Source organism: Oncorhynchus mykiss, chromosome 13 (assembly GCF_013265735.2).
Source record: "Oncorhynchus mykiss isolate Arlee chromosome 13, USDA_OmykA_1.1, whole genome shotgun sequence".
Lineage (NCBI taxonomy): Eukaryota > Metazoa > Chordata > Actinopteri > Salmoniformes > Salmonidae > Oncorhynchus > Oncorhynchus mykiss.
In genome coordinates, this window is record NC_048577.1 from 31,715,922 (window position 1) to 31,860,100 (window position 144,179).

General features: G+C 42.2%; 2 protein-coding genes and 1 pseudogene across 3 annotated transcripts; all 3 read right to left on the bottom strand.

Moving 5' to 3' along the window:
- Positions 1 to 8,384: 8,384 nt before the first annotated feature.
- Positions 8,385 to 26,178, bottom strand: LOC110486132 (synaptogyrin-1). Of its 2 annotated transcripts, none has more exons than XM_021557503.2 (4): positions 25,641 to 26,178; positions 12,109 to 12,346; positions 10,900 to 11,045; positions 8,385 to 8,839 (listed from the first exon to the last, which is right to left on the bottom strand). In XM_021557503.2, exons 1-4 carry the CDS (start codon positions 25,752 to 25,754, stop codon positions 8,630 to 8,632), a joined length of 708 nt encoding a protein of 235 aa, XP_021413178.1. In that variant the 5' UTR covers positions 25,755 to 26,178; the 3' UTR covers positions 8,385 to 8,629. The 2 variants fall into 2 exon arrangements, with proteins under 2 accessions (XP_021413178.1, XP_021413179.1); XM_021557504.2 differs by having other exon boundaries at positions 8,385 to 10,291.
- Positions 26,179 to 26,773: 595 nt separating this feature from the next.
- Positions 26,774 to 105,647, bottom strand: LOC110486133 (protein FAM171A2). Its single transcript, XM_021557505.2, has 8 exons — positions 105,371 to 105,647; positions 87,454 to 87,681; positions 72,651 to 72,743; positions 45,509 to 45,667; positions 44,791 to 44,970; positions 38,805 to 38,918; positions 31,761 to 31,887; positions 26,774 to 31,399 (listed from the first exon to the last, which is right to left on the bottom strand). Exons 1-8 carry the CDS (start codon positions 105,534 to 105,536, stop codon positions 29,740 to 29,742), a joined length of 2,727 nt encoding a protein of 908 aa, XP_021413180.2. The 5' UTR covers positions 105,537 to 105,647; the 3' UTR covers positions 26,774 to 29,739.
- Positions 105,648 to 106,683: 1,036 nt separating this feature from the next.
- Positions 106,684 to 111,902, bottom strand: LOC110485143 (annotated as a pseudogene).
- Positions 111,903 to 144,179: the final 32,277 nt, after the last annotated feature.

Here is a 144,179-nt window from a genome sequence, read left to right on the forward strand (position 1 = left end):
GTGCAGGTGCATTTATACGGAGACTTGATTACACACAGGTGGATTGTATTTATCATCATTAGTCATTTAGGTCAACATTGGATCATTCAGAGATCCTCACTGAACTTCTGGAGAGAGTTTGCTGCACTGAAAGTAAAGGGGCTGAATAATTTTGCACGCCCAATTTTTCAGTTTTTGATTTGTTAAAAAAGTTTGAAATATCCAATAAATGTCGTTCCACTTCATGATTTTGCCCCACTTGTTGTTGATTCTTCACAAAAAAATACAGTTTTATATCTTTATGTTTGAAGCCTGAAATATGGCAAAAGGTCGCAAAGTTCAAGGGGGCCGAATACTTTCGCAAGGCACTGTAGGTCTGTCCATAATGAGTCCATACAAAGCTAAGATGATTAGTATGTCAGATTGGCTGTATTGGGGAAAAAATCTGACTTTAGCAACATGGTATTTGTACGATGCACAACCTTAGAGCTGTCACATTTCTTTAAGATAAGTCAATGTATAGATTATTGATGGTATCAACATGACATAAGGACGCAATTTTCTTTGAGATTGAAATGTTGTGCATCTCCAGATTGCATGATGCCGGACATGATGTCAGAGACTTCGTCTTCTCTTGAAACTGAGGCCACCAATAGCGATGTCACTGGCTGTGAGAAGAACTCCGACACCCTTTGGATGACAGGGTAACTGGATGAGTGCAGAGTTGAATCAGTGGACTCAGTCGAGACAGAGCACAGCACCTCATCCTTATGGCAGTCATTTCCCAGCCAGGCTTCCTTCAAGGCAGATGCCTCATCAGATGCTTCCTCACTGGTCTCATTGGAGACGGTGGTAAAACTCAGCTCTGCTAACAATGCTGCATTAACAGCTGACCGTCAGCACATTGCTGTGACTCAGCGCAGGTCACAAAGGCTGGCGCTGTGTCCCCTGCTGCCAGTCTGCTGAGGGGACTCCCATTGAGAGAGCAAAACTATTATCACTATATTTAACAGACAATTAAACATTCAAATACATTGAAATTAAGTATCTTTATTTCAATTAATTGATTAGAGAAATACATTATCGCAAACAAGTGGATGTCTGCAGTTAACAGCAGCGTAAGGTGCCTTCAACTCTATCAAAGACAGCGAGCTTTCAGAACAAAAGCCAGAAGAAATCTTCCAATCCTCATAAAGGAAATAACTTCAATAATTCAGTGGCACCCCTGCCTGGTCATTTTTCCTAACATCACAAATGCTCACGTCACAGGTTACCTTTGAATTTTGTGTGGAAATCAGTTAAATCCATTGTGGTGAAATGTGTTAAGCTGTGTATCATTTAAATACAGGTGACAGCAGCTATTACAGGCCTGTCAGAGTACTGATCTCTTGTTGATCTGTACTGTAGTTTCAGCTGCTACAGAGAAACACAAGAAGCACTCCTTTGGCCTTCTCCAGGTTCTTTTTTGGATGCTGTGGTAGATCAGACAGTAGAGAATAATATCAGCCACAAAGGTTAACACCAGACATATTTCAACACTGGGTTTAAATAGTAAAACCCACGTGAAAAAAATAAACAAACATAATTGCACTCAAGTTCAACCATACCACAGCTTTTCCTTTATTGACCATCTCCCGACAAAGTCCGCCACATCTACATCAGATCTTTCACAAACAAGCAACAAACAGGTAATAATTATGTATCCTTAATTACCTAACTGATTAATTTAATCAGAAATCATCACATCAAAAGCATTACAACTATTTTTTTTTCAACTCTGTAGTAGCACACAAAGACCAAATAATTATTACACAATGTCTATATAATTGGTAGTTTTGTCCCATTATCCCAGTTTTTCTTTATAGAACACTTTATTTGTATAGTCCCATATAGATGAACTACAGATGGTGATAGTATCAACTAAGTAGCTGTTGATAAGCAAATGTCTGCTAAGGTTATGTTTATGATTAGGTTTAGAATAAGGGTTAGAGCTAGGTTAAGGTTTAAGTTTAGTGTTAGGATAAGGGTTAAGGTTAGTGGATAGTTATTGAAATGTTTTTGTTAGTTTTTGAACATCGAATGACCATCTACAACCCATCTACTTGGGACTGTCCAAATAAAGTGTTACCTAAATGTTTCGCCCCAGAAAGGTTTGCAACAGTAAAACATGACAAAGTAAATGTTTCCTGATCAGAAAACAATGCTGTACCGCACATAATGAAAGCCGAAGATGTCAGTTCTTTTGAAACACACACACTTTAAATGCATTAATACATACAGACATATGCTATTTTAATAATAGGTACAATACATTATCTTTGTTTATAACATAGTAATATCTGGTTAATAATAATGTGTTAAAAATGTTATTTCATACATATATAATTACACGTTGTTCATAATTACACATTTGTTATGTATGCCACAAAATAAAACATCCTGTTTAAAAAAAATAATATCTGTAGTATATACAGCACCAGTCAAAAGTTTGGACACACCTACTCATTCAAGGGTTTTTCTTTCTTTTTATTATTGTTTACATTGTAGAATAGTAGTGAATACATCAAAACTACAAAATAACACAGTCCTGTAGTAACCAAAAAAAGTGTTAAACAAATTAGATTTTTCAAAGTAGCCAACCTTTGTCTTGATGACAGCTTTGCACACACTTGGCATTCTCTCAACCAGCTTCATGAGGTAGTCAGCTGGAATGCATTTCAATTAACAGGTTTCACTTGTTAAAAGTTAATTTGGGGAATTTCTTTGAGCCAATCAGTTGTGTTGTGACAAGGTAGGGGTGATATACAGAAGATAGTCCATAGTATGGCAAGTACAGCTCAAATAAGCAAAGAGAAACGACAGTCCATCATTACTTTAAGACATAAAGGTCAGTCAATTCAGGAACATTTCAAGAACTTTGAAAGTTTCTTCAAGTGCAGTCGCAAAAACCGTCAAGCGATATGATGAACTGGCTCTCATGAAAGCCGCCACAGGAAAGGAAGACCCATGGTTACCAGCCTCAGAACTTGCAGCCCAAGTAAATGCTTCAAAGGGTTCAAGTAACAGACACATCTTAACATCAACTGTTCAGAGGAGACTGCTTGAATCAGGCGTTCATGGTCGATTTGCTGCAAAGAAACCACATCTAAAGGACACCAATAAAAAGAAGAGACTTGCTTGGGCCAAGAAACACGAGCAATAAACATTAGACCGGTGGAAATCGACTGACCATAAGTCCTGATAAGTTCAAATTTGAGATTTCTGGTTCCAACCGCCGTGTATTTGTGAGACGCATAGTAGGTGAACGGATGATCTCTGCATGTGTGGTTCCCACCGTGAAGCATTGAGGAGGAGGTGTGCTGGTGAGGGGTTGCTTTGCTGGTGACACTGTTGATGAGTTATTTAGAATTCAAGGCACACTTAACCAGCATGACTACCACAGCTTTCTGCAGCAATACCCCATCCCGCTTAGTGTGACGATCATTTGTTTTTCAAGAGAGAAATGACCAAACAAACCTCCAGCCTGTGTAAGGGCTATTTGACCAAGAAGGATGATGGAGTGCTGCATCAGATGACCTGGCCTCCACAGTCACCCGACCTCAACCCAAGTCAGATGGTCTGGGACGAGTTGGACCGCAGAGTGAAGGAAAAGCAGCCACAAGTGCTCAGCATATGTGGGAACTCCTTCAAGACTGTTGGAAAAGCATTCCAGGTGACTACCTCATGAAGCTGGTTGAGCGAATACCATGAGTGTGCAAAGCTGTCATCAAGGCAAAGGGTGGCTACTTTGAAGAATCTCAATGTAAAATATATTTGGATTTGTTAAAACTTTTTTGGTTACTACGTGATTCCATGTCTTATTTCATAGTTTTGATGTCTTCGCTATTATTCTACAATGTAGAAAATAGTGAAATTAAAGAACAACTCTTGAATGAGTAGCTGTGTCCAAACATTGGACTGGTACTGTATATATACAAAAAATAGTAGAATATATATATACAATTCTTTAGCACGTTTTGCCTTGGAAAAAACCCCACTCAGTTACAGATACAGACATTTGGAAACAGAAATCACTAAAGTCTTCAGCTGTTGGCATGAAGAAGAGATAACAAGCACCGGTCAGTCTGAAATCAACTGCTGGTATTCTAGTGTTAAGTCAAATGAGAGGCTTCTGAGCACACTTTGGGAGAATCTCAATGGCATCCTCCTCGCATCCTCTCTTCTCACCCCCTTCTCTTTAAACCGTTGGATGAAAAAAACAGAGATCCCACCCCTCTGACTTTCTCCTCCAATTCTTTTGATATGTACGTGAGGAGAGAGGACAGGAGTATGCAATTGACACTCTCACTTTGATTTTAAGGACATACACAATGTCAGTTACTAGTGTCAAGCCAGTGTTGGTCACATTTTGGTTGGCAGTCAACGTTGGTGCATGGGGGTTGGTTATTGGCGGAAAAGGACTTGGCTTTTAAGTTGGTTATGTACATTGGTCTTCTTAATTAGTGCTTACACGTCATCATTATAAAATTTGGTGCCTGCTGATGGAATGCTTAAGAATTTGATTAAATGTTTACTGATTTATCTAGTTCGAGAATTTTCTGCTGTGAACAGTTGAGGACAATATCTGAGTTTGCGCTGGTGATGACGCAGCACATCTGCAACAGCTCAATTTGTGTTAATGTGGCGCGTCTATAGTTGTGCTTTACTGTTAGTTGTTCGGTTCCTGTATGTCATACCCTGTCCTTTGTCCTGTATGATGGGATAACCTTTCAGATTTAGCACCGTTAACAGTGGGTTTGGCTTGGGTGTTAATTTGGCATAGATATGGCCAAGAGTAGACACCAAACAGTGCCATTTTACATTTGCCAAACAAAAGAACGCTAAACTGGCTGAAAAGGGATGGCAAGCAGGTCCTAGGTCATTGTGCAATGACCAGGCTATAGTGTTGAGGCCCACAAAACACAGTGGTGTTTCGTAGGACTTGCGTTGTTCAGGTCCCATCACCTATATCATCAGGTGACTATCTCATCCCTTTATGTTTGCCAGAAAGTAGGTTTGCACACTAAGTGCATTCCTAACGTTCCTTCTTTAATTTGTGTTGAAATATGTGCTAGTATAGGTGTGTACGAGTTCCAAGACTGCATCCCGACTACCCACCTTTCTCCCGAAGTGTGCACTTGCACACTCTCCATCAAGGGTTGGTGGAAACTCCTTCCAGCCAATGCTTACACCAATCCCATTTTATCCATGATGGGGAGTATGCAAGTGCACACTTTGGGATAAGGGTGGACAACTGGGACACATAGGTGAATTAAGGCTGCAGAAAATAACCCTCTTCTGGATAGAACTCTGTCTGATCCCATGGAGGTGGCCAACCAACTAAAGGCAAACCGCTTCCGGACACCGACACACACACCGACCATGGTCTCTGAGAAGACTCTCGCTCTCCCCCATACCCTGCCTCCACCTTCCCAGCAATGTTGTAGCACTCTGACTCACACACACAGTGATTGCCAACCCTTGGTCCAGTCCCACCCTGTTAGCCACCCAAAGTCCCTGTCAAGTCTCAGATCTGTTAGTGCTATCTTGCCAACTCCTACAGTGCCTTCAGAAAGTATTCATAGCCCTCAAATTATTCCACATATTGCTGTGTTAGGCCTGAATTCAAAATGGATTAAATGTATTTTATCTACACACAATACAGTGCCTTGCGAAAGTATTCAGCCCCTTGAACTTTGCGACCTTTTGCCACATGTCAGGCTTCAAACAAAGATATAAAACTGTATTTTTTTGTGAAGAATCAACAACAAGTGGGACACAATCATGAAGTGGAACGACATTTATTGGATATTTCAAACTTTTTTAACAAATCAAAAACTGAAAAATTGGGCGTGCAAAATTATTCAGCCCCCTTAAGTTAATACTTTGTAGCGCCACCTTTTGCTGCGATTACAGCTGTAAGTCACTTGGGGTATGTCTCTATCAGTTTTGCACATCGAGAGACTGACATTTTTTCCCATTCCTCCTTGCAAAACAGCTCGAGCTCAGTGAGGTTGGATGGAGAGCATTTGTGAACAGCAGTTTTCAGTTCTTTCCACAGATTATCGATTGGATTCAGGTCTGGACTTTGACTTGGCCATTCTAACACCTGGATATGTTTATTTTTGAACCATTCCATTGTAGATTTTGCTTTATGTTTTGGATCATTATCTTGTTGGAAGACAAATCTCCGTCCCAGTCTCAGGTCTTTTGCAGACTCCATCAGGTTTTCTTCCAGAATGGTCCTGTATTTGGCTCCATCCATCTTCCCATCAATTTTAACCATCTTCCCTATCCCTGCTGAAGAAAAGCAGGCCCAAACCCTGATGCTGCCACCACCATGTTTGACAGTGGGGATGGTGTGTTCAGCTGTGTTGCTTTTACGCCAAACATAACGTTTTGCATTGTTGCCAAAAAGTTCAATTTTGGTTTCATCTGACCAGAGCACCTTCTTCCACATGTTTGGTGTGTCTCCCAGGTGGCTTGTGGCAAACTTTAAACTACACTTTTTATGGATATCTTTAAGAAATGGCTTTCTTCTTCCCACTCTTCCATAAAGGCCAGATTTGTGCAATCTACGACTGATTGTTGTCCTATGGACAGAGTCTCCCACCTCAGCTGTAGATCTCTGCAGTTCATCCAGAGTGATCATGGGCCTCTTGGCTGCATCTCTGATCAGTCTTCTCCTTGTATGAGCTGAAAGTTTAGAGGGACGGCCAGGTCTTGGTAGATTTGCAGTGGTCTGATACTCCTTCCATTTCAATATTATCGCTTGCACAGTGCTCCTTGGGATGTTTAAAGCTTGGGAAATCTTTTTGTATCCAAATCCAGCTTTAAACTTCGTCACATCAGTATCTCGGACCTGCCTGGTGTGTTCCTTGTTCTTCATGATGCTCTCTGCGCTTTTAACGGACTTCTGAGACTATCACAGTGCAGGTGCATTTATACGGAGACTTGATTACACACAGGTGGATTGTATTTATCATCATTAGTCATTTAGGTCAACATTGGATCATTCAGAGATCCTCACTGAACTTCTGGAGAGAGTTTGCTGCACTGAAAGTAAAGGGGCTGAATAATTTTGCACGCCCAATTTTTCAGTTTTTGATTTGTTAAAAAAGTTTGAAATATCCAATAAATGTCGTTCCACTTCATGATTGTGTCCCACTTGTTGTTGATTCTTCACAAAAAAACAGTTTTATATCTTTATGTTTGAAGCCTGAAATGTGGCAAAAGGTCACAAAGTTCAAGGGGGCCGAATACTTTCGCAAGGCACTGTATCTATTAAGGACAAAGTGAAAACCTGTTTAATTTTTTTTTTGCAAATGTATTGAACATAAAATCCAGAAATATTTAATTACATAAGTATTCACACCCCTGAGTCAATAAATGTTAGAATCTCCTTTGGCAGCGATTACAGCTATGAGTCTTTCTGGGGAAGTCTTTAAGAGCTTTGCATGCCTGAATTGGACAATATTTGCACATGATTCTTTTTTAAATTCTTCAAGCTCTGTCCAGTTGGTTGTTGATCATTGCTAGACAGCCTTTTCAAGTCTTGCCATAGATTTTCAAGATTATTTAAGTAAAAATTGTAACTAGGCCATTCAGGAACATTCAATGGTGTCTTGGTAAGCAACTCCAGTGTATATTTGCCCTTGTGATTTATGTTATTGTCCTGCTGAAAGGTGAATTTGTCTCCCAGTGTCTGAACCAGGTTCTTCTCTAATATTTTGCATGTGTTTAGCTCTATTCCATTTCTTTTTATCCTAAAAAAGTCCCTAGTCTTGCCGAAGACAAGCATACCCATAACATGATGCAGACACCACCATGCTTGGAAATATGAAAAATGTGGTGGTCAGTGAGGTTTTGTGTTGGATTTGCCCCAAACATAACACTTTGTATACAGGACATAAAGTTAATTTCTTTGCCACATTTTTTGCAGTTTTACTTTAATGCCTTATTGCAAACAGGAATTATTTTATTCACTCTATCATTTAGGTTAGTATTGTGGAGTGCCTATAATGTTGTTCATCCATTCTCAGTTTTAAACTCTCACAGCCATTAAAATCTGTAAACGTTTTAGTCACCTTTGGCCTCGTGGTGAAATCTCTGAGCGGTTTCCTTGAGTTAGTTAGAATGCCTGTATCTTTGTAGTGACAGGGCTTTGCAGGTTGTATCAATACACCCAATTAACTTCACCATGCTCAAACTAAGCACATTTTTACTCCTGAACTTAGTTAGGCTTGCCATAAAAAAGAAAAATAGGGTTGAATACTAATTTCAGCTTTTCATTTTTTATAAATATGTAAACATTTCTAAAAACATAATTCCACTTTGACATTCTGGGCTATTGTGTGTAGGCCAGTGACACATCTAAATTTAATCCATTTGAAATTCAGGCTGTAACACAAAATGTGGAACAAGTCAAAGGGTTTGAATACTTTCTGAAGGCCCTGTATTTCATCATCACAGCTAACACAAACAGATCTGGGACTTGGCTACCTTTAAGACAACCCATGTCCCCATAAACCACAAAAATGTCCCCTTAAACCACCCCTGATGCTGAGTAAGCCCATTCCTGGTCCTTCTCTTCCTCCATTGGCCCTCTGGCTCAGTACTCCTGGCCCTGGTAGCCAGCGGAGCCATCAAAGGCTGGCTCTGTGCTGGCCGCGGTGTCAATGTCGGCGGCATAGCTCGTGTAGTCAGTGCCCATGGGGGACGCAGCGTTGGGGTCGGCGGTGGGGTCAACGTACTCCTGGGAGAAGAGGGCCGAGTCAGCCCCCAGCTTGTACTTCTGAAAGCCCAGGAAGGCCTGCACCGCCTTCGGAGTAGAGAGGGTGTTATGCGGCAGGCGAACAATTGAAAAGGGAATGGGCAATAATATAGAGGCGATAGCAAAACAATGTATGCGTGGAGAAGGGAAGAGGGAGCCCCAGACCATAGGGGGCAGCGAGCGATTGGAAAGGGGATGGGCAACAACATGAAAGCAATAGCAAAAAAATAGGTTGTGGGCGAGGGGGACAAACAAGAAAAGTGGAGACATGGGGTTGTGTGGGTGGGATTTGAATATGACAGATGGGCAGAATGAGATGACACGGATAGACGCAACCAATGATAGTGGGGGAGGAGGGTATATCAGGTAACATGCCAGTGATTAAAAAAAGGTATGAAGTAAGGTTAGGAGGATGAATGGTAGTTAAACAAGGGTGGGACAACGAGAGAAAAAGCGAGAGGGAGAAAGGAGGAAGAGGGGAGGAGGATTAAGCCGGTTAGTCAGTTTTAAGCGGGGAGTGTCAAAACCGATACAGTCAGTGGTCCTGGAATGACGTGAGGAATCTTTCACCTGATCAGGACCCGTCTTTGACTTATTTCTTTTTAAATACAACAGTAACAATTTATCATGAATAATAAACATTCACAAATCATCCCAGTGTCATATACAAAGCAAAAATATCCAAACGAAAAGAAAACTCATAATACAAAATAACAGATTCACATAGTGGTTGCAGCCAGCTGGACCTGGTAACACTAAATGCATGTCATTAAGCTGTAGTAGTTAGCTACAGCTGTGGCACGTGTGTATGGGGAAGCATAAGGCTAGAGCTCATAGCTTTTCCTTCACAGATTTGTAGTTTTAGCATTGAAATAAAATGTGAACAATTACTACATATCAAATATACAATCTAACAAGGTTTGGGATCAAATTGGTATGAACTCTGTACATTTTTATCACTTTCTAATAATTTCCTGATTGAACATTTTCTGTAGAGCCACTTTGCATGGTTGTGATCAATCTAATTTGAATGGTACCATGGAATCAAATTATTTTTTCAAATTAATACTTTACATAAAAATTAATTGAGATAATCAGCACAGGTGAACATAGCTAAAATGGTGGATTACTATGCCAGGCAATGGAGAACCTGATATGTCAACAGTAGCGTACCACCGTTTTAACCCCACAAAGACACTCATTTTTTGGCAATGGTTTGATATCAAGGCACTTTGGAAGGGCAATCTGAATCTAGAAAGCAGATCCTAGCTGTAAACACTAGCCAATCATAGTAAACAAATACAAGGTACTCCTTCAATATGTTTGGCCATCTAAGGAGGACAGCCTGGACGGGAAATTGGTGTGAGCGAAATAATGTGAGGGTCAGGATATCTATCATTAGGCTAGTGGTGGTGTGGGCTACGGAATGAACAGTTTGTTGTACTCTTCTTCGAACGACACTCTCTTTATCCTCTCCAGGGACAGCAGTGTCAGAGCACCCTAGAGAGAGACAAACAGGTCAGGGACAGTTATGGGATAGAAAGGGTGGTGAGGGTGGTCACCAGATACAATCCTTCCATAAAGTTACGTATCAGTCTAGAAAAAGCTTAAAAAAGGTTGAGACGGAAGCAAAGATTAAATTGGCGAAGAGGTAGAAACTTAGATCTGAACTAACTAAAACAGAGATTAAGCATCATTGTATACAAAAATACAGCATAGACAAAGATTAAAATTGAGAAAATGTGGAATCTAAACAGACCCAGAGAAGATAGAATTAGGAGAGAAAGCTCAGATCCAGGTTACAAAACAGCAGAAAAACAGAAGACACTTCTAAATATGAAGAAAAAGCAGTGTTAAACAGAGCTAAGTTAAAGACTGACAAAGAGGAGCAGAATGTTATGACCCAGCTTCAGACGGAGCAGAATTAGAGCCTGATGAAGAAGGCAGAGGTGATATGTAAAGCAATTTAATTGAAGGGGCACTGATGGAAAAATGTGATATGAATACATTTTGCGTAAAATACATATTTTCTATTTTGTAGATGCACAAATGGCCATTACGCCAGACAGAAAGGTTGATGAAATGGAGGGCTGTTGTACTGTACGTACCCAGGTGAAGATGGAGAAAAAGGCGAAGGTAATGGCGGCTCGGGCTGCGTCCGCGCCCTCCCTTAGAGGGTTGTCCTCCTCCTTGGCAACCTGCCACTGGTTGGCCAGGAAACAGAACCCCACAAACCAGACAAACGACCAGAATGCTACAGGAAGGATGGGGAGAGAGAGAGAAAAAAAAGGGAGAGGGAGAATTCCAAACGGAAACCATTAATACTATGGGTGGTAAAACTAAAGAAAAAAATCTGTTCTTGAAATGTAATATCATACTCAGTAATACCACATTACAAATGTCATGCCAATAACAGACTGACATGAGTATGTTTGTGCATTATGAGCAACACCACAAAGGTCATGCAACAATATAAAAAAACATATCAACTACTGATACACAACATATTTTGCAACCATTTTTACAAGCCTCAATAGCCTCACAGTAATCAAAGCTGAGCCTCAAAGGTCATAACAAGTATGTTAGGGTTTATCAGCCACACCACAGCTAACCAGAGGGGGGCACCTGTGCACATACAAAATGGCTCCTATTGTACTCAAGTCCGCAATGTCCTAGAGCTGGGATTCAAATTCCAGGGCTCTGTTCCAATACTATTAATACGCATCCTTCTTTAATCCTTTCCTTGAAGTAATCACCCATCTGATATATAATTGGTGAGAGCAATGCAGTGAAAAGCTTGCTTCTATGCCAATCCAGTCACATTGGAGTGATTACGTCAAGGAAAGGAGGAAGGAGGGATTATACATTTTAAGAGTATACAGACAGGGCCCAGTACGCCTAATGGCTATTGAATAAACAAGACTTTTATCAATGTCCATGTATTGATCCGTGTTTCCTAAGAGTTTAGAAAGGCTAAAGACAAAGGCCACATCCACCTCCCCTGAACCGAACCTTCACAGAGCACCCAGATAAACTGTGTGCCTCCAAACACACTCCAAACTCGTATCATGACCATCTTCAACAAAAACAATCCCTTCCTTTGCTGTTAACGAACACACAATCACCTCCCGCATCCCCCAGTTAAACTCACACCAACAAGCCAAAACAACATCCTTCCTGTGTGGGGTGAAGTTGTCCGTAGACACTGATCAGTGGTCAGTTTTGAATTTCCCCCAGTAAATGGTTAAGGTTCGAATTGGGGGAGGAAAAGCTGTTCCTAGACTGGTGCCTAGGAGAAACTACACCCCAGAGCTTACCAGACACTCCAATGTCAGCAAGCACAGCCTTCTTGCGGTCCTTGACGCTGCTGATCTGGGGGAAGTAGACGTCCAGGACCAGGAAGGCAGCACAGCTTAGGAAAGCCAGGGTTCCCATCCCCACTGCGTAGTTACAGGCATTCTGGTTCCTGTTGAAGATGCAGAACTCCTCAATCTCGTCAGGCCGGTTCACATAGCCCTCGTTGGCTATACAGCCAAAGATCACGATGGAGAAGAGCTGGGGGAAGAAGAGAGGGAGGGTGTGAGAAAGAAGTTGATTGAGGAGAGAGGGTAGAGTAGGGAGAAAAGGAGAAATGCATAGGAAAATCAAAATCAGTAGCTCCAGGAGGACAGTTGGCAACTGCTGATCTACAGCACATGGTAGTAAAATCAATGTGGATGGTAAATCAGTTGCACAAGCTGATCCTTTTTGTATCCTATGTAAATCTGTTATACAGGCATATGGAAAGTATTGTCATTACGTGGCAATCATTAATTCAATGACTTATCTTAGCAATTAACTATGTTTAATTAATTACATGATTAAATTAATAATGTAACAACTTGGGGCACCACGGGAAACGTATTTAACAAGTTATTATCTCCCAAATTAAACTCTTATAAGATATATTCATATCTATAGATAAGTCACTTATACATGTATTTTTACCTCATCAGTCTCATTCTGAACGTCATAATATTCTATAAATCTGCACGAACCCTAGTCTACATGATGACTAAGTAAATAAATAATTAAGCCAATGTGTAAACTAACTAACTAAATATTTACGCAGAAATGCACACAGTATAGGTTGAATAATGCATTGAAAAGTCCCCAGTGCACTAACCCGATATGACGGCTGGTTACACAATGAAAGGGGTGGGGAAAGAAAGAACGGGAGAAGAAGAGACAAAGGAATTCAACTATCGTACATAGTTGAATAACACGCTCATCGTAAATATGGATATTTAGCACACTAACAAATGCTCATTCAGATCTAAAAATGCAACGCAAATATGAAATCGCCGATCCGTCTGTGACGAATAGTTCGACAGAAAGTCTCTGGTTGTGTAAGTCTCTGGTTGTCCACCAGAGATCACCATGTCCTTAGTAGTTGTAGTATCTTTCTTTGTTCTGGAAGTGTTTGTTACACTGGATACATCAGACATTCCAATGATCATTTGATAAGATCTTCCTTGTGTCTTTGGTCAAAGTTCTAGACTACCTTACATGCAGAGCGGCAGGTGGTGCCTACCGTCTTAGTCTTCTTCACTCGTCGAGTCTCAGGAGGGTCTTGTAGTTTTAGACCATTTGTCACATATTCAGCTCGCGCTGCACGTATACTGGTCTAGTAGTTTTAAACCATTTTACACGTCAGTAGCAACCAGGCAACGTAACTATGTAGCCACGGCTCCACGCTGTCTGGTCTAATGTAAATTTAATTAGGAGTCCTTTAGAAGTACTCTGGAAAAAGGGCCATTCCATCCTTTTGGCATAATGTCTGTGCCCATGTAGGCATGGTTACTGACTGGCAACAGTTTAGGTAGAAACACTTCTCATTTAGAAGGCTAAAATCACATTTCATCTTCCCACAAACAGTTTCATATTTAATCATAAGTTTAACAACATTTTACAACCTGACAACTGGGACGTATACATTTGTAGAGTAACTGTTATTTAGTTACACCGTTCTTAAATCAAATCACAAAACAACAACTGATTTGACATGATTATTGTTTGGAGCCCCAACAATCATTTCCCACATTATTTGCGTTAGAAATATTGTTTTAAATGTCCAACCTTTTGATGTTAAAGTTTTGGGGGCAGAGTCTCTTTCTACACACAAAGAATTTTTGACTTCTCCATTCTGCAGTGCACGAGACAGGAAGTTTACGACCAGTCGGCAAAGTCCTAGAACCAGCCCCACTTCATATCTGGTGGGAGAGAGAGAGGGGGAGCTCTCTTTGATCCTCACCCAGGAGGGAAAGTCATGACATTATTCAGACCCCTTGACTTTTTCCATGTTTTGTTACGTTACAGCCTTGTACTAAAATGTACAAAAAAAATCCTCATCTATCTACACACAATACCCCAATACCCTAACTCAAGAACATTCCGAAACTTGTCCCGACACCACTCATGCATTGTCTTGGCTGTGTGCTTCGGGTCGTTACCTTGTTGGAAGGTGAACCTTCGCCCAAGTCGGAGGTCCTGAGCGCTCTGGAGCAGGTTTTCATTAAGGATCTCTGTACTTTACTCCGTTCAGCTCTCCCTCGATCCTGACTAGTCTCCCAGTCCCTGCCGCTGAAAAACATCCCCACAGCAGGATGCTGCCACCACCATGCTTCACCGTAGGGATGATGCCAGGTTACCTCCAGATGTGACACTAGGCATTCAGACTAAATTAATTCAATATTGGTTTCAGACCAGAGAATCTTGTTTTTATGATCTGAGAGTCCTTTTAGATGCCTTTCGGCAAACTCCCAGCAGGCAGTCACGTGCCTTTTACTGAGGAGTGGCTTCCGTTGGCCACTCTACCATAAAGGCCTGATCGGTAGAGTGCTGCAGAGATGGTTGTCCTTCTGGATGGTTCTCCCATATCCTCAGAGGTCACCTCCCTGACCAAGGCCCTTCTCTCCCGATTACTCAGTTTGTCCAGGCGGTCAGCTCTAGGAAGAGTTGAGGTGGTTCCAAACTTCTTCCATTTAAGAATGGAGGCCACTGTGTTCTTGGGGACCGTCAATGCTGCAGACATTTTTTAGTACCCTTCCCCAGATCTGTGCCTCGACACAATCCGGACAATTCCTTTGACCTCATGTCTTGGTTTTTGCTCTGACATGCACTGTCAACTGTGGAACCTTATATAGAGAGGTGTGTGCCTTTCCAAATAATGTCCAATCAATTGAATTTACCACAGGTAGGCTCCAATCAAGTTGTAGAAACATCAAGGATGATCAATGGAAACAAGATGCTCAATTTCAAGTCTCATAGCAAAGGGTCTGAATACTTACCTAAATAAGGTATTTCTGTTTTCGCTTTGTCATTATAGGCAATTGTGTGTAGATTGACCAAAAAAAAAAGTGAATACACTGTAGTAATGTATGACATCATGCAGAGAAGTCACAACATGATCATGTCATCACACTTTGGGGTAAAATTAATCCAGAACCTACAAATCCACAGTCCCATTTTCACCCAGTTGCCTACATTCAGATACATGTATGGCAGTACCTGATCTGACACGAGTGTAGATGAAGGAAGATCTGAATGACACATCATGTGAAACAGTAAGCTAAGTCAAAACTGGCCCATCTTGCACCAATGCCAGTAACTACATCATGAAACCATCTAGCATTATAGCAGCATTAAAAACATCTACTCATTGAATTCACATACATTAGAAAAATGACTCATATACTGGAGTACATCCCAATTGTTTTGATCCAGGTTCAGGCCAGGGTTGATGTTTGTTTTGTTGATGATGAAATGGGATTATAGGGAGCTTGTGTATACTACTGCATCTATTGCGCTCAGGCACGTGCACAGTTAGGAGTCAACCTGTGCCCAGCACGTGCCCAGCATATGCCCCTTTGAACTCCCATTCGACAAGTGCCCGTTTGCGTGGTGCTATAACTATTATTTTATGTATAAGGTTTTGTCGTTATTGTTCTGAACCCATTGCCCGCAAGTCGTTGTGACGTTGTCAAGTTCGCCAAACCCGTCTGTTGGTTGCACCCAATGGTCTGCCCTGTACTGAGATTGCACACGCCCGGTATCCAAACATGACACCGGTCGAGTGTGTGTAGCAAGTCAACTAGTTTAAATATCAACAGTGCTGCCTCAGCAGCATAACATTTGATTAACACTTGATTAACATCATTATTCATATTTGGTCTGGTTGGCTGATACTTGATTACAAGAATTTCGCTACACTCGCATTAACATCTGCTAACCATGTGTATGTGACAAATAAAATTTGACTTTGATTTGAAGAATGGGAAATGTCAGAATAAGAGTAGAGAATGATTTATTTCAGCTTTAATTTATTTCATCACATTCCCAGTGGGTCAGAAGTTTACACACTCAATTAGCATTCAGTAGCATTGCCGTTAAATTGTTTAACTTGGGTCAAACTTCTAACCCACTGGAATTGTGAATCAGTGAATGATAAGTGAAATAATCTGTAAACAATTGTTGGAAAAATTACTTGTGAAATGCACAAAGTAGTTGTCCTAACCGACTTGCCAAAACTATAGTTTGTTAACAAGAAATTTGTGGAGTGTTTGAAAAACGAGTTTTAATGACTCCAACCTTAGTGTATGTAAAATTCCCACTTCAACTGTATATGAAGGTTGCATCCTTGCCTCCTTTCTTCCATGTTCTGAAAAAAAAAAAGTGTGTGCTGCTATCTGCTCCATAATTTCCTGCTTGCTTCCACCCCATTATTTGATCATCTTCCTTTGCTGTCATTTTTCATCCCAAACTTCTCTTAACCATGCTTTATAGCTCATATTGTAAGCATTTCATTGCACAGTTTACACTGTATCCTGTGCGGATGACAAACTTTGATTTGAAAATGCAAAGAGGATAGAGATTTGTTTGTGGACATGATCTGGTTGTAAATCTGTGAATTCCCTACTCTCTAGTTGTCTGCTGGTGTGGTCTCCCTCCTGGTCCATTCACCTACTCAGATATATAATTACCAGGCTAGCAGCACAGCTCTCAGTCCTGTCTGGATCACAAGGCCCCAGCACCTCATAGACGTATGAAAGCAGGCATTGTGGCTGGCACCACGTGGGGTCCTGATCTTGTGATCATCAGCAGCCTTTCATGCTCCATATTAAGCCTGAGGGAATTTAGTGTTTGTGTGTGTATGTTTATCATGTGATCAAAAAATAATAAACTTATGCACGACTTTCTCAAGATGAGCAGCACTGGGTTTCTGTTACAGTTTCACTGCTGCACCACTACCACAACCTAACAATTAAATGCATCCAAAAGATACATGTTGGATTACTGTCAGAGTCCCAGTGTGTGCCTATTAGTGTGCAGGATGTCTTTCAGGCAGGCATACCAGTCAATAAATCAATCAGGCTTTGCACACCATTACAGCTAGAGCCCCTCAGCTTTGCTGCAAGCTACAACCGAGGCCTACAGAGGCACTTTGCTCTTGTGGTCATAGCAATACTGTGAGCAGAGTGCACTGGATGCCCTCTCGCTCTCTGAATCTCCTTGTGCTAGTCTCCCTCAGTCAGTGTATTCTCCTCCATCATGGAGTACCACTGATACAGATGTTGATTGAGATGTACATAAAGGAGTCCTTGACGAAGAAACATGGACACACACACACACACACACACACACACAGACTGCTTGCTGGCCAAGCACCACATTTCTGGCCTCCCCCACAATAATTCCATTTTAATCTCTGTGACCTTGTGTTCACACACACAGAGAGACAGAGAGAGAGAGAGAGTGAAAGGTGGAACAACCAAGACTGACAGATTCTTTGAGTCACAAGACCAGAAGTCTTTCTCCATACTAATGCACACATAAGTACTACCAGGAAACCAGAAATGCCAACTCCCTATATACAGATGGCTAGCTGAATATAGGCCTAACACGAAGTTGCAGGTGTGCATGTTAATGCATAAGAAGCAGACAGCTCAACAAAAACACAGGAGGAAAAGGCACATCCATCCGAGACAAACCAACCATCAAACCCCATTTTTGCTGCTGTGGAAATATCAACGGAACAATGTTTTCAACTGGTTACAGTAATTTCAACGAAACAGTGCAAAAACAGAATGAAAAACGGTTACAAAATGAAAACCGATTGCAAGAGCAAGGTCGGCAATAGCAACTTCAAAACAAAACACTAAACAGTGTTTTTCAACACACCACTACCTACTACAACCCTGTTCCTGGAAAGCTAAGAGAGGTCCATATTCTCCACCGGTCTTCTCAGAGTAGATTGGCCTCAACTACTTACATCATAAGCCCTTACAAAATTCCCCCGCCCATCTCTACCTAAAGGCTGTGGTGAAAACTCTGTGCCCAGTAGAGCGTCTAGATCCAGATGCTGGTCTTGGCAGGAGGAACAACTCAATGACACCAATGTCATCCTGGTTTTGGGTAACTGTATTTGAGCTACGCTCCAATGAGCCGCATACACACAGAATCAGAGGTCCTCTCCACATCACAGCGAATCATCGTCACACAAATAACAAGAAGGAGAGAGGGAAGGAAAGGAGACGGCTAGTCGGGAATGTAGTGCTCATAACAGAGAAGAGAAAGATAGGATTGCTATTGGGGAGGTGAAGTGCAGCTTTAGAATGACATTTAGCTGCTGTACCGTAGTGTGTATATACATTCGTGGCACACACACATTCCATTTAAACTGTCAAAAGAAAAAGAGAACAAAGGTTATCAATTTGCTAGCTGAAAAATAACAGAGGGTCATCCAAAACATGAACACTAGTTCACATTTCACCAGGGCAAAGTCCCAGCAGAGTCTTCTGGCTCATTAGCTCAACAGATGCTGGGAATTGTTAGATATCCTACCAACATACGACTACTACTAATACTCGACAGACTTCCATTCGATCGACACATTTCGTGGTATCCCTCCTGGCCTCTAGTTAATATGTGAAAAAGAAACCGCTGCACACTGGGGCTCTTGGTAACTCCAACAAGGTTTAAGGGGTGTCAATCAACATTTCGGTCTAATGAGACCATGGTCAATCAGGGTCATGTTCAAATACAAAAATCCAATCAAATTTTACTTGTCACGTTTTGTTAAGAACAGGTGTACAGTCACAATGAAATGCTTACTTACGGGTCATTTTCCAACAATGCAGAGTTATAGATAAAATGTCATCAAAATTAAATAGTGACAGTAATGAATACACAGTGAATAACAATAAAGATACAAAAATAACATATAGTACCAGTACAGAGTCTATGTGCAGGGGTACGAGGTAATTGAGGTAGCTACAGTGGGGCAAAAAAGTATTTAGTCAGCCACCAATTGTGCAAGTTCTCCCACTTAAAAAGATGAGAGGCCTGTAATTTTCATCATAGGTACACTTCAACAATGACAGACAAAATGAGAAAAAAAATCCAGAAAATCACATTGTAGGATTTTTTTATGAATTTATTTGCAAATTATGGTGGAAAATAAGTATGTACATGTAGGTAGGGGTAAAGTTACTAGGCAACAGGATGGATGATAAACAGTAGCAGAAACCTATGTGGTGAAAGTTTGTGTGTAGTGTGTGTGTGTGTGTGTGTGTGTGTAAAATAGTTAGTGCAACAACAAAAAGGCCAACGCAGTCAACGCCATTTGATTAGCTATTTAGCAGTCTTGTTTAGCAGTCTTATGGCTTGGGGGTAGAAGCTGTTCAGGGTCCTGTTGGGTCCAGACTTGGTGCACTGGTACTGCTTGCTGTGCGGCATAAGAGAGAACAGTCTGTGGTTTGCAGCAGGACACACTGTAGCAAAACGTTTTGCAACAAAAAACAAAAACAAGTTCCAGGTGGTAACTCCACATTAAAAAAAAGCATCTCTCCTTACTGAACATGGTTTGGAAAGCAAGCAGAGGAGAGGAGGTCAAAAAGCTCAACATCCAAACCCTGTCACCTTTTACATACCAAACAGACATTACGCCTTGGCTGGAGAACATTTCAAATAATGTTCTCATGTCCCCAGCGTCACTGCCAAACACCGGTGCAAAGTTTGACCGTGGAAATGTACTAATAGTGCTCCGGTTATAGTGGCTCCAACATCTGAATGAACATGCCACGCATACACACACACACACACACACACACCTAATGCAGTACCATCAACTATGGTGGAGCGTCATCAGGCCTGTGCAGTAGAGTTTGGCTCGGCTCTGGTCATTCTTGTGAGTAGGGTATAAGTGTCTATTTATTTTTATTGTGTCTTTGTGCCTAATTGGTCAATTAAAATCAGTAACAACATTGACAAAGTAGCAGACATTGCAGCCCTCCAGAACCAGAGACCCACCAAAAGGAAATACTTCTCCATTTCCAGGTGTCCATCTACTGTATTAGCTCAATAAAGCTTGTATTGATCTGGTGACTGAGTAGTTTCTCAATGGGACACCATCATGTATCATCATCCAACATCACTCGACAGATCCCAGTGACATCATTAACAGGAGTACTAGAGAAAAATAACCGTGTTATTCAGAGAATGCTCCATGGAATGAAGAAAAACAACTCATTCCACATTCCCTCATGACTCGCAAGCACATGACTATTCTATTTGCTCAGACAAAGGCGTCACACTGAAAAGGCAGCAGATGATCGGACAAGGAAAAGAACGCTGAACTAAAAGGGGGCTGATAGGATGTACTAAACTGTCATGTCACATGACCTATAACACCCCTAGTTACAAGGTCGCCATGATACAAAGACCCAGCCATTCTAAAGGCCGTCCCTGTCCACTTCCTCTGGTGAATAACGTACTTGTGTCGTGAGCAAGCCTCCTCTCATGTGTCCCCATTCCTCCCTCCCTCCGTCCCTTTCTCATGAGTGGGCCTGCCGGTGACATCTTTCCGGTGGTCTCTGACAGTCGTCATGCCAACACAGCAGACCTCAATCAGCCAATCAGGATCTCGGATGGGGAAGGGGGGGGTCCACCGCCCTCTCATCCTGAAGAGAAAGCTGTGGTCCAGCAAGTTAATACTAACCTATCATCATCATCATCACACGGAGGGCTACAATGGCAGATTTTAAAATGGGAGGGGCTGAGCCTTCTCGATATTAAATGGCAGATTTCTCTCCACCACGACAAATGTGTTGGTGATGGTGTCCATCGTTGTTTTGTTTAGCCTTAGTACTCATGAAAGCAGGTTGTCTGATAACACATTTCTGGATCTTAGCTGAATGAGGAATAAAACCTCTCCATGATCATTGGAGTTCCCTCCCAAATCTGCTGCATTCCTTTTTAGTGTTGTACACCTTTTCTCTAATCACTATGCTAGACAGACGGACAGACGGACGGACGGACAGGACAGGACAGACAGACAGGACAGATGTGGGAAGTATTTGTTACATGTATTTTAAATATGTTTTAAATGACTTGAGTATTTTGTAATTTGTATTGCACTGGGCTAGACTACACTCCAATGTATTTTGTAACAAGATAGTTTCGAGAGTTAAAACATGTCAAAATACTTTCCTATACCATTTTTTAAATTTATTTCTTAAATAGTGGTTCAACATTTTGTGGCCCCCTTTCACCCTGCATTCGTATCAGAAGTCTGATAGAACTATGGTGTGATAAGAGTGTATGCTAAATTAACTAAATATAAAATGTACATGTAAAAATTAACAATTGCAAAGCATGTTGAGTATTATTCTAATGAGCCCCCCCCCCCAAAAGGCTATTAATAATAATAATAATAATAATAATAATAATAATACCCAGTGTGCTCTGCAGTTCATTTAGGTAGGTTCATTTTCACAACTACACTTAGGTAATTTTGCAGACATTCTTATCCAGAGTGACTTAGTCGCTGCACTCAACTAATCTAGATTAACAACATATCACAGTCATAGCAAGTAAATGTTTCTATAAACATTACTGGGAATGTAGTTGCTGTTGGGGCTGCCTACTTGCAAATGTATTTCTGTATTTAAAAATATACCAAATACATGCATTTTTATTAAATACATTCCAAACCACAAGCATTTTGTAGTTTATTTTGATACATTGATCTTTCTCAGATCTCTCAGGTCTCAGATCTAAATGAAACACCAGGATAAGAGCAAATCAATTATTTTTGTCTTTCTGTTTATTTTAGATACAAAACAATAGCCTTCATGTCCAATTACATCTGTTCGCAACAATAATGGCCTGAGAACCTGCACACGTGTAGCCTACAGCAGACAGGAATCTTTGGCTCCAGTAATTGAACCTTGCGGTCCGCAGGCACTGACGAGGCGCCAGGCTCGTGCCGCCACTGTATCCGAGGTTGTAATATACAGCCTCCAAAGCCTTGTCCTTACTAACACCTCAAATCCTAAGCTTGCTGATCATTGTCTGTGTAAATACTAGCCTACAAAGGCCTTGTCACTACTAATTGTGCACAAAGAGTTCAATAATAACAATAACGTTAATACGGTATCCGGGATACTTAATAATAAGTATCCGGGATACTTCCGGATTTTGGCAATGAGGCCCTTTATCTAGTCAGATGAACTTGTGGATACCATTTTTATGTCTCTGTGTCCAGTATGAAAGAAGTTAGAGGTAGTTTTGCGAGCCAATGCTAACTCGAGTTACCCATAGACTTCCAGTCATTGCGCTATCTACTAGCATGCTCATTGCTAAAATCCCCAAATATCCCTTTAACAAGAGGAAATCAAGCTCTGGTTTTCACATTGATTTGTGGCGGACTGAAAATCATTCCATGCTTGACTATTGAGTTCTGAGATGGTTCCAAAATAGCCTGTCTGCATTTACACAGACAAAATCTTTTGCCAAGTAATGGTCTTTGACCAATCAGATCAGATTTTTATCAGAATTGACCTGCCTGTACAGGCTGGTCTCAGACTAGACGTAACATGGTAAACAAAAATATGTCCCGCTCAAATTAGTATATGTTATGTTACGTTTGGTATGGTTACCAGTACTCAGAATGCCTGGTGGTATTGATGGCCCGTCAATCCCCCCTTGTGTGACTGAACATATTAATAATAATTCCTTTCTCCTGGCTGCCAATAACCCCCCCCAATGACTACTGTAGAATTGTGTCTTTGGCTGCTGGACAACAGAAAGTTGAAAACATGAAAGAAATACTGGTATCAATGGGATATGAGGAAGTGTTTATAAAATAATCCCCTTAACGTTCCTATGGTTGGAAGTGGGGATGCGCGATATATCGGTGAAGATAATTGGCCGACGTTAACTAAAAATGCCAACATCTACATCGGCCCGATGTCTAGTTCAACGCGGATGAGCAAAACCGATGTCAAAGCTGACGTGCATACCTATATAACTTAGGTACATGACGTAATGACGCCACATAAAATGTTGCGCTACACAGCATTCCTAACCTAGACAACAATGTCAGCTATGTGGATCGAGGAGTCAACAAGTCGAGCAGTCATTTGAAAGAGTCAGAACATTTCAGCGAGACAACTCAAAAGGCGAAATCCATTAATGCCAAGATAATGGAATTCATTGCCATTGACAATCAACCGTTCTCTGTTGTAGTCGTATTTCATGCTAATGAATGTTGTGATTCTCATACCGCTGCTGCATTTGAGAACATGTTTGAAACTTGGAACCATGAACACACTAGCTAGCTCCATTCAAACAACTGACTCGAGAAATAAGCTCATCAACTGAGTCTGCAGCAGACGTGATACCCTCTGTCATGGCATTGAAACGCCTGCTTAACAGGCATTCTCTCTTTACTGTGTCGCCACCATGCTCGATGCTATGTACAAGGACCGCTACTTCGATGCAGACAAGAAACAGGGTTTAAGTGAAATGTTAATAACACAGCTGGACAAGATGGAAATGGACACAGTGACAGTGCATACTGAGGAAGAGAAGCCATGGACAGACAGAGCTGAAACTTCACTGCTTGACCTGTATGATGAAATCCTGGTTGAAAATGAAACGACTGAACAAATGAACAACGAAACAGCACAGCAAGTAAGTGAAAGAAATAGGCTTTGATTATGCGTTACTGGTAATGGGGACATACGCAAATGCAAACAAAATAAGTTTTTGGTCAGTGTGGTGTGAGTGTGTAACCTTTATTTAACTATTTAACTTTATTTAACATTTAAGAACAAATTCTTATTTACAATGACGGCCTACCCTGGCCAAACTCGGACGACGCAGGGCCAATTGTGCGCCGCCCTATGGGACTCCCAATCACAGCCGGATGTGATAGAGCCTGGATTCAAACCAGGGACTGTAGTGACGCCTCTTGTACAGAGATGCATTCCCTTATACCGCTGCGTCCATGTCTGTGTGTTAACTATTTAACTGTACTACAATGCTTAAAAGGCCTCAAAAAAACTTTCATATCGGGTATCAGTATCGTTTTTTTTTTGGTCAAGAAAAATATTGGATATCAGTATCGGCCAAAAATGTCATATCGGTGCATCACTAGTTGGAAGAGGGTAAGATATTCCACATAAAATAAAAACATCCAGGTTTTAAACAGTTACGTTTATGATGAAATAGTTTCAAAATGTTGACTGCCTCCATTCAGATTGCAAGGTGGGTGATGCGCAACAGGCACTGGCCTCCCTCTTCTATCTAAACTTACAGTGCATCTAGTATGACAAAAATAAAGCATTTACACGTAAATATAAATTATCCGACCTACATTATATTTGGTCTAGACTTTAGATGTTAGTATAAATTATCCGACCTACATTATATTTGGCCTAGACTTTAGACTTTAATATAAATTATCCGACAGACACTTTTTTTGCTACTTTGCAACTACTTAGCGTGTTAGGTTATAAGGTTAGGGGAAGGGTTAGCTAACTCCCATCCTTAACGTTAGCCACCTATCTACCAAGCTAATGTTATTGGAATTCGTAACATATCATACATATTGCAAATTCATAACACATTGTATTAATTGCAATTCGTAAAATATCATGAATTGTAATTCATAACATATCATACGAAATAGATGGACATCCACAAATGAATAAATACTATACCATTTTGGTTAAATATGTTACGTCTACCCCTGATTCCACGTTGGCCTGTGTAAACACAGCCTGTTAAAAGGGGCAATCTGCAGTTACTACATCCATTTCTGGACAAACTTTTGATTGATATGTACCTATTGTTCTTGAAGAATATAATTTATAAATGCCTCATGAGCGTAACTCAACTGTCAAAATATAAGCTTTTCTTACTCCAATGTTTGTAAACAAAATAAATGTAAACAAACACTATACAGCCTCAAAAAAATGGTTCAAACTATAATTGTGATATCTTGGATGGTCAGTCCTTGCATCCATAGCTCGGTCTATGAACATGATTGGTTACATTACTCCAGACACATTCCTCAGCTTTTTAGCGATACAGTGGCTGGGTGTGTGGCTTTGTTATTGTTTCAACTACTGATTGCTACTTTAACTGACATTTAGTAGTCTATAAAATAGGGGTCTTTATTTCAGTGGTAGCCATAACAATTTAATTGAACACATATGGTTTTCAAGCCAAGGTAGCTATAGTCAGTAGTGAAATATTATGATAGTCTGAAAACAATAATATTTATTCTGTGCGTCCCATTAACGTCCTTCCACTCAAATGTGTGCGTAAGCAGGGTATATAGCCTAGCCTATGGGGTTAACAGATTGCCTACTAATCAATCGGTTTGCTTTTAAATCCTACACATTGCTCGACTGTTTGTAGATATTTTGCTGTACACACACAAACCACCCGTGTCATCCACTCTTGAATTGTTAAAACGACGTGCTCAAATAAACGACACAAAACATGACCACTCACTCACCCAGCACACAAGCCGAAGAATCGTTTGAGGCTGTTGAAAGAACGTCAATGGGTCGAAGGCTCCTCCAGCCTTCCCCGCACCGTATGCTTGCATCCCTTGCATCACCCCCTCCATCTTCAACTGCGGCTGGTGGTGATTTCCCCGTCTCCGAATTCAGTACCCAGTCTAAGACGTTAAATTACGTGGGTTTGTGCGCTCGTTCAGTGTACTGACCTTGGTATTATTATAACGCTGCCCGTTGTAACGGGATTGACTCGGTTTTAATTGATCCTAGTCTCTGCTCTGCCCTTTTGCCAATCCAAAACCTTCCGAACGTGGCTGCTTTCTGTGGTTTTGAAGCTAATTTATTTCCCTCAACAGCCTCTCCCACTTCTAGGTTCCCTTTCTCATCTAAAGGGTTGAGAGAAAGAAGCCGAGCAGACACGCATTCTTGTGAGTAGCGAGTGCGCGCATACGGCACAGTCAAGTTTTTGACGCGCACTCACTCTCGACAATCACAGCAAGCTCCTTGCCATTTTATTTTTACTGAGTCGCGCTCCTAACATAAAACATTATCTTATTCAATAACGGGGAAATAAACCTATCACTATTTAAAAAATGAGCCTACACGCTAGGACATGAAGTGGGGAGAAACAAGCCCACTCACTTCAGGCTCAGATATTTATTATATGCATGGGTGATCAGCGATCTCTTCCTGATTTACAAATTGGATCAACTGCTTTGCTCAATCTGTTCGTCTCCCCAGTCTACCGTGTCGGAGAGGCCCATGCCACCTGGCGGATAACTATTGGCCGTGGCTCTCACGAGGAAAAACATTGTTCATGACTATGTAATGTGTTGTGTTTAAATCTAGAATGTATCGTTCAAGTAATTTACTGACTCGTGTTTTTTAGTCCAGGGCATAAAGAGCCACCCAGAGACATATCCCATGAAAATGAGTAAAGCCTGCAAATCCCGAGGTATAATTATAGTCCATGAGAAATTATGACATTACCACGAAAAGATAGACATATAAGCCTATTGCTTTTTCTTCTTCAGAGCCAACAATGACATTAGGACAATAAATAAATAGAACAACTATTGTAAGTGAGCTGCTGATGCCAACCACACAGTACAAATTCCAAGCATGCAGATTACTTGTTAAATTCTTTAATTATTGGATTGTATATTAACATCATTAATAACAAGCAATAAAAGTTAGCAAAGATTTGCCTCAGAAATATAGATCTGAGAGGGAAAGTAGGTGGCGCCAGTTTACCATAACAGCACATCATCCCTCTGTCTGTTGCCTTGGAGACAACAACTGCCCTTGTATTAGCACTCAAACAGTAGGCTTATAGGAATTATGATTAGCCAGGCATTCACATATATAAAAAGAAAGGTGTAAAAAAAGTAAACAAAAGAACCTTGCTCAAGTCATATTTATTCAGAACACAACACGCCCCGTTTACACCGTTTAACTTCCACTGACTTGTGTTTCCAGCACTGACACCATTGTGTGGTACGCTGTGATTTGTCAGAATTCACAGATGCCGCACTTGCTAATATGGGGAGTTACATCAGTGGCTTGCCCTGCACTGACAGAGGTGGAGAGACTTGACACACCTTCAAAGCTCTGACTGTCTTGTTTATAGACATCAAACACCAGTATTATCCTTGACCTCAGAACAATTTCTGATGACAAATGTAAAAAAAAAATGCTAATTGAATTGAACACACCACATAGACCACACAATTCAGTAGTGCCTCGTAGGGCCAATAGAACTATTAGTGTTCTTGTGCCAACCTCACCCCTTAAATGACAGGACGTTAACTTCATCCCCCCAAAAACAAACATAAAATCTCTGAAATAGTCTAAGGGGATTCCATATCAGAGCTGAGCTGGTTTATTCACAGAGACAGGTGGCTCAATTCTGCAAACTTAAGCATCAAACCATTTTGAAGGTGAGAGAAGCGAAACAAAACAAAACAGCACAAATGCTTATGAGAGGAGGAACATGCATGTTTGTTGTGATCCTGAGTCTCACACCACAGGGAAACCACTTCACATAATAGTATCAACTCGGTAAATCAAAACATGGCAAGTAATCAAGCCTTAAAAAGAGCCTTTCAAGGGTCATTCACATACATTTGAATGGAGAAAGGGGAGAGAGAGAGAGAGAGAGAGAGAGAGAGAGAGTAGTGACAGTGTTGTTATCAATTAAAACATATGTGAGTTTACAACATGGATTGTGACAATACAGGTTTGAAATCAAGAGGACCATTGCTGTGCATCTTAGGCAAGGTCCTGAACCTGATTTGCTTTATGCCGTGCTGTATATTAGTCCACAAGGCAACGTGATAGAACTTCAACTGGACTTGGTATGAACCTGATTAGCGAGTGCTTGGCTTGATTGCCTTCAAATGACCCCTGATCATGAAGGCTGAGTGCTGTTTGTTTAAATCATAGTCGATTTGCTAACGATAGCTTGACATTGTGTATGACTCAATATCATAACCTGAAAATAATGAGCAAAACATGTTACAGAGTATGTGTTAAACCCCCTGTTAAGCCAGTACAATGGTTGTTACTGCTGGGTTTACATACCGATGCCTTGAATCCATGCCATTATTTTTTATGCTAAATTAAGGCACTTAAAAGACTAATTGCTTGCTGTGATTTGTTGCACATTAACATTTTTAGGTCTGAGAAAACCTGGATGGATTCCTGTCTTATTGATCTGAAGGCTAATAATTAGATGTTTTGAGAAGATGCGCCAGTGGAGATTACCGGCAATCCAATATGGCACAGTTTCTGGGAACATTAGGTCATTGTGATTTCCACTCAGTCAACTCAGTGTCTTTTCCTTTCACAACATCTTTTAAGTTTGCAATAATACCCAATTATTCTGTTTTTTTAAAGCTTTTTACATGTCTGTATCATCCAATCCATGTCTGACTATAAATTGATATTGCAAAAAAAGGTACAGACTTGTAATGCTAAGCTAACAACAATGTTCTGGCAAACGTTTCTGTGATACTCTTGTTTCCAGCTACGCTGCATAATGAACATTTCAAATAATTTTGTCAGGTACATGCTTCCATTGGTGTTAATGTTACAAGTCAGCAGGTTAGCAAAGCAAGAAAAAAATATGACTGTAACATATTCTGTCAGTAAGGAAAATGACAACCAAAACGGTTAGCATTATTCTCCAGGCTTCAGTGATAGTAACGTGGAGGTGGTTTTCTGCCATTATCTCCAAGGAAGTTTTACAGTACAAAATGAAACAACAACATCATTGTAAACCCTGGGTTTTTAGGACTTACTTATTAGGATTTCACAATCAAAACAGCAACCTTTTCCCCAATGTTTAATACATCGATCTGTCTCCTCAATGACATTAAGTACCACTCAGTCATAAAAAGAAGGCCATCTGATCAAGAGTAAAGAGTGAAACAAAAATACTAATTAATTCCACTATGTCCATCAGTTCTGGCCAGACGGTCTTGATTTTCCACAGGAATCAAATGTTTCTGTTTGGCCAGCTGACGTCTCCCAAAAGGTCTGTAAAAATTACTTGAGGTTAATGCTAAGGTAACAGGAAAATCTGATAGGTAACGTTTCCAAGGAATTCTACTAACAGCACAGTGGAGAAAAACATTGTTGAGCATTTCTCAAGAATCTCAGATTACCAACCAGTCAGAGGAACTCTCCCACACGTTCCTGTGGGCAAACAAACACCATCCACATGCTTAGGGATCATGATTTTGGAAATAAATAAATCCAAAGCCATGTGAAACTTCTAGACATACGGATATAGCTACTGGTCTCAGTGACATTTTTAGAGATGCAGATATAGCTACTGAGCTCAGTGATGACTACAAGCAAAAGTGGAACTACAAAACACCTGGTCCTTTCACAATTCATGTGACAATTGTGTTTGTTTGATTTCCTTTCTCACTTCATAATCTTTTTCGCACATGTCTTTCTCTTTGTACTCCAAGACAGACCTCTCACATTATCTGCTCATCTTTCTTCTTCCTGACGTTCGTTGACACAGTGGTTCTTCTCCCCCTGTTCTCTTGTAGCTCAATGTTCCCTGAGAGCCCTAGGTCTACCTTACTTCCATACCATGAGGGGTCTCTCCTCGCGCTTCTGCCAGGGACTCTTCTTGTTCCCCTCCTCGTCTTTATCATCGGCATCCTCCCCATCCTCGGGGCTGGTTGCTGAGTCCCTGCGTGTCACCTCGCTGGTGGAGGTAGTGGTGGTACTGCTCCGGGCACTGTTATCCCGGCTGCGGCCCTTCCGGGGGAACGTGCCACCGCGGGGGGTCGTCTCTGGGGCTTCGTCCAGCAGAGGTGCCAGAGAATTGTCCTCTGGAGAGTACATGGCAGTGTGGCTCTCGCTGCTGCTGCTGGGGGGGTCTGTGGTGTCGATGCAAGGGAGTTTAGTATAGGTCTTCCCTGCGTGACCCTTCCTCTCAGCCGCCGCTGCAGCCTCTTTTGCTTCCTTGGCCTTCCTCTCCTCCTTTCCCTTCCGCTGCTTTATGTTGGCTTCACGAGCGACATCTACCCTGTTGTCATGATGACTCCCCGTGGCTCCTCCACCTCCCCCTCCTCCAGGGATGCTGAGAGATTCTCCCCCCAGCTCGATGTAGGAGTGACGAACCAGGGAATTGGAGCGACCATCCAGGGAGACGAACCAGGCCCGGGGATGCGGCTTCACCCCCAGCTCAAGAAGCTTCTTCTCCGTCAGCGCTTGCAGCTCTCCGTTCATCTGAGATATGGTGTTGTCATTGAACAGGACTGGGATGCGGACTGGAGCCGCGTTAGGGTCCGAGGCCCAGTTAGAGTGTCCCTCTGAGTCCTTCCTCTGCTGGCCTGGTTCTTCCCCATCCTCATCCTCCTGTTGATGATTCTGTTGTTGCTGGTTCTGTTGTTTCTGCTGCTGGTTCTGGTGGACCTGTCCCTGCTGCCTGGGAAGGGTCATGCTAACCTGTATTCCCTCCATGTCATGCTGCATCTGTTGCTGCCTCTCCAGGGCCTGCTCCACAGCCGACAGGTCCGACGACAGGCGCATGTAGTGGGCCGGGATGACCAGCGTGGGCACCACACTCCGGTACATGCTCTCCTTCATCTGATCCATGGAGTGGCAGAAGATGAGCTGGCCGGGCTGGGTGTTTAGAGAGTTGGGCCTGGCTAGGAGGTCCCCGGTCTGGGACGCTGAGTACTCTGGGGGCAGGCCAGAGTACTCCTGGTAGTGCCCAGCGAAGGGAGGCAGTAAAGGTGGTGGAGATGGTGGATCTGAGGAGTAACCCTGGTTGTCGTTGGCATTGTGATTTTGGTGGTTGTGGCGATGTCGAGGATCATGGGTATTATCCTCCGCTGAGCTGAAGCTGCGGGTGTCGTTGTGCAGTAGCTGCTGAGGATCCAAGTTGTTAGTGTTAGTAGAGCGTGTTGTCACCTTCATGGGAAAACTCTCACCACCGCCACGCCTGGTGATGTTGTCCGTGTTCACCTTGGAGTGTCGCCTGGCCTTTCCTGGGGGCGTGTGCCGGAAGAAATCCTCCCTGGAGCTGTGGAGATCCCGGGTGGAGGACAGGTCTGATTTGAGGGTGTCTGGGTCACCCCTGGTGGAGGAAGCTGTATCGATGTGGTCGGAGCTGATGAGGTTGAGGTGGGACATGGAGGTGCATTGATCTCTCTTGGAACCATCCAGGCCGGAGGAGACATGCATCTTGCCGTGACGGTACTGTTGCCGCGGTTTCAGACATCTCCGCCTTAAACAAAACATAACAGAGAAGGGTAAAGGGAGAATGCAACCAAACACACATTTTAACACCCTGTAAGACAGGAAATGAAACAACAAATAGACTCCAGTTTCCTTTTTTATTTTTACATTTTTTTACCCAGCCCAGTAATAACACCACAGGGTTGGGGTCAATTCCATTTAAATACCAGTCAATCCAGAAAGTAGTTCCAAAATGTCCTTGTTGAAAAGCATTGAAGAGAATTGGCATTGGAATGACGATTCGTTGAGTAGCTAGTTCAAAACTAACGCTGGGTTGGAAACAAAAATGTGCTACACTGGGATTGACTACTCTAGGACCTGAGTTGAGACACGCTGAGCCTGATACCAACCTGCAGTAGTAGAGCAGCAGACAGAGCAGCACCAGCACCAGCAGAGCCATGGAGCCCAGGATGGTCAGGAGGAAGACGGTGTGGTAGGTGGTGATGTCTCGCAGGCCCGTGGGGTTTAAAGCTGAGCCTGCAACATAGGGGTACACTGTAAAACATTTCCTGTCATTTTTATAGTAAATTACTGGTAGAACAGTAGCCTGTAGGTTACTGTAAATCTACAGTAAAATACAGGCCGCACACAAGCCAGTAAATTACTGTAGATTTCCAGGACCTTTACTGAAACACAAATTTACAAAATATTACTGTAACACCTGACTACAGCTACATGCTGTATTTCCCGAATTTACAGTGCATTACTGGAAGCATAGTAGTTAGTAAACTGTTGCACATTTACAGCGCAGGCTAGCGCCAACAAGTGAATGCATTATCTAAGTTTGATTAAAAAAACACATTTCACAGTCATAGCAAGTAAAACGTTTCTGTAACTGTTACTGAGAATGTTGTTGTAGTTAAGGATACATTGGTCTTCTATTTGTAACAAGATACCTTTTGATGTATCTTTGCCCACCTCTGGTTACTGCCAATATTACGTTACTGTAATATTCACAGTAATTTGCTACCAGATTCCTGTGAGTTACTGTAATATCAGTGCAACAGTACAATATTGTAAGAAAGTAAATGCTACTATAATCGTAAAATTTGTATTTTACTGTAATTACATGGGATTGGTGCAAGCAGGCTGGCTGCTAGGTGTGTGTATATTACAGCATATTTATGAATATTTTGTGTTTTATATCACTTGCACTTCTTGAGGCGTAAAGAAAGGCTTCCAAACGGGCTGTGATTAAAGTATTGATGGGGATACTAAGCTTCTTGAAGTATTGAGACTTTCCAGACAATTCTGTCAAAACAGGTTCATTGTTCAAGGCTTTGATCAACACAGCTTACTAGTGGCACCTGCTGGTCCAAATAATTCAGAACAGCCAAATTATATAGACGACGTCTTCTACCAAAACAGGTGGTTGTTCGACAAAATGAAGCTTCGGACGTCATTGATCACGTGCTTCTGATAAAGAGATACAGGCACACTGCTTAGAAGTGAACTGCTTAGTGATTTCGACGCACGTATTGGAGCGTCGGTATCAAGCATAACATCGCTAGATTACAGGGCAAAACAGACTTGGCAAAACACTCAACAGTAAAGGTTTAAGACTCACTGCCGCTCTGACCTGTCCCTATACACATTCAATTGTTAGGGCACTACTACCATGTTCAATTGGTACAGCAGTTTTACAAACAGGTGCAAAAATATAGCTACTTACAAGGCATGCCTCGAAATATGTTAATGAGCCAAATATTCTTCCCCTCCCACAGCATTTTTCCACAGTGCACCATCATTTACAGAATGTTGCAGTAAATACATATTAAAATAGCAATACAATACTTTCTTGTTAAATTGTATTGTAATAAAGTTACAGAAACAGTGAATATGTAATTATATATTACAGCATACCAATGAATATTTGGTGTTTCATATCACTTGCAAAGGCCTTAACAAAGACTTCTAAACTAGCAGTGACTACAGAGCAAAAACGATCAAAAGGACATAGCTAAACAATCAACCATTAAAGGTTTGAGACTTGCTGCCACTGATTTGTCCCTTACAAACATTAAATTGTTAGGTAACTAAATTATATATATTTATTATTATTTAACTAGTCAGTTAAGAACAACTTCTTATTTACAATGACGGCCTACCGGGGAACAGTAGGTTAACTGCCTTGTTCAGGGGCAGAACGACTGATTTTTACTTTGTCAGCTCGGGGATTTGATCCGGCAACTGTCCCAATGCGCTAACCACCCCATGCTACCACATATCAGTTAAATTGGCACAGCACTCTCACTGATATTTGGAACAAATAGCCTCTTACAATGCACACCTCAAAACATGTTTATGACCCAGAAACAACAATAACACTAGAGTTCAAAAGGTGATTGGCGCTACAAAAATACAGTATGGTACTGTAACTATTTTTTTTTTTGCAGTAAATTTACAGCAATTTGTTACAGTGATAAATAAGATACTAAGACGGGCCACATCTGCAACAGGACTTCCTACAAAAAGCTTTGTAAGATTGACCGAGCACAGCCCCTAGCTATACAGTTTCATCGCAAAAGTGCATAAACAAGTGTTCGTGACTCAATTTGTATCTCATATTGATATGGTCTTAAAACTTCTTAGGGCTGAAATCCCGTTAACGGGATTGATATGACAACAGCCAGTGAAAGTGCAGGGCGCCAAATTCAAAATAACAGAAATCTCATAATTAAAATTCCTCAAACATTTTTATTTATTTCACCTTTATTTAACCAGGTAGGCAAGTTGAGAACAAGTTCTCATTTACAATTGCGACCTGGCCAAGATAAAGCAAAGCAGTTCGACACATACAACAACACAGAGTTACACATGGAGTAAAACAAACATACAGTCAATAATACAGTAGAAAAATAAGTCTATATACAATGTGAGCAAATGAGGTGAGATAAGGGAGGTAAAGGCAAAAAAAGGCCATGGTGGCAAAGTAAATACAATATAGCAAGTAAAACACTGGAATGGTAGATTTGCAGTGGAAGAAAGTGCAAAGTAGAGATAGAAATAATGGGGTGCAAAGGAGCAAAATCAATAAATAAATACAGTAGGGGTAGAGGTAGTTGTTTGGGCTAAATTATAGATGGTCTATGTACAGGTGCAGTAATCTGTGAGTTGCTCTGACAGCTGGTGCTTAAAGCTAGTGAGGGAGATAAGTGTTTCCAGTTTCAGAGATTTTTGTAGTTCGTTCCAGTCATTGGCAGCAGAGAACTTGAAGGAGAGGCGGCCAAAGGAAGAATTGGTTTTGGGGGTGACCAGAGAGATATACCTGCTGGAGCGCGTGCTACAGGTGGATGCAAGTATCTTAAGCCATTTTAAAGGTAATCTTGTTGTTAATCCCACCACAGTGTCCGATTTCAAATAGGCTTTACAGCGAAAGCACCACAAACGATTATGTTAGGTCAGAGCCAAGCCACAGAAAAACAGAGCCATTTTTCCAGCCAAAGAGAGGAGTCACAAAAAGCAGGAAGAGATTAAATTAATCACTAACCTTTGATGATCTTCATCAGATGACACTCATAGGACTTCATGTTACATAATACATGTATGTTTTGTTTGATAAAGTTCATATTTATATCAAAAATCTCAGGAGACATTGGGCACGTTATGTTCAGTAGTTCCAAAAACATCCAGTGATTTTACAGAGAGCCACATCAATTTACAGAAATACTCATTATAAATGTTGATGAAAATACAAGTGTTATACATGGAACTTTAGATACACTTCTTCTTAATGCAACCGCTGTGTCAGATTTCAAAAAAGCTTTATGGAAAAAGCAAACAATGCAATAATCTGAGTACGGAGCTCAGAGAACAAATACATATATCCGCCATGTTGGAGTCAACAGAAGTCAGAAATAACATAATAAATATTCACTTACCTTTGATGATCTTCATCAAAATGCACTCCCAGGAATCACAGTTCCACAATAAATGTTAGTTCCGTGACAGTCCGTAGAAACTTGTCAAACAATGTATGGAATCAATCTTTAGGATGTTTTTAACATAAATCTTCAATAATATTCCAACCGGAGAATTCTAACGGGAGATACCTCTCATGTGAAATGCGCGTTACCAGCAAGTGACTGCTGGCAGACTCATTCCTCTCTCATTCAGCCCCCCTTCATAGTAGAAGCCTCAAACAAGTTTCTAAAGACGGTTGACATCAAGTGGAAGCCTTAGGAAGTACAACATGACCAATATCCCACTGTGTATTCGATAGGGGCTGAGATCAAAAACTACAAACCTCAGATTTCCCACTTCCTGGTTGGATTTGTTCTCAGGTTTTTGCCTGCCATATGAGTTCTGTTATACTCACAGACATCATTCAAACAGTTTTAGAAACTTCAGAGTGTTTTCCATCCAAATATACTAATAATATGCATATATTAAAAACTGGGACTGAGGAGCAGGCAGTTTACTCTGGGCACCACTGGGCACCTTATTCATCCAAGCTACTCAATACTGCCCCCCAGTCATAAAAGACAGGGATCGTCAACTAGGTTCAGCTGCGGGCTGTTTTTTATTTATTGAGCAGGATGGTCAGGGGGCTGTAACATGCAAATTGACCTCAAAAAGCTCAAACAGATATAATATTTGACTAAAGCATAATCATTTCAAACCTTGCTGACATTTGTATACAATCACATAATTGCTCTACTATCTGTGGGAATACTTTGGAACAGATTTTCAAAATGAAAAAGTATTTTTTTTGCTCAGAAAACATGGGAGTCCAAGTAAAATCACCTGCGGGCCGCTAGTTTGGGAACCCTGTCTTAACCCTTGTGTGGTGTTCATGTTATTGTTCTTCACCCAGTGTTCGCGGGTCTGTTGGACCCACACCATTATTGGGTTTTTAAAACAACATTTTTAAAACAATAAAGCCAATCTACATCAAAATATTTCATACTTACATGTTGACTTATATCAATTGCAAGCACTATAGACAGCATACATGGTTAATATTTGCCATTTACCTCTGCTAGATCACATTTATCAATAAAAGCTCTGCTCGTTTAAAAAAAACATATTATAATCAAGAAATGGGTGTAATACATCATGTTAATCTTGAACAAATGATAAAACAAGGTTTTCATCACTATTGATGTTTATTGCTTTGAAATGAACAAATTGAAAGCACACATTTTACGGAAATGATAAATGATCCCCATTAAACACAAATTAAGGCACACCACATGAGGGACAGAGTTTTACTGTGTGTGTGTGTGTGTTGCAAATGTATTTCTTGGACTTCATACATTTGTACTGTGTCTTCTTGACCTTCTTGGGTCCACACACATCGCAGCGCTTCTACTTGTGTTGCTACCGGCTGCAATCTAGAATGATGAAAACACTTAGTTCAGGAATTTTACTAACATCTCACTCACTCACATACATGTATATAGTTACAGCAGGCCAATGTAGGAGAGTCAGGCACACACACGTGCACTCACACTTACTTCTGGTATTGGAGTTGTTGGTTCTGTTGGTCGGGCGGATGGGGCACCAGCATCTTCCTCCTGAATCCTCCCCACGATGGCTGCAGAAGATGGGGTCCCTTGGATATGTTGGCTCCTCTGGACTTGAGGTCTTACCAATGCCTTGTCCAGCTCCCTGAGAAAGAGCCGTCTCCTCCGGAGCTTCCCTCTGTCCCAATCTGGGGTCAATGCCATCCAGGTATGCCGAGATGTCAAATATGTTGAAGAATATCACAAGTGGCCAGTGTAGGGTTCTTCTTTTGCAGCTGTAGCCAGTCACCAGCTTGTCTAAATTGTCCACCACTCCTTTTGTGGCATTGTAATCCATTATGATTTCTACTTTTAGATGTTCGTGGCCATAGATTCTCCCATCCCTATGCAGTGTACTCATGAGTACCACATTTTTGCCTTTCTTTGGCACGTAAGACACAAGGGACGTGTCAGCCCGTGAACACAAACTTAGAGGAACTGATAGGCCTGTTCCGTGTATTCAACAGCCGAGGTGGGAGCTCTGGATTGTTTTTTCGTTACTGTTCCTACCATCGTCAGCTTCCTCTTGAGGAGCTCCCTTCAAATCAGTGCAGTCCAGTATGATTTTCTGGATGGTGTCTGGGATGAACAGTTCAAAAGAAGACTCTATGTCTTGCACATGAGTAACCGCCATCCGCGTCGGCCCTGGTTGCATCCTTATCACATTGGCAGCCATGCTGGGTGGCTCATTCCTTGGGCAAGAAGACCATTCAATTTCACCATTTTTTGGCATCTGTATTTTCCCTATGCAAGCTGCTGATGAGCCGGTAGGTGAAGGGCTGGTCCTGGGGCTGGAGCGGGGTCAATCGCATTCTGACTAACTGTCAGAATCCGAATTGACAGAGACATGATCCTCATATTCTGAACATTCTTCATCTTCCAAAGTGGAAGACACTCCTTCCATTAGCTTCTCTCTCTGCAAAAATGATTTCTAAGGCCTTCTGAGCAGAGATTATTTTTGCCATACTGATTGATTGTGGTAAGGAGCCGCACATGCAAAACTATTTATTTGTTGTGTCCCTCCCCCAATTTGCACCTGGCTGTGGTAGAGTGTGGGAAAATACAGATTTCTTTACAATGTATCGAAATAATGTATTGTAATAACATTGTGCAGGTTCCCAGAATATTTCACACACTACAAAGAGTAAGGAGTGCAAGAAAAGTGGGACACGGGCAGACACGGTTCTTGGTGCTATGTTGAAACAGCAGGCCCAGGGAGGAGGAAGACAGAGTGAAGGCACACAGCAAAACTTATGTTGAATTTTTACTTGTTTTCGAACACTACACCAGGGGTTAAGGGAACCAAGATGACAGTGGGGCTATAGAACAAATGTCAGACTGATGCAGTCCCGAGTCTGGGATGGGCAAAAATGACAAAATACAATTACAAAACACCATAAAAATCAACGTATCAAAATCAATTATGAAATACTTGTATTTTGTCATCTATTTCATTAAAATATTATGCATATAATATTATGTATTTTAAATTAAGAAATGGAATTTGGGTATTATTATTGGCCTTGTTTCGGGACGGAGTTTATTAGAATAACGCTCAGCATGCTTCGCATGTCATTTTTACATATACATTTATATTTTGTTCATTTTTGCAGATGCTCTTATCACACTACAGTGCCATCAGACTTCCGATACCAATGTAGGGCGAAAGGGAGCCACAGAATTGTGAACAGCTATTACAAAATGGTATAGAAAAGTATTTTTGAAAATAGAAATTACAGCTCTCGAAAGTATCTTGTTACAAAACATATTGGGAGTGTAATTCATCCCAGTGTAATACAAATGTCAAAATACTCAGAAGTAATTTAAATACGTATTTCAAATACATGTAATGGAAATACTGCCCATCTCTGGACATAGTTACCGTACCTGTGGTTGAGGGAAAGGCAGCCAGCCAGTATCCTAGCTGGTTGGCCACAAAACTCCATGTCAGCTGTGCTCCTCCTTTCTTGATGTATCCAGTTCCTTTCCTAACCCAGAGTCCTGTTGAAGTACAAGTCAACATGAGTACAGAATTAGTTAGAGGAGAGTTATAATTACAGTAAACACTGTATGTCAACTTCCTTAACAATTTCAGAGATGTGTGTGTGTATATGTAAGATCTTTATCAATCCAAAATATATTTTAAAAAACTGTATAGTGATTTCCAACCAATTTTTTTGCCAATGCTTGCTCATAATCCCTGTACACAGTCATTTCATGGATAATCAGTATATTATTTTTAATCCCGGAGTGAGCAGATGGAAGAGCTCCATAGTTACTGTACTGAACGTGTGCTGTGAATCTATTGCTCTACGTGATAAGGCCAGGCGGTGTTATGCCTTCATATCCAGTGATGTCTAGCTTGTCGGGATAGAACACACACATGATGAGCGAATAACGTGATTCGGGGAAGGGAGACAGCTTTGAGTCCAGGCAGATGCTTTTCCGACCCGAACCACAATAATGAAAGAGGAGCAATAAAAAAGAAGGAAAAAAAGAAGAGAACGAAAAATGACAAAACAAATAAAAACTTGGCCACAAAAAAAAAGAGAAAAAAAAATCCCATGATGCCAGGTGCCCTGAGGAGAGGGTCAGGATTCGGTAGCGTAATGTGTTTTGACAGGGTGACCTTGGCCCACAGTACACCCTTCTACATCATCCTCCCTCTCCTAAAATAGTTTTAATTTCTGTCATTCTCGTTAGCATTTTCAGGTTGCAGAAAACATAAACACAGAGGCAGGTTCTGATTAGGCCTACATGTGTCCTGAATGATTTTAACACATTGTAGGGGAGAATGGAAACAGTGGCCTAAAATAAAAAATGTCAAGCTTACCGTACGATATAGCTTATGATTAATAACATATTTAAAAAAATAAACATAACAATGCCTTTCAATTCGAATAAGCAATATAACTGTTACTTTAAATAACTATTAGATCAATATCATCTGTTTCCCTTAGACTACAAACATTTGTTGGACTCCTCTTTTAGTGCTAATACCCCGGGGCAAGGGAAGTCTGTGAATATACTGGCTTTGTCATCATAGCAGCAATACAACCAGGGCCTGCATTAATCAAACGTGCTTATCTAGGATCAGGTCATCTTATTCTTTATGATCTAAAAGTCCAAACTGATCCTAGATCTCGGCACTTCCACTGACGCTTTGTGAATACAGGCCCAGGCATGAAAATCCATTAGGGCTCTATTTATTAGTCATGTCTGACATCTCTACTGCCCATTGGCTACAGCTATTATTAGACGATCTGGCATCCACAACCTCAAACATTGAACCACCTGAGAAGTCAACCTAGGACTTCTAGGCTACACTTTGAGCCAAGCTCTAATTAACACATCCTAAGTGGTGTGAATATAAACACACTTGGCTAAAATGGTATAGTCAAAAATCCTCTAAACTAGGGGTAGAAGGGAGGTGAGAGTGAATTGATGTGTGATGTGTGTCATGCCAGGTAACTGGAAGATTGCAAGTTCAAACCCCCGAGCTGACAAGGTACAAATATGTCGTTCTGCCCCTGAACAGGCAGTTAACCCACTGTTCCTAGGCCGTCATTGAAAATAAGAATTTGTTCTTAACTGACTTGCCTGGTTAAATAAAGGTTAAATAAAAAAATAAACTGATCTAGGAAGTGCCCGACCATGGATGTAGTGTTACATGTTGACCACTAGGGGTCAGCATGCACACAGACGAACAGTAGCAGGGGCTTTTGTTAATCTCCTCATCATAAGGCAGGGGGATTTCCAAACCACCCCCACACTATCCCCTGACAGAGTATGCGCATTATACAGCCTCTGCTTGTCTTTCTGCCGAGTCCATGTGTGTGTGTGTGTGTCATCCGTCTCCAAAACAAACACAGACTCATATCCTTTCCTCTGTCACAGCTGAGTCAGGAGAGATAATGGAGCCTCTGATCTAGAGTCTCCTGGGCTATACGGAACAAGAAACACTCCTCCTTTCTCTTTTAAAGACGCCTTGAAGGAGGAGGATGGGAGGAGATCACATAAGAGGGGTCATCAAGGACAGAGAGAGAGAGAAAGAGAGAGTGTTCCTCTTGACTGACGAAAGGGGTCATGTTCAACTTTGATTCAACTTTTTGGGCTCATCATCACACTGTTCTCTTGTACTCATTTGTCATGCAAATGGTTATGCACAGACTATACGCACACCCACATATGCACAAACTTGTGATTCAGTCCAAAACAAATCAATTTCTCTCTTCAGTGGCAATATCCACACACGCTCCATATTTCCTCTCAGTCGCAATCCTGACTGACAGTCAGCAGCCTTGTATTACATCCCACTTAGCTCTCCCTTGATAGTCCTGTCATAGTGCCACAGCGTTCCACAGCGTTCCACAGCACCCACCAATTAAAGGCTTCCGCTGCAGCACCTGATTCTATTTGCTAGAGTGTTCCAAGTGCTCCTGGCAGGTGTCCCCAACCTCCCCAAACATCTACAAAACTCATGGTGGATTTAAAGTCTTGCAAGTGTAACCTGGCACGCTGGAGGAGTGGAGTGTGTGTGTGTGTGTGTGAGAGAGAGAGAGAGAGAGAGAGAGAGAGAGAGAGAGAGAGAGAGAGAGAGAGAGAGAGAGAGAGAGAGAGAGAGAGAGAGAGAGAGAGAGAGAGAGAGAGAGAGAGAGAGAGAGAGAGAGAGAGAGAGAGAGAGAGAGAGAGAGAGAGAGAGAGAGAGAGAGAGAGAGAGAGAGAGAGAGAGAGAGAGAAGAATCTGGTGTCAAAGCTGACTCTGGAAGAGAGGCCCGTGCATCCAGACTTACAGTAACTCGTAAATCTAGAGGAGCCCCTGGGGATACTAGACTCGAGGCCCATTTTTCTACTCAACACTGATCTTAAGCTGCACAGGAGTATATTTCATTGCTCCGTGTGGGATTCTACAAGTCTAGTACTTGTTGACATTGGGTGAACCTGCGATGTTACTTGATTTGTTTTGAGTAGAAACTTCCAGGTTTACTGCTTCTGCATAGGTCGGGGAAAAGAAGAAGGTTACTTTGTTGGACGTAAGTTAAACCACGATGCATACAAAAAATGATTTATGCCTAAATGCTGTCACCCAGAAGTTAACCAGCTTTTATGTATACAATATGTACTGAAAAAAGTACAATATACATGTACACTGTACTTGCTGCAGTACTACATGAGGGTTAGTGTGGGGCATTCTTAAGAAAATAAAAGCCCACACCCCCAGAGCTCTCTCACTGTGTGTGTGTGTGTGTGTGTGTGTGTGTGTGTGTGTGTGTGTGTGTGTGTGTGTGTGTGTGCATGCGGGTGTGTGTGTGTGTGTGCGTGCTGGGATTTAGAGGCGAAACATTTAGAGATGACACAGTTAACAACACATCCACCCTGGTGTCCACATTATAATCAGTAAGCTTCTCACCACCTGGCTGACTGTTCATTCTTTACCGCAGATAATGAGATGTGAGCTCTGCGCTGGCTGAGCCTCCCACTTAGTGGATGGTTGAATAAAAACCCACAGAGTTAAATAATGCATGAACCTAACGCTGCAACGCTCTGTTTGATAAATCCGTTTGCTTAAATCCTGTGCTGTATTGTAAAGATTTGATTTTACTCTCAGCTACTGTACAGAGTAAAACATTTTCATACATTGAATTTTTAGCAAACTGCTAAATTCAACACCCACGAAAACCCACAATATAAGCCATGTAGTGGAGCGAGAGAGTGAGAAATGTTTTTTTTTTTCCGTGGGGGTGCCTAGTCAATTGGCAGTAACCTATTTTGGCTCAATACTGAATGTTAGGGTCAGCACTTAGTACAGAGAGTCACAACCATTAATCCTCACATCATCTAAGCCATCCTAACATGAGGTGAGCAATAGTGTACAGCTAACTCCAACAGACAAGCTCATCACACTATTCAAAATCTAGCCGTCCACGACAGCTTTGTTGTCCCCCTTCTCCTGTAACTCAAAAACACTGACCCTCCAAATCCTCTCCTCCTCGCCTCCTCCCATCCATCCATCTGTGTCTCTGTTTGCATCTCATAACATGTTACCGTGGCAACATGAGGCCAGAGAGGCGGGGAACATTGCCTCCTCTGTCCCAGGGTTCCTAGAGCTACATAACAGGACTAATCACATCATCAGGCTTCAGGACAACAACACTCTACAGCTGCAGTTTTACACAAGGTGTTAAAAAAGGGTGTTGACACAAAGTCTGTTTTTCATGTTTTCTGCACATTGAACCCACAACTACGGTATCCGAATGGACACACCCATCTTTTGTGCATTGGGATCCACCGATCAATGCATGTCCATGAGTTCTAAATGCGTTTCCGAGTTGCGCACGCATATTGCTCTCCGTATTTGAGATACCACCACGGAAGGATGCTGGGAATCCAAATAGACCATTGGGAAGACATATCCAGACTGGTTGGCTATTACTTTTTATCCTTGAAATCCCACTTCAAGAAGTTGAGGTTATCGTGGAGATCTGTAGAAATAGGCTTGGGGCTGCGTTAACACTGCCTATGAATACCCCCTTCATAATGCATTATAAACACATTTAGAACGCCTGAGCTATGAATCATGCATACTGATGAACGACACGGGCACTAATAACTGCTCATAAACTTCTATGACTAAATACATAATGCGTTATGAAGAGGGTATTCATAGGAAGCGTTTTACCAGGGCTTCTTCAGCATAGTTATGGTAATGTGAATCTCGGTAGGGAAATGCCAGGCATGTCAATGAGATCTGTAGTGATCTGCATGTCCCAGTTCAGACACACTGGGATGATAGCTACCATGGGAGGTCCGGAACGTTTGTCAAGAAAAGAAACAACCCTGGCATGGTGTTTTTAGGCATCGGTTCCATAAAGCAAGGGGGGAAAGTGAATGTATGAGAGAGAGCGAGAGAAGGAAAGAGATAGAGGCAGAGAGAGAGAGAAAGAAAGAGAGAGAGAGAGGGAGGCAGAGCAAGAGAGGCAAAGAGAGTGTGTATGTGAGAGAAAGAAAGAGCGAGAGAGAGAGAGTGAGAGAGGGAGACAGAATGACAGAGAACAAGAGAGAAAGAGGGAGAGAGTGTGTTTGTGTGTGTGTGTGAGAGAGAGAGAGAGAGAGAGAGAGAGAGAGAGACAGAAAGAAATGTTTGAGAGAGAGAGAGAGAAAGAAAGAGAGAGAGAGAGAGAGAGAAAGAGAGAGATGGAGAGAGTTGTGTGGCTCCCTCCCTGTGAAAGCATGCACAGCAGTTGTATAACAGTTCTGTCAGCCAAGTGAGCTGCAATATTCCAGACACCGAGGAGCAGCGAGGAGGAAGATTAACCCCATGTGAGTCCGGATCAGCTAGCCTGGGTATACCACACTGAACCGAGGAAAACACTGCTGAGCTGGTTGAACCAGGCTATCTGTGACCAGCTGGGAGTCCAGGCAGCCATAGTTAGAGTAGATGGACTGGAGGTTCCTCTTATTCGCCCCTTCCAAGCAGTGGAAGCTCAGACTACTGCCATTTGAGTGGATTTAGCTGGGATAAACGATTTGTGGTTCGACGGGGCAGTGCCTTGCTATCAACGGCAGTTTTTAATTGACAGGCATTTTTACGTATGTATTTCAGTATAGCAGAAAGCCCACTGTTGATGAACAAATGAAAGCCCACTGTTGATGAACAAATGAAAGCCCACTGTTGATGAACAAATGAAACTGGCTAAAGTATATACGAGGATGTTTCTGGATGTGGCTGTTATACAAGGATATTTCTTTTAAGGAAACCATTTTCAACTGACAGCACTCAAGAGTCGGCACTCCATCAAACAGATTGATGACACTTGTACATGGAGGGCTCTCAGTATTTGGTCAGCTATGATGGTGGGCGTTTCCCCCTTACCTGTCTTGTCGTCGAACCTCCACACGGGGACACTGGTGGCTGTCTGCAGGGGTGTGTCTAAGGGCAGGGGGATGCAGATATGGACGGGGTCCCACACCTGAACACCGGTCCCGTTACGACTGAAGAGCTGGGCATTGACTGCCGCCACCGGCGTCAGCTCCACCCAGCTACTGTTAGCCCCTGGGGAGAGACGGCACAAAGGTCTTTAGACCACCGACCAGTGTGGTGTACAACCCAACAGTAGAAAATCCCCAAACAAGGCTTGCTACCATGCTAATGCTACCATCATCGTGCAAACATCAGAATATTCATTATCATCGTCATGGTTGACCTGGTTCCCACTAGGTCAGAGGAGTCTTTCCAACAGACACTATCCATTGGCTTCTCATCATTCATGACACATTCAGACATAAGACTATGTAATCAAACTTTCCCCCTGGTTTCCTGCCATCACTTCTCATCATTTGGGACTTTTTGACAGAAATCTATTTCGGTCAAAATCTCTGGATTTTCCACTTGAGCAATTCTACTTTTTTTCAGCCAGTCTTTTACCCATGTACTTTCCCTTCATCCTTTCTTCTCTTCCTATCTTATCTCCTGTTTCCCTCCTACCCTCTCCTTTTCAACCCTCGCTGTTCGCCTCCCTCCTTCTCTCTCCCCCCCTCCCTCTGTCCGCCCTATCTTCTCCCTCCTCTCCCTCCCTCCCTCCATGTCTCACCTGTGGCATTGCTCTCCAGGCCCAGTGGGTAGGGGAAACCTCCTATCTCATACTGACTCTGTGCAGAGGTCAGCACAGCAGAGAGCTCTGGGTTGGTAGAGTTGAGGGCCAGAGCCACTGCTTTCCTCTGGAGCTGTATCCATGGCTGGTTTTTGACACCTGGAGGGGGAAGGGGTGAGAGAGGGGAAAAGTGGGGGAAGGAGGGGAAAGAAAGAGGGAGTCTGTGAGATTGGGGGTGCAACTGAAGATGAAGCATAAAGGTTACAGCATTGCCGTGGCAATCATATGGCCTATGAAAGTTGATCACCCAAAGTGAAGAGTTGAAGACAGTACTGTTCATAATCCTAGTAATAATAGAATACAAATATTTCCTCCCCACAAATCAGTTTTAGACAGACACCAAATCATTTATCTATAATTTATTCAGATTATACAGAAACAATCACGGGATCAACCCAACCCTCAAATTGAAATGACAACCAATCTCACATACAGTACAGTAGGAGCATCCAGGAATAGTGGCAACTAGCAGGATTTGCTGGTCTATAGTAAGACAATAGAGACTAACCCTGCAGGTTGGACAACAGTCCCCTAGTCTCCCTGCCTGTCAAACTATAATCCCATTCTCCCTGTTTGATTTGGCTTGCCACAAAGGAAAAAAGGAGCCTAAAAATACACTGGCACCTCGTAACGGTGCCACATGTCTGACATGATTAGTATTTGGTGAGCAATGGGGCCTGATCTGTGCAGACAGTCAGGCAAGCGTGTCCATGCAGCGGGTCTATATACTATACTGAACACCCCAGGCTGGCTGTATTGTAGCATCCATCTCTATCTCATCTCTCTTTCTCTACTGAACTGTGTGTATCCATTCCATTCCTGTGCTCATCGTTCCATTCCACCTCATCGCTCCATTCCACCTCATCGCTAGAGTAGCTTGTTGCCACTTCTTTTCTCGGGTTCTCTTTGTCAATCTCAGTGACACATGTGCTCCCTCTCCGGTCTCTAGGTCACCAGGCTGCTCGTTATGGTGCACCCCTGCCACCATAGTTACGCGCACCTGCACATCATCAGACTCACCTGGACTCCATCACTTCCCTGATTAACTTCCCGATATACAGTTGAAGTCGGAAGTTTACATACACCTTAGCCAAATACATTTAAACTCAGTTTTTCACAATTCCTGACATTTAATCCTAGTAAAAGTTCCCTGTATTAGGTCAGGTAGGATCACCACTTTATTTGAAGAATGTGAAATGTCAGAATAATTGTAGAGAGAATGATGTATTTCAGATTTGATTTCTTTCATCACATTCCCATACACACATTCCCATACACACAATTAGTATTTTGTAGCATTGCCTTTAAATTGTTTAACTTGGGTCAAACTCTCGAATATCCTTCCACAAGCTTCCCACAATAAGTTGGGTGAATTTTGGCCCATTCCTCCTGACAGAGCTGGTGTAACTGAGTCAAGTTTGTAGGCCACCTTGCTCGCACACACGTTTTCAGTTCTGCCCACAAATTTTCTATGGGATTGAGGTCAGGACATACGCTAACATACGCATACGGTAATATGTAAAAAAAATATATAAATCTTCCTCTCATGAACCATATAACCAAATGATACTAAATGGTACATTTCTTAACATAATTTGAGAAAAAAAGCTAAGGGATTGGCCAAAAGATGGCTGAGTTCTTGACAAATAAAAAATTGAATTTTACGTGTCCATTTAAACCACTGTAAATCCACCCCATAGTGGTCTATGAACTTAAAATGTGTCATCGCTATCATGGACATCCCTACAATGAACTACACCGAATTCGGTATTGATATCTCAAAACACAAGGAAACTATTAAACAACTCATTATTTGCATGTGTAACGCTAATGCTCCAAATCATCTGCAATCATCTTCTCATGAACCATATGTCAGATTCACTACGGATTTTGTATATAGACTCATTACATCAGTCTTTAATGTTCTTGAGAAAAAATTGTTTCAGGACCATGGACAGATACATGATCCATCGCAGAGAAAGGTGCTCACCTCGATCCAGCACCATGGGTGGAAAGCACCAATCACTGGGCCGCACCCAGCACGGTGCAGCTTAGTAGGCTAATCAGCCTACATGTTTGAGATGAGTGGCGCAGGCCTACAAGCCAAGGGCATGAGAATGCCATGTCCCTAATTTGATAACGCATTTATTCTGTCAGCAAAAAAAACAACAGACTCAGAAATATTTACACAAGTCAAAAAGAAAACAAAGATGATGTACTTTCCACCACAAGGGGAAGAGAAGGGAGAGAGGGGAGAGGAACAGAGAGGGAGACAGAGAGACTTGACTCAACTCAAACTAAACTGTCTATTGTACAGCAGAATGTGTGTGTCCGACTCCAACCCCCACAACTGAATAGATAAGAGCATTAATCATGAGCGCACCGCTTACAAAACAGAGCGCAGAGCTCTCCATGCAGAATACGGCCTGTGCCACCCAACTATATCCAGCACAGTGGACTCACCTCCCACACAAGCACACAAGCATTAGAAATAATACATTGCAGCACACGATACATTATGTTTTGCATGTGTTTTAACTTTGTGTTGTCTATGTGTGTCATTAATTTAATTAAATTGCATTTTAATACAAAACTTGGTTGCCATCTCCTCCATGACGCTGTCATCTCTCCGTGTCCTGACCCATTCCCTCAGCACATTGGCAAATTTGAGGGTGCCAAGTTCACTTGCCTTGGTGCTCTGTATGGTCCTGGCTACTGCCACACGTGGCCCGAACAGTGCTTCCCAACACAGTATGCAAAAGTACATTCTTTCCTTGATCGCCTGTTTGTGCAGTCCCCCAATTTTTGCACTCGTTTCCCCCTTGACACTCTTGTCACTCTTGTCATCCTTCAGAATGTCAAGTGTGAAGAGGAAAGTGCTGTATGCGGAGAAGACATTCAAGATTGGCTTTCGTGCGCTTGCACCACCTGGTTGGACACAGGCCACGGATGTTGGTCAATACTTCTTCCACACCAAATAGTGAGTCGTACAACTGTTGGTGCTTGTGTGACTCCCGTATGACAACTGACACACCCTGCACAACGTTCACTGTGTCAGCCACAAGGCTCACCTCGCGTGTAGACTCAACTCGCACGCAACTTCTTGCTAAACCAGATCCAGGGAACGCAGTTCACATAGGGTCGAGCCTGCACTCCTGATCACACTAAAGAACTGAGTTTTGGCCATAGAGTCGGGGGCATTATAGATCCCCCAAAACCTGGTGTGACTCCAGGTTCTGGTCGACGTACTGGAGATTGCATGAAAATTGTTCAGTGGTGCCATTCAGTTCATAGAAGGTACGCACGGCACAATCTCCCTCTGCATGGCGTGAGACAGTTGTTGAATGATCTTATTCTGAATGGTATCCAACATCCAGTTGTCTTTTCTCATAACTCATTCCCGTTCCTTGGGTAGATTGTATGTGTGTTCTATGATCAACTTGTAAAGCACACCATTACGAGTTGTGTTTCTTCTCTGAACACGACTCCCTTGTAGGCTTGGGCGGTATCCAAATGTTCATATTGTCATAACGTCCTTCTCTCATCCCGGGATTTACATTACTACCATTATTGCATACAAAAACGTAAGAAACGCCCATTGGGCCTCTATTACCAGAACGCTAACAAAACTTATAGAGAAATCACATAGATGCTGTTAGCTAAATGCTAATTGCAAAGACAGGCACATCCAGCTCATGAAGTTATACAAGCATAGCTAGTAGCGATGATGGAAGAGAAGAACGTGTACACAAAGCAGAGGGGAGATGATTGGAGGAGAGAAACAAAGCACAGGGAAAAAATGGCAACTGTACATATAACTCATCTAGCGCTCTTTGACTTCTGGCAGAAAACCACTGTAAGATATCTGATGTCAAACCTTTAGTACAGATACAAGTGCAACTTCAACACCTCATGTGCGCCGCACAACAGACTCGCCGATAGATATACAACGCTATGGACCAGATCCCGCTCTCTCCCATTGTGCTATTTACAAACAAACGTGTCTGGCTCAACTGTTCTGGGGAACTATGGTAAACTTCATAGTGTAAAATAATGTGACAGGTGAAATGAAGAACGGAATCTGCTTCCTCTCCTAACACATGGCACAAGTTGACTGCAGGTATTTATTAAAAAGTAGCTACAAATATTCAAATGTAAAGAAAAACTTATAAGAAATAGTTTAGATGGTATTGACAGTATTGAAAAACCATCCTGTGGCTTTTTGAAAATACCATGGTATATGCTCAAGGCTGCTACTCGCTTGCGGCCCAAAAAATCTAATCGATCGAAACAATATCCCCGTTAAGTGAGCTGTGCACATATGAACTCGTTATCATTGGGTCAGTGCCACTTGAAACTTTGTTTTTGGACAATAATTTGTTCCTCCAGGTTAGATGGATGTCACATTGTACAATTTGTGTCTCCCCTTTTCTTAGGCCTAGATTAGATGGTTGCAGACAAGGTCGTTTTTTATTTATCTGTTTATCAGAGTCAGCAGTAGCCCATAGGCCTATACTATATACAATACAACTATTGTTGTATTAAAAAAGATTCTGCTAATGTCCCCAGTCATATAAATTGTAGTAGAATTGCATTAAATGTGTTTATATACACAAAAAGAAAGTACACTCAGTCACGCATTGAACATTGCAGTCTTTTTTTGTGAACAATGATCGAGATATACTATGAGCTTAAATTATGACTATCCAATCTACATTAAGAATAATAGGCTATTTTACATAAATCTGCAAATGTGATGACAGATAGATGTATGAAACACTTTATTTATTATAATATTCCCTAATATACCAATACACGTACACTGAAAATGTTTCACTCATCTTAAAGGGATGCTTTGGTATGTTGGCCATGATGCCCTTTATTTACTTCCCCAGAGTCAGATGAACTCATGGGTAAATTTTGTATGCCTTTGTGACCAGTATGAAGGAAGTTAGAGGTAGTTTTGTGAGCCAATGCTAACTAGTGTTAGCGCAATGGCTGAAAGTCTATGGGTATCTTCTATGCTATAAGATACCCTAGGTCTATGGGTACATGCTAGCATGCTAGCAGGTACCCATAGAATTCCAGCCATTAGCACAACTACATTTAACTTAAAATCATTGAAGCCAGCAGCATATCACCCTTGCATACCACTGCTGGCTTGCTTCTGAAGCTAAGCAGGGTTGGTCCTGGTCAGTTCCTGGATGGGAGACCATATGCGGCTGGAAGTGGTGTTGGAGGGCCAGTAGGAGGCACTCTTTCCTCTGGTCTAAAAAAATATCCCAATGCCCTAGGGCAGTGATTTTGGACACTGCCCTGTGTAGGGTGCAGTCTTTCGGATGGGACGTTAAACGGGTGTCCTGACTCTCTGATGTCATTAAAGATCCCATGGCACTTATTGTAAGAGTAGGGGTGTTAACCCCGGTGTCCTGGCTAAATTCCCAATCTGGCCCTCAAACCATCACGGTCACCTAATAATCCCCAGTTTACAATTGGCTCATTCCACCCCCGTAACTATTCCCCAGGTCGTTGCTGCAAAAGAGAACGCGTTCTCAGTCGATTTATCTGGTAAAATAACAGATAAATAAATAAAATACAAATGGTATCTACAAATTCATCTGACTCTGTGGAAGTAGATAAAGGGCTCCTCACTGCCAAAATGTAAACATAAACCATTAGGCAAATTGACCTAATGGTGACTCACCACCTGGATTCGGTCTTATGTAGCAAAATTTTAAATGGTGTTTTTAACATTGGATAAAAGTAGAGACTCAGAGCTACAAAATGGAATATAATACATTACATTTTTTTTTAGGAACAATGGGAAAGTAATTCTGCTTTGAAAGTTCATAAACTTGTAAACTCACTTTTGAGAAAATGGCCTTTGAATGTTTTGGAATCTCGTGAAGAGCTCTTTGTCTACACCCATTCAACATCGTTCACACCCTCTTAAGCTTTAGCCCCACACATCTTGTTTTGCTCTCGGAGCGTTCCAGAGTGCACACTTGACGATTTGGCCAATGATGGGTTTACCTCTGGATAACATTAAAACAGCCTAACCAGCTCTGCTGGCAACACTTTCATTATGCTTTTTTGCGGACGTTTACTGACACCGGCCATATTCAACAGGTGTTGTTTACTTCCATAAAGACGTGAAGGAGAAGCTCGTCGGATGTTGATCTCTTCTCGGCTGGGTCCTCATTTGGGACCAAAGTTCCTTAGGTAAATAACATGTAAGATCACACACGTCACGTAACGTTAGCTAACGAGCCAGACAGCTAATGTTATCTAGTTAACAACAATGAACATAGTGCCAAATCATGTCTCTACTAATCCTGAATGAATCTGCGGGGAGCTACCTAACCAGGTTCAATGTTAGCTAGCTAACATTAGGCTCTAACTAGCAAAGCAAACGGTTCTGGGATACAAATAATAATGTCATACACTTAACGTTGGCTAGGGAGTCAATCAGCTAATGTTAGCTAGCTAGCTAACAGTACACTTTAGCTTGAAATGAAACCACTTTCTGTCAAAATCATCATGCATGATGGACACGTCTCCCTGTCACGGATGCCAAGCCACGGTTGCCCTTAGTTTGAAGATGTAATCCAGAGACAGGTATTTTCTCCATCTCTTTAGCTATTATACTCTAATTCTAATGATTTCAAAACTCGATCCTCCAGAAAGTGGAGAGCAACACGGAGAGCAAAAGCCGCGTTCGACAAGATTACCAACACAGACTGACCAGCTCAAATAGACAGAAGCCTTCTATATCGCAGACCAATCCGAACTCCTCTCTCGGCATGTCTGTGGCTTTACCAACAAGGCTTGTAATTTAACAATTGTATTCGTATTTACAGATGGCACACACATTTGTTATTAAGGCACATGAAAGTTCACATGTTCCAGAAGGCATTTCTGCCCCACCCTCCAAAAAACATTAAAATCGCTCTCCTGTGAAGTTGTGACATTATGCCTAGTTTCCTGATCAGGTCACATATAAACTCAATACATTTAAGTAATGGCTTTAAGAATGATTATCTTCTGAATTCAGACCTACAGCACTAAACTAAACTTCACTTGTGTCATCATTTTGATTTCATTGATAACACATAAAGGAAGATAGTTTCTCCATGACAGAGTACTTGCTTTGTTATCCTACATGTTTTTGTGTCCTTTCTGTCATCCTGTGAACCCCGTTCATTGATGCTCGTAGCATTATTTTGTATTTACCTCTCCACCAACACTAGGCATAACTTCTGTAAACTTTGACAGAGGATCACATTACCGCATGGTGGGATGACAGTCACATGCTGGAGAGTTCATTAGCTGATTGGAAACAGCATGTTAAGTAATAATTAGGTTAAGTTGTGCATGTATGACTGTTTTCACTCATATATAATATACTCATGATACAATCCAGGCTCAAATGTGAAACTACCTCAAAAGAGCAGCCGCCAAGGGCTAATGTTAAATCATAATGTCTTTAATTTCCCCTATACAACCATTCTTTACATTGCGTAGCAAAACTCATCATGTTTGCAACCAAGCACAATCATTTTTGCTCTATATAGTATCAGTGTGAATGCCAATGAAATAAGTAACCAGAATAGATACCCCTATCCACCCAAACAAACTGTTACTCAGCTCAGATCAAGTGAAGAACAGACAAACAAACCAGCGATACTACTGGACAATGCAGGGACTGCCAATTCACACCAAATGACTCAATTAGGTTGTCATGGGCAACCAGGGGTAAGATTCCACAGCTCTGAGATTTCTGACACGCTCAAGTCTCTTTAGTTCACTTTTCCTGATCCAAATTGGCTCTCATTTACGTTGGCACTCCAACAAAGTCTTGAGCATTTTCTTAAATAGGGTGTGGGAGGTGTACTCAGCACCCTACTCAATACAAATGTAATGTCATTCAGTCCTTTGAAACATTTATTCTACTAAATTCTGTAATTTAGTAGGATTTAGTAGGATTGTTTGACAGAAATTGATTCTATATGTATACTGAACAAAAATATAATTGCAACATGGAACAATTGTACTGAGTTACTGTTCATATAAGGAAATCAGTTAATGGAAATAATGTTTTTACGCCCTAAAATATGGAGTTCACATGACTGGGCAGGGGCACGTGGGAACCAGGCCCAGCCAATCAGAATGAGTTTTTCCTCATAAAAGGGCTTTATTACAAACAGAAATACTCAGTTTCATCAGCTGTCCGGGTGGCTGGTCTCAGAAGATCAGTCGGATGTAGAGGTCCTGGGCTGGTGTGGTTACACGTGGTCTGCGGTTCTAAAACGCTTATGGTAAAGAAATTAACATTCAATTCTCTGGTAACAGCTCTGGTGGACATTCCTGCTGTCAGCATGCCAATTGCACGCTCCTTCAAAACTTGAGACATCTGTGGCATTGTGTTGTGTGACAAAACTGCACATTTTAGAGTGGTCTTTTATTGTCCCCAGCACAAGGTGCACCTGTGTAATGATCATGCTTCTTCTTTATATTTTTTGTTCCGTATAATTATATGGTCCTGTGACTAGTGGACTTCCTCACAGAGGCCAGACCACTCCGTATCAGACTATATCGCCTCAGAGCTGTGCTTTAACTTGTTATTCTCCACCATTTATTTCCTGCCTCTCTGCTCCCTCCTTTCCGTAGCCCCCCTCCATCTGAGAGGCCAAGCTGCTGCCCTTCCTTCACCGAAGCCAGCCCAGGACAGGGACGTGATCTGGGGCATGGCTCTAGAAAACACAGAGCTGATTGGTTGGTACAGGGGGTGCTCTCTGGGTACTTTCTGAGCCCTGAACAGTGCCTGTCTGTTAAGCAGAGCAGGATCCCAGCCAGACTAAGGAGGAAGCTATGGCATAAAGCAAAGATGGAGAGAGAAGATGACTGAGGAGAGGGGAGTAAGAAGACTCGCACAAACAAACCTCAAAGGACTGCAATGGCCCTGAAAGGCAGGCAGACTGGGTCACTCCTTGGGTTCTGCTCTGAGAGAAGGGGAAGGGCCAAGGAGGGAGTGGTGGGGTGGTTGCAGGGGCCTAAGGGGGAGAGTGGCAGTGGGGGTCCCAAGAGAGAACATGGGCCATCCATCACCAAAATGTCCCCGTGCTGAAAGCCTGGTTGAGTGAGATTAAGAAGAGACCCCCAGAGGGAATAGGACACTGATTCATCCCACCCAGCCATTCATCAGTTAAAAGTACTGCACTCTATTTCACAAAGCGTGTTGGAGTTTCATTGGGCCATTTATTCACCAAAAGTAAGGACATGCAAATAAGATAGAAGACTGCCTTAAAGGTGCAGGCATACAACCGAGTGCCTTTGACCTTGAGGGGGTACCGCCATCAGAGGTGACAAATGAATGGAGGTGCCCTGCATTGTGTGATCTTATCTTATTAATGCTGCCCAGAGCCAGTTGTTGGCTGTGGGTGAAAGTTCAGCCGAAGCGTGCCATCTGTCAACTAGGCTGGAAAACACACGGGAGTGAGGACTGGGCTTTGTGTTCTATGCTGTAAAGCCAATGCTGACGCTAACCCCATTGAGATTAGAGTTCGGTGGCTGGCTGAAGTGCCTATGATCTGGGATGGTTTGGCAGCTTCCCAGTGTCTGTCTGGAGGCACTCTCTCTAGGTATTTTATCATGCTGGACACACCGTGTCCAAGCTCCAATGGCATGGGACGATTAACAGTCTAGCAATTCTGACAAATACCAGGACTATTACAGTGATGCCCATAGACTTTCACCCCCTAACAAAAAAAACACAATAAAAATAATAAATATATACATATACAAGTACCAGTCAAATGTTTGGGGACACCTACTCATTAAAGGGTTTTTCTTTATGTTTACTATTTTCCACATTGTAGAATTGAAGACATCAAAACTAAAAAATAACACATATGGAATCACGTAGTAACCAAAAAAGTGTTAAACAAATCAAAATATATTTAATATTTGAGATTCTTCAAAGAAGCCACCCTTTGACTTGATGATGACAGCTTTGCACACTCTTGGCATTCTCTCAACCAGCTTCATGAGGTAGTCACCTGGAATGCATTTCAATTAACAGGTGTGCCTGGTTAAAAGTTAATTTGTGGAATTTATTTCCTTCTTAACCCTTGTGTTCTCTTAATAGTAGAAAATGACCCGCCACTATGTTTTTACAGCAGAGAAAACCCCCTAAATTATATTTTTTCAACTTGAAATTTGATGACTTTTCCTAGAGTGACCCCAACATTGGCAAAAGTGAAACATCGTATTTGTTCATATTTCCAAGAAAGCTGTACACCACCAGGGTATAAAGATTGTCTTAGGGTCATTTTTGACCCGGCAGTTATAAAATAATTTACACACCACACAAACCACAAAGACACACACACACACATACACAATGATAAATTGAGATTAGGTGTGCAACTGATTGAACTCAGCCAGCAGCTCCTGAAGAGGAAGATCACCATGGTTGGCACAGTTAGAAAGAACAAGCCTGAGCTCCCCCCTGCGCTCCTCGCAACATGGGGGAGAGAGGCCTTCTCATTAAAGTTTGCCTTCACCCCCACCACCACTCTAGTTTCTTACCTCCCAAAGAGGAACAAGAATGTGGTCCTCCTGAGCAAACTGCACAAACGGCAAAGGACAGGAAGCCAGCCATCATCCTGGACTACAACCACAACAAAGGAGGCGTGGACAACCTGGACAATGCGATTGGAACTTACAGCTGCAGGAGGATGACGGAACGCTGGCCCCTGGTCATTTTCCATAACATCATTGATGTGTCCTCATACAATGCCTTCGTGATATGGAACAAGAGAAAATGCACTTGTAACCCCACACATCAAAGAAGGGCGCGCCTCCCCCGCACAGCAGCCTCTGCATCGCTTGTGAAAGCTGTTCAGGGGGCTGAATGTTGTCCTGATCCACCTGAGGCTGCAGCTGGGTTAGGCAAGAGGAGGATATGCCAATTCTGCCCCCAAGGAAGGACTGTAAAAACAAATACTATGTGTTGCACATGTGAGAAATACACCTGAAAAGTCCATCCACACATACTTGCATAAATGTGCTAATTAGAGTTGATTGATTTATGTTCTTCACATTTTTGTTTTGTATCTATTATCTTATTTTATTCTTATTTATTGTTGTTGTTTATACACCTTGTGGGTGGGGGAAATGGTTAAAAAAAATGGTAGAAGACTAGTATTTTGTAGTTGAATTCCTCATTCTACAGTATATCAGTATATATCACTATGTTGCCAAAAAAGTTCAAGATTTATTGTTTCCCTTCAATAAAATGCATTCAAAACAACTTTCTGCGCACTTCTGCTACTTCCTTAGGCTATACAAGTGCTATCTCTAGCTAAAAAATATATGTTTACACCTATGCAGTACCTTTAGCAATAATAATAATAATAATAATAAACCTCTACTTTAATAAACAAAACAATTATGACAGGTGTGTTGTAATAAAAATGAGTGGTTAAATGCAGTCTTTCTGCATTGTGAAAAGGGAAAGCCCAGATATTAACAAAGTTTGTGATGAATGACAGGTTTTCTTCATGCAAAATAGATTGGGGGTTTGTAATTAAATTAAGCTGCTTTATTTGAGAGGTTTAGTGAACGTGGGTCCTTTTTTACCCTTAGGACAAGGGGAGTATACAGAATGTTAAGACTACACAAAGGTTCATGCATTTGAGCCAATCAGTTGTGTTGTGACAAGTTAGGGGTGGTTATCAGCTTCAGAAATTGCTGCCAAAATAAATGAATGAGTAGATGTGTCCAAACTTTTGACTGGTACTGTATACAGTTGAAGTCGGAAGTTTACATACACATAGATTTTTTATGGCCATTATATTAACATCAAATTGATCAGAAATGCAGTGCCGACATTGTTAATGTTGTAAATGATGATTGAGCAGTAAACGGCTGATTTTTTATGGAATATCTACATAGGCGTACAGAGGCCCATTATCAGCAAACATCACTCCTGTGTTAGCTAATCCAAGTTTATCATTTCAAAAGGATCAATGATCATTAGAAAACCCTTTTGCAATTATGTTAGTACAGCTGAAAACTGTTGTTCTGATTAAAGAAGCAATAAAACTGGCCTTCATTAGACCGGTTAAGTATCTGGAGCATCAGCATTTGTGGGTTCGATTACAGGCTCAAAATGGCCAGAAACAAATAACTTTCTTCTGAAAATCGTCAGAATATTCTTGTTCTGAGAAATGAAGGCTATTCAATGCGAGAAATTGCCAAAAAACTGAAGATCTCGTACAAGCTGTGTTCTACTCCCTTCACAGAACAGCGCAAACTGGCTCTAACCAGAATAGAAAGAGGAGTGGGAGGACCCGGTGCGCAACTGAACAAGAGTGTCTAGTTTGAGAAACAGACACCTCACAAGTCCAAAACTGTCAGCTTCATTAAATAGTACCCGCAAAACACCAGTCTCAACATCAACAGTGAAGAGGCGACTCCGGGATGCTGGTCTTCTAGGCAGAGTTCCTCTATCCAGTGTCTGTGTTCTTTTGCCCATCTTAATCATTTCTAACTTTTCAACAGTAGTGAATATACAGAGGAAATCAGAAGTTTACATACACCTTAGCCAAATACATTTAAACTAAGTTTTACACAATTCCTGACATTTAATCCTTGCAAAAATTCCCTGTTATAGGTTAGGGTCACCACTTTATTTTAAGAATGTGAAATGTCAAAATAATAGTAGAAATAATTATTTATTTCAGCTATTATTTCTTTCATCACATTCCCAGTGGGTCAGAAGTTTACATGCACTCAATTAGTATTTGGTAGCATTGCCTTGAAATTGTTTAACTTGGATCAAACATTTCAGATAGCCTTCCACAAGCTTCCCAAAATAAATTGGGTGAATTTTGGCCAATTCATTCTGAAAGAGCTGGTGTAACTGAACAAGATTTGTAGGCCTTCTTGCTCGCACACCCTTTTTCAGTTCTGCTCACAAATTATTCATAGGATTGAGGTCAGGGTTTTGTGATGGCCACTCCAATAAGCCATTTTTCCACAACTTTGGAAGTATGCTTGGTGTCATTGTCCATTTGGAAGACCAATTTGTGACCAAGCTTTAATTTCCTGGCTGATGTCTTGAGATGTTGCTTCAATATATCCACAAAATTTTCCTTCCTCATGAAGCCATCTATTTTGTGAAGTGCACCAGTCCCTCCTGCAGCAAAGAACCACACAACATTATGCTGGCACCCCTGTGCTTCACGGTTGGGATGGTGTTCTTCAGCTTGCAAGCCTCCCCCTTTTTCCTGCAAACATAATGATGGTCAGTATGGTCAAACAGTTCTATTTTTGTTTCATCAGACAAGAGACATTTCCCAAAAAGTACAATCTTTGTCCCAATGTGCAGTTGCAAACCGTAGTCTGGCTTTTTCAATGGCAGTTTTGGAACAGTGGCTTCTTCCTTGCTGAGTGGCCTTTCAGGTTATGTCGATATAGGACTCGTTTTACTGTGGATATAGATACTTATGTACCTGTTTCCTCCAGCATCTTCACAAGGTCCTTTGCTGTTGTTATGGGATTGATTTGCACTTCTCACACCAAGGTACGTTCATCTCTAGGAGACAGAACGCGTCTCCTTGCTGAGCGGTATGACGGCTGTGTGGTCCCATGGTGTTTATACTTGCGTACTACTGTTGGTACAGATGAACGCGGTACCTTCAGGCGTTTAGAAATTGCTCCCAAGGATGAACCAGACTTGTGGAGGTCTACCATTTTTCTGAGGTCTTGGCTGATTTCTTTTGATTTTCCCATGATGTCAATCAAAGAGGCACTGAGTTTGAAGGTAGGCCTTGAAATACATCCACAGGTACACCTCCAATTGACTCAAATGATGTCAATTAGCCTATCAGAAGCTTCTAAAGCCATGACATAATTTTGTGGAATTTGTCAAGCTGTTTAAAGGCACAGTCAACTTAGTGTATGTAAACTTTTGACCCACTGGAAAAGTGATGCAGTGAATTATAAGTGAAATAATCTGTCTGTAAACAATTGTTGGAAAAATTACTTGTGTCATGCACAAAGTAGATGTCCTAACCGACTTGCCAAAACTATAGTTTGTTAACAAGAAATGTGTGGAGTGGTTGAAAACTAGTTTTAATGACTCCAACCTAAGTGTATGTAAACTTCCGACTTCAACTGTACAGTCGTGGCCAAAAGTTTTGAGAAAGACACAAATATTAATGTTCACAAAGTCAGCTGCCTCAGTTCGTATGATGGCAATTTACATACACCCCAGAACGTTATGAAGAGTGATCAGATGAATTGCAATTAATTGCAAATCCCTCTTTGCCATGCAAATTAACTGAATACCCCCAAAACATGTTCACTGCATTTCAGCCCTGCCACAAAAGGACCAGCCGTCATCATGTCATTGATTCTCCTGTTAACACAGGTGTGAGTGTTGGCTGGAGATCATTCTGTCATGCTGATGGAGTTCGAATAACAGACTGGAAGCTTCAAAAGGAAGGTGGTGCTTGGAATCATTGTTTTTCCACTGTCAACCATGGTTACCTGCAAGAAAACACGTGCCGTCATCATTGCTTTGCACCAAAAGGGCTTCACAGACAAGGATATTGCTGCCAGTAAGATTGCATCTAAATCAACCATTTATCGGATCATCAAGAACTTAAAAGAGAGCGGTTCAAATGTTGTGAAGAAGGCTTCAGGGTGCCCAAGAAAGTCCAGCAAGTGCCAGGACCATCTCCTAAAGTTGATTCGGCTGTGGGATCTGCACACACAGTGAGGCGAAGACTTTTGGAGGATGGCCTGGTGTCAAGAAGGGCAGCAAAGAAACGACTTCTCTCCAGGAAAAACAAGAATGGTACCAACACATCCTCCGAGAGCAACTTCTCCCAACCATCCAGTAACAGTTTGGTGACGAACAATGCCTTTTCCAGCATGATGGAGCACCTTGCCATAAGGCAAAAGTGATAACTAAGTGACTCGGGGAACAAAACATTGATATTTTGGGTCCATAGGCAGAACTCCCCAGACCTTAATCCTATTGAGAACTTGTGGTCAATCCTCAAGAGGCGGGTGGACGAACAAATACCCACAAATTCTGACAAACTCCAAACATTGATTATGCAAGAATGGGCTGCCATCATGTGGCCCAGAAGTTAATTGACAGCATGCCAGGGCGGATTGCAGAGGTCTTGAAAAAGAAGGGTCAACACTGCAAATATTGACTCGTTGCATCAACTTCATGTAATTATCAATAAAAGCCTTGACACTTATGAAATGCTTGTAATTATACTTCAGTATTCCATAGTAACATCTGACAAAAATATCTAAAGACACTGAAGCAGAAAACTTTGTGGGAATTAATATTTGTGTCATTCTCAAATCTTTTAGACTCAATAAAAATATAAACGCAACATGTAAAGTGCTGGTCCGATGTTTCGTGAGCTGAAATAAAAGATCCCAGAAATGTTCCATACGTATAACAATGCATGCCCCTTACCTCATCCAGAAACAAAGACAGGACTTCGTACTAAATTGGTGCTGCTGAATAATTGTGCTATACGCCACAGCACTAATCAACATATAAAATGGCTTGATGGCTGAGACATGGCTTGGCTTAGAGACAGCGGAATGAGATAGGACAGGTGTGCTTTTTGTGAACGCTCTGTACCCTTTGTTCCCTCATTTCCATACCAACGGACAAGGCCCAGGTGTTCAGTCCGACATCACAGAGCAACAACAGAAACAATGGAGGGGGCAGAGCATATGGAGGGAGGCATGATGGGAGAGCGTGACCATCGAGTGTAGCCACTAAAGAGCAGCATATGCCAGAGGCGGAGGCTGCTGTAAATAATGTTATGTGTGTAAAATGCAACAGCAACACGCGTATAGTGGAGCTGAAGAGTAAGTGGCAGAACAAATGGAGCTCGCTGTCCTCTAACAACGCAAGCCTCTCTGTGTTCAAAGCCAGTTTCATCACTAGTACATCACCCGGCCGCTAAACTACAGCAAAAGAGAAACATGCTTTTATTGCCAAATCAGGTAATCGCAGCTCTTAGTCGTGTGTGTGTGTGTGTGTGTGTTGTAAAGGCTTGACATTTGAGTTAGAAGTGCAGCTGGGATGCAGTGATTGAATCACAGCATGATTCATGTTAGCTAGGTTGCAGACACTTACTGCTGACACTGTATGTGTTTCCCCATTTTTTGAGACAACCAATTGACTTCCCTGGAGGTTTTTCTGTAGCTGTGGACACATCAGGCTCAATGCCATAGCTGAGAAACAACCTTGTCGATATCCCTGCTATGGTCTCTATCATGAAGCACACAGATAAGACACACAACCAGATGAGTAAAGGTTTTGACACACTTCTAGGGCCTATGACTGGCTAACAACCACTCATAGCAAAGTACCTTCAGAGCCTGAAAATGCCTTCCCCCAAAGGATAACTAGGGGGGATAACTAAGCCTCCCGTGTTGCTCCAATTAATTGTGTGTAACACTGATTCATCCCCAGTAACGTATTAGTATGACATCTGAGCCAAGAGACTTAACACACGCTATGCAACACAAAATATAGGAGAGTCAACTCAAACATGGCCTGTTTCAGTAGCTCTGTTCTGAACCCACATGACAATGGGGGGGATTCTGAGGGAAAGAGAAATATAAGCTTTATGGGCACGCATAGAGTGAGTGTTATTTTTTATTTATTTCACCTTTATTTAACCAGGTAGGCCAGTTGAGAACAAGTTCTCATTTACATCTGCGACCTGGCCAAGATAAAGCAAAGCAGTGCAACAAAAAGCAACGACACAGAGTTACACATGGGATAAACAAAAGTACAGTCAATAACACAATCGAAAAATCTATATACAGTGTGTGCAAATGGAGTAAGGAGGTAAGGCAGTAAATATGCCATTGTAGTGAAGTAATTACAATTTAGCAAATTAACACTGGAGTGATAGATGTGCAGATGATGATGTGCAAGTAGAAATAATGGTGTGCAAAAGAGCAAAAAAGTAAAGTAAATAAAAACAATATGGGGATGAAGTAGGTAGTTGGATAGGCTATTTACAGATGGGCTATGTACAACTGCAGCGATCGGTAAGCTGCGCAGATAGCTGATGCTTAAAGTTAGTGAGGGAGATGTAGGTCTCCAACTTCAGCGATTTTTGCAATTCGTTCCAGTCATTAGCAGCAGAGAACTGGAAGGAAAGGCAGCCAAAGTAGGAATTGGCTTTGGGGATGTCCAGTGAGATATACCTGCTGTGGGTGTTGTTATGGTGACCAGTGAGCTGAGATAAGGCGGAGCATTACCTAGCAAAGACTTATAGTTGACCTGGAGCCAGTGGGTCTGAAGACGAATATGTAGCGAGGGCCAGCCGATGAGAGCATACAGGTCGCAGTGGTAGTATATGGGGCTTTGGTGACAAAACGGATGGCTCTGTGATAGACTGCATCCAGTTTGCTGAGTAGACTGTTGGAGGCTATTTTGTAAATGCCATCGCCGAAGTCGAGGATCGGTAGGATAGTCAGTTTTACGAGGGTATCTTAATATGAGTCTGGAAGGAGAGTTTACAGTCTAGCCAGACACCTAGGTATTTGTATTTGTAGTCCACATATTCTAAGTCAGAACCGTCCAGAGTAGTGATGCTAGTCGGGCGGGCAGGTGCGGGCAGCGATCGGTTGAAGAGCATGCATTTAGTTTTACTAGCGTTTAAGAGCAGTTGGAGGCCACGGAAGGAGTGTTCTATGGCATTATTTAGAGGTTTGTTACAGTGTCCAAAGAATGGCCAGATGTATACAGAATGGTGTCGTCTGCGTAGAGATGGATGTGTTATGTGGTTAACGTATATTGAATCATCTCTAAAAACAATGTAAGAAAAGAGGTAAACATATCAAGGTTGTACAATGATGCCTTTATTGCAGGCTGTCCTTGAATGATATCCAGTAGCTGCTACTACTTGAGCAATGACGTTTCAACCATAATGTCAATAACACAGAGTGGAATAACAATTAAACAGGCTACAATGTTGACCAAATACCTAACATACCTTGTGATTACAGAGCTTAATTACACCAATCACGTGCTGCATGCTTTCAAGTACACAGCCACACTAACAATCCCATTCTACCAAAGACAGCATTTTGGGTTTTGTCAAACACAGCTTGAAAAGCTCCTCTCCCCCCTCATTGACACTCCTCCACCTCTTCAAAACTCTTTCGTTTCTTGCCACCGGTTGTCTCCATGGTGACCAGCCTTAGCACTGAGAGCTGCACTTTCAGATGGCCTCTCATCAGTTCCAATCCATCAGCACAGGGATCTACTGTCTTTCTTCTCCCTGTTACTAAGGCCCTCGCTGTGGTACACTACCGTGCTTCGTCCTTCTGAGCTACTCGGCTCTACCGCTTAAAGAGACAGCAGAGAAAACGTGCTGAACTGCTGCTTAACTGACTGAGCAAGAATACTCTGGAGGCATTGAGAGAGAGCGGGAGAGAGTGGGAGAGTGTGAGAGCCTGTGTGAGAGAGAGTGTATGTGTAAGTGTGTACGTGTAAGCGTGTCAGCAAAACGACCACATCCTCCATTCATGTCCCTCTATAAAAGTTGCCAGATGCTCCAACGGGTAACTAACAAGAGAGTTGTGTAACTGTATCTCACCCTGATATAATTAAGTAGTATTCCAACCTGACTAACTAACTAAGAACACAGGGGTAGTTGGTCATTGGAGCCGGTTTGGTATTTTTTTTTGCATTTTATTAGTATCCCCATTAGCTTTCGCGAAAGCAGCAGCTACTCTTCCTAGGGTCCACACAAAACACAAAACATGAAACATAATACAGAACATTAATAGAGAAAAACAGCTCAAGGACAAGAACTACATAAATAAATAAAAAATGGCATACATAGCCTACATATCAATACATACAGTACACAAAAATATCTAGGTGAAATAGGGGAGAGGCGTTGTGCCGTGAGGTGTTTCTTTATCTGGTTTTTGAAACCAGCTTGGCTGTTCATTTCAGCAATATGAGATGAGAAGGGAGTTTTATCTGGATTTGGCGGTGGCATGTCTGGTGGGGTAAGTTTGTACAACAGTTGTAGATACAACTACCTCAGGTAGACCCAAATCAATTGAACAAGTAAAGGATGCCTCTCCTTGCCACATAAATCTCCAACACACTACTAAAACCCCACAGAGGGGGGGGGGGAGTAATATGTAGTCAATTATGTCATGAAAGGCCCTCTTGATAGAGGGAAGAGCAGTGGAAGAGAGAAAGCTGTCTGGGGCATAATTAAAGGGGACAGACAAGGCTCTCATTGAGGCTGTTGGTACAGAAATCAATGTGTTGCAGTCACAATAAATGCCTCTCATCCTGTCACGCACACATACTGTACAGTCGAGTCAGTCCCAGATTCTGGGATCATTAAGGAGATAAGGGAAAACTGCTGGGTCAGGGGCCCTGGGCATGACAGTTCAGAGAAGAGGGGGGGAAAAGAGAGAGAGAGAGCGCAAGAGAGAGGAGGTTGGGGAGGTATGGAGATTCAGTTGATAGACAGTAGAGAGAATGTGTGTTGTGTGGGTCTGAGGCAGAGAGCGAGAGAGAAAGGAAGAGAGAGAAATAGAGAGAGAGCATGAACTACAGAGAAAGTGTGAGCGTGTCACGTGTACAGCTTTCCTGATGGGCCTTGGTTGGAGCGGATTACATCATTCTGGCTCCCTCATTGGACTGGAAAGGTGACAGGATGTTGAGGGATGACGCCATGATTGTATATTTAATTAACTTGGCTGTGGCACCACGTACAGCACTGTACTGTCGGCGTAAGCAGAGAAACTGACAGAGATGAAGAGAATGAGGAAGAAGGGCGAGAAGACAGGGAGGTGTACACTGTGATTATTACTAACACCTCATACTGAATATTTAAGAGGAATATAGAGGTAAAGACAGAACATTATTTTCTTAAATTATCAGGTATTGTTCCTCCCCAGCATTGCCCGAAACACATCCCCCACATCCCCATGATTGTTTTCCTAGCCACTGTGCATCTGCCTCTGCATTGCTTGCTCTTTTTGGGTTGAGGCTGGGCATCTGTAAAGCACTAGATGACAACTGCTGATGTAAAAAGGGCTTTAAAAATACATATGATTGAATTAGATTTTCACCCCCAGAGGCAATCATTAAACAGAGACTTATCTATCACATCCCATGACGTGGGCTATAACAACACAACAATAGTACGCACTGCTGCCACTGTGAAAGCAATTATTAAAATCATACGGAAATATGACTGGTGAATCTACAGGTCTTTCTTTAATTGATGTCATAGAGATGAACAAAGCAGGCACTTTACACCCAGCCCATTGCTAAACAGGTGTAAATTTTGGAAGACATTTATAGCCTGTTTGGTTTGCCTAGAAATGCCTTGAGGCAGATACAGTGTTGTATCTAGGTCGATTTAATTTGGGTGCTTCATCTTCTGTATTGCTGGTTTATTGGCCCTATCAATAATGTGGAAAGCTACAAGTGTATTTTATTGGATTTGAGTAATAAACACACACACACACCATCCACACAAAAGCATGAATGCATGTACACATACACACCATCCACACAGGCACACACACACACACACACACAGGCACACACAGGCACACACACACACACACACAGGCACACACACACACACACACACACAGGCACACACACACACACACACACAGGCACACACACACACACACACACACAGGCACACACACACACACACACACACACACACACACACACGACTAAGAGCTGCGATTACCTGATTTGGCAATAAAAGCATGTTTCTCTTTTGCTGTAGTTTAGCGGCCGGGTGATGTACTAGTGATGAAACTGGCTTTGAACACAGAGAGGCTTGCGTTGTTAGAGGACAGCAAGCTCCATTTGTTCTGCCACTTACTCTTCAGCTCCACTATACGCGTGTTGCTGTTGCATTTTACCTGCTACACAGAGCTTTGTTTCGAGAGCGGAGAGGAGCAGAGGGGGAGAACATCTATTTTGCCTACTGTTGATTGTGCATAAGTACAATAGCTTTGGTCCAGTTTTTCACAGATACTCATTAAATCTACAATATGTAACTTTTTGGGCGACCTGACCAAATTCTGAAGAGTTATAGATCGGTCATTCTCTTTGAAAACAAGTCTAAGAAGTGGTAAATCTGCTCTACAGTATGTGCTCTATTTCGGTGCTTCCCATTCTTAAGTTTTGTTTTTGCCTATTTTACTTTCGGTTTTGTACGCCAAGCTTCAAAAAGCTGAAAATGCAATATTTTGAGTTATTGAAAATATATTTCACAACAGTTTAGATGGTACAATGATTCTCTGGGCCTGTTTTGTCACATAAACTGAATATTAGCAACCAGGAAATGGCGGAGCGATTTCTGCATAATGCACTTTTATATTGTTGCTAGGTGGTTGTCCTAAACTAGTGGTTGTCCTGAACCTACCTAGTCAATGTAGCTAGCTAGCTAGTAGAAGTAGCATCTTCTGACATCATTATTTCAATTCACATGATAAAATGAACGAAGATTTTTTATTTAAAAAAATGACCCCGGGCTGTAGCAACGCCGCAACACTGCGACGCAGTGCCTTAAACCACTGTGCCACTCGGGAGGCCAGACATCGAACATTTTACCTTGCCGATCTTTGAACTTGAACACTGTCATTGGACGTGACGCAACGTGAAAGAAACACGGGCAGTGAAGCAGCTTTCAATGATTTCAAAGGAAGCATTTCCTCAACGGTTGATGGCTGATTGCAATGCCGGACACCCAGTGGCCATAGTAGGGCCATAATACAGTATCTGTCCTGTCTGTGCACTGAACTTAATGCTATGCTGTATGTGTTATATCAAGCACTGCTACTACGCTAACAGTCCACTGTGAAAATGTATTTGGGCCCTCAAAATGTGTGATTACTGATCTAAGGCCATATGGAGAAGAGTTGAAAAGTTACAAGCCAGATATTTTGTAATGGATATTTTCCTTTGGAAGAAGAGGAGAGATATGTTTTTTAATTTTTTTTTTATTTTACCTTTATTTAACCAGGTAGGCAAGTTGAGAACAAGTTCTCATTTACAATTGCGACCTGGCCAAGATAAAGCAAAGCAGTTCGACAGATACAACGACACAGAGTTACATATGGAGTAAAATAAACATACAGTCAATAATACAGTATAAACAAGTCTATATACAATGTGAGCAAATGAGGTGAGAAGGGAGGTAAAGGCAAAAAAGGCCATGGTGGCAAAGTAAATACAATATAGCAAGTAAAACACTGGAATGGTAGTTTTGCAATGGAAGAATGTGCAAAGTAGAAATAAAAATAATGGGGTGCAAAGGAGCAAAATAAATAAATAAATAAAATACAGTTGGGAAAGAGGTAGTTGTTTGGGCTAAATTATAGGTGGGCTATGTACAGGTGCAGTAATCTGTGAGCTGCTCTGATAGTTGGTGCTTAAAGCTAGTGAGGGAGATAAGTGTTTCCAGTTTCAGAGATTTTTGTAGTTCGTTCCAGTCATTGGCAGCAGAGAACTGTAAGGAGAGGCGGCCAAAGAAAGAATTGGTTTTGGGGGTGACTAGAGAGATATACCTGCTGGAGCGCGTGCTACAGGTGGGAGATGCTATGGTGACCAGCGAGCTGAGATAAGGGAGGACTTTACCTAGCAGGGTCTTGTAGATGACATGGAGCCAGTGGGTTTGGCGACGAGTATGAAGCGAGGGCCTGCCAACGAGAGCATACAGGTCGCAATGGTGGGTAGTATATGGGGCTTTGGTGACAAAACAGATTGCACTGTGATAGACTGCATCCAATTTGTTGAGTAGGGTATTGGAGGCTATTTTGTAAATGACATCGCCAAAGTCGAGGATTGGTAGGATGATCAGTTTTACAAGGGTATGTTTGGCAGCATGAATAAAGGATGCTTTGTTTTGCGAAATAGGAAGCCAATTCTAGATTTAACTTTGGATTGGAGATTTGATATGTTATGTTATGATATGGGTCTGGAAGGAGAGTTTACAGTCTAACCAGACATCTAAGTATTTGTAGTTGTCCACGTATTCTAAGTCAGAGCCGTCCAGAGTAGTGATGTTGGACAGGCGGGTAGGTGCAGGTAGCGATTGGTTGAAGAGCATGCATTTAGTTTTACTTGTATTTAAGAGCAATTGGAGGCCACGGAAGGAGAGTTGTATGGCATTGAAGCTTGCCTGGAGGGTTGTTAACACAGTGTCCAAAGGAGGGCCGGAAGTATACAGAATGGTGTCGTCTGCGTAGAGGTGGATCAGAGACTCACCAGCAGCAAGAGCGACCTCATTGATGTATACAGAGAAGAGAGTCGGTCCAAGAATTGAACCCTGTGGCACCCCCATAGAGACTGCCAGAGGTCCGGACAGCAGACCCTCCGATTTGACACACTGAACTCTATCAGAGAAGTAGTTAGTGAACCAGGCGAGGCAATCATTTGAGAAACCAAGGCTGTCGAGTCTGCCGATGAGGATGTGGTGATTGACAGAGTCGAAAGCCTTGGTCAGATCAATGAATACTGCTGCACAGTAATGTTTCTTATCGATGGCGGTTAAGATATCGTTTAGGACCTTGAGCGTGGCTGAGGTGCACCCATGACCAGCTCTGAAACCAGATTGCATAGCAGAGAAGGTATGGTGAGATTCGAAATGGTCGGTAATCTGTTTGTTGACTTGGCTTTCGAAGACCTTAGAAAGGCATGGTAGGATAGATATAGGTCTGTAGCAGTTTGGGTCAAGAGTGTCCCCCCCTTTGAAGAGGGGGATGACCGCAGCTGCTTTCCAATCTTTGGGAATCTCAGATGACACGAAAGAGAGGTTGAACAGGCTAGTAATAGGGGTGGCAACAATTTCGGCAGATAATTTTAGAAAGAAAGGGTCCAGATTGTCTAGCCCGGCTGATTTGTAGGGGTCCAGATTTTGCAGCTCTTTCAGAACATCAGCTGAATGGATTTGGGAGAAGGAGAAATGGGGAAGGCTTGGGCGAGTTGCTGTTGGGGGTGCAGTGCTGTTGACCGGGGTAGGAGTAGCCAGGTGGAAAGCATGGCCAGCCGTAGAAAAATGCTTATTGAAAGTCTCAATTATGGTGGATTTATCAGTGGTGACAGTGTTTCCTATCTTCAGTGCAGTGGGCAGCTGGGAGGAGGTGTTCTTATTCTCCATGGACTTTACAGTGTCCCAGAACTTTTTTGAGTTTTTGTTGCAGGAAGCAAATTTCTGCTTGAAAAAGCTAGCCTTGGCTTTTCTAACTGCCTGTGTATAATGGTTTCTAGCTTCCTTGAACAGCTGCATATCACGGGGGCTGTTCGATGCTAATGCAGAACGCCATAGGATGTTTTTGTGTTGGTTAAGGGCAGTCAGGTCTGGGGAGAACCAAGGGCTATATCTGTTCCTGGTTCTAAATTTCTTGAATGGGGCATGTTTATTTAAGATGGTTAGGAAGGCATTTAAAAAAAAATATCCAGGCATCCTCTACTGACGGGATGAGATCAATATCCTTCCAGGATACCCCGGCCAGGTCGATTAGAAAGGCCTGCTCGCTGAAGTGTTTCAGGGAGCGTTTTACAGTGATGAGTGGAGGTCGTTTGACCGCTGACCCATTACGGATGCAGGCAATGAGGCAGTGATCGCTGAGATCTTGGTTGAAGACAGCAGAGGTGTATTTAGAGGGGAAGTTGGTTAGGATGATATCTATGAGGGTGCCCGTGTTTAAGGCTTTCGGGAGGTACCTGGTAGGTTCATTGATAATTTGTGTGAGATTGAGGGCATCAAGTTTAGATTGTAGGATTGCTGGGGTGTTAAGCATGTTCCAGTTTAGGTCGCCTAGCAGCACGAGCTCTGAAGATAGATGGGGGGCAATCAGTTTACATATGGTGTCCAGAGCACAGCTGGGGGCAGAGGGTGGTCTATAGCAGGCGGCAACAGTGAGAGACTTGTTTTTAGAGAGGTGGATTTTTAAAAGTAGAAGTTCAAATTGTTTGGGTACAGACCTGGATAGTAGGACAGAACTCTGCAGGCTATCTTTGCAGTAGATTGCAACACCGCCCCCTTTGGCAGTTCTATCTTGTCTGAAAATGTTGTAGTTTGGAATTAAAATTTCAGAATTTTTGGTGGTCTTCCTAAGCCAGGATTCAGACACAGCTAGAACATCCGGGTTGGCAGAGTGTGCTAAAGCAGTGAATAGAACAAACTTAGGGAGGAGGCTTCTAATGTTAACATGCATGAAACCAAGGCTATTACGGTTACAGAAGTCGTCAAAAGAGAGCGCCTGGGGAATAGGAGTGGAGCTAGGCACTGCAGGGCCTGGATTCACCTCTACATCGCCAGAGGAACATAGGAGGAGTAGAATAAGGGTGCGGCTAAAAGCAATAAGAATTGGTCGTCTAGAACGTCTGGAACAGAGAGTAAAAGGAGGTTTCTGGGGGCGATAAAATAGCATCAAAGTATAATGTATAGACAAAGGTATGGTAGGATGTGAATACAGTGGAGGTAAACCTAGGTATTGAGTGATGAAGAGAGAGATAATGTCTCTAGAAACATCATTGAAACCAGGAGATGTCATTGCATGTGTGGGTGGTGGAACTAATAGGTTGGATAAGGTATAGTGAGCAGGACTAGAGGCTCTACAGTGAAATAAGCCAATAAACACTAACCAGAACAGCAATGGACAAGACATATTGACATTAAGGAGAGGCATGCTTAGTCGAGTGATCAAAAGGGTCCAGTGAGTGGAGGGGGTCACGGCGTCACGGCGATTTAGACAGCTAGCCAGGCCATCGGTAGCAAGCTAGCATAGGATGGAGGTCTGTTGTTAGCCACCTCTTGCGTTCCGTCAGTAGATTAGTGGGGTTCCGTGTGGTAGAGGGGATTAATCCAAATCACACAACAACAACAAAAATAAGAACAATAGATATAGTTATAGAGGCCCAAGAAGAAAACATAATAATAATAAAAATAAATAAATTGTCCGATTGTCTATTCAGATAGCAGCCGGTGAGACAGCTAACGGTTAGCAGGCCGCAGATGGGCATTCAGGTAACGTCGCGACGGAGGAGCCAGCCGGATCTCCTTCGGGTAGATAACGTCGGCAGTCCAGTTGTGAAGGCACCGGTGGGGCTCCGCGTAGGCAGTAAAACGGGTCCGGATAGGTGACTGCAGCCCAGGAGTGATTGATGGAACTCAGGAGTGATTGACGGAGCTGGCTAGCTCCGGAATAATTGATGTTTGCTCCGGAATCGACGAAAGCCGATAGTCACACGGATAGCAGCTAGCTAGCTGTGAGATCCGGGTATGAATGTCCAGAGAGCAGTTGAAATCCAGGGACATGGAGAGAAAAATTGGTCCGGTATGTTCCGTTCCGAGCCGCGCTGCGCCTTACAAAACTGGCGATAGATTTTCGAGCTAAAGGATAGCTGATGACCACAAACCGTGGTTAGCTGAATACTAACGATTTGCCAGTAAAGAAGCTAACTAGCTTCTGAACTAGCTTCTGGATTAGCTTCTGGCTAGTTTCTGGCTAGCTTCTTGGAGTTTCTGGCTAGCTTCTTGGAGGATTACAGATTTGAGGTAAATAATACTTTTTTATAAATGTAAATTGGTGAGGCGGGATGCAGGAGTGTTTTGAAGATGAGTTGATGGAAAATAAAAAATAAAATGTACGTGAAAAAAGTTGTAAATATATTTATATACAGGACATGACAAGACGAGGACAAAAGACGTCTGAACTGCTATGCCATCTTGGCTAATGTAAAAGTAGACAGTAAGTATAGCGTGGAGACAGGTATTTATTTAAAATTTTTGTATATGCCATTGAGAGGACGCTTTTACTCAAAGTGATTTACAGTCATGCGTGCATACATTTCACAAAGGGGAGGGGGGGGGGGGGGGGGGGGGGGTGCGTGAAACAAACCCACAATCCCAGTGCTGCAAGTGCCATGCTCTACCAACTGAGCCATACAGAACCACATACAGGACCAGGCAGGTACAGGTAGGTATAGTATGTAGAGACTCACCTGGGGATCCCAGCAGGATCTGGACTACATCATCATACAGGATCAGGGTCGCAGGCCGCTGGGGGAGCAAGTAGAGGCTGACTGAAGCATACACTGAGAGAGAGAGAGAAGAGAGAAGAGAGAGAGAAGAGAGAAAAAGAAAGAGAGAGAGAGAGAGAGGAAAAAGGAGAGAGGAAGGAAAAGTGAGGAGGAAAAGGGAAAGAGAGAGGAGAAAGAGAGAAACAAAACCAACATGAGTTAGTTATGACAGATCAGTCATCAATCAGACAGACACCTGTCTCTGTTGACTGCTGGTCCTCACTCCCCCCCCCCAGTCATAACAAAACAATGTTTATCAAACCCAGAGCGACAGTCATGACCTACATTTCTCCCTTCACAAAGTGTTTCCAGCTATGCAGCAAGACAACAATGCACCTGGCGTGGGGTTAGATAAAGAAACCAGGCCACCTCATTCCTCAGCTGTCCACAGAGTATACTCTTTATGTATAGTGAGGTGAGGAAATCCTGGTGCATCCCACCTGAGAGTTCCCTCTCTGACAGTCAGATTGTAAGGAGTGTGTGCTTGTGTGTGTGTGTGTGTTTGCAACCCGAGTCCACTAGAGTTAATGAGCAATAACAGTCTCCGTTCGTTACCATCTGAGCTTCTTTTTGAAAAGAGGATTGTGACAAGGCATTGAAATCCACCCAGAGGGAAAGCGCTCAGGATGGATTCAAAACACTCTTGACATTGACAAGCCTCTCTATCCTTTCGCCTGTGTTCAGGAGGTGTGGAAGGATGTGTGCCGTCTTTACACTCCTGACATGTGTATGCTTTGCTGGTCAAGAGAGTTACATGTATTGGATTATATCTCGAAAGGGTGTAGACCAGTGGTTCCCAAACTTTTTATACCCCTTCAAACATTCAACCTCCAGCTGCATACCCCCTCTAGCACCAGGGTCAGCACACTCTCAAATGTTTTTTGTTTGTTGCCATCCTTGTAATCACATTTGACCTTGTCCATAAGCTTGAGTTTATTTGCACACAGAAAAATCATTCATTGATGGAAAGACCTGTGTGTTGTCCTTGTTAATGCAGACAGAAAAGATTACAGGGACTCTCCAACTTCTTAATCATAGCCTCAATTTTGTCCCACACATTGAATATAGTTGTGGAGAGTCCCTGTAATCCTAGATTTAGATCATCACACAGATAGGCCAGTCGTGTGAGAAACTCGTCATCATGCAAGCGGTCAGACAAGTGAAAATTATGGTCAGTAAAGAAAACTTTAAGCTTGTCTCTCAATTTAAAAAAGTGTCACTACTTTGCCCCTTGATAACCAGCACACTTCTGTATGTGGTAAAAGCGTTACAAGGTCGCTGCCCATATCATTGCATAATGCAGAAAATACACTAGAGTTCAGGGGCCTTGCTTTAACAAAGTTAACCATTTTCACTGTGTCCAAAACATCTTTCAAGCTGTCTGGCATTCCCTTGGCAGCAAGAGCCTCTCGGTGGATGCTGCAGTGTACCCAAGTGCCGTCGGGAGCAACTGCTTGCACGCGCGTTACCACTCCACTATGTCTTCCTGTCATGGCTTGTGTGCCATCAGTACAGATACCAACACATTTTGACCACCAAAGTCCACTTCATGTCACAAAGTTGTCCAGTCCTTTAAAAATATCCTCTCCTGTTGTCCTGGTTTCCAGTGGTTTGCAGAAGAGTATGTCTTCCTTAATTGACCCCCCATAAACATAACGGACATATACCCGGAGCTGTGCCAGGCTCGCCACGTCTGTTGACTCGTCCAGCTGTAACAGACATATACCCGGAGCTGTGCCAGGCTCGCCACGTCTGTTGACTCGTCCAGCTGTAACGCATATAATTCACTGGCTTGTATGCGAAGCAGTACTTGTTTCAAAACATCTGCTGCCATGTCACTGATGCGTCGTGAAACAGTGTTGTTTGATGAAGAAATTGTCCGTATAGTTTTTTTTGTCCTTTTCCCCCAGCATTTTCCCAGCCATATCCACGGCAGCAGTAGGAATCAAGTCCTCTACAATAGTATGGGGCTTGCCGGTCCTAACCACTCAGTAGTTCACCATATAAGAAGCTTCTAGCCCCTTCTTGTTAATGGTATCTGTTGCTTTTATACATGACTTACTACTCGAAAGTCATCTTAATTCTCGCTCAAAAAACTTCCGTGGCTTATTTTTGAAATTGGCATGTTTCGTTTCTAAATGTCTGCGCAAGAGTGAAGGTTTCACCGAGTTGTGAGATAGTACTTTTGCACATCTAACACACTGTGGCTGAGGAAAGGCACTACTCCGAATATAAGTGAACCCCAAATCAATCCAGTTCTCATCATATTTGCGCCTTTTCAATGGTCCAATGACCCTGTCTGTTGTTTGATGCTTTCCCGGTTAAGGGGGCAGCAGCTCATCGGCTGCATCAGATTCACAACTGTCAGTGTCCATGCTAGCTGGGCTAGCAACAGAAGTAGAATTACTGATGATAGCATTGGATGAGCTCGTGGAAGCAGAACAACTTGTGTCATTGACAGGTGCAGGTGTAGTACTGCAGGTAGTAGCAGTACTAGTATCAGTACTACCAGTAGAGCTGGTATGTATCTCCATGGACGCGGGCCTTACTTTTTTTTACCAATTTATCAATTTTCAAACAAACGGAATGAGCAGCAGCTACGTTTGGCTACATACGGACAGATAGTGGAATTCACGCAAGAGAGTAACGGTTAATGTGATTGGATGTTAAATATTTGATTGTGTTACCTGTATTTGACATTGTGTTGTTATTTCACTGAACACTAGATGGTTTAATTTGATTCATGGCAGTGAAACGAGGCTACTCAGGCGAGAGAAAAACATCTCCCAAATGTATAGCCCCGTTGGAAAATCTAAATTGACTATTTGGCGCACCCCAGACAGCATTGCACGTAACTCTGGGGGGTTTGGGAAAAGCCGTACTATCACAACTTGCAATAGGAAGTTGAAAGCAGGACTGAGTTTTGGGGTGCCCGACGAGCCCCATAGTTTGGGAAATACTGAAGTAGAGTAAGGTTATTGAATGGCATTCATTACTTGGCTCAGCATCAGCAGGAATGACAACTCAACTGTGTGGCATTTGGACATCGTTTTCTCCAGAATGTGGGATCTGACTATACCCACTGACCAGTATAGCCTTGGGCTGTCTGGACCCTCTGAAGCTGTAGCAAGTGCTTGCTACTCTCCAGGACACATGAGTAAGCTGCAGCGCCCAGTGCCTATCTAGCCTGGTTTAACCAGACTGAACCCTGAATGCACCATTAAGAACAGTGTTCAGTCTGGGTTAATCAGGTTAATGCCCATCTGTTATTGAGAAGAAGCAGGGTGTTGCTGCTACTGATGTACCCCCTGAGCTACAGTGGGGAGAACAAGTATTTGATACACTGCCCATTTTGCAGGTTTTCCTACTTACAAAGCATGTAGAGGTCTGTAATTTTTATCATAGGTAAATTTCAACGGTGAGAGACGGAATGTAAAACAAAAATCCAGAAAATCACATTGTATGATTTTTAAGTAATTAATTTGCATTTTATTGCATGACATAAGTATTTGATACATCAGAAAAGCAGAACTTAATATTTGGTACAGAAACCTTTGTTTGCAATTACAGAGATCATACGTTTCCTGTAGTTCTTGACCAGGTTTGCACACACTGCGGCAGGGATTTTGGCCCACTCCTCCATACAGACCTTCTCCAGATCCTTCAGGTTTCGGGGCTGTCGCTGGGAAATACGGACTTTCAGCTCCCTCCAAAGATTTTCTATTGGGTTCAGGTCTGGAGACTGGTTAGGCCACTCCAGGACCTTGAGATGCTTCTTAAGGAGCCACTCCTCAGTTGCCCTGGCTGTGGGTTTCAGGTCATTGTCATGCTGGAAGACCCAGCCACGATTCATCTTCAATGCTCTTACTGAGGGAAGGAGGTTGTTGGCCAAGATCTCGCGATACATGGCCCCATCCATCCTCCCCTCAATACGGTGCAGTCGTCCTGTCCCCTTTGCAGAAAAGCATCCCCAAAGAATGATGTTTCCACCTCCATGCTTCACAGTTGGGATGGTGTTCTTGGGGTTGTACTCATCCTTCTTCTTCCTCCAAACACGGCGAGTGGATTTTAGACCAAAACGCTCTATTTTTGTCTCATCAGACCACATGGCCTTCTCCCATTCCTCCTCTGGATCATTCAGATGGTCATTGGCAAACTTCAGACGGGCCTGGACATGGCGCTGGCTTGAGCAGGGGGACCTTGCGTGCGCTGCAGGATTTTAATCCATGACGGCGTAGTGTGTTACTAATGGTTTTCTTTGAGACTGTGGTCCCAGCTCTCTTCAGGTCATTGACCAGGTCCTGCCGTGTAGTTCTGGCCTGATCCTTCACCTTCCTCATGATCATTGATGCCCCACGAGGTGAGATCTTGCATGGAGCCCCAGACCGAGGGTGATTGACCGTCGTCTTGAACTTCTTCCATTTTCTAATAATTGCGACAACAGTTGTTGCCTTCTCACCAAGCTGCTTGCCTATTGTCCTGTAGCCCATTCCAGCCTTGTGCAGGTCTACAATTCTATCACTGATGTCCTTACACAGCTTTATGGTCTTGGCTATTGTGGAGAGGTTGGAGTCTGTTTGATTGAGTGTGTGGACAGGTGTCTTTTATACAGGTAACGAGTTCAAACAGGTGCAGAGTGGAGAAGAGGAGGGATTCTTAAAGAAAAACTAACAGGTCTGTGAGAGCCGTAATTCTTACTGGTTGGTAGGTGATCAAATACTTATGTCATACAATAAAATGCAAATTGTTTACTTAAAAATCATACAATGTGATTTTCTGGATTTTTGTTTTAGATTCCGTCTCTCACAGTTGAAGTGTACCTATGATAACAATTACAGACCTCTTCATGCTTTGTAAGTAGGAAAACCTGCAAAATCGGCAGTGTATCAAATACTTGTTCTCCCCGCTGTGTAAGTCTGTGTGCATAAGGCAGCAGCAGAGACATCATGTACTCAAGGACTCAAAACATTTTTCACGCTTTTTGTGAATTTTGTTATTGCACAGATCCTCACAGTAAAACTAAGTGCACACTCATCTGCATTGGTCAATTGGTATACAGTTGTCATTTGATTGATGCATTCTGCAAGAGCTAAAAATACAATAATTCAAATGATCATTGTTTATTTTATTTTATTGGATGCACAATATGTCTACAGCTTGGAAAGATATAGACTGTGTCCTGTACGTTCAATGCTGATAACAATGCTGATCATTCGATAAAGGGAACGCTTTGTGTGCAGATGTCTGTATTGCAGTCACTGTGGTTTAGAAAGAAAGTCGATGCAGCATGCAGTTTGCACCGTTCCCTGAAGCTTGAATTATTAGGCTGTATGAGTATGCCCTTTGAGTGGGTGGATGCTTTTCAACAGCTAGGAGCTACTGTTAGAGTGAGCCTGGCAGGTTACGCCACCCCAGGTTCACAGTTGCTGCTTTAACTGAGAGAAATGGGACATTCACCCCTTTCTCTCACACACACACAGACACGCACGCACACAGATTGCAAATGGACACACGCACACCACACACACTCAGAGATCACACATGCACACACACAGATCCCAAAGTGCTTAATATTCTCCACCATGGGAAGCAGAAAAAAAGGAAAGGTGACTGCTTGTCAGAGCAGAGCATATACAGCATTGGGCCTGAGGCACAGATGGGGGGAGAGACAAGAGCCAGAGCCAGAAAAGACTGTGACAGAGGGCTAAAAAAAATGGGTGCATTTGACACAGGGGAGGAGGAAAGGGGGATGGCGAGGAAAGACAGTGGAGATGGAAAAGTGAGAGAGAGCGAGAATCCACATTAGGGGACAGAGAGTGAACATTACAATAAAACAATGCTAAAATGCCTCCGAGACATCAGTTGTATCATCCATCCTTCCAGGATGTGTTCAGTTCAGGTTTGGCCCCCTGACTTTAGCTGAGTCAATCAGAGCTGCAAGCAAGAGGCACCTCGTCTCGTTGCACATACAGTGCCTTGCGAAAGTATTCACCCCCCTTGGCATTTTTCCTATTTTGTTGCCTTACAACCTGAAATTAAAATAGATTTTTGGGGGGTTTGTATCACTTGATTTACACAACTTGCCTACCACTTTGAAGATGCAAAATATGTTTTAATGTGAGACAAACAAGAAATAAGACACAAAAACAGAAAACTTGAGCGTGCATAACTATTCACCCCCCCAAAGTCAATACTTTGTAGAGCCACCTTTTGCAGCAATTACAGCTGCAAGTCTCTTGGGATATGCCTCTATAAGCTTGGCACATCTAGCCACTGGGATTTTTGCTCATTCAAGGCAAAACATTCTCCAGCTCCTTCAAATTGGATGGGTTCCTGCTGGTGTACTGCCATCTTTAAGTCATACCACAGATTCTCAATTGGATTGAGGTCTGGGCTTTGACTAGGCCATTCCAAGACATTTAAATGTTTCCCCTTAAACCACTTGCGTGTTGCTTTAGCAGTATGCTTAGGACCATTGTCCTGCTGGAAGGTGAACCTCCGTCCCAGTCTCAAATCTCTGGAAGACTGAAACAGGATTCCCTCAAGAATTTCTCTGTATTTAGCGTCATCCATCATTCCTTAAATTCTTAAAGAATTTAATTGAATAAAGTTTCCCAGTCCCTACCGATGAAAAACATCCCCACAGCATGATGCTGCCATCACCATGCTTCACTGTGGGGATGGTGTTCTCGGGTGATGAGAGGTGTTGAGTTTGTGCCAGACATCACGTTTTACTTGATGGCCAAAAAGCTCAATTTTAGTCAGAGTACCTTCTTCCATATGTTTGGGGAGTCTCCCACATGCCTTTTGGCGAACACCAAACATGTTTGCTTATTTTTTTTTTAAGCAATGGCTTTTTTCTGGCCACTCTTCCGTAAAACCCAGCTCTGTGGAGTGTATGGCTTAAAGTGGTCCTATGGACAGATACTCCAATCTCCGCTGTGGAGCTTTGCAGCTCCTTCAGGGTTATCTTTGGTCTCTTTGTTGACTCTCTGATTAATGCCATCCTTGCTTGGTCTGTGATTTTTAGTGAGCGGCCCTCTCTTGGCAGGCTCATTGTGGTGCCATATTCTTTCCATTTCTTAATAATGGATTTAATGGTGCTCCGTGGGATGATCAAAGTTTATGATATTTTTGTATAACCCAACCCTGATCTGTACCTCCAAACTGACCTGTTTGGAGAGCTCCTTGGTCTTCAATGTGCAGCTTGCTTGGTGGTGCCCCTTGCTTAGTGGTGTTGCAGACTCTGGGGCCTTTCAGAACAGGTGTATATATACTGAGATCACGTGTCAGATCATGTGACACTTAGATTACACACAGGTGGACTTTATTTAATTAATTATGTGACTTCTGAAGGTAACTGGTTGCACCGGATCTTATTTAGGGGTTTCATAGCAAAGGGGGTGAATACATATGCACGCACCACTTTTCCGTTTTTTTATTTAAAAAAATAAGTAATTTTTTTCCTTTCACTTCACCAATTTGTACTATTTTGTGTATGTCCACTACATGAAAACCAAATAAAAATCTATTTAAATTCCAGGTTGTAATGCAACAAAATAGGAAAAACACAAAAGAGGTGAATACTTTTGCAAGACACTGTATCAGTGATTGCGGTGAGTTATCCATCCCTGGGACTTGCATGACAACCACAGATTATGGAAGGGCTGGAGGGGATGGCCTAGCCGGGCTGTTTCTCTTAGACCGATGGTAATAAAATATGCAAGGAGAATAGTCAGTGATGAACAGAACACTACTGACGGAGACATCTCTCAAAGGGGGAAGGCGTTTTGGGTTTGAAAGCATAAGGGACAAAGGATGCAGGGCCGACCCACATCCTCTCTCAGATTGTTGAGTCATGGTTATAGTACATTAACAGTTTACACATAGTTATTGTTTAACTTGTGTTTTACACATATATGGTAGTTATTGTGATAGGGACAAAACGTCTGTATATCTCCAGCTTGGTCCCAGATACGTTTGTATCTGTCTTGCCAAATCCTACCCTATGATAACGATCATATGAGTTGACTATATAAACAGATCTGGGACCAGGCTAGCATCTCCTTTCAGATTTCTGCAATATCATAATGGCTTAAAAAGTGTCTATAAAGTTTGTGAAATGCAAACAGACCCTCATTATCACAAACATCAAAGACATTATTCTGTTCTGTTGTCAGCACTCTGCAGGCCTCTCCAATTTCCATACAGTGCCTTATTAAAATGGCTCAGGAATTTATATGGATATACTGTAATTAAATAGAATGGGATTATAGTTCTGACCTATAGAGAATAAATATATTATGAAATATATTCCAAATGAAGATCATTTAATCAATCCAGTTCACTTCAGAATGATTCCAGAATCCGTGGAAACTTAATTGGGGGTAATAGGCAGGGCCCAGGGGGATAACTTGGGAACATTGAAGTTTGTCTATTTCTGTATACCCATAATTACAATGTTAAGTCTACTGACAGTGTGTGTGCTCTGTGGAGAGAACTTGTTGACAGAGACAACAACGGCTGGGGACAAACGCAGGCATGAAATGGAAGAGCAATTAAAAAGGTTTGTGAAAAGGAGAAACACAAAAACAGAAAACAAAAAAATTAAAACAAAAATACAAGAAAGAGGTTTACCACTTGGATGAACATTGTTTCTCATTCAATCATTATGACCATATGTCATTGAATGTAGGCTACCGTATCAGAGGGAGCTGGTAAAAAAAAAGCGTTGGAACAAAAAGGTGCTGTGCTGCAGTTGGTATAATGGAGGAAAGAGCTACAGTAACGCTCCATCCCTTCTGAAGCAGCTCTCCGCCCGCAAATGAATGGCAGTTAAAAGCTTATTGGCCTTTTAAAAGCTTGGAGGTCGCAGAGAGACTATCAACAAGAAATGTGTGCTGGATTAATCCGCCTGGCTGTTCGAGTGACAACAGATGCTTTCAGAACTCAAATAGCATTGGGGTATGAATTAAGACGAAACAAGAGGAAATATTCCCACCACCGTCTAAGGTAAGGAGCCAGAACAGTGAAGGGATCAAACATGGTTTGGGAGTATTCTTTTTCAATTCAGTTAATTCAGGAAGGGAATTTATATTCCAACGCCAACTTTTTATTCCAATATTCCAATTTATAATGTAATTGTACCCAACCCTGGAATCAGAGGTTGGGGTGCACTAACAATGTACTCTGCTTAATTTGTAGATCGGGAGGTACAGGAACACATAGTGAGTGCGAGAGAGGGCGTTATCCGGGGGGCTCTGAGGTACCGGTGTCACGTCTACTCCCGCTCTTCCCCTCCAGCATTCGAAGTCACCTGACATCACGCTGACTGGGTGGGCGTTGGAATGGGCCACGGCCGTCTGGCAGAGAGGAGAGGAGGGGCTAGATTCTTATGAGGGGTTCATGGCTTTGTTTAAATGTGCCTTCCATCATCCCCTGGAGGGCAGAGAGGGGGGTGAGCCCCTACTCCAATTAAAACAGGGGGACCAGACGGCTGCCGAGTACACGCTCACCTTCCGGACAGTAGCAGCATCCAGCGGATGGAATGAGCCAGCGCTTCGTACGCTATTCAGAAGAGGTCTGCACGAAGAGGTCCAGACGGAAATTACCTGTCGAGATGACTAGCTCTCCTTGGACGCACTCATTGCGATGGCCATCCGTCTGGATAACCTTCTTCGGGAGCGTCGGTACTCTCGTCGCTTCTCTCTCTCCCTTAGTGAACACTCGATCAGAGCCTGAACCCATGGAGGAAGGGGTCACAAGCATCCCCGCAGCGGAGCGGCGAAGACGGAGACAGCTGGGGCTCTGTCTGTGTTGTGGTCAAGGAGGGCACCAGCTCCAGCGATGTCCGGCACTTCCTAATCCGGGATCCACAAGAGCAGAGGGATGGTCACGTGATCTTCCACCTCCTGGGGAAAGAGTGAGTACTCCATCTTCATCATCCTCGGCCTCCCTTGGCTTCAACACCATAACCCCAAAATCTCATGGTCGAGGATGAGAATCACAGACTGGCCACCCAAATCCCATTCCCTGTGGTTTCACGTCAGTTGAGAGTCCTGCGGTTGCACTTCAGCCCAACATCCCGGAGGTATACCAGGACCTGCGCGAGGTATTCTTCAAGACCCGCGACACCTATCTTCCTCCTCATCGCCCCTGGGACTGTGCCATTGACCTGTTTGCGGGTTCAGCGTCTCCACGCAGACACATCTATCCTCTGTCGGTGGCTGAGGCCCAGGCCATGGAGGATTACATCCAAGAGTCAGAGGACTCAATGAAATCACCACGAAGTATGAAGCGCATATTCAGATTAACTTCACAGTACAGAATAAGTTTGTGAAGGAAAAATGTGTTTCTACCTTAGTTTTCAAAATCTCCCACAATGACTCTACCCATGTCATATCCATTCAACTCCTAACAGTTAGTTTCTTGCTCAAAGCCATGATGTTCAGACTCCTGTCGAAAGGCTGTTCGAAAGATTCTGTCTGTAGCGTCTGTTTTTCTATTTTGAATGTTAACTATAAGCTGGGTACCCTCTTTAGCCTTGTCTACAATGCTTTTGCTACCACCAAATGCACCTTGGTTCAGCTATGTTCAAAAACATATATTTTTTTTACGTCGGCGGCAGAGGATGTTACTGTACATTCCACCTAATCTTTTGCTAATTTAATCCCTCCAGTCTTTTCTAGACCCAAGTTCCCTACTGTACCTTTTTGCATGTTGTACAGCCCAGCTTTGAATTTTGCATGAAAAGCCAGGGGTTATGCTCTTGAACTGAGCTTCTATCCAAACTGCAAACTGCACCTCTGAGCACTTCATCAGTAGATTCACTGTCCAGCTCCCCGTCCCCCTCTCCCACCGAGTCTGACTCGCTAGTAGGCCTACTAGCTAGTGGAGGTGCCAGTGGTGGTGCTGAACTGGCAGGATTAGCAGCGCTGCTAGCTAAGGCATCGCAATCAGGAGCAGTTTGCCCCTCACTTCTCTCCTCTGACACTGACAGTTCTCGAGGTGGTTTCGGGTTCGATTCACCATCTTTCTCTTGAATTTTTTACTTTAAAATTTCATCAAACTTGATGTCTTTTTTTTATATATTCTTTTGTTTCATATTCAGTAGGAAGATGACTAGCCTAGGCTAAGTGACAAGATTACATAGGGACCTCTTCACTAGCTGATCATCACTACCAAGACCTGTGTCAAGATCAGTTACTTACCTCACCGGCCCTCCCCATAACCTCCATGTGGAAATATGAGAGCAGGTCTGTAATCAGTGTGGCAGGATAGGATGATTACACAGAAGGATCCCTGCGCTTTGACATTATGGTTTTTCTGGGGTCGGAAGAAATAACGAGGAGACAACTTGACTAAAATCTGATCACATTTATTAGAATGTTTTATAGTGCGAACTGTGAAAAAAGTTATAAATCGTGCCGCGAGAGGTCTTGGCAAATAGGTGCCGGAACAAACTAAGTAAAATCTGTTCCGTCAGGATCCGGGTCAAATTAAGCACTCTATACAGTGCCTTGCGAAAGTATTCGGCCCCCTTGAACTTTGCGACCTTTTGCCACGTTTCAGGCTTCAAACATAAAGATATAAAACTGTATTTTTTTGTGAAGAATCATCAACAAGTGGGACACAATCATGAAGTGGAACGACATTTATTGGATATTTCAAACTTTTTTAACAAATCAAAAACTGAAAATTGGGCGTGCAAAATTATTCAGCCCCCTTAAGTTAATACTTTGTAGCGCCACCCTTTGCTGCGATTACAGCTGTAAGTCGCTTGGGGTATGTCTCTATCAGTTTTGCACATCGAGAGACTGACATTTTTTCCCATTCCTCCTTGCAAAACAGCTCGAGATCAGTGAGGTTGGATGGAGAGCATTTGTGAACAGGAGTTTTCAGTTCTTTCCACAGATTCTCGATTGGATTCAGGTTTGGACTTTGACTTGGCCATTCTAACACCTGGATATGTTTATTTTTGAACCATTCCATTGTAGATTTTGCTTTATGTTTTGGATCATTGTCTTGTTGGAAGACAAATCTCCGTCCCAGTCTCAGGTCTTTTGCAGACTCCATCAGGTTTTCTTCCAGAATGGTCCTGTATTTGGCTCCATCCATCTTCCCATCAATTTTAACCATCTTCCCTGTCCCTGCTGAAGAAAAGCAGGCCTAAACCATGATGCTGCCACAACCATGTTTGACAGTGGGGATGGTGTGTTCAGGGTGATGAGCTGTGTTGCTTTTACGCCAAACATAACGTTTTGCATTGTTGCCAAAAAGTTCAATTTTGGTTTCATCTGACCAGAGCACCTTCTTCCACATGTTTGGTGTGTCTCCCAGGTGGCTTGTGGCAAACTTTAAACGACACGTTTTATGGATATCTTTAAGAAATGGCTTTCTTCTTGCCACTCTTCCATAAAGGCCAGATTTGTGCAATATACGACTGATTGTTGTCCTATGGACAGAGTCTCCCACCTCAGCTGTAGATCTCTGCAGTTCATCCAGAGTGATCATGGGCCTCTTGGCTGCATCTCTGATCAGTCTTCTCCTTGTATGAGCTGAAAGTTTAGAGGGACGGCCAGGTCTTGGTAGATTTGCAGTGGTCTGATACTCCTTCCATTTCAATATTATCGCGTGCACAGTGCTCCTTGGGATGTTTAAAGCTTGGGAAATCTTTTTGTATCCAAATCCGGCTTTAAACTTCTTCACAACAGTATCTCGGACCTGCCTGGTGTGTTCCTTGTTCTTCATGATGCTCTCTGCGCTTTTAACGGACCTCTGAGACTATCACAGTGCAGGTGCATTTATACGGAGACTTGATTACACACAGGTGGATTGTATTTATCATCATTAGTCATTTAGGTCAACATTGGATCATTCAGAGATCCTCACTGAACTTCTGGAGAGAGTTTGCTGCACTGAAAGTAAAGGGGCTGAATAATTTTGCACGCCCAATTTTTCAGTTTTTGATTTGTTAAAAAAGTTTGAAATATCCAATAAATGTCGTTCCACTTCATGATTGTGTCCCACTTGTTGTTGATTCTTCACAAAAAAATACAGTTTTATATCTTTATGTTTGAAGCCTGAAATGTGGCAAAAGGTCGCAAAGTTCAAGGGGGCCGAATACTTTCGCAAGGCACTGTAAATTAAGTATAAGTATAAGAAATCTAAGATGTGTCAAATAAATAATTTCCAGCTCAGGGCACCAGCTATGCATTTGGTTTGCTAACTTGCTAGCTAAGTGGCTAGATGCCAAGATCAAGCTTCTTTGTTACAGCAGAGATATTCAAACCTCTCCTGAGTAAAGATTCCTGTTGCTTAACTTCTTTTGTAATAGTATATATATATATACAGTATATGTTTTTATAGCACTCCTTGTTTGCACATTCAGTAATACCATATACCCTGTTATGGTACAGAAACGGTATAAGAGTATGAAAATCTGGATACTGCCCAGTAGGCTTGAGCGATATACAGTTTATACCGTATACCGGGATATTTAGAAAAACAGTATGGTTTAAGCGGTATGGTACAGAAACGTATGACGGTATGATAATCTGGATAGCGCCCAACGTGTCATCTTTTTGATTGCCCGGACATTCCGTCTTTAGTTCGCTGTTTGTTCCACCACACAAAATTATAAAACTGGCTTTGTCTTCCTCTCGTTTGTCCTTAGATAGGCTGTTAGATGTAAATCAGCATTACTTTTACTTTGCTGCCTTTGGGTAAAGTTTGTCGACTTGAATATGAAATAGATTTTTTAATTATTATTATTATTTTTATTATATTAAAACAGTTATGACGGTTATTTTCTTTTCATGACGGTCTTCAGGGCTCCAGCTATGCATCGTCGATTACACGGTTATTAAACAATTGTCACAGCCCTATCCATGGTATGATGGCATTGGCATCCATGCAATTCTACCCTCACGAACCAGTGTCATGTCAGAGATTAGATGCAAAAAAAAAATAACACCACAGACATGGTCTGCATCCCAAATGGCACCCTATTCCTTACATAGTGTACTACTTTTGACCAGGACCCATGATGCAGCAGTGGGGTTACTTAAGTCTTAAAGGTGGATGGTGGAGGACAATATACAATTCATACAGGCCCAGACTCCTTTTTGGCCCTAATGCTAAAAGTAGACCAGCAGTAACAGCTAAGTGGCTTCCAGCCGCTAGTGCCGACAGGACAGCTCTTTCCCTTACGGATGAATTTGCAGCTCAGAGGGTGGGATATAACTACAGCAACAACTGGGTTAGATGGGGTGGGCTGGTGGAGACAGATATACTGCAGACGGTGGGAGTCATCTGGGGTGTGCCAACGCAGGAGTAACACCCTGGCAGTGGCCCCAGAGAGGAGGAGGCAATGGAGGGGGAATGGGGTGAGGAATTTGACAACTGGATAGGACTGTCCACACCCCACAGAGGACAGATCGGCAGAGACGGCTTGTTGGACATTCCTTTATGATGACATCCTGGCCTCTGATTCCATCAAATGTCCCAAAGGATTCTGGTAATTAGTATTGTAATTCATCCATTACTTGCATAGCTTAGCCATCAGTATTTAAAATATAACTTTGTGAGGATTAAGTTCTCATAACGTGACCTCACAAAGTAGTATGAATAAGACTGATGGAATGGTGGTAAACCACAACAACACTACATTCTTTCCATTCCTGAGGTGAAAAGGTGATAGTTAGAGATGAAACACAATACTCACAGGGGATGCGGCTGGCATGCCAGGGGGCGGAGTTAGTGACAAAGCCCTGTTTTGTTGCCGTGACAATGACCCAGGAGCCAGGGCGGTACAGGAAGGTGACCATGACGACGCCATCTTTGCCAGCCTTGCTGGATGCCAAGGTAGACTGGTTCCCATAAACATCCACTGCAGCCTCTGCCAGAGGTGAAAGGTCACTGTTGTCGAACACCTGGACTCTGATGAGCACCTCTGTGGAGAGACAGGAGCGAGAATTATTAAATTATTCAAACTAAATCAGAAACCTACAGGATAATTTGCAATGAATGCACAAAAGTATTGTTTGGTTTTGATTAAAAGTTGGAGGCTAAACTTGTAGGCCATCATACAAGTTCCACAATGAACTCTTATTTCAATCTGAGAGCACACAGATTGTTCTGCTTTTTCACATATAGTTGGGTTGTAGTTTCTAAGTTCCCTTGTAGCTAACGATAGGAAATGTGTTGTTCTTAAATAACAAATTCAAGTGTCATCTTGCCCTAAATAAAGCAAATGACAAGGCAAGCTCGTCTCTGTTCAGGTGTTCTAGTTCTCAGCTGACAAGTCATGATGACTCATCGTTGTTAACCATGAGATCAAAAAGCATTTAATAGAGTTTAGTGGTCTAGTGCCCGACCCTATTAGGACATGCTGGGACTTCTGCCATCAGAATCGATTGATCCTCCAAACCCCAGCCAAATTGTCTGGAGGGGCAGAATGGCTGGCTGATTCCACTGCAATGACCATGTGCTTTCTAGTACCCATGGTGATGACCTGGATCATACAGGCATACTCCTCAAAACTGTTCAGAACAATTCCAGTTATTGAGTTCAAGAATATATTCCATGGAAAACATCCTCTCTCATGATCATAAGATCACACACACACAGTCCAAGGTCTATTGACAGAAATGTTGCAATTAACAGTTGCTTTTATTGGCTGTGATAGACTCTCAACATACCGTGATACAGACTATGTAGGGGGTAACACTAACACTATGTGCTTCTCAGAATCGTGTGTGTATGTGCGTGCGTACGCTAGCCCATTCAAAAGACCATTGAATGGCCCAGTTCACATTTTCACATGCTGCAGAGAGTCCTTCAGAAAACCCAGTTCAAATTTTCACATGCTCCAGAGAGTCCTTCAGAAAACCCATTTCAAATTTTCACATGCTCCAGAGAGTCCTTCAGAAAACCCAGTTCACATGTTCACATGCTCCAGAGAGAGTCCTTCAGAAAACCCAGTTCACATTTTCACATGCTCCAGAGAGTCCTTCAGAAAACCCAGTTCAAATTTTCACATGCTCCAGAGAGTCCTTCAGAAAACCCAGTTCACATTTTCACATGCTCCAGAGAGTCCTTCAGAAAACCCAGTTCAAATTTTCACATGCTCCAGAGAGTCCTTCAGGAAACCCAGTTCACATTTTCACATGCTCCAGAGAGAGTCCTTCAGAAAACCCAGTTCACATTTTCACATGCTCCAGAGAGTCCTTCAGAAAACTACTTTGATTCTAAATGGGTCAATGGCTCAATTGATGCATGTTTCCATGGATACTATGAGGTGTCCCCGGAAAAGAATGTTGGGAAAATGGGTCACTTGGCAGCTCCATCTAGCATGAAGGACAAGGCCCAGTGATTCCATGGTGCCATACCGAGAAGATGATATCATCTCCATAATTAACATTTAACATGAATCAACAAACACAACAACCCACATGAAGCTATAAGGGAAATCACACTGCATGAACTGGTACTCAATAGGGGTACTCAAATCCTATTCTACGTGCCCACATTACAAAAACGTTTCCTCTGTGACTTCAGTAGGTTGTTGGTGGTCCACCATATAGTGTGAGGCAGAATATTACTTATTGTGCCAATGCAGCAAGCTGGGGTTCTTGAGAGTTCCTCATTGATATTTGGGGATACAAAGTCAAGAACTAAAAGGCTGAAATCATGGCAGGAAATACAATGAGATGCAAATTAAATGAAATATGAAACCTGACACTGAACTGGCTTACAGGTACCTATCACTTTGGTCCTTTTTACATTGATGAAAGTTGAAGGAGATTCTCGAGAGGTATCAAACAAAATCCTGAGAATGGACTTATTACTGTAATGTAAACTTGCAAACTTGTCACGTCTCGACCGCTACCTCCTGAAGTTGTGCACAACACTCGCCCCTCTCCAAGCAGGGCAATGTAAACAGAATTGTCTCGTTGAACCCAACACTGGTGCAGTAAAAATAGCAATAGCACAACAATGTTTATGAAACAACTGAAATGTTTAGAGATGTACATTATATTTGAGACTTGTTTTATTGCAATTTCACACGAGATTGCAGTAGCTGGCTGTTACATTCTGAAATTCTCACTGTATAAGAATCTCAATGTGTTTTCGTCCCTTCGGCTGCACTGAGCCACCATCCAGGCAATATATTATCTAGCTAGCTATACAAGCATGAAGCTCATCAACTCCCCTGGGAATGATCAATGTTTTCAGTCGCAATTAGCTTTTTGCATCGTATAATGACTTCCTTGATATTTATAAAAAAATTCAGCCTGGTTTGTAAGGTAACTTAAAGGAAAAATCCACCCAAAACCAGCCAATTCCTTTAATTTACAGTGTAAAATAACACTAATGTGAGAAAAAAACTTTTTGGTGACAAAAAAATATATAATTTTGGCGTTATAATAAGGTTGTCTAGCTAGCTGGTAAAATTAGCTACACACAATACCAAAAGCAATATTAGCATGTAAAGTAGCTAGTTTGTGCAATTTGTTTAGGCGATTGTTACAGCTATCAAATTAAGAGTCAACAATCTCAACATGTTCAACCTGCAGGTCAATGTGCTTCACAGAGTGGAGTCCAACATTCGCTACGGCAGATAAACTATTGAGGAGATCGGAAACGATGCCCACGCTACGCCAAAGGGCTGCGAGTTGCATTCTGGACTATTCTGGGACAAGGAGCGCTCTCCTTCGAGTAGGGAATGGGAGTCTATTGGGCGCTAGCTCAAACCCAACACTAACTTCCAGTGTAGTGACAGTGACTTTATCACAGTGCTACATTATATACCGGTGTGATTTCTGCCAGCTTTGAACGCCAAAAAATTCAGATACACATGAAAACAGGAAATGACCTAGGGAATCAATAGAACATCACTCAGAGATGCACAAAAACAATATAACAGTCAAAATGGGTGAACCTTTCATGTAACACGCTGAAGTAGTAGGCCTAAGAGCTATCTAGCTATGGTTCAGCTAATATTAGATCATGTCAACATTCAGCTAATGTTAGATAATGTCAACATTCAGCTAACTAGGTAATGCAGCTATTATTATGTAGTGGAGGAGAATGCAGAAATAATTTGGTTTAGTTTTCTACCTAGCAAGCTCTGTAGCTATTATACTATGAACGACACTATATGATAAAGTTACTGTACCTTTACATTCGTACGAGAGGCGTCGACATTCATGTTTGATACGCAAACGTTACTAGCTAGCACTAGCAAGCCAGCTGTGCAAGCTAATTTAACGTGTGTACGAACAAGAATTAAAACCTTTAATTGTTGCAACATTCAAGAGTGTAATATGGTTTGGTTGCATTATTCAAGAGTTTAATAGCGTTATGTTTTAGATGAAAAGTTGCTTGCGGGCATCAATTTGCTTAGCTTCCTCCACTGTCCAATTGCCCCATACTTGGCTCGAAACAGTGATCCTATGCTTCGCAACACCACAACACCACCGCCCCCCTTGACAACGTACCAACAGTTTGATGGCTCCACCCGCAACATTTCCAGCTAGCTCTGGAGTGAGTTTATGGCACATTCTTAACTCTATTATACTTGGTTACTGGCTAGTGGCTACTGTGATGTTTACAGTAAATTGGATCAGCAGAAGCAAGAATGTCATGTTGCCAGCTACAACGAAAGGTAAGGCAAAGACGTGATGTATAAATTGAAAAGTGTATGTACCTATTATGCCAATTTAAATCTCGTTGCGGTGCCTCTCCTTCAACTTCCGTCAATGAGAATAGCCCCCCCTCTCTCCCCCCTGCCCTTCCTCTCTGGTACCTCTCTCTCTCTCTCCCTTCATCCATCCCTCCCTCTCTGGTAACTCTCTATTTTTCCCAGCTCCCTCTCTCTCTCCCTCCTTCCTTTCCTCCCTCTGCAGATGGGCATTCAGGAAAGGCTGAGGGAAGCTGAGCAGCAGGGTGGCCTTGGAATAGGAAGATAAGTATTCCTCCATTCCAATAACGTCCCATTTCCATGTTTGCTCACAGCCAGCTCTTCCTGTATGTACAGTAGGCTCATTTCCATTCCATTGCTTAACACACACATCACCCACCACGATCTGATCTGAGCCATCTCATTCTGGCTACGGGCCAAATCTCATCCAGTCACTTCACACCTCTCTCACACTACATAGCTCAATTTAAATGGGTGATTTTGCCAATTGAGGTACTGTAGGCTATTAGAATAGAAATCAGCTGTTATTCAATGTTCACACACATTCTTTCTTTAGCCTCCCCAGACATGATGCACAAACATATTCAAGCATACGTTTGGGTTACTAATGATGAGGTTTAGGGGGTGTGAATGAGTGATAGTGGCGGTAGGTGACGTTTAAAATGAGCATGGCCTTATTTCTATTACAGAATATGACTGTCATTCATATTCCATTCCCCCAGCTCAATGTGACTTCGATAGGTTTAGGCTACTACATGATACTCAAATTTCCCTAAAACCATCATGAGGTTGCTACAACCTAACTTAGCCTATGAATGAAAGTGTACAACATATTGTCGAGATAAATCATTTGAGTTATCAAGGTGACAGACAGGTGACACATTCAATACTGCCTTGCACACTTGCCTTGCACACTCTTGCCTGCATCTAGCTGATCTAGGGTGTAATCATTAGTCCAACAGTTGCAAACGACAATTTCTACTGGACAAATTCCAGTATGTATATCCCAGTTTCCTTCCATTTGCTTCCATCTAAGAAACGTTTTTCAATAGAATCGGCGGAATGAATACACATTTGATCACACGCAAACACAGTTCACTTTCATAGCAGCCACATACAAACAGCATGATCATTTTTGTTCGCTGTATAACTGCTTCTCGCATCTACGCACTCTCCTTCTCTCACCTTTGCCCTTCACTTGTGGACTTCAGTGCACAACACATCCGCTGTCTCAAATCAGGCAAAAAAAACTTTCCAAGCCAAACCTTCATATCATAATACAAGCAATGTTTGTAAATAAAATCAACTGATGAGAGAATAGTCAGATTAACTGATTATATTCACCTTTATTTAACTAGGCAATGTTGGTGGGGCATATTATTCTGTTTTAATGTTACAGTACTACTGAATCACTACGATAAATATAATTACTTTTTTGAGTGTATTACACAAAGCTGAGATTTCCTTTGAAGTCCAAAGTGTAGGAATATAGGTGAAATCAGTCATTGACACAGACATGGTGGTGTAGCAGGAAGTTCAGAATGCTGTGAGCTAAGAGGTTGTGAGTGTAAACCCCAAGTGAGGACGTTGAATAATAATTACTGTGTAAATAAACATACACATTGTTCAAATGTGTCATATGTAAGTGCGAAACACTACAGCTATTTTATGACATTCCCTGGGACTTCCTAACAAGTTTTTGTTTGTAGGGCATCATGTTAACATTTTTATCCATGAATCCAAAATGTGATGATCACGTGAAAATCCACATGTGAAACTTCATGTGAAATAGCAACACAAGTGAAGTTTTCCAAAGCCACACGGTTTTAGAATTATTGACAATAATAATAACATTATAAAATAAATTGTTGCATGTGCAAAACATGTGGAAATTTCACAAGTGAAATCTGGTGATTTTCCACATGTGAAATCATATGTTTTTTTCCATAAGGGCTTTCTCAATCTGGACAGCCTTGTAAAGCTGTTTGGGGGAGTTTCCTGAGAGGGCAGATAGGATGGAAGATTGACGTGTTACAATCCCAGTCTATCCTTCTCCTATGAGCAAGGTCAAACATCCTTGGAAACATTTTTGATCTAAGGAGACTCACTCGTAACCCAAATGAAACACAAAGGGTTTGAGGTAGAGGCGTCAAGGGCGAGGATTGAGGTAAGAGGAGATAAATCTAACCAAATCACCTCCACCTCCTTCCTACTCGTATAGACCAGCTGGAAGTCATCATGAGGGACTTCCTCAGGCTGCACATAGAGGGGAGAGGAGAGACAGAGAGAAAGAGAGAGAGTGCAGAGAGGGAAAGAGAGGGGGATCCACAGCTGGAGCACGTCAGTAGAGAGGGTCTCTCTCAGGCCTCTGTTGTCTACTCGGGCCCAGAGGGAGAGTTATATGGCGTGTGAAGGTTTTTAGGGGTCCTTAAAGTTGGGTTACAGCTTTGGATGAGTTTCAGCTTGAACCCTACCACCTACAAGGCGGGAAAAAAAGCTACCTTTGGTTACACACAAGAAGGGCCCCGAAAGCACTTCATGTGTAACATTGGGATCTTTACCAAGACATTTCAGAATAACGACAGATCCACTATCCACTAATAGCCAGCATGAATTGTTAGCTTAGAAAGTGAATGGTTTGGTGCTTTTGTCGTAACATGCATGGAAGTTTCTGACTAACTTAGCAAGCGATGATAGCTTGTTGTTACTTAGCTTGTCATTACACGTGTAAAGGTTTCGATTAAATCAAAAAGATTTCAGCTTCCTCAGCAGCAGGTTGACAGTACAGTACACCCAGGTTGATATGTTAATATGGATGATTTCCAAGTGTTATAAACTACTGCTGAGTGTCCCCAGAGAGGAAACCCATCCACCATTTAGAGTGTGTTGGCCCTGGTGCAGGGCATTGTTCCACGTGGAATCACAGCCTCACAGGACACATCAAGGCTGTTCTAACAGGAAAACGCAGTTCCAAGTTTCAAGCCAAAGTCCACAAACAGTTCCCCCTACTGTGATCTCCTTGAGAGGCAGGATCCCAGTGGACAAGAGGCTAGTCCCCTTGATTATCACAGAGGAGAAAGGAGAGGACACTACATACACTTGATATGAGTAAACAGGATAAGACACACCAACAAACAGACGGCACAATTTCTGATTGATAAAGTAGAAAAATAACTGTTACAATCAACTCAGAGTTAACACAAAGTCCCTGCTTCTTTTTTTACCGGTGTCATCCTTTTCCATTTGAAACCAATAGTAAATTCTAATCTGTAATTATCAACAGTGATTCATATCAATAAGGTGTCATTACTTTTCATTCCTGGGTAACAGCAATTGTTTCTACTCATTTGCACAAGGAAGTGGTGAACAATCGAATAAAAATTTCACCACAACTGAGTGGCGTGTAAACGACCGACATTTCCATAGTTTACAGTCACGATTCCACAGAACCTAACGTCAACACAAAAGGCTGAATGCGGAAATGTGTTACCATGGCAATCATCCAAGAACACGTTCACCCGCACCTGCACCCGCACCCACACAAAACACTGGCTAGTACATATTAATGGTATCAAACGTTTTTGTGTTACATACATTAGTCACAGAAGATTGTTGAATCTATGTGGTGTTCAGGCACTCATAGCACTCTGAGCAAAAGAGTGGTATCTGAATCAAACAGCTGCTGGAAGGGAAAAACCACAAATGCACGATCTGGTTTAGAGGTCGACCAATTATGATTTTTCAACACCGATACCGATTATTGGAGGACAAAAAAAGCCAATACCGATTAATCGGCCAATTTTTAAAATGTATTTGTAATAATGACAATTACAACAATACTGAATGAACACTTATTTTAACTTAATATAATAAATCAATTTAGTCTCAAATAAAAAATGAAACATGTTCAATTTGGTTTAAATAATGCAAAAACAAAGTGTTGAAGAAAGTAAAAGTGCAATATGTGCCATGTAAGAAAGCTAACGTTTCAGTTCCTTGCTCAGAACATGAGAACATATGAAAGCTGGTGGTTCCTTTTAACATGAGTCTTCAACATTCCCAGGTAAGAAGTTTTAGGTTGTAGGAATTATAGGACTATTTCTCTCTATACCATTTGTATTTCATATACCTTTGACTATTGGATGTTCTTATAGGCACTTTAGTATTGCCAGTGTAACAGTATAGCTTCCGTCCCTCTCCTCGCTCCTACCTGGGCTCGAACCAGGAACACATCGACAACAGCCACCCTCGAAGCAGCGTTACCCATGCAGAGCAAGGGGAACAACTACTCCAAATCTCAGAGCGAGTGATGTTTGAAACACTATTAGCACGCACCCCGCTAACTAGCTAGCCATTTCACATCACATCGTTACACCAGCCTAATCTCGGGAGTTGATAGGCTTGAATTCCTAAACAGCAGAGCTGCTGGCAAAACGCACAAAAGTGCTGTTTGAATGAATGCTTATGAGTCTGCCGGTGCACGCCATCGCTCAGTCAGACTGCTCTATCAAATCATAGACTTAATTATAACATAATAACACGCAGAAATACGAGCCTTAGGTCATTAATATGGTCGAATCCGGAAACTATCATCTCGAAAACAAAACATTTATTCTTTCAGTGAAATACGGAACTGTTTTATATTTTATCCAACGGGTGGCATCCATCAGTCTAAATATTCCTGTTACATTGCACAACCTTCAATGTTATGTCATAATTACGTAAAATTCTGGCAAATTAGTTCGCAATGAGCCAGGCGGCCCAAACTGTTGCATATACCCTGACTCTGCGTGCAATGAACGCAAGAGAAGTGACACAATTTCACCTGGTTAATATTGCCTGCTAACCTGGATTTATTTTAGCTAAATATGCAGGTTTAAAAATATATACTTCTGTGTATTGATTTTAAGAAAGGCATTGATGTTTATGGTTAGGTACACGTTGGAGCAACGACAGTCCTTTTTCGAGAATGTGCACTGCATCGATTATATGCAACACAGGACACGCTAGATAAACTAGTAATATCATCAACCATGTGTAGTTATAACTAGTGATTATGATTGATTAAGTTTAACGCTAGCTAGCAACTTACCTTGGCTTCTTACTGCATTCGTGTAACAGAAAGTCTCCTCATGAGGCAGGTGGTTAGAGCGTTGGACTAGTTAACCGTAAGGTTGCAAGATTGAATCCCTGAGCTGACAAGGTAAAAATTCTGCCCCTGAACAGGGCAGTTAACAGGGCAGTTAACCCACCGTTCCTAGGCCGTCATTGAAAATAAGAATGTGTTCTTATTAACTGACTTGCCTAGTTAAATAAAGATTAAATAAAAGTGTTAAAAAAAAATCGGCATCCAAAATTACCGATTTCCGATTGTTATGAAAACTTGAAATCGGCCCTAATTAACCGGCCATTCCGATTAATCGGTCAACCTCTAATCTGGTTACACTAATCTATGATCAGAGTGAGGCCACAGGCAGGTTGCTGGGATGCAGTAATACAACTTGGTCATCATGTCCAGATGTTTTAGATCTCTGCATCCAAGCCAAGATGTTTAAAGCTGGCCTGGGACATCACATTGGCTTGTACTGTATGTGGTCAGTGAGAGGATTAAGAGGAGTAGCTAGAGAAACTATCATGTGGAGGTGAATTACATACACAGAGCCTTTCATACAGTGTCTCCATACAGTATATGGCACTGACATACAGCTGGAGTCGGAAGTTTACATACACTTAGGTTGGAGTCATTAAAACTCATTTTTCAACCACCCATTTGCGACCAAGCTACAACTTCCTGACTGATGTCTTGAGATGTTGCTTCAATATATCCACATCATTTTCCTGCCTCATGATGCCATCTATTTTGTGAAGTGCACCAGTCCCTCCTGCAGCAAAGCACCCCCACAACATGATGCTGGCACCACCGTGCTTCACGGTTGGGATGGTGTTCTTTGGCTTGCAAGCCTCCCCCTTTTCCGTCCAAACATAACTATGGTCATTATGGCCAAACAGTTCTATTTTTGATTCATCAGACCAGAGGACATTTCTCCAAAAAGTACGATCTTTGTCCTCATGTGCAGTTGTAAACCGTAGTCTGGCTTTTTTTTAATTTATGGCGGTTTGGAGCAGTGGCTTCTTCCTTGCTGAGCGACCTTTCAGGTTATGTCGATATAGGACTCGTTTTACTGTGGATATAGATACTTTTGTACCTGTTGCCTCCAGCATCTTCACAATGTCCTTTGCTGTTTCCCTGGATTTGGCTAAGGTGTATGTAAACTTCCGACTTCAACTGTAAATACAACAACATTGTACAGTGTCAGTATCTCAGGATTTAATTATGGCTGATCATGCGTTAACCTAACAACATAATAAATCAAGGTTAAGATATCATGATGGTTATACGACAATGTAGCTCACCCACCCTCACACCGAGAAAGGGTAGTTGAGAAACATACAACATTATTGTGTCCATAATTTCCTGCCACTGTTTTGTATTTTCACTGCAATGTCATAATGTCGTAAGAGTCTTGGGCCCAGTAACAGAAAGGTCGCCGTTTTGAATCCCTGAGTCAACTTGGTGAAAAACCTTTAGATGTAGCCTTGAACAAGGCACTTAACCCTCCCTCATTGCTCCTGTAAATCGCTCTGGATAAGAGCGTTGACTAAAATGGGTTATTCGCGTACCAGTCTTTTTGTGTCATTCTTTCTTTACAAAATATGTTGTGCTCCAACTGTATTTTGAGAATATGCAAGAAAAGTATATTCGGACATTTTCTAAAATGGGTATGTGTGGCAAATAGGCTTACATGCCAAATTAGTAAACTGTTCTCAAACATAATCCAGATGTGAGATAATACAGCACAAACAGAAAATACTGAGGGGACTGAGTGTTAAATGCCAGTCGACAAAGGATTTGATATAGTTTCTTACTGAAAGCCTTTCAAACCATCCAATTTCCCAAGAAGCAGAATTTCATCCATTACTAAGGGCAGGAAAGTTGTATATGAACTGTGAGTATCCTAGCCAAACTGAATACTATATAGCAAGTCAATCGATATATTTAAGTATTGTTTGCTGGCAGTCCTTGTTTAGAGACACGGCAGGCTGTTGAGATTTTTTTCAAGCTCACTTTTGATGTGAATGAATCTCATTCCAGAATAACTTGTCATTAGGAGGAAAATAAATTCACACGGTAAGAATTAGAGGAAAGAGCCATGGTTCAGGAATCCACCCATTGTGCGGAAACAAGAAACAGGTGATGGTTTTAAAAGATTAAAAAAAGAAATGCAACCAGTGCCAACAAAATGTCCAGTACGAATTATATGTGTTCAAATACGCTATCATCAGCCTAGGAGGAATATGTGTGTGTGTATAACCTGAATGACAGTCCACCTACTGTATATATACAGTATTGTATGGTCTAATAAATAAGGAGCACCATTAACCTGTGCCCTGCACACAAAAGCCATTGAACACTTTTGCTGTGAAGTAATCCATGTATGGACATGACTTTTGTTGTGCTTAAGAACAACCAATAAAGACATTCTATTGAATAAATAAAAGATTGAGTACTCAATGAGTAGGGCGGGTCCCTGTCTTAGCAGGACTGCGGCGGGTGTGTTAGGCTGTCTTTATTTCCAAAGGGGTGCTCTGCTGTGCCTCTATGCTGTGTCTAGACAGCTCTACTAGTATCCTCTGAGAGGAGAGAGGGTATTATGTGTCAACAGTTGGATTCCTCCCACTGTACAGCTGCCTGAGCAAAAATACCTCGGCAGACAGCCAGCCCACCTTCAATAGGCTACCACTACAGCAAAACAACCCTGGTTGGTCCTGGTCCACGTTGCTCTGAATCCTAATACAGGATGCCAGTCAGAGCAAAATTCTGTGAGTCAGACAGACCCGCTCTTCTAGCCTGGTACTAGATCTGTTTGTGCTGTCTTGTCATTGTGACCCTATGATTTGGCAAGACAGCACAAACAGATCTGGATCCAGGCTACCACTCTTCAGTAGAAACCAACTAATTTGCACAGGCCTCAGCTCCACTCCCAGCAGTAGAATGCATAATTAAAAAGAAATGCTAATTAGGACTGACCTCTTCTTGACATTGCTTCCATATTTAACATAACCATATATCTACTGTGCCTGCTACTTCCCCTGGATGGTTTGGTGAGACAGCATTTTTTTATATATATATTTTAAAATGTTACCCCTTTTTCTCCCCAATTTTGTTTTTTAGTAGCTATCTTGTCTCATCGCTACAACTCCCGTATGGGCTCAGGAGAGACAAAGGTTGAAAGTCATGCGTCCTCCGATACACAACCCAACCTAGCCACACTGCTTCTTAACACAGCGCGCATCCAACCCAGAAGCCAGGCGCGTGATGTGTTGGAGGAAACACCATGCACCTGGCAACCTTGGTTAGCGCGTACTGTGCCCAGCCCGCCACAGGAGTCGCTGGTGCGCGGTGAGACAAGGACATCCCTACCGGCCAAGCCCTCCCTAACCCGGACGACGCTAGGCCACGGACCTCCCAGTCGCGGTCGGTTACGACAGAGCCTGGGCGCGAACCCAGAGTCTCTGATGGCACAGCTGGCGCTGCAGTACAACGCCCTTAACCACTGCGCTACCCGGGAGGCCCTAGACAGCATTTTCACATCACAATATAGCCAGCCATTTTTGAGATTCTGAAAAGATCCACAATCCATATTTGTAGTGGCTAAATATCAAATAATATGACTAAGGCCAAAAGTAGATTGTATTTGAAAATAACTATCAATTCATCCCTTGATCACGTGTCTTTTTATTTTTTATTCATGGGAACGGTTTTCCTAAATTAAACAAACTTTAGTTAAATTACTGGTGACTGTAAAGCTTTTTTTGGTTTCAATTCCCCAATTACATGTTCATTATTTAACCCTGTTTCACCATGGTTTTTATGCGTAATTGTTTAATGTATGTTCGGTCCATTATTGTGGGCTGGGTATTACGACATGTTATTGGAATATTTGAGTAAAGTTACTTGTGTTACTCATCTCTGCTGTCCTGCGCCTGACTCCTCTGCACCAGCTACACCCAGACCACTACAACTACCCCATGACATCAATAGAAAACGAACAAGAAAATTTATAATTTTAAAATACAATAATACCTAGATCTCAGGGTACAGAAGGTACAGAAGGGACTGTACTGCCAAACAATTACGAATCTGAACAATTATGAATTTGAGATTGTACTGTATGGTTCACCTGACCAGCGGCAGTGGAGAGAAAGATGGGAGGGTACAGATAACACAAAGCAATGGCAGTCAGCTCACATTAGACTCCTGCCTGGCCAGGCCTCAGCCGGCTATTGTCCGCACACCAGGGCAGCAATACACCATAGTGGCCAGCAATACACCATAGATGTTTGATAATTCAAGGAGACGTACCATAGAAGGATCTACGATCGCATGAGTATCTCAGTTGTGATGGCACATGTCATTATTAGGGTTTCTTTCAGCCTTGAATGACAGACAGCACCTGGCTCTTGTAAGACAGATAAACATGACCTTCAAAAGAATGCCACAAATGGACATGTGACAAACCGCCTCAATTGGGTAGGAGGCAACATAGAGGTCACTGAGAGGGGAAGGGGCAGGATTCACCATGGACAGATTACCATGGCAATAGCATAATGTGACAGAGAGAGGACAAAGAGAAGACACCTTCCACTCAGCCACTCCGATCTGCAGAATTCAGCATGAAATAATGTTAAGATAACCAAGATCAGTTTACATCAAACTGAAGATGGCCTTGTATCAAAAGTTCCTTTTCAGGACAATAATTCAGATATGAGGATTTCTGATGTTTTCTTATATAGTATTCATATATAGTATTTCAAAGTACCCTTAACTCCTCTAACATACAAACCTTCTCTCTGGGGATGTCAGGCTTACATTGAATATTGCACTATTAGACTAAATGATGTTATTCATTGAATAAATAACATCCCCATGGTTGGTTTCAATCCATTCTGAATTCATTTCAACAGCATATCATTAATATGTATGCCTTGCTTACTGATGCTGCAGAGAGTGTGTACCGAAAATCTGCATCCCAAATGGCACCCTATTCCCTATGAAGTGCACTACTTTTAACCAGGCCATATCGGAAATAGGGTGCCATTAGTTGGGCCATTTGCCCAACATCTACCTGTAACTAAATATGCATCTTCAAAAGGAGCTGAGCTGATACAAGAAGAGAGTCTGGCACTATTTGAATATGTCCACAGCATCACCCTCCACTGATCTCTGAAATAATTTCCTTTTTCTTCCTAGACCAAGCATTTAATTGGTAATAGCATACTTCTTTTGATAGGTTGTGGTGATTCATCCCATTCTTGCTGAGCTACTGAGCCGAAAGAACATTGCAAGTCACTGTGCTGTTAAAAGACAGGAATTTCAACTACAATAAAAAAGAAAGACACTCAAGCTTTTTAACAGGCAGCCCAAGCTTCTCGGCCTCAACTCAATCCACAAGCGGCAAATTCTTTCAGCGACTCGACTTAGTTTACCATCCAAGCTCTCTGACTTCAAAGGGACCTTTACTTCTGAGGAGAGATTGAGGTCATGAGCTCTATGATAAAGTAATGGAAGAACACAGTCTGACAAATCAATATGAGGTGAAGGTGGGGTTGTGGTTGACGACAGCACCTTCAAATGAATGAATCAACATTTCCTGTCTCTCCAGTTGGGATACTTTTTATCAACACATGGTGTAAGGTGTTAGAGACTTTGATGTGATTTCCCATTTGAAAGTGTTTCAATAAAGTTTCATCTATACAGCTAAACTGCAAGGCAGAGGCCATTTTAGCATGTAAATCTTGGTGGGGCAAAAAAAAAGTGGGAGGTATGCCAGCAAAGCCATTACACATAAAAACATAGTTGATATGCAGACTTGCTTAAAAAAATGTGGATTCTACTGACAATTGAGATGTACAAACTATGGCATAAGGGGACGACAAGTGGATAAGAGGCAATCCGTCACTTCGATTAAGACATTAATGAGCAAGAGACGACGGACGTAGTCAATATAACTATTTGTTCAGCACTGTTGAAATGTACAGCGACAGAATTCAGAACATGGGCCGTTCTTACAGTGTTCTCCTTGTACAAGTCAGAACCGTAGGATAAATAAAGGGGGAATATAAACAGACTATGAAAGCTCTTACAATATTAATATTATCAATACTATGATTACATTTCTCTAAAACAGGTTATAGGCTATTTGTGCACCACAAAGTTAGAACAGTAGGCGAAATTAAGAGGTGAAAATAGACCAAATTATTAGGATGACCCATATTTGGGTCTTTTCGTGTCAAAAAAGATGCACGTCATATAACATTATTTGACGCGTTAAATAAGCTTTTAATTTGACATGTCAAAAAGCATAATTATATTACAGAATGTTGTGTGTAATGAATTTGCACGCGCAAGCCAAGCACCACAACTACCATCAGTAGCACTGTCAAAGCTGCATAAAAAAGTAGCCAAACAATCACATAGTGGGCCACGAACGATGTGTTTACAATACCGCGTTGGTGAAAATAGACCAAACTATTAGGGTGAGGCACATGGGCTAGCAACAGCTTACTACACAATATACACTTAGTATTACTTTCTTAGGTACAGTATACATTTCTCCCTTGCATATTACATCGTTTATGCAGCAGCATACAATACATTTTTGGATTCACCTTGTGAAGGTGGAGCAGCCGTCCTCTGTGGCAAATTTTGTCATCAAACTTTGTCATCAAAGTCTGCCATTCCCTGGATTTATGGTGGGAACTTGGGGGAAAAAAACACAGCCACTCCATTGAATAGCAGGCTAACGTTAATGGTTTCTTTGCAACACTTGCAGTTAGCCACTGATTTCTTCCAATCGACTCATTGTTGAATTTGCAATTTAAAAAATATATATATTATTTATCTTCAAGGATTAAAAAGGATTTGCCAGTAGATTGTCGACTTGATGACAACTGATGATGACTGCTACCTAAGACTTTGAAAGTAAGATGTTGACATGTTGTCCAATCAAAACTACTGTAGATATAACATGGATTTGATGTCATTCTATCTGTGGCCTATTACCTTGAGCCTTCTTGGATGGGCACTTCTATTATAACTCTATGACAGAACCCAAGCACCTAAAACTTTTGAGCTCTAACCTTAGAATTGGGGATGACGTACTGTACCATGAGTGACAGAAAACGGAGCCAATCATGACAGAAAACTGAGCCAATCAGGCTCTGTATTTTCTGCTGGCTAGCCCCAACACCACAGAAAACACTGAGCTAGGCTGAAACACCAGCATTTTTGAGCTGCCTTACTCAAAAAAGAGACCATGTTTGTATGCGGCTTTATTAACTCGATGACATTTTTTTTTTTTTTACATTGTTTGCAAACTGATGTGACAAGCAAAACAGGCAAGCCCCCCCCCCCAAAAAAAATAAAATTCTATATATTTTTTAAATGTCTTTTACCTAAAAGTGTGGTTCTCAAAACCCCACCTGCCCTGATTGACGAGTCACCACTGCTGCAAGGACAAACTATTAGACCAACCACAACCAGTTTGCTCAGTCGGTGAAACTAGTGGTATTCACATGGATAATCTATGATTATTCATAGATAATATTAGAGAAGCTAAAAGATTAAAGTACACCGAATTTGACATGTGTGGGTTAAGAAGCTCTACCCATCTTGACAAGCTTGTCCAAAGCACTAAGAAATAAGCACATCTTCCAGAGAGGCTTCTTTGGTCGCAAAAAAACGTAGCTAATGAAATATAGATAATGGACACGACTTCTTAAAAGCCTGCTTAGCTATAAAAAAAGAGGCATCTACAAGGAATTGCAACATATTGAAAGCATCTGAACTAAACCGTGCTTGGCCCAGTTGAAGGATAGGGAACTGTAATGGGGACAGGTTAAAGCACCACCAAGCATTGACACTAGCATCCACGTCAAGCACCATAGTCTACTGTCTCAGGGCAGCCTATTTAATAATAATAATAATAATAATAATAATAATATGGGTATAAAATTGTGAAAATACTCCTGCAGAGAAACTGAATTGAAATAGGATATATAAAATGTATCAAAAGTCCTGGGAACCCAAAACAAACATTGTTCAAACTATAATGTCCTTTGGCCATTCATGAGGCCTCTTGGGACATAACAACAACAACAACAATGTCAACAACGGGTGCGTGCAGATGACAGTAGCCAAAACAAGCTTGTCGTCCATCTGGCAATCACAAATGCACACTAGCTCGTGCTATATATACTCTTACTGGCCTATTTTTCTAGCATTGGAATGATTTGATTGATTTAGATTTTTTAAAAAAAATAGTTATACTAACCATTGGTGTCTGACAATTAACCATTTGCTAATTGAAAAGATCTAGTTGGCATCTTCCAGAGTTACATAAAGTTAACGGGCTGGGCATGGATAGAAGTTGGAACTTAAAACTGACGCCTCATCATAGCTTAATTGCTATCGCACAACTCAGCTCGCACATGGTAACGGAATAATGCAACTGCTATTGATAGGCTATATAGCCTTGCGTTAGGTTAGATTTCCCTACAGATTGAACCTAGAGATGGCCCATCAGGGAAGGGGGCTACAGTTCAGGATCCTTTGTTTCAAAACTGAAGCCCTATTCCATTCTCGAATGCAAAGAAGTAGCCACAAGACTAGAGCATGCGGCGACTAAATTGTATCCATTCGTGCGTAGCCTATTATAGCTGAATAAATGCGACGGTTACATAATAACTCATCCTCATCACTGACAAGGGACACAAATAATAACAACAGCCAATGCGTTAGCTGTAGCAGCCAATTCACCACCACAGACTTTTCCCTCAAAACTCGGATCTTGCCGAATCTCTACGAATAACTCACCAAGTGCTCCCTGGTCCGAAATGGATTTAGCAAGTCCGTCCCAAAGATTGCCGAGAAAAAGAAAGAGAAAAAGAAGACGAGATGTGTGCGGCGGTGGCATTCTTACTGCGACATCATCAATTCCACTTAGGTGGCCATTCATCCATACTGCTTTTGAGGTTGGCATTGACTGCTCCCTTTTCGCGCTGCCTCGGATGTCCACTCCTTGCTCGGCTTAAGCTCTGGAGTGGCTTCACAATTCCATTGTCCTACGTGGGAGGGGACGCTTGCTCTGCCTTGTTGGTGGTCGTGATCGCCCCCTAACGGTACCAAAGTAGAGTGTGTGCACAGATGGGCCCCTATGAAGGTCGATGGGCCCTTATAAGTCCATCTCGAACTCCCATTAGGAGGACAGTGTAATTACAATGTAAGTACACAGTGTTCCATTTCACTTAAAAGTAGGCTACCTATCGGTTTGTCTGCAAAATAGCCACTATTCATTCAAATGTGTTTTGAAATGATTATAACATGTCGGTGTAACAGAAAATCACCAATAGGTATAAGTACTGTACCCTTCTTGCCATATCTGGGTATTTATTATTTTTCCATGAGCTGCATAAACACAGGATTGCCTGGTCTATGCATAGTCACTTCACCCCTACCTACATGTAAAAATGATACAGATACCCCCTGTATATAGCTTCCTTATTGTTATTTTATTGTGTTACTTTTTATAATTTTCACTTTACTTTATTTGGTGAATATTTTCTTAACTCTTCTTGAACTGCACTGCTGGTTAAGGGCTTGTAAGTAGACATTCCATGGTAAGGTTGTATTCGGCGCAATTGAAAAATAACATTTGATTTGATTTGAGTGTTATTGTCACTCTAGGGTCTCCCCTCTCCCCTCTACAATAACAGGAAGCTGGCCTAGCCTTCAGTGAGTCATGATGGTCTCCCTAACACAATGGTTGCTGATAAGAGCAGGCCGTTGCCATCACACTAACAAGGATATCCCCTCTGTGAACACTGGAAGGCCAGTTTGGCTTCAAAAGGGCACAACGTGCTAAATCAAGTTGGTAAAGATGATATGTTTATTTCAATACAAAATAGAATAGCTACAAGATACCCTTTTTTTTAAATGATGCATCTTTAGAAAGTGTGCAGTTATAGGGAGTAGAATAGTACTACCTCAATCATCCTGACTAACCAGTGTCTCGCTACTTTTATAGCCTCGCTACTGTATATAGCCTAGTCTTTTTTACTGTTGTTTTATTTCTTTACCTACCTATTGTTCACCTAATACCTTATTTGCACTATTGGCTAGAGCCTGTAAGTAAGCATTTCACTGTAAGGTCTACCTACACCTGTTGAATTCGTCGCACGTGACAAATAAACTTTGATTTGATTTGATTTGATTTGAACAAGAAGCCCATTGCAACATTTACAAACCGTGTGAAACAGTTTAAAACTCATAACAAGGGTGGGCGTCTGTGTCAAAACAAATAAATACATAAAACACCAGGGTTTCCAGGGTGATACAGTAGTTGTTTATGCTTGCTTGTCCTCTGTGTTTGGGGGCATCTCAGCGTATTCAGACTGTCCAGCCCCAGCTAGCTGTTCTGCATCGTCGTCATCATCACACGGGGGACGGTTGCGATTAAAGAACCCCACCTGAAGCACAAACACAAAACATTTACATTTCCACATATTATTTTCGCATTCAGGTTTCCTATGAGTGTCATTGAGGTCATTCTCCTTTATGTGCCTTCCTTTTTTTGTCTCCATACCAACCAATAGTTACAGGTTTGAGAAAAAACATAGAATTCAAAAAGACTGAGTGATCAATACTTGATGATAGATGATAGCTGAGTAGCACCATCTAAATGCTACCCAGTTATGGGGCCCAATCTTGCGCCACCTGCTGTTTTAACTATGTCAGTACATTACCTTCCAGAAGATCAGAGCTAGAAGAGCGAGGAGGAAAAGGCCAGAGACCACAGCCACAATGATCCACCACACCGGCACCTCCTTCTCTCCATCAGGAGCCCTCCACACCACACTGGTCTGGGTCTTCACACATATACACACATGGTCAACTGGCTCCAATTCAATTTGTCCAATGACTACTGAAGAAATGGTTGCTTTGTGAGATATGGTTGCGTGTATATGCCTCAAGTAAGTCATTTACGTCATTAGTGAGTAAATGTTGTCTACACAAAAGCAGAAGTGGAAATGGGGAACTTTGGTTAATTTTTTACCTCTTCAGGCTGGATCTTAGAGGGCATATCTATAACCGCATAGCGTGCTGTAGAGTGGAGGACATCATTCTCATGAGGCCTCTAGGGGAAACAGAATGAGGGTTTCATAATCCTTATGGAATAATGTCAAAGAAGTAAGATCCTACAAAATGCTATCTCAATTTGATGCAGAGCTGTCTTGGAGCACTTTTCCTTTCTGCCTATGATTGTAGCTATGGTGAAATATTGTGTGGAAAATATGTCACTGTGATATGCTATAAGCTCCCATATTAGTCTCTCTCTCTCTCTTTTTCTCACCTCCAGGAAGGTTTGTACCCAGAGTCGGGACATCACCTTCACCACAGCACTCCAGTCTCTTTCCAGACCTTTTGCCTCACACACAAACCTCAGACAGGTATCTCCACTGGTGCAGTTCTGTGGAGAAATCGATAGAGGACCACACCGAAGTGTCAACGTTTTCCTCCATGACACATCAATGGAATGTCCCCATCCACGAGAGATGCAATATTTTGTTGTACAACCCCCTCTTGTGGCATATATAGAATATTGCAAGTTGTCTCTGAAATTGCAGTAAAGTGGAACTAGCCTACTGTACAGCATCAACTAAAGACAAAACAGTTTGATTGTACACGGATGCATGTCATTATGTTAATCGCATGAAGCGACACTTGTTTACCACGTGAACGGTCTCTTTGCGCTGAGGCTCCGGCCGTTCCACCTCATTCTGTTTAACCTTGTACACTCTACCAACAGTAGCATTCCCGGTCTTAACCAACTGCCAAAACAAAAGAGTGTTCCCCAATTTCATATAACCAAAACATCATCAAAAGAACAATAGAAAATATGGTTTGCTTTCCCTTTAAATAAAACATAATGAACGGAAAAAACAACTTGGTTTTTCCGTTACAGAAATATTTGCTGTCTGGCACACTGCAGGGCCACAACATGGCTACCTCTCTCACCTGATATGGGTCGATGTCAGGGGAGTCAGTGTGGCAGATGAGGAAATCCTCGGAGGCGTTAGCGAACACATCGAGCAGTAAGTCTCCATGGTGATGGGTGGGGATCTCTACTACCACCCTGGCGTTGACCATGCTCGGACCCAGGTTTCTCAACGGAGTGTTTCAACACAAAAACACATGCTTTCAGATTTCACTCACTAAGTTGTATCTCATTGTCTTTGTATAAATATGAAATAACGTACACAAGCGTACTCTATAACGGCCTTTTGAACTCTTCAAATAGATGTTGTGCATTTTGGCCAAAAACTGCACCAACCTCAGAGAGACCAATGTCTTAAACGCTTTGTTTCTTTTCTGAGTGAACCACTGAGTGAACCATATAAGGTTACCTCATAGACGTGTTCCACTAGCGGGCCAACCTCCTCCAGGTCAGCAGGCTGCTCCTTCTGTTCCCACTTGGCAATGGGCAGGACACACTCAGGTGGAGAGGATCCCCTGTCCAAAAAACAACAGGCTACAAAGGTGGACCAAACGCTGAGGACAACACTGAGAACATTAGCCTGGTCCTAGATAGGTTTGTACTGTCTTGCCAACACTTATATGGTTGTTGTCATGCATGGCAGTGCAGACAGTAGATCCGGCATCCAATAGATTGCCTCATTTCTCACTGATCTTAGTGGGATATAGGGATCAGACTGCTTCAGGATGCTTCATTTGCACCTCTTAGTCATATACTTAAATAGCCCTGGTGATAATTAGTAACTACATGTCCTGGGAAAGCCAATAACTACAAGGACAAGAGGAAACCATGCTGTTACTGTACCGTAATACGCTCACATTAGGACAACATCTTCCAATGGCAAACATCACTAATCCCTTTTGGATGTTAGATATTCAGTCTGCTACTTGTCTGGCAAGGCAGCTCTGAATTGTCACACAGAAAGTGTGTCTCAGGAGTCAGGAGGAGTGCTCATTTCCATGGTAGAACAAAACAGCACAGTTTATGGCTCTGAGGATAATTGGAGGACAATAAGGAAGGCCCACCCACCCCCGCATCTCCAGAGCTGCCTCAGTGCTGACATCGATCCTCAGATGGGCCACATTATACTGTCAGGATTCTGGCTGTTCTTGCTAGAGATTATAAAGGAAGGAAGAAGCTGAACGAATGTTGAACATTTCCCTTGTGTCATTAGAAAAGCCACAAATCTTCAGGTGACACCTTGAATGTCTAAAATACAGACAACTGGATTAACAAGCATGTCAACTATATGTATCTCAGAGACTCTAAATATGCCTTATATTGTGTTGATTTCCCCATTAAAATGTTGTATTACAAACACAAAAACAATGCCTTGGTAGCATCGAGGGCATTAAAGTCACAAGACGGGACGAAAGTGTTGTTCTCAACCTTTTGATCTGTAATGTGAATGACACGTGGCTCTCCACCTTCTCCAGGTTCCCCACGCTGAATAACAGACCAGCCTGGAGCTACGACAGACAGAGAGAAAAACATACTGTACAGTATCATTCAGACTGACAACAGAGCTATTGCAAACACATAGTCACATGTCATCCACCTCCGTTGACAGTAAAGACCCAGAACGGCCGGAAGCCTCCTTGATGCTTTCACACATTCACAGGAACCCAGAGCACACAGTGACATGTCTGGGTAACACATTCACACCTCTCCCCTTGCACTAGCTATGGTTAGTGGTTACCACAGAAATCCTATTGAATTACTATTATTCTATGTGTAATTCTATGCCAATGGGTCTCCATCGGTCTCTGCTTGGCACTCAGATAGCATTAAGGAGATTAGATTAGTGTCCTGTCTTTCAAGCTGCCTCACACTACAGAAACAGGAGATAGGATCCTGCTCCAATGAGCTGTTCTGGCTCATGCAAGGCACGTGCAAGGGTTTTTACTTTCACTACATTTAATTACATGGTGGTTACCTTCTGGCCCTGCTTCATAGGGTTCCCCAGCTCACAGACCTCCACCACTGTCTGATTCTCCTTCTTCTGAGCACAGATCAACCTGCTGAAGCCCTGGGAGAGTTGGAAAACTCATTATATAGTACACTATTTTTGACCAGGGCCCATGAGGCTCTTGTCAAAAGTAGTGCACTACTGTATATAGGGAATAGGGTGCCATTTCAGATTCAGACAGTGTGTTTTACATAGGGCCAGTAGGTAATGCTGACCATGTAACCTGACCAGCAAAACTCTGGGCTCATAGTTTTTCTTGCAGGTCACATGCGTGGGCCAGTTCAAATCAAATCAAATCAAATTTATTTATATAGCCCTTCGTACATCAGCTGATATCTCAAAGTGCTGTACAGAAACCCAGCCTAAAACCCCAAACAGCAAGCAATGTAGGTGTAGAAGCACGGTGGCTAGGAAAAACTCCCTAGAAAGGCCAAAACCTAGGAAGAAACCTAGAGAGGAACCAGGCTATGTGGGGTGGCCAGTCCTCTTCTGGCTGTGCCGGGTGGAGATTATAACAGAACATGGCCAAGATGTTCAAATGTTCATAAATGACCAGCATGGTCGAATAATAATAAGGCAGAACAGTTGAAACTGGAGCAGCAGCACGGTCAGGTGGACTGGGGACAGCAAGGAGTCATCATGTCAGGTAGTCCTGGGGCATGGTCCTAGGGCTCAGGTCCTCCGAGAGAGAGAAAGAAAGAGAGAATTAGAGAGAGCATATGTGGGGTGGCCAGTCCTCTTCTGGCTGTGCCGGGTGGAGATTATAACAGAACATGGCCAAGATGTTCAAATGTTCATAAATGACCAGCATGGTCGAATAATAATAAGGCAGAACAGTTGAAACTGGAGCAGCAGCACGGCCAGGTGGACTGGGGACAGCAAGAAGTCATCATGTCAGGTAGTCCTGGGGCATGGTCCTAGGGCTCAGGTCCTCCGAGAGAGAGAAAGAAAGAGAGAAGGAGAGAATTAGAGAACGCACACTTAGATTCACACAGGACACCGAATAGGACAGGAGAAGTACTCCAGATATAACAAACTGACCCTAGCCCCCCGACACATAAACTACTGCAGCATAAATACTGGAGGCTGAGACAGGAGGGGTCAGGAGACACTGTGGCCCCATCCGAGGACACCCCCGACAGGGCCAAACTTGAAGGATATAACAGTTGATGTCACTCTGTTAACAATTCCCTTTTATTATGAACAGGAGAGTCACAGTCACCTCTCTGTCAGTCACCATACTCTGGTAGTGTGTGTTGGCTGGTGAGCGTATCTCCAGCTCGGTCTCGTAGGCCCCCTCTCCTCTGTTCTCCGCTGTGATGACCAGCAGGGAGGGTGGTCATCCCCTATCAGAAGACGGTCGGTACCTCTGAGAATGGGTCAAAGGTAGAGGCGTGAAGGGTTGTATAGTAGACAGGAATAAAATGCTCTAACTAGACAATCATTTCCCTGATATTCAGTTACCTGCATGGTTCGTAGTACAAATAAAAAGTCAAATGTAACCCTATTTTCCCTCACACTGATCTCATGAGATCTCCCTTGGCCAATGTCTTGAAAATGTAGAGTGACCAAGAAAACAGATGACACTACTGAGTGATGTGGAACTCAGGGGAGTTTGACACTCACGCTTCAGAAGTCAGCCTCAGGTCAGGGACACAGACATTGTCCTCTCCGCAGTCCAGAATGATCCTGGTCTGCACAACACACAGATACATACACACATTTTTATACCCAAAGAAACAAACACATTTGCTAATTCATAGGTGGCAACTATGTAATTACCACTTATAAAATGTTATTCCTTTGCAAACTAAAATGTATTAATACATTAAGAATGTGATGTCACCTGTGCGACCACAGCTCTCTGGCTATGCAGTATGGTCTCCTGGGAGTTGGACAGGCTGTAGTTCAGGGAGATGAAGATGGGGCTCAGCTTGTCCTTGAACTCTGACTCATGCTGGAAAGAGAGACAGGATGCAGTACTGACATTGATGCAATTTACCCTTGATTCAATTTAAATTCAGTAAAGATCTACTGCAGTTTAGTGGATGATGTAGTGTTAAGACAATATCAATCTACTCCCCTTTCAGGTTTTTCTGTTGTCACTGACAATGGCAACATTTTTGTGAGATTACTAATTATATTGTGATTGGAGCCTGTTCTAGTGTCACGTCAGTGAATGGCCACTTGGGAGCATCAGCCTGATAAGAACACTGCTGCAACATGATGGTTTTATTTCAGGTTTTGAGCTCTGACCATTGTAATACAAAATGCAGGCCTATAAATTGGCTAAATTGGCACAAGCAACCCACCGTTAGGTAAGCGGTTTGGTTCCTGCAGACCACTCCCACATCTCTCTGAATGGTTAGCTGGAAATACTCTCGGGGCAGATTTGTGTGCAGAAACAGGGCCCTCCTGGCCATTGGCTGTATAATCGCATCTAGAACTACAAGAGTGGATTTGTTCTTGAACAAACAGAAAATTCAAACTCAAGGAGAATATGTATGTTTCCTCAGGAACAAATGACTTCAGTATGCGTCTCCTACCTATCTCCTCTGGAATGCTGTGGCCAGACACACTAATGCACATCATGAATGTGAAGCTGTAAGGAGAGAGACAGACCACATCAGTCATAATGTTATTCTGATTTTACAATAACAAATTCACACAACACCACGGGAAAGACCAGTCTCACACAGCCAGGAACTGTCCAGGCATGTCACACATCTCAGTAATATGTTAGGCCAATATGTGCATTCTTGCCGTGCCCACCAACATTTGTCCATCAGAAATGTTCTTCCCAGTTGGCCAAAAATACAATAACATTCCTGCAGCAGTGAGTTTGGTTAATGACATAGTCACGGGAGGTAGGGGTGCTGATGGTGCTGCAGCACCCCCTGAAAAATCAGAATAAAAAATAAAATTGATTGAAAAAACAAAATAAATGGCTGTATTAGCAGACCTATATAGAGTCTGTCGTGAAGTGCACCACCCCACCCCTCAAATAAAAAATAGACATCAAATATACATCATAATTAACGCAACAACCCCACCCCCAAACAACTTCTCAAGGCTATGGTTAATGCCGACACTAGCGGTATGATACTCTGGTATGAGAATAATCTTTACCAGGCCACAGGCTCGTTGGTGGTGGTGCGCTCACACTCCTTCACATCTGGGTTCAGGAAGTCAGGGTAGAGGGAGAGTTGGGTCTTTGCCATCACCACGGCTTGATACCACCCCACACAGACAGAGAACAGACGTTCTGGGTACATTGTGAATGCAAATGTTAAACTTCTACAGATAACATTTCTCAAGTTAATTTAAAGTAACAAATAAAGTGTTTGTTTACCTCACACTACTGTACCGGTACACAGCAATCTTATTGACTCCCCATGCTCCAACAATTAGATCTGTGAGGCCACAAAGATTGATAGTAACAAGTTGCAAGATCTTATTTTTCTAGTCTTGAAACAAGAAATATAGGGTCATGAAACAGCTTTGGAATGTACATTATCGATAGCACTTTCTCATGAAAGGGTACCAAAAAAATAGTCAATGGGATTGATCGCCCTTTGGTAACAGCCAGGACCTCTGCTTTCATATCCCAGTGACTCCTAAGAAACTCAATGTAGGAAACAAAACTATTTTCAAGGAAAGAGGTCAGCTGAAAAAAAATAAAAATAGTTTTCACAGTGACCAGTTTGTCTCAAAGAGTTGAACTGTAACAGCCTCACTGGGGTGTCTTTAAAAGCCAGAGGTGTTGCACATCAAAAAAAGCATTGCTGTGTTGAGAGTAGCTGAACTAGTCTCAGAGGGACACCAAATGTATCTCCATTAGGTTCTCTCCCCCGGACAAATGTCGGCCCCTCCACTGGATGAGTGACCTTTCTGTTTCTCTCTCGTGTGTCCAAGAAACTTTGCCTTTGCCTCCAGGGGACGTTTTTACTGGGGCTGAAAGGAGCGAGGACTTTGTTAAGTCGTGGAAATATGTCCTTGGGTAGTAGTCAGCTACAAAGAAAAGGACAACAGAAATCTATGCTGTTGCTGTCGTTGAACTGCGCCAGAGGCTGATGGTTGGAGTCGTAAGGGAACAGAGTGACCTCCAAGTGATCTTACAGTTTGACATCTCCAAGTGGTCTTGGCAGGATTGACACTGTGGCTTGACAAGAGAGGCAGGGACATTGTTGGGAATTGTTGGCGGAGTAAGGTTTGTTGTTCCATAACTTCTCAGATCCTGATGAGATTATTATTTCACGATTGTGGGCTAGAATGAATTACTTCGAGTCAAAACACATGTATAACCCAAATATAATCAAATCCACATCTATTTTAAATCAAGGTAAGCAAGCCCACAGTTTCCGAAGAGTTTGTTTTCAGACTAACCTGGGTAACCATTTAAATCAATGTCAGTGGCTCCTCTTAGGGTGAAGCCAAACTGTGCTGGAGAGCCTGGGGACCGGAAGGGACTCTCAATGACCTGGGTATACTGGGGAGACAGTCCATCGCTAGACCCCATGGAAATTAAAACCCTTCCTTCAATGCCTGAGGATGGGGCTCCCACAGCAACATCTGAGAGAGAAGGGGAGAGCGAGAGAGACAGAAACGCTTTATAGTGATGAGTAATCCATGGACAGAGTGCATTGAAGCACTGCTATAACAAAAGCATTCCCCACCATTAGAAAATGGAGCATTTCAATCATGAAATCAAAGATTGTTTCAGAAAGGAGATTCAAGTGTTTTGCAGAGGATATTTTAACATTTAATATCATTCCTTGTTTTAAGTTACAGAGAAAAGCAGATACGACTGATTCTGCTGCCCCCGAGGCAGTTACTATATGAGAAGGGAAGATACATATATTATAAGTCAAATGACTGTATATCAGAGCTTCACCATTAAAACCGTCATTGTCCAGGTCACTGAGGGTGGGCGATGGTGTTGCCAATGCGTCCATACACCTGGGAACCTGTCAGCTTCTGGTCTGGCTTGGAGTGGACGGTGGAGCGCCCTCTCTGCAGGTACACACTCACCTGGGAAAGGGTTACACACATCCATTATCTCGGAGCAAGTGCTGGGTATTTAAAAAAACATTGTTATTGTCATCACATGTTATAGATTTATTTGACAACATTTTGACCACCCAGGGCTCATCAGGTTTTCACTCACCTGGCACACCTCCTGCAACTACTGGTCCGACACACGCTCCATGAAGAGGGGCGCCCCGATTAGGATGTCATCTCGTCTGTGGTAAACAGAGGACAGAGCAAGAATGGCTGGACATTCAATCTTTTTTTTCATGGTTCCTCGAGACAGCAAGCCGGCGACCAGTGGCTTAGATGTTATCAGATGGTTGATTCATGTTTAATGCTTCAATGATTATGGACAAAAAAAAAAAAAAAAGTAAGAGAGTTCTGACATACACATCATTGTTAAATATCAGTTACTGCAACGCTGTGGCCAAAGTAAGAGGCCACCTGCAAGATGAAAGTTGCATGTGGTTTTGAGTGGACTTACATTGCTCATCACTCAGATATCAACACAAAGCCCTATCTGTATAGACATGTCACAGAGTGATCACTTCTTCATCACTCTCCTGTAAACAAGTAAATAAAAATAAAATATGAATAGTCTCACCTGAGAGCCTAAGAATGTGTATTTCACTCCCAAAAAGTCAATTGTATTTCCATTATAGATTTTGAACTGGATACAAAACCAAAACATTAGCTTACATCACTCTCTAATAAATGAACATTAAAACACCATCGGGAGCCCCTACTGAGCCTGCTGTGTTGCAGTCATTAGGCACTCCAACCACATAATCTGAAACAGAAAATACATACTTGTACTGGATTTTAAACACAAAACAGACTTAATTCATTCATTATTGAGAAACGTTTCAACCTTTTCTATCTTGTACAGCTGTCACTATCTCACCCAGTCACATAAAGTGTAGGAAGTGTAATTTTATAGCCTGGGCACCACTCTGTAGCCCAATGTGCTACCATTCCAATCCTTGTCATGGCAAAAATGAACCAATGTTTGGCATGACAATGAGTTGGAATGATAGTACAAACTGGGACCAGGTTAGTAATTATCTGGTTGTGTGAACACTTTTGACGGAAACTTTCTTTCTCACCTGGTATGGAGTCTCCAGTAAACTCACCAGCGGCCACAGAATAACCTGTTGGTGAACCAGTGTAATGCATCAACCTTTCTGGTTGATTGAACTAATGATAATGTCTCTGAATATCATTGGACCGAATATTTTAGGCCAGTGGTTCTCAAACCTCTTCTCGGGGTAGCACACCTGATTCAACTTGTCAACTAATCATCAAACCCTTGATTAGGTGAATTTGGTTTACTAGCTCAATCATCAAACCCTTGATTAGGTGAATTTGGTTTACTAGCTCAATCATCAAACCCTTGATTAGGTGAATTTGGTTTGCTAGCTCAGGGCTACAACAAAATTGTGAAACATCTGGGCGTCTCTGAGAAGAGGCATGAAAACCATTGCTTTAGACCACAAGTCTTGCGTGGACTCTCTTACCATGGTAACGATCGCATCCATCAGTCTCAGGGGAATGGGTTTGTCCAGCCACATAAGGTTTGGCATTCGGGCTCTTGGCACTGTTGACAATGTCAGGCAGTCCTGCACTGATGATCTGACCTGCAACAGAAAGTTTAAGCACCACAAACAGCATTTTGAGAAGACACTTTAGTAATGTTTATACATATTTATACATATGTATTCCATAATATTCCACGGTAATACTAGTAAACTAAAGCAGACAGGTTGCCTCCCACATGAACAATGTTTGACATTGTTTACCAGGACTAGTAATTTGATAATTCATCATGCTCAGTCATCATCAACCTTCCCAGAGACATCCTAACAACAGGGCTGTTAATGTACACGTTTATCCTAGGAGTGTTGATGAAAGCAATAATGGAAGCCACCATAATTATGGAAGCCACCAGCCTAAGAACCATTTATGGTGACATTTTATATTTCTTGTATTTTAGTGTTTGTCCACCCCATTTTTGGTCAATGCTCCAGCAGCAGAAGCAACCGACCCCCATTTCCCAGCAGCCTCAGCAAGTGTGGCATCCAGCTCCAATGACCCAGCAGCAAATGTTATGCCCCAGCAATTTTATGCCCTAGCAGTTTTACATCTGTGTGGTAGGCAATCTAGTTTAACCAGGCTAATCATTTTGTTTACACACTCTGAAACACCAGATGGGACATGTTACCTTGAAAGTAGTAGCCTCCGGGGGCACCAATAAGGAGCCTTCCCTCCTAGAATAGTACATCAAGAGACAAATCAAATAATTGTTATAGATGGTATCATAACACTGTTGGCGTAATTACTACCTGACAGTAGCATAAACCATGTGGATCTAACCATTACTGATCTAATCTGCTACATTACTGTGTAATATACAACCTTATATGAATCAAAAGGATCAAGTTTGATGAGAAATGTTTGGAGTGCGGGCACCTTTGGTATGTCGGAGATAAATCCCACTTCACAGTATCGTCTGTCGTTATCTGAGAATCAATATTAGGATCAAAAAAGCACACAGAGTGGGGAAAAAACAGCAGGCAAACTTGTGAACATGAAGTCAACTGCTGTTTTAAGAAGGAATACCCTAGTAGTTCTGTGGCATAGCAGGGACAATAATCCTCCTTTTGAGTGGACAACAGAGGAACCTGTTACTGTACTGTACAGGTACTAATGGGATGACTAAGATCTCTTACTGTACTTCAGGACTTTGAAAACCTTCTCAGTCATGATGTCTCTGCAGGGGGAGAAGTTGACCGTTTCCCCTGTCAGTGTGTTCAACACTAGGCAGTTCCCCACTGGAGTGTTCTGGGACTCATCACGTTCACCCACGTCTATCACGTTCCAGTGGAACAGGGGGGCACAGGCCTGGCGCAGGGGGATGGAGGGAGAGAGAGAAGGGAGGAGAGAGAGAAAGAGAAAGAGGGGGAGAAGGAAAGTGATATAGAGAAAAAGAGAAGGGTAAATCAAAGTGATGTAGAGAATGACAGCAAGAGAAAGAAAGCAAATTAAGAAGGACCAGAGGCATACAAACATTGGTAGAAAAAGAGAGGGGGGTCGGTGGTCGGGAGAAACAAAATGTTAGAAGGAGAATGACAGTGCAAGAGGAAAGAAAATACATTAACGCTACAGAACATTCTAGACGATTCTGTGCTTCCAACTTTGTGGCAACAGTTTGTGGAAGGCCCTTTCCTGTTTCAGCATGACAATGTCCCATTGACAAAGCGAGGTCCATACAGAAATGGTTTATCGAGATCGGTGTTGAAGAACTCTCCTGCACAGAGCCCTGACCTCAACCCCATCAAACACATTTGGTATGAATTGGAACGCCGACTGCGAGCCAAGCCTAATCGCCAAACATCAGTGCCCAATCTCACTAATGTTCTTGTGGATGAATGGAAGAAAGTCCCTGCAACAATGTTACAGCATCTAGTGGAAAGCCTTCCCAGAAGAGTGGAGTCTGTTATTTAAAAAAAATATATATATTTCACCTTTATTTAACCAGGTAGGCTAGTTGAGAACAAGTTCTCATTTACGACTGCGACCTGGCCAAGATAAAGCATAGCAGTGTGAACAGACAACACAGAGTTACACATGGAGTAAACAATTAACAAGTCAATAACACAGTAGAAAAAATAAATGAAAATAAATATATAGCAGCACAGGGGAGAACAAATCCATAATAATGCCCATGATTTTGGAATGAGATGTTTGACGAGCAGGTGTCCACATACTTTTGGTCATGTAGTGTATATGCTGGTATTACTCTTATATTAAATTGGGCAAGGTATGTGGAGCTGGAATGGCTTTTCATCAGATGCTTGTCTGAAATCCCAAAGAGGTTGAGATTTCCCTTCACTGGAACTAAGGGGCCTAACCCGAACCATGAAAAACAGCCCCAGACCATTATTCCTCCTCCACCAAACTTTACAATTGGCACAATGCATTTGGGAAGGAAGCGTTCTCCTGGCATCCGCCAAACACAGATTCGTCTGATGGACTGCCAGATGGTGAAAAGTCATTCATCACTCCAAAAAAAAACGCATTTCCACTGCTCCAGAGTCCAACGGCGGCGAGCTTTACACCACTTCAGCCGACGCTTGGCATTCCTCATGGTGAGCTTAGGCTTGTGTGCGGCTGCTCAGCCATGGAAACCCATTTCATGAAGCTCCCGACAAACAGTTATTGTGCTGATGTTGCTTCCAGAGGCAGTTTGGAACTCGGTAGTGAGTGTTGCAACCGCGGACAGATTATTTTTACGTACTACGCACTTCAGCACTCAACAGTCCCATTCTGTCAGCTTGTGTGGCCTAGCACTAGCACTTGTTGCTCGTAGACTTTTCCACTTCACAATAACAGCACTCACAGTTGACCGGGGCAGCTCTAGGAGGGCGGAAGTTTGACAAACTGACTCGTTGGAAAGGTGGCCTCCTATGACAGTGCCACATTGAAAGTCACTGAGAGCTTCAGTAAGGCCATTTTACCATTAATGTTTGTCTATGGAGATTGCATGGCGGTGTGCTCAATTTTATACACCTGTCAGCAACGGGTGTAGCTGAAATAGCCGAATCCACATGTTTTTACTTACTTTCATGTATACAGTGTAGTTTAACAGATAAAAACGATGCAACGCCTACTGAATGATGCAAAGTCAAAACTTAACAAATAGTACACTGCATTACTTACGTTTTGTTGCTAAACTGATAGAAATCTGCAGAGAAGCTTCCCTCAGGGCCAGAGAACTCAGTGAAGTTAACCAGGTTTAGATTTAAGGTGTCAGAGTAATGTGGGAGAGCAAATAGCAGGAGACCCATCATTTGTATTGATGTATGAATGCGGTGTTCCTCCATCTTTATCAGCTATAACGCTTCTCTATCTCTGTCAACTCCCTTACCTAAAGGAAAGTACCCTCAAGTGAAACTGTAATCCAAATTTCTTGCCAAATGTGTTCTTCCTATGTGAGTAATTCTTATAATCTTCGTTTGTTTCCGCAAGGCAGGGAACTTACACAGTAATGTCGAAAGGGCTGTCATAGGTAGTGAGTTATTGATGTGAGTTGAAGGATTTTTTTCTTGCTAAGCAAAATGTATTTGCGGCTCTCATTGCATTGTAGTGAGTGGAGTGTAACTAACTGCTTCCTGTAGATAGGACTTTGCAGATAATATTTTGCACAATGAAGTGAAGATATGGGAGTCTGTCAGAACAGAACTCAGCTCTCACACACATTAGCACATACATGTATAGTGTTATATTAACTTACAAACAATGTCTCTCATAGTACATAAATTAATTTTAAGAAATTGCACTTTAATTTGCAAACAAATTCATAAAAAATCCTACAATGTGATTTTCTGGATTTTTTCTCTCTCATTTTGTCCGTCATAGTTGAAGTGTACCTATGATGAAAATTACAGGCCTCTCTCATCTTTTTAAGTGGGAGAACTTGCACAATTGGTGGCTGACTAAATACTTTTTTGCCCCACTGTATAGTGTCATACCCAAGAAGAATGTGTGTAGATTGATGAGGAAAAAAAGCTATTTAATACATTTTACAACAAGGTTGTAAACTAACAATGTGGAAAAAGTCAAGGGGTCGGAATACTTTCCGAAGGCACTGTAGCGGTGTAGGAGTCCACCTTGGGGCCCTTCAAACAAAACACAATTATTTCATTGATACAGGCCTGGTTCGGGGCCCCTGGTCTGTCCCGGGTTGGGTTATGCCAAATGCAAACGGCTTGTAAATTGTGATCCGTCCCAATGACCCCTGTTCCAATGTGCGCTTTTTGGTCTGATCGTCTCTGACTACTGAGTCACAGGTTTGCCTCTCAAATGACACCCTATATAGTGTACTCCATTTGACCAGAGCCCATTGGTCACTCCTACTTTTGACCAAGGGCTAAGGGTGCCATTTGCGACGCAGCCAACATCACGTAGCAGCTAAGTTGTATTTTGGTGATGGCTTTATGACCTTGGCAGCAGAGTCAGAAGTCGTGATGCACACTGCCAGAACCATTTGAAGATGGAAATGGTCAGACCTAAGCGGAGCTTTTATTATTGACCTTCTCTGGCTTTTTTATTGCAGTTTAAATAATCCAATGAAGGAATCATAAACACTTTATTGCACGACTGGAAAGCTTTTTTTGAAAGGGCTTCTGTGCTGTAGTAAGCCCATCATAAATGTTGTAAAATGTCAATGTGGTTTCATTGACTTGTTTTCATGCAATGTTTGGTACACTGAACAATCATTGAAATCATTAGCTATGCGTCAGTCATGTACCCTTGATATTATTAATATGGAAACGAGGAATGGAAATGGATGACTGCTTAAAGTGTGTGTTTGTGTGCACGCACTTGTGCATACATGTATGTGTTCTTATCCCTTAGTTGTCTAATGTCACCAGATGTCTTTCGGACAGCCAGTAAACCAGCTTAAAAGGACACGTTGAACAGCATGCTTTTAAAGACTATTTTCACTAGAGGGCAACGTTGTTTCTTTGAAACAGACCAGCTCAGTCAGATGTACTGTAGTGGTATTCACCAAAACTTGTCCCGGTGGAACTACAGTAAGCAGGCTTATGCTCATCCACTCATCAGGTCCTCCCTCAAAATACAACGTAGGTCATTAATCTGTTCAGTGCTTTGATATAGTGCTCCAGGTTTGCTTTGCAAATAAGCAGTGCTAAAAACATGACAACAAATCCCTCTCCTACTGTACGTCTGCACTCGTTTAAAACAGCTTCATCGCCCCCACCAACACGAAACAGTGAGCCTTAAAGAACAACTCAGGATATCCATGATCTTGTTTAAGTATACATGTCAATTTATAAAGATGACATGAAAAGCCAATTAATTGTACAATGTGTTAGTTCACATTACTTACTATACAAGAGCGTGAAATAGAGATTGAGACAGGAAGAATCCAAGAGAGGCAGGCTGTTGAATAGAGAAAAGGCAGTGGTCCAGCAGAACACCAACAATCTCATGGCGCCTCACATACTATTGTATTCTGACATGACATTGAAAGAAGAGCTGATGGGGAGAGAAGCTTATGTTGGCAGGCAAGTGGCATGTGATCAAGGCTCGAGGCGCCAGGCTCCAAGGTCTCCCGTTTGTCCGGCTCTGGGATGATTAGTGATAGCCAGGAGTGCTCACTGGAACCTAATTGCTGAATAAATAGTAGTGTCGCTAAGGGGTGTTGTTCAGCTGGTCAATTGCTTGATGAAGAGTGATTCCCATGGCTAAATGGTAGACGGTGATCATCAGCAGGAGCCCTAGAGAGGTTTTACAGTGAACTGTGGCAGACTATTAGGGCTTCTATCAGTCACTCCTCTCCATTCAGTTGCTTTAGTTACAGGGGCTGTGCTTGTCTTTGCCATCTATAAAATCCCTGATTTGGAACAGAGTGCTCAATAGTTCTCGAATACTACAGCAAATCAAAATAAAATAAAATCAAATGTATTTATATCGCCCTTCTTACATCTGCTGATATGTCAAAGTGCTGTAAAGAAACCCAGCCTAAAACCCCAAACAGCAAGCAATGCAGGTGCAGAAGCACGGTGGCTAGGAAAAACTCCCTAGAAAGGCCAAAACCTAGGAAGAAACCTAGAGAGGAACCAGGGTACCGTTTTTTCAAACTGTTCAAAACACTTACATTCAATTTGCATGAGCTAAATACGGTCTGAAATTTCCAACTTAAATGGACATTTTCAGCACTAGAAGAACCGTTATGTCCGTATTTGTAAAATGTCATATTCATCATTAAGACAAAAGTAGATACATTTGCACAAGTATTCTGGTAGCCTTTGTCAAAATTGACAACATGTAACATGACAAAGTGATAAAAAAACATGTTTTACGTTATTCTCTATGGTCAAAAATACTAACCCTAACACATCCCATTACCCATTAACCAACCACAATGTGCTCGCTGAGATACTTTACGGTGATACTTGGAATCCTCCCTGAAGCTTCATATCACCCTGAAGAGTTGTTGATACAGTATATGACACATACTCCTTGTCTCATCGTGTTGGACGGACATTCTAAAAAGATGGAATATTTAGCTAGATTCTCTCCCTGTAGTATGCTGTACCTGCATTCATACTATGCAATGACACTCCACTCACATTAAAATGTGATTTCATTATTATTTCAAGATTGAGGACCTTTCTCTGATGGGGAACCAATAAATGGAGTCCCTGACTCAATAAATTGAGTCCATGACTCAATAAACCGCTCAGCTGGTCTCCAGATTGTTTATACTGGAGAGAGACTTATCTTCACCCTGTCTGTACAGGATAATAGGTTAGGGTTGGATACCGGACACAGAGGATACTCCAGTCCAGACCAGTCTTCTAGAGCATTCTTCATCATCTGGCTCTTCATGACCAGAATGACATTAAATCAGAAGGGATATTCAGGGCTTATTTCCAAAATGTCCTCTCGAGAGGCTACCTCAAAAAGTGAGGGCTGGAGATTTCAGCCGACCAAGTTTATGTGGAAAAACAGGGAGGTGGGACCCTTTGATCCTGGAACCATTTCCTTTTTTGACCAAATGCTTTCAGGACTGGACTGGTCATAGCAGTACATTTACTTCCTATGCACAGGGGTGCTCATGGGAATGGGAGATTTCTTTAATCACTGAGTTTGACCTTTTTGACCTGAAGATCACAAATGCATCCAAGCCACATACTTAAAAGTGTATTAAGTTTATTTATCATGAAATGACATTTTAATTCACAATGCAGATATGATCCTGCGTATGACCAATGTGGTAACAATAGCATGTTGGTAAATAGTAATTTTCTGTTCGACCGAATAGGAAAACATCTGTGTGAGCATTTGAAATTAGATCAGGATAAAAAAAATGTAGTTAGGTAGTTCAACATTCTCCCCGACATCCAACCATCCCAGGGGCAGGGTAGAAAAGAAGATGATCGGGCTGCTTCGGCCTGCCAGCCAGCCACATCCCAAACAGTTGCATCTGAATCATTCCAGCTAGTCAAAGTACAGAAAATGAATCAATCAATAATTTTGCCAACATTGTCCCCAGTTCTTTGACTTCGGTTTGCAGTATGACAAAGTCACTCACAAATATTGCTTATGCAGATGTTATTAGCAGCTTCTGGGGTAGCTACAGTGCCTTCAAAAAGTGTTCATACCCATTGGCTTATTCTACATTTTGTTGTACAGCCTGAATTCAAAATGGATTCAGATGATTTATTTTCTCACCCATCCACACACAAAAAGTTTCTCTCAAATTTTCTGCAATTTGTTTACATCAATGTTAGTGAGCATTTCGCCTTTGCCATCCACCAGACAGGTGTGGCATATCAAGAAGCTGATTAAACAGCATGATCATCACACAGATGCACCTTGGACAATAAAATGCCACTCTAAAATGCACAGTTTTGTCACACAACACAACTCCACAGATGTCTCAAGTTTTGAGTGAGTGTGTATGCTGATTGCAGAAATGTCCACCAGAAATGTTAATGTTAGTTTCTCTACCATAAGCCACCTCAGTAGTTTTAGAGAATTTGGCAGTACGTCCAACTAGCCTCTCAACTGCAGACCACGTGTAACCACACCAACCCAGGACCTCCACATCCGGCTTCATCAACTGCGGGATAGTCTGAGACCAGCTGATGAAACTGAGGGTTTGCACAAGAATTTCTACACCAACTGTCCCATCTCAGGAAAGATCATCTGCGTGCTCATCTTCCTCACAGACTTCAGTGGGCAAAGGCACACTTTCGATGGCCATCAGCATGCTGGAAAAGTGTGATGTAAGGATGAATCTCGGTTTCAATGATACTGGGCAGATGGCATATATGGCTTTGTATTGGCGAGAGGCTTGCTGATGTCAATGTTGTGAAAAGAGTGCCCCATGGTGGCGGTGGGATTATGGTATGGGCAGGCATAAGGTATGGGTGGACAACGAACACAATTTCATTTTATTGATTGCAATTTGAATGCACAGAGATACCGTGACGAGATCCTGAGGCCCATTGTCATGCCATTCATCCGCCGACATTACCTCATGTTTCATAATGGTAATGAACTGCCCCATGTCGCAAGGATCTGTACACAATTCATGGAAGCTAAAAATGTCCCAGTTCTTCCTTGATCTGCATACTCACCAGACATGTCACCCATTGAGCATGTTTGGGATGGTATGGATTGATGTGTACGACAGCATTTTCCAGTTACCGGCAATATCCAGCAACTTCGCACAGCAATTGAAGAGTGGGACAACATTCCACAGGCCACAGGCCTGATCAACTCTGCAAATGAGATGTCTCGCTGCGTGAGGCCAATGGTGGTCACACCAGATACTGAATGGTTTTCTGATCCACTCCCCTACCATTTTTAACGGTATCTGTGACCAACAGATGCATATCTGTATTCCCAGTTGTGAAATCCATAGATTAGGGCCAAATGAATTTATTTCAATTGACTGATTTTCCTTATATGAACTGTAACTCAGTAAAATTTTCAAAATTGTTGGATGTTGCGTTTATATTTTTGTTCAACATACGTATCCACACAATGGATACGATTCCAGCTGTGTGTCTTTCTGGGTAAGTCTCTAAGAGCTTTCCACACTTGGATTGTGTAACATTTGCCAATTATTCTTTTCACAATTCTTCAAGCTCTGTCAAATTGGTTGTTGATTATTGCTACACAACCATTTTCAGGTCTTGCCATAGATTTTCAAGTAGATTTATTTTTCAAGTAGACTGTAACTCGGCCACTCGGGAACATACACACAGGATGGCGCTGATGAAGATGGCAGCATCGCAACTAGCTCTTAGGAAACTTTGCAGTATTTCGTTTTTTATGTACTATTTTTTACATTATCATCTCAGGCAATGTTTGGATATTAGAGCGGCGGTAACTCACCAGAACTACCAGCAATTACGACCAGGAATACGACTTCTCTGGATTAGATCCTTTGTTCACTCTCTTCAGATCAATTTAACTTATTCCACAGGCCGACCCAAAACATCGCCGGCGGAGGAGAGGCACTCGAGGCAGCCTGCTGGTTCGACTTAGGAGGCGCACACACCACCTACCGCTTCCGAGTATATTACTCCCTAATATTCAGTCCTTGGAAAAACAAAGTTGATGTGCTTAGAGCAAGGATTTCTTTCTAGATAGACATCGGGCCTGTAACATACTTTGTTTCATGGAAACATGGCTCTCTCGGGATACTCTATGGGAGTCGATAAAGCCACCAGGATTCTCACTACATCGCGCAAACAGGAATAAATATCTCTCCGGAAGCAGAAGGGCGGAAGGGGGTGTTAAATGATTAATGGCTCATTGTGTAATTCTAGGAACATCCAGGAACTCAAATGATTTTGTTCACCCAACCTAGAATAGCTCACAATTAAATGCTGACCATATTATCTCCCAAGAGAATTCTCCTCCGTCATCGCCGCGGTCGTTTACATCCCACCTCAAGCCGAAACCTTGGCAGCCCTCTAAGAATTCACTGGACTTTGTGCAAAATGGAAACCACATATCCTGACGCTTTATTTATTGTAGCTGGGGATTTTAACAAAGCAAATCTGAGGATTAGGCTGCCGACGTTCTATCAACATATTGACTGTCCTACTCGTGCTACCAAGTCTCTCGACCATTCAAACTTCCTGAATGCTTACAAGGCCCTCCCCCGCCCTCCTTTTGGAAAATCTGACCACGACTACATCTTGCTCCTCCCGTCCTATAGGCAGAAACTCAAACAGGAAGTGCCTGTGCGTCGTACTGTTCAACGCTGGTCTGACCAATCGGAATCCACGCTTCAGGATTGTTTTAATCATGTGGACTGGGATATGTTCCGGGTAGCTTATGAAAATCATCTAGACGCATACACGGATATGGTGACTGAGTTCATAAGGAAGTGTATATTGCGAATTGACGCATTTAACCATGGCAAGCGACTGGTAACTGGCGACTGGCACAAAACTGCCGACTGGCTCAGACACAAGACGTTTGTGGCAGGGACTATGGACATCAAAAGGAAAACCAGCAACGTTGGCAAGACCGACGTATTGTTTCCGGACAGGCTAAACACGTTCTTCGCACGCTTTGAGGATAACCCAGTGCCAACGACACAGCCCGCTAACAAGGACTGTGTGCTCTCCTTCTTCGTGGCCGATGTGAGTAAAATGTTTAAACGTCGCAAGGCTGCCGGCCCAGACAGCATCCCTAGCCGCATCCTCAGAGCCTGCACAGACCAGCTGGCTGGTGTGTTTACGGAAATATTCAATCTCTCCCTATCTCAGTCTGCTGTCCCCACATGCGCCTAGATGGCCACCATTGTTCCTGTACTCAAGAAGGCAAAGGTAACTGAACTTAATGACTATCGCACTGTAACACTCACCTCTGTCATCATGAAGTTCTTTAAGTGACTGGTCAAGGATCATATCACCTCTACCTTACCTGCCACCTTAGACCCACTTCAATTTGCTTACCACCCAAGTAGATCCACAGACGATGCAATCGCCGTCACTCTACATACTGCCCTATCCCGTCTGGACAACAGAAATACCTATGTAAGAATGATGTTTATTGACTACAGCTCAGCATTCAGCACCATAGTACCCTCCAAGCATCATTACGCTAAAGGCCCTAGGTCTGAACCCCACCCTGTGCAACTGTCTCCTGGACTTCCTGATGGGCCGCCCCCACCTCCACTTTGCTGATCCTCAACACTGGGGCCCCACAAGGGTGTGTGCTCAGCCTCCTTCTGTACTCCCTGTTCACCCATGACTGCGTGGCCAAGCACACTTCCAACTCAATCATCAAGTTTTCAGATGACACAACAGTAGGCTATATTAACAATGATGACGAGGCTCTGGGAATGTGGTGCCTGGAAAACACCCTCACTCAATGTCAACAAAACAAAGGAGATGAACAGCAGAGGGTGGACCCCCCTTATCTACACCGAAGGGACCACAGTGGAGAAGGTGGAACGCTTCTCCACTGAAATGGACCACCCACACAGACAGTGTAGTGAAGAATGTCACTTTAATGTGACTATGTATATATACTGAATTCTATAATATTCTACAGTATCTTAGTCACTCAATAATCTTTGCATATCTTACTCATCTCATATGTAAACTCAAGGGAAAAAATGTTCTCACTGTCAACTGCGTTTATTTTCAGCAAACTTAACATGTATATATTTGTATGGACATAAGATTCAACAACTGAGACAAACTGAACAAGTTCCACAGACATGTGACTAAGAGCGATGGAATAATGTGTCCCTGAACATAATGGGGGGTCAAAAGTAACAGTCAGTATCTGGTGTGGCCACCAGCTGCATTAAGTACTGCAGTGCATCTCCTCCTCATGGACTGCACAAGACTTGCCAGTTCTTGCTCTTCCACCAAGGCACCTGCAAGTTCCCAGACATTTCTGGAGCAATGGCCCTCAATCCTCCAATCCAACAGGTCCCAGACGTGCTCAATGGAATTGAAATCCGGGCTCTTCACTGGCCAGTGGAAACAGTGTTTATTAAACCCTTTACAATGAAGATCTGTGAAGTTATTTGGATTTTTGCAAATTATCTTTGAAAGACAGGGTCCTGAAAAAGGGATGTTTTTTTGTTGTTGCTGAGTTTATGTACTGTTCTACACTATTCTACTGTATCTTAGTCCGTTTCGCTCTGACATCGCTCGTCCATATGTACATAGTCTCAATTCATTCCTACTTAGATGTTTGTGTATTTGGTATAAGTTGTGTAATTTATTGGATATTACAAAAAGCTAGAAGTACAAGCATTTCGCTACACTCACAATAACATCTGCTTATCACGTGTATGTGACCAATAAAAATGGATTTGATCTGGTAAGTCACTCCAGTGTAGATTTGGCCTTGTTTTAGGTTATTGTCCTGCTGAAAGGTGAATTCATCTGTCTGGTGGAAAACAGAATAAAACAGGTTTTCCACTAGGATTTTACCATTCCTTTAAATGTTTTATCCTGAAAAACTTCTCAGTTGTTAATGATTACAGGCTTACCATAACATGACACAGCCACCGCTATGCTCAAATATATGGAGCATGGTGATATTGGATTTTCCCCAAACATGACACTTTGTATTCAGGACAAAAAAATGATTGGTTATGCCAATTCTTTTGCAGTATTACTTTATTACCTTTTTGCAAACAGAGGGCAAGTTTTTTTTATTTTTTTATTCTGTTCTGGCTTTCTTTTCACTATGTGAATTAGGTTAGTATTGTGGAGTAACTACCATGTTGTTGATCTATCCTTAGATTTAAATGACTGTGATAGGAGAACACCAACTGTTTGTTTTAAAAAGTCTCTCACCATTGGCCTTATGATAAAATCCCTGAGCTGTTTCCTTCCTCTCCGGCAACTGAGTTGGGAAGGAACCTTACAGGTAAGTGTGCGGTACAGAGATGAGTTAGTCATTCAAAAATCCTTTTGAATACTATTACACACAGTGAGTCCATGCAACTTATGTGACTTGTTAAGCAAATGTTTAATCCTGAACTTATTTAGGCTTGCCATAACAAAGGGGTTGAATACTTATTTCATTTGTAAAAACAATTCCACTGACATTATGGGGTATTGTATGTAGGCAAGTGACAAAACAAATGGGTGGCAGTGAATGAATGAATGAAGGCATTGTAGCAAACTAGCTTTAGCTTGGTACCTAGCGCTAGCGCCAATGTAACCAACCTGAAAACTGCAATCGTTTTCAATACTCTTAGCAATGATTTAGGAATCCATGCGACTGAGTATTAGCTAGGCAGTCACTTGTTGTTCTCTTAATGAAATTAAACTTCAGTTTATGAAAATAACTAGCCTAGATAGGTGATGGTTCGAGGCCTTTAAACATGAAGTTGATCGATCCCTTCGAGTGAGGAGGAGATTTATTTTGAATATGACAGTAAAACATTATAACTATAACATTTGTTGGCACCTTCAATTCTTGCACATTTACTCAAAGTATATTTCAGCACTCGGCCCTGCTGAACAACTAAACTGGGAACCAATCAGAACTCCCATACAGACCCCTCGCGATGAAGGCAGCCAATACAATGTAAACATAGCCTCTTGTGAAAATGCAAGCTGCTGTCTGATGAAGATGAACAGATATAACTAGCTAGCTTCCAGACTGAAATAAGATAAATCTGTTTGAGTGCACTTGAAATATGCAGATTTCAATACAAATGGTCTTAATCATATAAAGAGGGAACTCCGTTGACCATTTGTCCAATTTATTGAAAGCTAGCCAATGTTACAGACTAGCCTAGCCAGCCACTGTAAATGTATACTTGTGTTTCATTAGCTATCTCTGTCAGTGAATTCAACAGTTGACTCATGTTTTGTCAAGATTATACAGTGAGTCTCATTTCAAGTAACTCACTGCAGGCTTCAAGAAACATTCAATCATACACTGAGTGTACAAAACATTAGGAGCATTTTCCTAATATTGAGTTGCACACCCTTTTACCCTCAGAACAGCCTCAATTCATAGGGGCATGGACTCCACAAGGTGTCAAAAGCATTCCACAGGAATGCTGTCAGAGGTTGAATCCAATGCTTCCCACTGTTGTGTCAAGTTGTCTGGATGTCCTTTGGGTGGTGGATCGTTCTTAATACACACAGGAAACTGTTGAGCATGAAAAATTCAGCAGTGTCGCAGTCCTTGACACACACAAACCGATGCGCCTGGCAGCTACTACCATACCCCGTTCAAAGGCATTTAAATATGTTGTCTTGCCCATTCACCCTCTGAATGGCAAACACACTCAATTGTCTCGAGGCTTAAAAAATTGTCTTTAACATGCCTCCTCCCCTTCACCGACACGGAATGAAGTCCATTTAACATGTGACATCAATAAGGTGCCATGGCTTTCACCTGATCAGTCTGTCATAGAAAGAACAGGTGTTCCTAGTGTTTTGAAACACTCAGTGTATACTTTGCATAGGAACCCAATTAAAAGCATGTAGATAAACATGCGTGTGTGTGTTTGCTTGAATGGTTTAAAAATGACAGCTGCACATGCATATTAGACCATACATGTGAAGTTCCCCAGCAATAAAACCCAACATTTTGCTCAAACACCTCACTAACGAGGTGACACCGGTGCTGTTTACGTGCTGTACCTGCTAAAAGTCCAACCTCAAAACATACATGGAAAAACTGAAACCTGTAATACATAGCATACCTTGCAATACAATCTTCTCTTATAACAGTTATACAGTTATACAATAAGATAACCAGAGTTAGATTTCTAATCCAGATAATAAACCATAACAGTTCCTAATACCATGGTGGGCATGCATAATGTTGGATGCATTGGAATATAACGTATGGAGAATGATCAAGAGCCTTTAAGATGATGTAAAACGCAGTTGGGAAATGAATGTTTGAGTTTCAAATACTACATGTTCAGTGAATGTGAGTATATTTAGGTGGTTTAAATTAATAACTTTCTAACTAAAAGTGAACACTGCCAAAATCTTGCCAATCCACTCATTATTCTACTGTGACAGATGTTTTCCATAATGTACATTTCATGCATATACAAAGAACACCATCACAAATAGTGTTTTATGTATTGAGTATCGAAGTAAATAGCTAAGGTGTCTCAGGCAGTATTTGAAGTATCTATACTGAAAAAATATATAAATGCAACATGTAACAATTTTAACAATTTTAATGGAGTTACAGTTCACATAAAGAAATCAGTCAATTGAAAATCATTAGGCCCTATTATATGGACTTCATATGACTGGGCAGGGGCACCACCAGGGGTGGGCCTGGGATGGCATAGACCCACCCACTGGGGGGCCAGGTCCAGCCAGTCAGAAGGAGTTCTTCCTCACAAAGGGCTTTATTACAGACGGAAATACTCCTCAGTTTCATCAGCTGCCCGGGTGGCTGATCTCAGACGATCCCGCAGGTGAAAAAGCAGGATGTGGAGGTCCTGAGCTGGCATGGTTGCACGTGGTTTGCGGTTGTGAGGCCGTTTGCACGTACTGCCAAATTGTATAAAATTATGTTGGAGGCGGCTTATGGTAGAACAATTTACATTCAATTCTCTAGCAAAATCTCTGGTTGACATTCTTGCAGTCAACATGCAATTTGCACGCTCCCTCATCTTAAGATATCTATGTCATTGCGTTTTGTAACAAAACTGCACATTTTAGAGTGGCCCTTTATTGTCCGCAGCACAAGGTTCTAGATATGCCACACCTGTCAGGTGGATGGATTATCTTGGCAAAGGAGAAATGCTCACAAACAAGGACGTCAATAAATTTGTGCACAAAATTGGAGACGAATAAGCTTTTTGTGCATATGGAAAAATTTAATTTATTTCAGCTCATGAAACATGGGAACAACACTTTGCATGTCACGTTTATATTTTTTTTCAGTAGTGTAACCTACCAATCAATGTATATCAAGTGCTGTGGAAGGCACAATCCTATAATGTTGCAGTCCAGAAATGACAGCTTTACCATCTATGCCAAAAGCCTAAGCCGCTGATGGAGACTGTAGGACTGTCGTCAACACATGCTTCTCTCTGGGGACATTTGTGTGCCCAGCTCCATTGGCATATCGAAAGGATCCCACCCTTGTCACCAATGTAGCTGATTGACGTAGAGACATTTACATGACATTTGTCATTTAGCAGACACTCTTATCCAGAGCGACTTGCAGCTGGAACTAAGTGTTTTCCACAAGGGCATATCAACAGATTTCTTTCACCAAGTCGGCTCAGGGATTCAAACCAGCAACCATTCAGTTACTAGGCCCAACGCTACTAACTGCCAAATGTGGTCTCAATGTCTTAATAGTGACGACAGGGCTAGTTCAAACTGAAGGACTTGGTGAATAGATCATGGGAGAGAAAAGTGAGACAATCATGAATAATGATGCTCAAACAAGTATGTGCGTCTGTAGTGGGTGTTCAACTCTAAGATGCACTAGACTGTAAGACAAAATCCGGAAATTAAAACAGGCAAATGCACATGTGGTCCCAATGTTTAAATAGTGACAGCAGGGCTAGTTCAAACTGCAGTAGGATGGTTCTCCTCACATATGAATGAATCAGCCCTTGCTTGGTGAATAGCTCTTGGTTGATCTCTGGAATCATGTGAGACAAGAATAAATCAAATAAATCATCACAACAAAGGAATGCAGTTAAGCTAAATGAACATCCTGACAGTCTGAGGTAGGCTGCTCTGCAATCATCCTACTCCAACTATTGACAGAGATAATGAGACATTTCTTATTTGTCAATATGAATGGAATTAGTGGGTCCTGCCTTGACTGTATTAGATTTACACATCTTGTCCAATAGATTTTTGTAGTCCTAAATTATTACTCGGAATCAGGGCCGGATTACGTAGTCATAGTGTCACGATCCTCGTAATGAGTAGACCAAGGCGCAGCGTGCGTAGAGTTCCACATTTTTAATAAACCGAAACTCAGCAAAACAAAACAAACAAATAAGCAAAAACAAACAAATAAGCAGAAACAAAACATGACGCTACTTGTGCACACAGGCAACTATCCGTAGACAAGATCCCACAAACACAAATGTGGAAATGGCTACCTAAATATGATCCCCAATCAGAGACAACAATAAACAGCTGCCTCTGATTGGGAACCATATCAGGCCACCATAGAAATACAATATCACCTAGATGACCCACCCAAGTCACTATCACGCCCCAACCAACACAGAGAATAAACAGCTTACTATTGTCAGGGCGTGACACGTAGGCCCTGTGGCTTTGTGTTTTTGTATAACCCTCCAAATAACAAAGCAAATTAGTATTCAGACCCTTTGCTATGAGACTCGAAATTGAGCTCAGGTGCATCCTGTTTCCATTGATCATCCTTAAGATATTTCTGCAACTTGATTGGAGTTCAGCTGTGGTAAATTCAATTGATTGGACAAGATTTGGAAAGGCACAAACGTGTCTATGTAAGGCATGTCAGAGCCAAAACCAAGGCATGAGGTTGAAGGAATTGTCTGTAAATCCAAATCAAATGTTATTTGTCACATACACATGGTTAGCAGATGTTAATGCGAGTGTAGCGAAATGCTTGTGCTTCTAGTTCTGACCATGCAGTAATATATAACAAGTAATCTAACAATTTCACAACTACCTTATACACACAAGTGTAAAGGAATGAATAAGAAAGAATATGTACATAAAAATATATGGATGAGCAATGGCTGAATGGCATAGGCAAGATGCAGTAGATGGTATAGAGTACAGTATATACATATGAGATGAGTAATGCAGTGGCTAGTGATACATTTATTACATTCAATTGTTATTTATTAATTTGGCTAGAGATGAGTCAGTATGTTGGCAGCAGCCACTCAATGTTAGTGAAGGCTGTTTAACAGTCTGATGGCCTTGAGATAGAAGTTGTTTCTCAGTCTCTCGGTCCCAGCTTTGATGCACCTGTACTGACCTCGCCTTCTGGATGATAGCGGGGTGAACAGGCAGTGGCTCGGGTGGTTGTTGTCCTTGATGATCTTTTAGCCCTTCCTGTGATATCGGGAGGTGTAGGTGTCCTGGAGGGCAGGTAGTTTGCACCCGGTGATGAGTTGTGCAGACCTCACTACCCTCTGGAGAGACTTACGGTTGTGGACGGAGCAGTTGCCGTACCAGGTGGTGATACAGCCCGACAGGATGCTCTCGATTGTGCATCTGTAAAATGTTGAGTGTTTTTGGTGACGAGCGAAATTTCTTCAGCCTCCTGAGGTTGAAGAGGCGCTGCTGCACCTTCTTCACCATGCTGTCTGTGTGGGTGGACCATTTCAGTTAGTCCGTGATGTGTACATTTTTAAAAATATTTATTTTTATTTAACCTTTATTTAACCAGGTAAGCTAGTTGAGAACAAGTTCTCATTTACAACTGTGACAACTCATTTACAACTGGCCAAGATAAAGCTAAGTAGTGCGATACAAACAACAACACAGAGTAACACATGGAATAAACAGGCGTACAATCAACAACACAATAGAAAAAAAAGTCTATATACATTATGTGCAAATGGCGTGAGGAGGTAAGGCAATTAATAGGCCATAGAGTGAAGTAATTATCATTTAGCAGATTAACACTGGAGTGATAGATGAGCAGATGATGATGTGCAAGTAGTGATACTGGTGTGCAAAAGAGCAGAAAAGTAAATAAAAACAATATTAGGAAGAGGTAGGGTGATTGGGTGGGCTATTTACAGATGGACCTTGTACAGCTGCAGTGATCGGTTAGCTGCTCAGATAGATGATGTTTAAAGTTAGTGAGGGAAATATAAGTCTCCAGCTTCAGCGATTTTTGCAATTAGTTCCAGTCACTGGCAGCAGAGAACTGTTAGGGAAGGCGACCAAAGGAGGTGTTGGCTTTAGGGTTGACCAGTGAGATATACAGGTACCTGCTGGGGGCGTGCTATGGGTGGGTGTTGTTATCGTGACCAGTGAGATGAGATAAGGCGGGGCTTTACCTAGCATAGACTTATGACCTGGAGCCAGTGGGTCTGGCAGCCGACTAGAGCATACAGGTCACAGTGGTGGGTGGTATAAGGGGCTTTGATAACAAAACGGATGGCACTGTGATAGACTTTATTAAGTTTGCTGACGCCGAGGAACTTAAAACTTTCCACCTTCTCCACTACTGTCCCGTCGATGTGGATAGGGGGCTGCTCCCTCTGCTGTTTCCTGAAGGTCACGATCATCTCCTTTGTTTTGTTGACATTGAGTATGAGGTTATTTTCCTGGCACCACACTCCAAGGGCCCTCACCACCTCCCTGTAGGCCGTCTCATCGTTGTTGGTAATCAAGCCTCCACTGTAGTGTCGTCTGCAAACTTGATGTTTGAGTTGGAGGCGCGTATAGCCACGCAGTCAAGCTCCAAGACAGGATTGTGGCGAGGCATAGATCTGGGGAAGGGTACCAAAAACATTCTGCAGCATTGAAGGTCCCCAAGAACATAGTGGCCTCCATCATTCTTAAATGGAAGAAGTTTGGAACCACCAAGACTCTTCTTAGAGCTGGCAGCCGGGCCAAACTGAGCAATCGGGGGAGAAGGGCCTTGGTCAGGGTAGCCCAGCACACTGACTCATCTAAAGAAGAAGAAGCCATAACATGATTGGCAGGCGTGATCCGCAGAGATAGTATGATGGATAGTACACCATTTTAGATTGGTTTACAGTTTAGTACTCAGCAGTGTTTGCCTGTTCAGCTAGAGAACATAAAACTAAGATTTTTTTTTATTTTTAAAGAATTTACATTGACAACAAACAGAAATGTATTCAGAATAAATAAATATACACAACATGTTAAAACCAGCTCCTCCCTTGACATAGATCCGAATGTCTCAAAAACTAAAGCAGATGGCTTGCTACGGCCCACCACCTAAGCTAGATAACAAACTACAGTGAGCTCTAAAAGCATTTGGACAGTGACAATTTTGTTAGTTTTTTCGGTTATGTACTCCAGCACTTTGGATTTTAAATTGTACATTGACTATGAGGTTAAATTGCAGACTGTCAGCTTCAATTTGAGGGTGTTTTCACCCACATCGTGTGAACCTAACACTTTGGACCTCACTGTAAACAAGTTAGCCAGCTAACTAGCTCTGTTGCCCTCGGCTAACGTTATAAACAGCTAGCTAACTTAATCTGGCTAGTGTGGCTTGACCGTACCATGACATAAAGTTATGAACGTGTAATTATGTGACGTCAGATTCCGGTCCTGATTGATCAACAAGATTATTTGATGTGCCAAATCGTGATATTTGAAGCTTCAAATAATGATATTTGACTTTTTCGACACTCAAAGACCCTAATGGCGTTCCATTTCAGGACACTGTGAAGCCAACATCCTCTACCAGTGACAATGGCTACGTATCAACAGCTATCATTTCTGTAATCAATGCTGTGATTTTCTCACTCCTTCCCTCATTGCACATCTTTCATGTGAAGAGCCTGTCTAATGTCTGTTGTTGGGGGCCTGCGCTGCTACCAATTAGGGTCTCATGGTGCCTCCCTTTCAGATGGTTAAGCATTGCACCTGTTCTGCCACTGTAGCTCAATTCCACCTCGTTAAACAAGTTAGTTAAACAGTTTAAAGGAAATGCTACCAAATACTAATTGAGTGTATGTAAACTCCTGACCCACTGGGAATGTGATGAAATAAATAAAAGCTGAAATAAATCATTCTCTCTATTATTCTGACATTTCACATTCTTAAAATAAGGTGGTGATCCTAACTGACTTAAAACAGGGAATTTTTACTTGGGTTAAATGTCAGGAATCGTGAAAAACTGATTTTAAATGTATTTGGCTAAGGTGTATGTAAACTTCCGACTTCAACTGTTTAAAAAAAAAACAGTACATCCAAACTACTTCCCATGGATATGCTTCAGACCCCAAATTCTTACAGACCAGGTGTACATCTGCACGTCTAACCAAATATTGATAACCCACCTAAAAACAAGTCTACTGCTAAATGTCAGCCCCAATATTCATACAAACCAGGTCTACACCTGTACTTCAGCTCCAATTGAAATACCTATGAAGTCTCCACCTCTGCTTGAACCCAATTAGTAAACTTAACCAGGTGTAAATATGTACCGATGCCTGAATGCTCATGAACTGTAAACCAGGTCTACACCTTTGACCAGCTACCTTCCTCCCACCACCCCCTCCAATGTCTCACAGTCACACATCATATATGTGACAGAGGGGAGCAGCCCACCCATAATATCACCCATAATCCCGACCTGAAAGAGAAATCATTTTGAAGTGACATGTTCAATGTGCATTCTCCATGAGCTCCCCCTTGACAGAGCTGAGACAGAACTTCAGGTCTGGTGTGTTGTGGATACAGAGAGTCGGGAATGATACGCCTTTAACAGTTGCGTGTATGGTGGAGGTCTACTGTACGATCCTTCTGCCTTAGAAATGAATGGTATAATATGGAATGGTTAATTCATCCGTTCTAACCCAAGATTCTATAAAAATAATACCCCCCGGGATGCTTTAGGAGTATTTGTGTGTTCGTTTAGACTTTGCAACAACAGACGCCCGCAGCAAAGGAAAAAAGCCCCAGAACAGACAGTATATTTCTTTTCAAAAGCTATTAATGCACTTCTGTAGACTATCCTATTTGTTAATTGTTCTGAGGAATAAAAGATTTGGATTGCATCCCAAATGGCATCCTATGCCCTATACAGTGCATTACTCTTGTATGGTGTCTCCTTCCTCAGGGAAGTCATTGAGAAAAATCTTCAAAAAATTCCAAGAAGACTGCTCTAAAACTAAACAAACCGCACTGAATTAAGATAGCCGAGAAAGCTGTAACATAACAGTGTTATACAGACTGACTGTCACTGTGTACATCACCGTTTGTATCCTAAACCTCAAGGTGTCTAGCAATGAATTGCAGGTTGTTGAAGGAGTCCCTGGTTTTCTATTGTGTTCTGTCCTCTGGTTACCCTATTTAGAGGCCTTACCTGACAAAAGGGATAGGCAAATTCATTTGAAACAGGCCATTTTCACAAAGGCGATTACATTTAACATCTTCCATAGTCCTGCTAGAATTCCATTTGGATCTAATACAGTGATGATCAAAGCTTCTTCACTTATGGTTTGTAGCAGTTACTAAACACATGTGTTTTCCTTTCAGGTTCTAGGATTACAGGCCACACCAACACAGACACCAGAGAGTCAGAGGTAAAGTTCCAAATTATAGTTTTTATTTTAAATTGAAATGACAAGGTGAAATCTCTTTTTAAAACGGTACAGTACACAAACCACAACAAACAATGTGATAAAATGTTCAGAATATCCTAGGGTAAATTTCTTCCGCACCACAGAACTCCAATAAATGTGCAGGTTAGTCCAATTATGTGTGCTCTGTTTTGTTTCTCAAGTCCTACAGTTTCACCCTCTTGAACAGATCTCAGGCCTCTGTGCTGGGTTGGTGGGCTGTACCCTCAGAAGGCACAGGCTGTGCCGATCCATCCGTGTGCTTAGTGACATATGGTCACCTCACTGGCAAGAAGCCGCTGTGATAAAGATGAACACCTACGGTGACGTTGGCAGGTCACCACTCATGTGCATCATCCATATTAGCTTCAGATTGCTGGAGTGAGTACTGATGTCCCCACCCCACTGTCATCCACCCCCTGAGGCAACCCTGATCCACCCTCTCCACTGTCATCCACCTCTTCCTTCATTTAGCACTCAGCTGCCACCAACACCTCATGATCCACCTCCCAATCTCAATAACAATGGTCTTGAACTACCCTGACGGAAGGAGCTCAGCAGGCCTAATCAATTCATTGCGGATTCTTCAAATAGGCTAGATTTAGATTACCTGGTGCAACTGATGGAATAGTCACAAAAGTGCAAATCCCATCCATCTGGCACTCTAGGTCTTTGTGTAGATCTATCCAGTCCTATGACTTAGTGGTAATGACAGAGAGGAGATGGGGCAAGAAAACTATTTAGAGTCCGTCTCTGACTCAACAGGACACATTCCGTGTTTCTGAAATCAGGATGACGAGCGGCCATTTCCATGGACTCTGATTTCTTTGACAAACATTATGAGATTGCTTGAACAACTCAGAAATTAATTCAATTGACCTAATAAATACTTCCTACTCTACTTACAAATAAGGAAGGACTCCTAGGAAAGTGAAAGTGTCTGGCAAATGTTGGCACTGTAGCGGGGGCAATGGACGACTTATACATTTGATCCGGAAATTCCCTGAATTAATCTGTTACTGGTCCACGGTACTGAAATCAGTTTAAGGAATTATATCAGTCCCTTTTGGACCCAGTCATATGTCTATTAAATCATCTTGGAAACAAAATAAGTTGATGTCCCTTTTGTGTACTAAACATCACTATAGCGACCCAAGGCGAGACCCAGATGCAGACACGGGAGGCAGATGGTTTGAGCTCTGATATTTATTATAGTCCAAGGTGTAGGCAAAAGGTAGGTCAGGGACAGGCAAAAGTTCATAACCAGGTCAAGTCCAAAAATGATACAGGGGGGCAGGCAGAACAGTCGGGCAGAAGGGCACATAGTTAGGACAGGCAAGGGTCAGAATCAGGAGGACGAGAGAACCAGCAACTAGGGAAAAACTGTCGCTAGGAGAAAACTGCTGGTTGACTTGGCAAACAACACAAACTGGCACAGACAGACAGAAAACGCAGGTATAAATACACAGGGGATAATGGGGAAGATGTGCAACACCTGGAGGGGGTGGAGACAAGCACAAGGACAGGTGAAACCGATCAGGGTATGACAGTCACTGAATTGGAAGAATAATGATGTGTCAGAGGAAATGAGGATCAGAAATTATCTGGACACACTTATGTTGGAAAAACGGTCCTGTATTTTGAATTATGTGGTAACAAGATGTGGGATGCAATTACAGGCCTGATTTATGATACCCATCTCTTCCAATAACTGAGGTTGGATGTGTGGATGACTGAGGGCCGGTTTTCCGGACATGGATTGGTCTTGGTCCTGCGCCAAGAAGGACTCTAACTGGAAACCTAATTTGGATGTGCTTTTTCGACCCGGGGCCTAGTCTATGTCCGGTGCACCGGTCCTGGATTTTTATGCATTTATATGTGTAGGCTATATACAGTGGGGCAAAAAAAGTATTTAGTCAGCCACCAATTGTGCAAGTTCTCCCACTTAAAAAGATTAAAATATCCAGAAAATCACATTGTAGGATTTTTAATGAATTTATTTGCAAATTACGATGGAAAATAAGTATTTGGTCAATAACAAAAGTTTATCTCAATACTTTGTTATATACCCTTTGTTGGCAATGACAGAGGTCAAACGTTTTCTGTAAGTCTTCACAATGTTTTCACACACTGTTGCTGGTATTTTGGCTCATTCCTCCATGCAGATCTCCTCTAGAGCAGTGATGTCTTGGGGCTGTTGCTGGGCAACACAGACTTTCAACTCCCTCCAAAGATTTTCTATGGGGTTGAGATCTGAAGACTGGCTAGGCCACTCCAGGACCTTGAAATGCTTCTTACAAAGCCACTCCTTCGTTGCCCGGGCGGTGTGTTTGGGATCATTGTCATGCTGAAAGACCCAGCCATGTTTCATCTTCAATGCCCTTGCTGATGGAAGGAGGTTTTCACTCAAAATCTCACGATACATGGCCCCATTCATTCTTTCCTTTACACGGATCAGTCATCCTGGTCCCTTTGCAGAAAAACAGCCCCAAAGCATGATGTTTCCACCCCCATGCTTCACAGTAAGTATGGTGTTCTATGGATGCAACTCAGCATTCTTTGTCCTCCAAACACGACGAGCTGAGTTTTTACCAAAAAGTTATATTTTGGTTTCATCTGACCATATGACATTCTCCCAATCTTCTTCTGGAAAATCCAAATGCTCTCTAGCAAATTTAAGACGGGCCTGGACATGTACTGGGTTAAGCAGGGTGACACGTCTGGCACTTTAGGATTTGAGTCCCTGGCGGCATAGTGTGTTACTGATGGTAGGCTTTGTTACTTTGGTCCCAGCTCTCTGCAGGTCATTCACTAGATCCCCCGTGTGGTTCTGGGATGTTTGCTCACTGTTCTTGTGATCATTTTGACCCCACGGGGTGAGATATTGCGTGGAGCCCCAGATCAAGGGAGATTATCAGTGGTCTTGTATGTCTTCCATTTCCTAATAATTGCTCCCGCAGTTGATTTCTTCAAACCAAGCTGCTTACCTATTGCAGATTTAGTCTTCCCAGCCTGGTGCAGGTCTACAATTTTGTTTCTGGTGTCCTTTGACAGCTCTTTAGTCTTGGCCATAGTGGAGTTTGGAGTGTGACTGTTTGAGGTTGTGGACAGGCGTCTTTTATACTGATAACAAGTTCAAACAGGTGCCATTAATACAGGTAACGAGTGGAGGACAGAGGAGCCTCTTAAAGAAGAAGTTACAGGTCCGTGAGTTCTAGAAATCTTGCTTGTTTGTAGATGACCAAATACTTATTTTCCACCATCATTTGCAAATAAATTCATTAAAAATCCTACAATGTGATTTTCTGGTTTTTGTTTCACATTTTGTCTGTCATAGTTGAAGTGTACCTATGATGAAAATTACAGGCCTCTCTCATCTTTTTAAGTGAGAGAACTTGCACAATTGTTGGCTGACTAAATACTTTTTTGCCCCACTGTAAGTTTATTTATTTGTCTACTCCTGTAGATGCTTGAACATTGATGTCAATCTTAAGAAATGCACAACCTCACCCCTTAATTCCCATATTATAGGATGTTAACATTATATAATGATCTATTAGAATGTATGAACTGCTTTGGTTGTAATGTGCCATATTTAATGAATTTATTGAAGGGGTTGACTATAGAGCTAAGATACACAGAACCAGTCGAAAGTTTGGACACACTGACTCATTCCAGGGATTATTTACTTTTACTATTTTCTACATTGTAGAATAAAATTGAAGACATAAAAACAAAAAATAGCACATATGGAATCATGTAGTAAGCAGAAAAGTGTTAAACAAATCAAAATATATGTTATATTTGAGATTCTTCAAAGTAGCTTTGCACGCTCTTGGCATTCTCTCAACCAGCTTCACCTGCAATGCTTTTCCAACAGTCTTGAAAAAGTTCCTACATATGCTGAGCACTTGTTGGCAGCTTTTCTTTCACTCTGCGGTCCAACTCATCCCAAATCACCTCAATGGCATTGAGGTCGGGTGATTGTGGAGGCCAGGTCATCTGATGCAGCACTCCATCACTCTCCTTCTTGGTCAAATAGCCCTTACACAGTCTGAAGATGTGTTGGGTCATTGTCCTCTTGAAAAACAAATTATAGTCCCACTAACCGCAAACCAGATGGGATGGTGTATCGATGCAGAATGCTGTGGTAGCCATGCTGGTTAAGTGTGACTTGAATTATAAATAAATCACTGACAGTGTCACTAGCAAAGCACATCCACACCATCACACCTCCTCCTCCATGCTTCAGGTGGGAACCACACATGCAGAGATCATCCATTTTCCTACTCAGGGTAGCCTAGTGGTTAGAGCGGTGGACTAGCAACTGGAAGGTTGCAAGTTCAAATCCCTGAGCTGACAAGGTACAAATCTGTTGTTCTGCCCCTTAAGTAAAGTAAAGTAAACCCACTGTTCCTAGGCCATCATCAAAAATAAGAATTTGTTCTTAACTGACTTGTCAAGGTAAAATAAAAAATTAAAAAAACTCTGTGTCTCACAAAGACATAATAATTGGAACTAAAAATTGCAAATTTGGACTCATAAGACCAAAGGACAGATTTCCACCGGCCTAATGTCCATTGCTCATTTTTCTTGGCCCAAGCAAGCCTCTTCTTATAGGTATCATTTAGTATTGAACTTTTCCTCTTCAGCAGATGTAACTCTGGGTCTTTCTTTCCTGTGGCAGTCCTCATGAGAGCCAATTTCTTCATAGAGCTTGATGGTTTTTGCGACTGCACTTGAAGAAACTTTCAAATGACTGACCATA

Excerpts from the sequence above, each read along its gene's own strand:
- LOC110486132 (XM_021557503.2), bottom strand. The coding sequence starts at position 25,754 with ATGGAGGGGGTGATGCAAGGGATGCAAGCATACGGTGCGGGGAAGGCT. Across the intron at positions 12,347-25,640 it reads TTCTTCGGCTTGTGTGCTGG|CTCTTCTCCATCGTGATCTT; the intron begins GTGAGTGAGTGG and ends TTCTTCCCCCAG. Across the intron at positions 8,840-10,899 it reads TTTTCTCCATCTTCACCTGG|GCGGTGCAGGCCTTCCTGGG; the intron begins GTACGTACAGTA and ends TCTACTCCGAAG.
- LOC110486133 (XM_021557505.2), bottom strand. The coding sequence starts at position 105,536 with ATGCCAACCTCAAAAGCAGTATGGATGAATGGCCACCTAAGTGGAATT. Across the intron at positions 45,668-72,650 it reads GATCCTGCTGGGATCCCCAG|GTGTCAAAAACCAGCCATGG; the intron begins GTGAGTCTCTAC and ends TTCCCCCTCCAG. Across the intron at positions 31,400-31,760 it reads CTGCTGCTCTACTACTGCAG|GCGGAGATGTCTGAAACCGC; the intron begins GTTGGTATCAGG and ends GTTTTGTTTAAG.